At 46.4% G+C, this 108,632-nt stretch overlaps 20 protein-coding genes, 3 long non-coding RNA genes and 1 other non-coding gene across 31 annotated transcripts; 9 read left to right on the top strand and 15 right to left on the bottom strand.

Moving 5' to 3' along the window:
- Nucleotides 1-5,458: 5,458 nt before the first annotated feature.
- On the bottom strand, nt 5,459-5,829 carry LOC112349153. Its single transcript, XR_002993289.1, has 2 exons — nt 5,623-5,829; nt 5,459-5,566 (listed from the first exon to the last, which is right to left on the bottom strand). It is a non-coding gene; the product is annotated as an uncharacterized LOC112349153 (long non-coding RNA).
- Nucleotides 5,830-18,214: 12,385 nt separating this feature from the next.
- LOC112349195 lies at nt 18,215-18,610 on the bottom strand. The gene is made up of 2 exons (XR_002993318.1): nt 18,379-18,610; nt 18,215-18,322 (listed from the first exon to the last, which is right to left on the bottom strand). It is a non-coding gene; the product is annotated as an uncharacterized LOC112349195 (long non-coding RNA).
- Nucleotides 18,611-21,449: 2,839 nt separating this feature from the next.
- LOC9658166 (formin-like protein 14) lies at nt 21,450-22,515 on the bottom strand. Its single transcript, XM_024682932.1, has 2 exons — nt 22,394-22,515; nt 21,450-22,278 (listed from the first exon to the last, which is right to left on the bottom strand). The coding sequence occupies exons 1-2, from the start codon at nt 22,513-22,515 to the stop codon at nt 21,450-21,452; spliced, it is 951 nt and encodes a 316-aa protein (XP_024538700.1).
- Nucleotides 22,516-30,113: 7,598 nt separating this feature from the next.
- On the bottom strand, nt 30,114-34,770 carry LOC9658165 (serine/threonine-protein kinase Nek4). Its single transcript, XM_024683107.1, has 15 exons — nt 34,459-34,770; nt 33,775-34,368; nt 33,647-33,713; nt 33,522-33,587; nt 33,421-33,467; nt 33,299-33,344; nt 33,161-33,241; nt 33,062-33,104; nt 32,951-33,000; nt 32,817-32,898; nt 32,707-32,756; nt 32,583-32,656; nt 32,476-32,527; nt 31,815-32,423; nt 30,114-31,763 (listed from the first exon to the last, which is right to left on the bottom strand). Exons 2-15 carry the CDS (start codon nt 33,876-33,878, stop codon nt 30,198-30,200), a joined length of 2,937 nt encoding a protein of 978 aa, XP_024538875.1. The 5' UTR covers nt 33,879-34,368; nt 34,459-34,770; the 3' UTR covers nt 30,114-30,197.
- A 275-nt stretch (nt 34,771-35,045) lies between these two features.
- LOC112349133 (pentatricopeptide repeat-containing protein At4g02750-like) lies at nt 35,046-36,695 on the bottom strand. Its single transcript, XM_024682931.1, has one exon. The coding sequence runs from the start codon at nt 36,693-36,695 to the stop codon at nt 35,046-35,048; it is 1,650 nt and encodes a 549-aa protein (XP_024538699.1).
- LOC9658164 (probable xyloglucan galactosyltransferase GT11) lies at nt 36,208-38,280 on the bottom strand. Its single transcript, XM_002978005.2, has 2 exons — nt 38,205-38,280; nt 36,208-38,140 (listed from the first exon to the last, which is right to left on the bottom strand). Exon 2 carries the CDS (start codon nt 38,132-38,134, stop codon nt 36,770-36,772), a length of 1,365 nt encoding a protein of 454 aa, XP_002978051.1. The 5' UTR covers nt 38,135-38,140; nt 38,205-38,280; the 3' UTR covers nt 36,208-36,769.
- Nucleotides 38,281-38,312: 32 nt separating this feature from the next.
- LOC9653248 (guanylate kinase 2, chloroplastic/mitochondrial) lies at nt 38,313-39,856 on the bottom strand. Of its 2 annotated transcripts, XM_024683178.1 has the most exons (5): nt 39,768-39,856; nt 39,395-39,456; nt 39,015-39,146; nt 38,767-38,958; nt 38,313-38,718 (listed from the first exon to the last, which is right to left on the bottom strand). In XM_024683178.1, exons 1-5 carry the CDS (start codon nt 39,772-39,774, stop codon nt 38,380-38,382), a joined length of 732 nt encoding a protein of 243 aa, XP_024538946.1. In that variant the 5' UTR covers nt 39,775-39,856; the 3' UTR covers nt 38,313-38,379. The 2 variants fall into 2 exon arrangements, with proteins under 2 accessions (XP_024538946.1, XP_002978050.2); XM_002978004.2 differs by having other exon boundaries at nt 39,395-39,856.
- Nucleotides 39,857-39,979: 123 nt separating this feature from the next.
- On the top strand, nt 39,980-40,909 carry LOC9658163 (developmental protein SEPALLATA 3). The gene has a single exon (XM_002978185.1). The coding sequence runs from the start codon at nt 39,980-39,982 to the stop codon at nt 40,907-40,909; it is 930 nt and encodes a 309-aa protein (XP_002978231.1).
- A 19-nt stretch (nt 40,910-40,928) lies between these two features.
- On the bottom strand, nt 40,929-44,388 carry LOC9653247 (pre-mRNA-processing protein 40C). Its single transcript, XM_024683150.1, has 13 exons — nt 44,184-44,388; nt 43,504-44,118; nt 43,415-43,452; nt 43,271-43,349; nt 42,885-43,208; nt 42,709-42,792; nt 42,516-42,662; nt 42,352-42,458; nt 41,981-42,104; nt 41,787-41,930; nt 41,583-41,729; nt 41,410-41,532; nt 40,929-41,358 (listed from the first exon to the last, which is right to left on the bottom strand). The coding sequence occupies exons 1-13, from the start codon at nt 44,340-44,342 to the stop codon at nt 41,074-41,076; spliced, it is 2,376 nt and encodes a 791-aa protein (XP_024538918.1). The 5' UTR covers nt 44,343-44,388; the 3' UTR covers nt 40,929-41,073.
- Nucleotides 44,389-46,170: 1,782 nt separating this feature from the next.
- On the top strand, nt 46,171-52,483 carry LOC9653246 (1-phosphatidylinositol-3-phosphate 5-kinase FAB1B). 4 transcript variants are annotated; one of them, XR_002993301.1, is made up of 11 exons: nt 46,171-47,057; nt 47,123-47,821; nt 47,872-48,025; nt 48,069-48,413; nt 48,467-49,177; nt 49,229-49,560; nt 49,617-49,962; nt 50,013-51,452; nt 51,505-51,771; nt 51,842-52,263; nt 52,324-52,483. XR_002993301.1 is itself a non-coding variant. In XM_024683069.1 (11 exons), exons 1-11 carry the CDS (start codon nt 46,513-46,515, stop codon nt 52,205-52,207), a joined length of 5,157 nt encoding a protein of 1,718 aa, XP_024538837.1. In that variant the 5' UTR covers nt 46,171-46,512; the 3' UTR covers nt 52,208-52,479. The 4 variants fall into 4 exon arrangements, 2 of the variants coding, with proteins under 2 accessions (XP_024538837.1, XP_024538836.1); XR_002993300.1 differs by having other exon boundaries at nt 52,309-52,483; XM_024683069.1 differs by having other exon boundaries at nt 49,617-49,743; nt 49,792-49,962; nt 51,842-52,479.
- Nucleotides 52,484-53,100: 617 nt separating this feature from the next.
- LOC9653245 (putative 1-phosphatidylinositol-3-phosphate 5-kinase FAB1C) lies at nt 53,101-54,015 on the top strand. 2 transcript variants are annotated; one of them, XM_024683140.1, is made up of 3 exons: nt 53,101-53,375; nt 53,439-53,661; nt 53,730-54,015. In XM_024683140.1, exons 1-3 carry the CDS (start codon nt 53,145-53,147, stop codon nt 53,768-53,770), a joined length of 495 nt encoding a protein of 164 aa, XP_024538908.1. In that variant the 5' UTR covers nt 53,101-53,144; the 3' UTR covers nt 53,771-54,015. The 2 variants fall into 2 exon arrangements, with proteins under 2 accessions (XP_024538908.1, XP_024538907.1); XM_024683139.1 differs by having other exon boundaries at nt 53,439-54,015.
- Nucleotides 54,016-54,580: 565 nt separating this feature from the next.
- LOC9658162 (probable apyrase 7) lies at nt 54,581-57,238 on the top strand. Of its 2 annotated transcripts, XM_024683112.1 has the most exons (3): nt 54,581-56,684; nt 56,760-56,999; nt 57,163-57,238. In XM_024683112.1, the coding sequence occupies exons 1-2, from the start codon at nt 54,926-54,928 to the stop codon at nt 56,984-56,986; spliced, it is 1,986 nt and encodes a 661-aa protein (XP_024538880.1). In that variant the 5' UTR covers nt 54,581-54,925; the 3' UTR covers nt 56,987-56,999; nt 57,163-57,238. The 2 variants fall into 2 exon arrangements, with proteins under 2 accessions (XP_024538880.1, XP_002978228.1); XM_002978182.2 differs by lacking the exon at nt 57,163-57,238 and having other exon boundaries at nt 56,760-57,059.
- A 32-nt stretch (nt 57,239-57,270) lies between these two features.
- On the bottom strand, nt 57,271-58,741 carry LOC9658161 (mannose-1-phosphate guanylyltransferase 1). The gene is made up of 4 exons (XM_002978002.2): nt 58,520-58,741; nt 58,385-58,447; nt 58,090-58,329; nt 57,271-58,015 (listed from the first exon to the last, which is right to left on the bottom strand). The coding sequence occupies exons 1-4, from the start codon at nt 58,628-58,630 to the stop codon at nt 57,344-57,346; spliced, it is 1,086 nt and encodes a 361-aa protein (XP_002978048.1). The 5' UTR covers nt 58,631-58,741; the 3' UTR covers nt 57,271-57,343.
- A 58-nt stretch (nt 58,742-58,799) lies between these two features.
- Nucleotides 58,800-61,559, bottom strand: LOC9653244 (AFG1-like ATPase). The gene is made up of 13 exons (XM_002978001.2): nt 61,492-61,559; nt 61,087-61,423; nt 60,879-61,004; nt 60,704-60,812; nt 60,368-60,469; nt 60,188-60,321; nt 59,994-60,127; nt 59,786-59,937; nt 59,691-59,732; nt 59,580-59,635; nt 59,304-59,528; nt 59,131-59,242; nt 58,800-59,017 (listed from the first exon to the last, which is right to left on the bottom strand). Exons 2-13 carry the CDS (start codon nt 61,410-61,412, stop codon nt 58,904-58,906), a joined length of 1,632 nt encoding a protein of 543 aa, XP_002978047.2. The 5' UTR covers nt 61,413-61,423; nt 61,492-61,559; the 3' UTR covers nt 58,800-58,903.
- An 87-nt stretch (nt 61,560-61,646) lies between these two features.
- Nucleotides 61,647-66,296, top strand: LOC9653243 (nucleolar protein 6). The gene is made up of 25 exons (XM_024683175.1): nt 61,647-61,791; nt 61,845-62,012; nt 62,070-62,235; nt 62,288-62,526; nt 62,584-62,743; nt 62,800-62,870; nt 62,918-62,998; nt 63,045-63,154; nt 63,357-63,519; nt 63,570-63,680; nt 63,730-63,808; nt 63,861-64,001; nt 64,053-64,163; nt 64,212-64,309; nt 64,359-64,441; nt 64,493-64,617; nt 64,662-64,776; nt 64,823-64,960; nt 65,116-65,212; nt 65,264-65,395; nt 65,456-65,539; nt 65,600-65,711; nt 65,765-65,865; nt 65,917-65,997; nt 66,054-66,296. The coding sequence occupies exons 1-25, from the start codon at nt 61,654-61,656 to the stop codon at nt 66,165-66,167; spliced, it is 3,018 nt and encodes a 1,005-aa protein (XP_024538943.1). The 5' UTR covers nt 61,647-61,653; the 3' UTR covers nt 66,168-66,296.
- Nucleotides 66,297-74,752: 8,456 nt separating this feature from the next.
- LOC9658160 (pentatricopeptide repeat-containing protein At4g02750) lies at nt 74,753-77,740 on the top strand. 2 transcript variants are annotated; one of them, XM_002978180.2, is made up of 4 exons: nt 74,753-74,874; nt 74,939-77,395; nt 77,451-77,589; nt 77,653-77,740. In XM_002978180.2, the coding sequence occupies exon 2, from the start codon at nt 75,056-75,058 to the stop codon at nt 77,078-77,080; it is 2,025 nt and encodes a 674-aa protein (XP_002978226.2). In that variant the 5' UTR covers nt 74,753-74,874; nt 74,939-75,055; the 3' UTR covers nt 77,081-77,395; nt 77,451-77,589; nt 77,653-77,740. The 2 variants fall into 2 exon arrangements, with proteins under 2 accessions (XP_002978226.2, XP_024538806.1); XM_024683038.1 differs by having other exon boundaries at nt 74,929-77,395.
- Nucleotides 77,148-77,228, top strand: TRNAL-AAG. Its single transcript has one exon. It is a non-coding gene; the product is annotated as a tRNA-Leu (tRNA).
- An 18-nt stretch (nt 77,741-77,758) lies between the features above and the next one.
- On the top strand, nt 77,759-78,471 carry LOC112349165 (enkurin-like). Its single transcript, XM_024683039.1, has 3 exons — nt 77,759-77,872; nt 77,929-78,097; nt 78,161-78,471. Exons 1-3 carry the CDS (start codon nt 77,812-77,814, stop codon nt 78,426-78,428), a joined length of 498 nt encoding a protein of 165 aa, XP_024538807.1. The 5' UTR covers nt 77,759-77,811; the 3' UTR covers nt 78,429-78,471.
- A 51-nt stretch (nt 78,472-78,522) lies between these two features.
- On the bottom strand, nt 78,523-80,851 carry LOC9653242 (endoglucanase 24). The gene is made up of 6 exons (XM_002978000.2): nt 80,483-80,851; nt 79,550-80,280; nt 79,326-79,473; nt 79,074-79,240; nt 78,674-79,026; nt 78,523-78,625 (listed from the first exon to the last, which is right to left on the bottom strand). The coding sequence occupies exons 1-5, from the start codon at nt 80,742-80,744 to the stop codon at nt 78,679-78,681; spliced, it is 1,656 nt and encodes a 551-aa protein (XP_002978046.1). The 5' UTR covers nt 80,745-80,851; the 3' UTR covers nt 78,523-78,625; nt 78,674-78,678.
- A 63-nt stretch (nt 80,852-80,914) lies between these two features.
- Nucleotides 80,915-81,740, bottom strand: LOC112349166 (phosphatidylinositol N-acetylglucosaminyltransferase subunit H-like). Its single transcript, XM_024683040.1, has 5 exons — nt 81,573-81,740; nt 81,439-81,517; nt 81,331-81,385; nt 81,138-81,276; nt 80,915-81,063 (listed from the first exon to the last, which is right to left on the bottom strand). The coding sequence occupies exons 1-5, from the start codon at nt 81,714-81,716 to the stop codon at nt 81,028-81,030; spliced, it is 453 nt and encodes a 150-aa protein (XP_024538808.1). The 5' UTR covers nt 81,717-81,740; the 3' UTR covers nt 80,915-81,027.
- Nucleotides 81,741-81,751: 11 nt separating this feature from the next.
- LOC9658159 lies at nt 81,752-83,206 on the top strand. Its single transcript, XM_002978179.2, has 2 exons — nt 81,752-83,041; nt 83,100-83,206. The coding sequence occupies exon 1, from the start codon at nt 81,869-81,871 to the stop codon at nt 83,033-83,035; it is 1,167 nt and encodes a 388-aa protein (XP_002978225.2). The 5' UTR covers nt 81,752-81,868; the 3' UTR covers nt 83,036-83,041; nt 83,100-83,206.
- LOC9658158 (homocysteine S-methyltransferase 2) lies at nt 83,033-84,608 on the bottom strand. The gene is made up of 7 exons (XM_002977999.2): nt 84,405-84,608; nt 84,291-84,347; nt 84,009-84,223; nt 83,818-83,950; nt 83,564-83,767; nt 83,440-83,511; nt 83,033-83,384 (listed from the first exon to the last, which is right to left on the bottom strand). Exons 1-7 carry the CDS (start codon nt 84,567-84,569, stop codon nt 83,238-83,240), a joined length of 993 nt encoding a protein of 330 aa, XP_002978045.1. The 5' UTR covers nt 84,570-84,608; the 3' UTR covers nt 83,033-83,237.
- Nucleotides 84,609-84,672: 64 nt separating this feature from the next.
- LOC112349167 lies at nt 84,673-84,991 on the bottom strand. Its single transcript, XR_002993297.1, has 2 exons — nt 84,862-84,991; nt 84,673-84,805 (listed from the first exon to the last, which is right to left on the bottom strand). It is a non-coding gene; the product is annotated as an uncharacterized LOC112349167 (long non-coding RNA).
- Nucleotides 84,992-86,769, bottom strand: LOC9658157 (alpha-galactosidase; the record flags this gene model as incomplete). The annotated part of the gene is made up of 13 exons (XM_024682930.1): nt 86,633-86,769; nt 86,525-86,583; nt 86,415-86,471; nt 86,316-86,350; nt 86,159-86,262; nt 86,031-86,106; nt 85,905-85,963; nt 85,786-85,851; nt 85,624-85,707; nt 85,505-85,569; nt 85,331-85,413; nt 85,185-85,275; nt 84,992-85,104 (listed from the first exon to the last, which is right to left on the bottom strand). Coding segments are annotated over exons 1-13 (1,029 nt in total), but the record flags the coding sequence as incomplete, so codon positions are not given.
- Between the last annotated feature and the right edge of the window lie 21,863 nt (nt 86,770-108,632).

The following is a 108,632-nucleotide window of genomic DNA, read 5'->3' as shown; positions in this document are numbered from 1 at the left end:
TATAATATAATTTTGAGCCCAGATAGATTGACTTGGCTTTCTTTCTATTTTATTTGTCATGTTCTAAATTATCCTGTCATTCTGGTTCAAGTTTTTTGACTGAGTATATCATGTTTCTATATATTAAAAGTCCATACATTGCGAACGTTACACTGCAACAACAACTGTCCAGAAAACGCACCATATTTATCATTGACAGTCCCAGACCCAGGGCATCAAAGACGAATAGACTCCAAAACATCTTCGTTCACTCTTATTCTACATATATCTCATCCAGGCTGTCAACCCAACTTTTCATGATTCGAGATTCGGTCCCGTGCTTCTTCGAGGCCCGAGGCTCGCAAACTTCGGCAATTCTTCAGCAGATGCAGCGGCTGCCATTCCAGCGCCACCCTCGATGGCAGCTGTTTGTCATACCTGTACCAATTGCATTGCACGCAGCGAAATCCATTCCAGTACCAAGGGCTGCGCCATCGCCTTGGTGATGCCCCCGACCTCCACTCCCACCGCAGGTGTGCCTGGGCCTGGTTTTGATGCTCCAATCAAGTCTTATTGCTTGCCGATAATTGGAGCAATCGATTGGAAGTCGTGGGATTTGGAGAAGACAGGAGAAGGACCAAGGACAGATTCAGACATTTTGTATCAAGGCTTGGACAATTTATATTTTATTCCTGGAACTCATGCAATACTATGCAACATCGCACGATACAGAAAACACGTTATCAGTGTCTTTATTCTTGTTTCCAGACCCTTGGCACTGCAGAACGATAAAATCAAAAGCAATTATGATGCTGATTCTTAACTTGGGCTTACCCCGTGAAACGAGAGGTTTCAGTTGCGCCACCAGCGATTGTTGCGCCAGCTCCAACCCCTCTGGCAACAGTGGCAACTGTTGACATACCAATACCACCCCGACTGGCAGCGCTGAGCAGCAGCCTTTGCGAGTCCTCCCACGTCCACGCCCATGGCCAGCATCATGACAAATATGGCGAGCGCCAAAAACAACACGAAGAAAGCCTTGTTCTCCATGATTTGCTGCTAGAGAAGTAAGCTTGTTATATTAGAGAGAAGTGGTTTGATTTGTGAGGTGGGAGGGGCTCGTATTTATAGCGAGCCATAGACAGTTGTCGTGGGACGGCATTGCTTAGTCGTTATCTATTTTGGTTCCGTGTTTGAAAATTTCTTCTCTTTCTATAATGCTCATAAAAATCTCTCCAACCCTTCAAGTTCGTACTACAAGCTTGCAGATAGAGAAAGCCATGGAGTTTAGCTCGAAAAGATGAAAGCAATCCTAAGTAGTGTTTGAAAGCAACACATGTTCTTGTAAGACCCCACGGCCACACCCATCAGTTAAATATGGGACGGTTCAGATCATACGGCTTTGATCTAATTAATACAACAGCCCAGATTTTACACAGTGGGCGGCTCAGATTGTATATAAATAAACGGTCCAGAATGTTTTAAATGCACGGTCTAGATTGTACAACAATGACTGTCCAATAGACGGCCCAGATTAAGTTCACAGATCTTATAGATTTCCAGAATATACTATTCGTTTACCGTACTTAGCTTTCAGACACTTTAATGCCTTATAAAAGGGGAAGTAAGCAATTTTCTCTCTTGAGCTGAAATACTGCGACTTTTTCGTAAGCTTGAAATCTGACTATGGCTCACAAAATCTCCACACCCCCACCCCCGCCGCCTCACCGGGAGCACGTGAGGATCATGGAGCTGGACATCCACCGCCGAGCTCTGAGCACCACCGAGCTCTCCGCCCACCAAGGAACCCAGCAGCAGAGCCAAAGAGGCACCATGGACATCGACGAGCTGGTACAGGGCCGCCACCTTCTTCTTCGCAGCCCAACAAGGCCGACACTGTAACCTGGCGACCAAGGAGGGCCGGGCCGTCATCGCCACCACCTTCGAGCATAACGCCACCACCTTCAAGCATAACGTGGAACCCAAGGCCGCCATCGCCACCACCTTCGACCATAACGTGGAAACCAAGGCCCACTGTGCCGTCAGCACCATCTTCAGCAGCAGCAGCAGCAGCATTCGTGGCATCACCTGGTGTGCTCGCGGCCGGCATCGTTATGCTCCTGCTCGCACTGGTAGCCATCGTTACTGGAGTCTGGATACACTTGAAGCGGAGAAGGAACAAGGTGCACGGCGACATCATCCTGGTGGAGTATGGCCATCAGCCTAGCGGTGGCAACAGCGGCAGCAGCAGGAACCAGCGGGAGCACCTCATTACCAAAGTGGAGCCTCGACCATCATCGTAGTTGAATGCCGGCAGGAAGAAGGAGGCTGCTGATCCCCGAATTCGCGAGCTCCTGAGGCCACCAAGGCGGTTGCCACCGTATGCTCTTGCTCGCCACAAGTCTGCATCCGGAAACGATCCACTCTTTCGTGATGCTGATCCAGTGCATGGCCAGCAGAAAAGCCGGGGAAACGTCATGATGGAGGATCCTCTCCTCGTCTTTTGCGCAAATGAAGTTGACGAGCAGCCAAGGCTGTTCTCAGCCACTCGTCTGATCCGGAGGATGATCCACTCTTCTCGACTGGTGGCTACTCTCATCATCCAGCAGGCGAGAGAATGGCTGCAAACGAGCGCCCAATGCACCTATCATCTCGACCTACAATTACAACATAAGGTAGGCTTTGGGATCTTGGTTGGTGGAAGAGTCTCCTCCACAACAAGAAGAAGAACTAGAGCTTTCGAAAAAAACTCAGAGCATGAAGCCGAAAATGAAGAGTAGGATGAGAAGAGGGTGAGTGTTTTTGATACTCTAGTTTTGGAAGAGATGGACAGACTGGAGAACGAAGAATTCCCACCGAAAAAGAAGCCAACATTTGTAATCTAGGTCAAAGTTTTAACAAGTGGGGTTGGCTTTCAAGTTTTTGATCAAATCTTTTTATAAATAGCCTAGAATGGGATTTTTTGTTAGATCCATGGAGGAAAGTCATTATTTTCTCAAAAGCTTTCAAAATTGAGTGATTTATATGATCTAGTAGGATTTCACCTCAAATTAAATTTATAATGAGCATATATAGATTATGGGAAAGAATAAATCAATTAGTGAACCTCTTTGTCAAGATAATTTTCTAACTATACAGCATATTAACAATTTGCATAGAAAATATTCACTGTCAATTTATCAACTACATAATCAATATGAAATTAAATTATATGCTAGATCATGAAAAAACCATGAACTTTTTTAAGTCAATTAAATTTAAGTCTGCAGATTTGCAGGTGCAAATGGGCAGGTGTCTCATAGCCCTGAATCAAGAAAGTCGCAAATAAATGCAAAGTCACTATCAACTAAGTGGAGAGAGAATGAAATAAGATGGTGTTGAGCATGTCTAGGTAAGACATCTTTTTTGAGTATATATGCTCTCTATGACATGATCTTAGGTTGCAATAGTGCCACCTCATTTATCCAGGTGTGGCATGTCCCTTAATCATGTCTATTGTGCTATGATGATATATTCTAGCTATCCTTGAATCATCCATTTCTGTTGTACCTGCTGCATCTCTCTTCAATCTTTGATGAAGATTGTGGTAATTGGAGCTTACAGATTGCATCGAGGTATTCAACCTACACGCTCATTCCAATCTTGCAATCTTGCACTATTGAGTGTTAATTGACCATGTCAAAATTGAACAGGCCGAAAATGTATCTTTATCTCTCTTCTAGCTTTTACAAACTCAAAGTTTGATAGAACCTAGGTCAAGATGGAAGACAAGAACTCTATAGTAGGATTATATACCTGCAAGAAAAGTGGTAAATGCTACATCGTCTTTTCTCACTGGTAGGCTCTTGACAATCTCTTGGGCAATCCAGCATGCCCGACCGATCACACTCAGCTCAGCATTGGGAGGTATTGTCCATTTAAAATTAATTAGTTTCTGTTATTAGATCTACGGTGTGCGCTGCTCTAGATCGTCCAGTCTGTTCTAGAGGCTTGAATCGGAAAGTAGTGATTCCTGTCATCTTAGCGACGTTTTCCTGGAGACTGAAGATAGAGCTTTGATTTGTCGCAAAGAAGTGCGCACTAAACGGTGGTCATTTCACTGACTTTATTTCATATCGCTCCTATTTAAAGGCACTTTCAAAGAACATGGTGTAGCCAAAATTTGCAAAACAATCCCTTAGAGGAGCTAGCTGCAGTGCGCTTGAGATTCCTCCCACGTCCACTCCCATGGCCAGCATCAGCAACATGGCGAGAACCGAAAACAACACCAGGCAAGCCTTGTTCTCCATGAACCTAAGAGTTCAACAAACTCTAGTATATTCGAGAGAAGTGATTTGATCTGTGAGGTCGCTCGTATTTATAGCTCGAGGCAGCATACAATGCTTGAGTGGCGCCTCCTGAGAACTTTGTCCTTTGAAAGTTATTCGAAGAAGTCATTCCGTGTTTGTCAATTCCTTTCTTTTCTATAATGCTGGGACATAGAACAACACACGAAATGAAGCTGTGAATCCAGAGTAAGACAGAATTTTAGTTTTTTCACAGTTTATATAATATATGAACTCGTGCATCACCATGCGCCATTTCTATAGATTTCACTGCCACTGAAAAGAACAAAAATCCAAATAAATAATTGGATCTTGACGATCTTTAGAAGATGTGTATGTCATTTCATTTTCGATTGTGTTTTATATACGTGGTTGGTGTATATAATTGCTAGACTTTGTCTTGGGAAAGAGATCAGATCGTTGAAAAACTTGTCTCCACTACCACGTCATATTTCCATCTGGTTCCACGTCGAGACTAAGATGGCAGAGTGTCCACAACTGACAAAAAATATATATATATTTTTAGTTAAAATTATATAATATAATTTTGAGCCCAGATAGATTGACTCGGTTGGCTTTCTTTTTATTTTATTTGTCATGTTCTAATTATCCTGTCATTCTGGTTCAAGTTTTTTGACTGAATATATGACGTTCCTATATATTAAAAGTCCATACATTGCGAACGTTACACTGACTTAGCAGAAAACGCACCATATTTATCATTGACAGTCTCAGGCCCAGGGCATCAAACACGAATAGACTCCAAAACACCTTGGTTCACTCTTATTCTACATATATCTCATCCAGGCTGTCAACCAACTTTTCATGATTCGAGAATCGCTCCCGTGCTTCTTCGAGGCCGAGGCTCGTAAACTTTGGCAATTCTTCAGCAGATGCAGCGCTGCCATTCCAGCGCCACCCTCGATGACAGCTGTTATCATACCCGTACCAATTGCATTGCACGCAGCGAAATCTATTCCAGTACCAAGGGCTGCGCCTTGGTGATGCCCCCGACCTCCATGCCTGGGCCTGCGTTTGATGCTCCAATCAAGTCTTATTGCTTGCCGATCATTGGAACAATCGATTGGAAGTCGTGGGATTTGGAGAAGAGAGGAGAAGGACCAAGGACAGATTCAGACATTTTATATCAAGGCTTGGACAATTTATATTTTATTGCTGGAACTCATGCAATACTATGCAACATCGCACGATACAGAAAACACGTTATCATTGTCTTTATTCTTGTTTCCAGACCCTTGGCACTGCAGAACGATAAAATCAAAGGCAATTATGATGCTGATTCTTAACTTGGGCTTACCCCATGAAACGAGAGGTTTCAGTTGCGCGAGCAGCGATTGTTGCGCCAGCTCCAACCCCTCTGGCAACGGTGGCAACCGTTGTCATACCAATACCACCCCGACTGGCAGCGCTGGGCAGCAGCCTTTGCGAGTCCTCCCACGTCCACGCCCATGGCCAGCATCATCACAAAGATGGCGAGCGCCAAAAACAACACGAAGAAAGCCTTGTTCTCCATGATTTGCTGCTAGAGAAGTAAGCTTGTTAGAAGTGGTTTGATTTGGGCTCATATTTATAGCTCGAGCCAGCACACAATGCTAGAGACTTGTCGTGGGACGGAGTCCTTATCTAATTTGGTTCCGTGTTTGAGAATTTCTTCTCTTTTTTATAATCACATAAAATCTCTTTCCACGTTACAAGTTCCGAAGAATCCATCAGTTAAATATGGGACGGTTCAGATCATTTTAGATCGACGGCTTTGATTTAAGTTTTACGACAGCCCAGATTTTATACAGTGGACGGCTCAGATTGTATATAAAGGAACGGTCCAGAATGTTTTAAATGCACGGTCTAGATTGTGACTAGCTTTCCAGAATATACTATTCTTCTATTTATACAAAAAGGATATCTTTAACATTCGTTTACCGTACACATCAGAAGTACTTAACTTTCAGACACTTTAATGCCCTCAAAAAGGGGAAGGAAGCAAGCAAACTTGAGCGCGAGTTTTCTCGAGCTTGAGCTGAAATACTGCGACTTTCTCTGGTAAGCTTCATCTCTGACTATGGCTCGCACACCACCGCCCCCGCCGCCTCACCGGGAGCACGCGAGGAGGATGCCGCCGCCCAAACCATCGCCAAAGAGGGCGCGGACAACTTCATCTCCACCCCCAAAGAGGTCTCCACCGGCGCCAGCCAAGAGGTACAGTCATTCACCACCAAAGCCCACAGAGGGACACGCTCACCAACAAAGCCACCTCGAGCTGTACATCCACCACCGAGCTCTCCGGCACCACCGAGGTCTCCCGAGCATCATGGAGCTGGACATCCACCACCGAGCTCTCCGCCCACCAAGGAACATCCAGCAGCCGAGCCAAAGAGCATGGACATCGACGCACTGGTGATGAAGCTGCTACAGGGCCGCCACCTTCTTCTTCGCCGCCCAACAAGGCCGACACTGTAACCTAGCGACCAAGGAGGGCCGGGCCGTCATCGCCACCACCTTCGACCATAACGTGGCAACCAAGGCCCCTTGGCTTGGACACCTCTCCGCCTACTGCGTCGTCAGCACCATCTTCAGCAGCAGCAGCAGCAGCATTCGTGGCATCACCTGGTGTGCTCGTTGCAGGCATCGTTATGCTCCTGCTCGCACTGGTAGCCATCGTCACTGGAGTCTGGATACTCTTGAAGAGGAGAAGAAACAAGGTGCACGGCGACATCCACCACGATGACATCCTGGTGGAGTATGGCCATCAGCCTAGCGGTGGCAACAGCGGCAGCAGCAGCAACCAATGGGAGCACCAAGTGGAGCCTCGACCATCATCGCAGCTGAATGCTGGCAGGAAGAAGGCGGCTGCTCCCGAATTCGCGAGGTCCTGAGGCCACCAAGGCGGCTGCCACCGTCTGCTCTTCCCGCTGGTGCTCGCCACAAGTCTGCATCCGAAAACGATCCACTCTTTCGTGCTGCTGATCCAGTGCATGGCCAGCAGGGAAGCCGGGAAAACGTCACGATGGAGGATCCTCTCGTCGTCTTTCCTGCGTATGAAGTTGACGAGCAGCGAAGGCTGTTCTCAGCCACTCCGGAGGATGATCCACTCTTCTCGACTGGTGGCTACTCTCATCATCCAGCAGGCGAGAAAATGGCTGCAAACGAGCTCCCAGTGCGCCTATCATCTCGACGCGACCGGGTTCCAGAGCAGTTTCATGGAAAGGTGGCGGATCGTTCTGGCACCGCGTTCGATTCTGGAGATGTCGCTACACTGGCAAAGAAGCGGGCTGAGATGGAGAAACAAATGCAGAAGTTCATCATGATGGAGCCCTGCATCCGGCCTTTTTCCCACAGGTTAGTAATCTCTGCACTTGAGCTGACAATATGGACTGATGAAGCTGAATCGATCAGGAAGCGCGATGTGGAGAACAGCCCCGAGATCACGAGCGACGAGAACCTCGTCGGGAAGGTGACAGTCAATGATCCCAAGCGGGTCAAAAGTGATTTGGAGGTGGAGCCATCTGCTCCGGGGCATGCTTCTCTTGACAGGTGAAAACGCCGACGAGGTACGAGCCCTTCTGTATCCTGGTGAATTCTTCCACCTCTGAGAGAGACAGGGAACTTGACGAGGTACGTTTCTTCGAAGTCAAGTTGTATAGATGCCAGGCACTGCAAGAGACAAAACATAAGAACAGTGAAAAACAAATAGAATGAAGAGCGAAAGCTTGTCATTTATCTGGCTTTCTCTTCAGTCCCTTCTACTGGCTTGAGTAAGTCACAGGAAGATCCTGTGGCCTTCATCGGGTACAGAAGTTTAGGAGGAGCCATCAATCATCGATATATGATGACATATCTATTTTTTTTATTTTTAGAAATCTAAACTATAGATGCTTTGTAATGCTGTAGACAACACCAGAAATCCTACGGCCTCTCAGTTGGTTTTTCTCATGCAACGCAAATCAAATTCCATGGTGGTTTTGGTCGCAGGCCCCCAGAATGGTTATTTTGGAGTGGTGTTTGTCATCGACGATGTTCTCCCTCGTGTGACTCCCAGATTGTGGGAAGAGCCAAAAGGACGTACATCAGCGACGAGTATATACGCTCTTTATGACATGATCCTAGGTGGCAGTAGTGTCACCTTGTAGGCTAGAGATCATGTATGACGATATATTTTAGCTATCCTTTGAGCCTGTCCGTTGTAGCTTCCACAGATCTCTTCAATCTTTACGGTAATTGGAGGCACCGGAGTTTACAGATTTGAATTGGGATATTCACAGATCAGGACCTACAGGCTCATTCTTTTTGGGAATCTTGCACTATCCATGTCAAAATTTAACATATATCTCCGAACTCCCTCTTTTAGCTTTTACAAACTCAAAGTTCCATAGAACTTAAGACTCCTAATACACGATTTCAACCACAGAGTCAGTACGATTGCACGCTGCGAGAAAAGTGGTAAATGCTACATCGTTCTTAACAATCTCTTGGGCAATCCAACACGCCCAAACAGATCAATCACGCAGCAGTAGTGATCAGCGACAGGACCCTCATGACCAGAAAGAGATCAGCATGGGAGAACATCAATGAAAGTGATAGGATTTTATAATTACTTTTCTGTTACTAATTAAATCTTCTTAAAGTTACGCTTGTGCACAAGCTAGTGACGGAATTTGCTGTTCATCAGTTAGCAGGTTGGTCAAATTTTGTGTTTATGTTTCTTACTTTTCCTCTTCTTCCTTGGGTGCGTCCCAGATCTTGAAAAACCGAGCTGTTGCAAGGCCACCCATGAACGTTGGAAGGCAAGCTTTCTCTGGAATCCTGCTTTTGCAGATTCGACATGAGCACGTACAGCGCCGAGTCCCCTGGTTCCATCTCCAAGAGTTTCTCTGCGGCACGAGCTGCAGCATCGATGTTCTTCGCTACCATGAACTTTGCAAACGCTGATCAAGCTCTTCCACGCGATGAAATGCGGCTGGAAGGGCATCACCAGCAGCAGACCTTCGGCCTCGGCAACCAGCCCGGCTCGTCCAGCACATCTGCCATCGCCTGGAAGTGAATCACATTTGGAGAAATGCTGTACTAGACCACCATAGATCGAAAGTAGTCGAGTGCCACACGGCGATGGAGGGCGAGGCGAGGAACGAGATAAGTTTCCAGGCGATTCTCCTGACTTGCAATCACGGTGGGAAGCTCCATGCTGCCAAAAACTCAGCGGATTTTCGCTCATGGCCATTCGGTGCGCAGCCATGGATCATCGCGTTCCACGACACAATGCTCTGATCAGGCAACGTGGAGAAGATCTTCCCGGCCTGCAAGAGATTCCCCCTTTGAGCGCTCGCGGCAATCCAGCTCGCTGTTGCTCTCAGCTCCCGCGCTTGGACGAGGGCAATTGCTCTGGATCTAAGCGTGTTTCACGCGATGCTATCGTGCTGTGGCATTTGGTCGAACAAGACTCTGGCATCGATCAAGCCCCCGTGCAAAGCAATTGCCGCCACCATTGCCGTCTAAGCGACGAAATCGCACTGTGGACATCTTCATGGCTTCTTCGAGGTGGCCGTGGTTGGAATAGGCCAAGATCATGTTAGTCCACACCACGTCGTCGGGGAGGTCGATCGAAGAGAATGCGAGCTTCTTCGAGCTGGTTTCTCTCGGCCAGTGCTGTGATATTGTCGACCACGATGCAACGTTCTTCTGTGGTATGGCATCAAACAGAAACTCTGTTGTGTTCTAGCATTCCATCAAAGAACTGGCTTGCTTGATCCATATGCCCGTTATGGGCATATACTGTAAATAGAGAGTTCCAGAAAACTACATCCCATTCTGGAACCTGATCAAACAATGCTCGGCATTCCTCAAAGTTTCCACGGTTTGCACGAGCCGTCATAAAAATCATCCAAGCAACAATCCCTTTGTGGCATCTGATCAAACAGTTCTTTTTCTTTCTCAAGATACCCACTTTGGGCATAAGCGCCAAGCAGCAAGTTCCAGGAGAATCTGTTGGGCTCGTGGATGCTGATAAACACCTGCCATGCTCGATCCGCGCGCTCGCACCTTCCATAGAGTTGGATGAGAAGATTTGCGAGGCACCTGTTGGATTGCTGGTGGCTGCTCCCAAGGACGAGCGCGTGGAGCCTGGCGCCTTGACGCAAATCGATGCATGAAGCGGTACGTCTGCGCTATCCTATCATCTTACCGGCGTTTTCCTGGAGACTGACAAGATAGAGCTTTGATTTGTCAATGCGTTTCCATTGTGCCTGAGGTTCGACTAAACATTTCACCGACTTTATCCATAATCCGTTAACTTCATATCGATCCTATTTCGTTGTAACCAGCGCCGAGGGCATCGGTGGCAACTATCGGACGGGCAGCGTTGGGCAGCAGCCTTTGCGGTTCCTCTCACGTCCACTCCCATGGCCAGCGTCGGCAACATGGCGAGAACCGAAAACAACACCAGGCAAGCCTTGTTCTCCATGAAACGAAGAGTTCAACGAACTCCGAGAGAAGTGATTTGATCTGCGAGGCCGCTCGTATTTATAGCTCCTGATGTAATCTAGGCAGCATACAATGCTAGAGTGGCGCCTCTTGGGACGGCATCACTTTGTCCTTTGAAAGGTAGTTCGCGATTCGCTTCTGCACCCTCGATGGCAGCTGTTGTCATACCCGTACCAATTGCATTGCACGCAGCGAAATCCATTCCAGTAGGTAATCCTCCACGGCACCGCTGCGCCATCGCCTTGGTGATCCCCCTGACCTCCACTCCCACCGCTAGGTATGCCTGGGCCTGGTTTTGATGCACAAATCGAGTCTTATTGCTTGCCGATCATTGGAGCAATCGAATGGAAGTAGAGGGATTTGGAGGAAGGAGCAAGGACAGATTCAGACATTTTATATCAAGGCTTGGACATTTAAATTTTATTGCTGGAACTCAAGCAATACCATGCAACATCGCACGATACAGAAAACATGTTGTCAGTGTCTTTATTCTTGTTTCCAGACCCTTGGCACTGCAGAACGATAAAATCAAAGGCAATTACGATGCTGATTCTTAACTTGGGCTTACCCCATGAAACGAGAGGTTTCAGTTGCGCGAGCAGCGATTGTTGCGCCAGCTCCAACCCCTCTGGCAACGGTGGCAACCGTTGTCATACCAATACCACCCCGACTGGCAGCGCTGGGCAGCAGCCTTTGCGAGTCCTCCCACGTCCACGCCCATGGCCAGCATCATGACAAATATGGCGAGCGCCAAAAACAACACGAAGAAAGCCTTGTTCTCCATGATTTGCTGCTAGAGAAGTAAGCTTGTTATATTAGAGAGAAGTGGTTTGATTTGTGAGGTGGGAGGGGCTTGTATTTATAGCTCGAGCCAGCACACAATGCTAGAGAGTTGTTGTGGGACGGTATTGCTTAGTCGTTATCTATTTTGGTTCTGTGTTTGAAAATTTCTTCTCTTTCTATAATACTCATAAATCTCTCCAACCCTTCAAATGGAATTAAGTTCCACAAAATCGCCATTCCACGTTGCTAAAACTTTACAAGTTCGTACTACAAGCTTGCAGATAGAGAAAGCCATGGAGTTTAGCTCGAAAAGATGAAAACAATCCTAAGTAGTGTTTGAAAGCAACACATGGCATTGCAATATCATCAGTTAAATATGGGACGGTTCAGATCATGTTAGATCGACGGCTTTGATTTAATTAATACGACAGCCCAGATTTTACACCGTGGGCGGCTCAGATTGTATATAAATAAACGGTCCAGAGTGTTTTAAATGCACGGTCTAGATTGTACATGAATGACTGTCCAATAGACGGCCCAGATTTCAAGTTCTCAGATCTTATAGATTTTAAGAATATACTATTCTTCTATTTGTACGAAAAGGGATTTCAGACACTTTAATGCCCTAAAAAAGGGGAAGTAAGCAAGCAAACTTGAGCACAATGGTAAGCAAGCAAGCTTGAGTTGAAATACTGCGACTTCTTCGTATATCCACCGGCACTAGCCAAGAGGCACAGAAAGCCCAAGTTCTCCTGAGCATCATGGAGCTGGACATCCACCCCCGAGCTCTCCGCCCACCAAGGAACATCCAGCAGCTGAGCCAAAGAGGCACCATGGACATCGACGAGCTGATGATGGAGCTGCTACAAGGCCGCCACCTTCTTCTTCGCCGCCCAACAAGGCCGACACTGTAACCTGGGACCAAGGAGGGCCGGGCCGCCATCGCCACCACCTTCGACCATAACAAGGCCCCTTGGCTTGGGCACCTCTCCGCCTACTGCGCCGTCAGCACCATCTTCAGCAGCAGCTGCATTCGTGGCATCACCTGGTGTGCTCGTGGCAGGCATCGTTATGCTCCTGCTCGCACTGGTAGCCATCGTCACTGGAGTCTGGATACTCTTGAAGCGGAGAAGGAACAAGGTGCACGACGACATCTTCGTGGAGTATGGCCATCAGCCTGGCAGTGGCAACAGCGGCAGCAGCAACAGCCAGCAGGAGCACCTCATTAATATTCCCCTGACCAAAGTATTGCCTCGACCATCTTTGCAGTTGAATGCCGGTAGGAAGAAGGCGGCTGCTGATCCCCGAATTCGCGAGGTCCTGAGGCCACCAAGGCGACTGCCACCGTCTGCTCTTCCCGGTGGTGCTCGCCACAAGTCTGCATTCGGAAACAAGCTCGCAGTGGATCCACTCTTTCGTGCTGCTGATCCAGTGCATGGCCAGAAGGGAAACCGGGGAAACGTCATGATGGAGGATCCTCTCGTCGCCTTTCCTGCAAATGAAGTTGACGAGCAGCCAAGGCTGTTCTCAGCCACTCCAGAGGATGATCCACTCTTCTCGACTGGTGGCTACTCTCACCATCCAGCAGGCGAGAAAATGGCTGCAAACGAGCTCCCAGTGCTGCTATCATCTTGACGCGACGGGGTTCCAGAGCAGTTTCATGGACGGGAACAAGGACGAAAGGTTCTGGCACCGTGTTCGATCCTGGAGATGTCGCAGCACTGGCAAAGAAGCGGGCTGAGATGGAGAAACAAATGCAGAAGTTCATCATGATGGACTCCTGCATCCGGCCTTTCTCCCACAGGTTAGTAGTCTCTGCACTTGAGCCAGGAAGCGCGATGTGGAGAACAGCCCCAAGATCACGAGAGACGAGAACCTCGTCTGGAAGTTGACAGCTAATGATCCCAAGCAAGAGTAATTTGGAGCTGGGGCCATCTGCTCCGGGGCACGCTTCTCTGACAGGTGAATTCTTCCACCTTTGAGAGAGACAGGGAACTTGATGAAGTACGTTTCTTCGAAGTCAATTTGTATAGATGCTACTCTTTGATTGCAGGCACTGCGAGAGACAAAACATAAGAACAAGTGAAAAACAAATAGAATTGAGAGCGAAATCTGGCTTTCTCTTCAGTCCCTTACTTACCTTAAATGCTTTTCATAGATATACAATTAGGATGATCACATAATTATTTTGTTAATTTCTATTCTGTTTTGAAGCTATTTTATGCTGTATTATTGCACTAATAGATTGGCCCCAGAATGGCCCCAGAATGGCATTTTATCTATGCATTTTATGGCATAGATATTGGTCACAAGCCCCAGAATGGCATTTTGGAGTGGTGTTTGTCATCAATGATGTTCTCCCTTGCAAGTTCATTTTCCCCAGAATCCATTTTGCCCAAGTTTTAATATTAAGTTTTATAATTAATTTTAATCTAGTAAATTTTTGCTCTCTTTGCTTCAACATAATAAATGTGACTTAATGTTTGCAAAATTATCTTATAGTTGACCATAAAAAATTACACTAAGTTGAAAAAACTTAATTACTGTGACAATGAGATACCATATAGTTGGATTTGAAATGATTATACATAAGATTTGTGAACATTGTATTTATCAAATCTTACTTGAGAGTTATTAATATTTTTTGCTTTAACAATCACACAATTGATTAATTTTTGGTATTCATAATTTCAAATAAAACTATGATCTTTGCAATAAGTAGTAAAATCAATACTTCACATAAACTTTAGTAGTAAATTGATGAATTGCTTAATCTATACTTCAAATGTTTTTATTTTTTTGGACGAGAGTATAAATTTTATATTGGTATGAAATACCTTAATGAACTATTTATCTTCTTATTAACATGAGGGAAATTTTGAGTAGCAACAACCTACATATCTATCAAATACAAAAAAAATTATAAAAGTTAAAATATTGATTCACTTACCAACTTTATCATTCTATTCATCTTAAAAATACTTGATAAATGTTTTTTCATTTTGAAAATTAATTTTGAAATGTTTGATAAGTTTCTTAATCTTAGCTTATTTAATAGTATCATCATAAAAAACTATATGAATTAAATGATACATAATATCTTTAAAATATTTCTATATATACATCCTAATATCCCATGATTCCACCTTACAAATAATATATTTAAGCTAGTTCCTCCTTATGTGTTAAATGCACAATAAAATTTGATAATCAAATATAACTCTATATAAAAATTAAATATATTATAATATATTTAATCATCAATCATTATTGTATGTGATTTTCAATCTGACATGTGTTTTAAAACTCAATTTTTAAAAACTATCATCCAATTCTTCATATGTTGTTCTTTCTCACTAGAAATTAAACCCTATATAATTGAGATACCATTTCTATGATAATTAAAAACAAATATGGTGTTCTATAAAAATTATAAACTTTTAAAGATTATTCACTTTAAAATAAATGAAAACTTTACCTGATTAGTTCCAAAAGTTGCATCAAGACTCAATAAATTATTATTTGCAAATTTTACTATCTTTTGCAATTGCCAAGTTATTTAAATCTCAATAGTAAAACAATATTTAGCTCAATCATCTAAATACTTTCTTAGGATTTGTGTTCTTCTAAATCCATACACTCTTCCAAATACATACACTTTGTGCATTATTTTTGAAGAAAGCTATTTAAGATCCATTATGAGGTGTAAAAATTCCATGAAGAGGAATTTTTGTGTGCACATAATTTAGTGAGATTTGTCTAAATAAAATGAAATTATAGCTCCTATTATGTATATGTTACATAAATATTTGAATAAGTTTCTAGATGGTGACAGAAGGGGTGATAAGATGGATTTTTGGCAATTTTCTAACAAAAATTATGATCATAGAGATTTAAAACCAGAAAAAAACACAAGCTTTTTATCATTAATCAGGTATTTTATATAATAATAAAATATAATTACAAACATTTTGACACAAGCATTGGTGTGAATATAGAAAGTAAAATACTCATGAAACATCCATTACACTTGAGTAAACCAGATCAAAGTTTTAACAAGTGGGTCTGCAATTTTTTGGTCAAAATGTTTTATAAATAGCCTAATTATGATACAAATGGGATTTCTTGTCATGGTCAACTTGATCCAACTGGAGGAATTCATATAATCTATCAGGATTTCACATCAATTTAAATTTATAATGAGCATATATAAATTGTGATGAACTTTTTTGTTAGGATAATTTTCTAATTACACAACATATTAATAATTTGCATAGAAAGTATTCACTGTCAACTTATCAACTACATAATCAATATCAAGATAAATTATTTGTTTTCTTCTGGAAACTAATATGTTTCCACCATGGAAAAACCATAAACTTTTTTAGGTCAATTAAATTTAAGTCTGGCCACATCCAGGTGGGAGCTGCAAACAGGCAGGTGTTTTGATGCCTTGAATCATCCCCAGAAAGTCACAAATAAATGCAAAGTCACTACCAAAGTAAGTGGAGAGAGAGTGATATAAGATGGTGTTTAATAAGAGGCAACAATGAGCATGTGTGGGTAAGACAGCATTTTTATTGAGTATATATGCTCTATATATGACATGATCTTAGGTTGCAATAGTGCCACCTCATTGATCTAGGTGTGGCATGTCTCTTGATCAGTATATTTGGCTATGATAATATATTCTAGCTATCCTTAAATCATCCTTTTCTGTTGTAGCTGCTCCATATCTCTTCAATCTTTGGTGAAGATTGCGGTAATTGGAGGCACTTGAGCTTACAGATTGCATTGGGGTATTCGACCTACACGCTCATTCCACCATTTTTGGCAATCTTGCACTATTGAGTGGTAATTGATCATGTCAAAATTGAACGAGCCGAAAATGTATCTATCTCCAAAGTCCCTCTTCTAGCTTTTACAAACTCAAAGTTCGATAGAACCTAGTCTGTGGTCAAAATGGAAGACAAGAACTCTGGAGCATATATAGTAGGATTATATATGCTACAAGAAAAGTGGTAAATGCTACATCATCTCTTCTCACTGGTAGGCTCTTGACAATCTCTTGGGCAATCCAGCACACCCGATCGATCACGCACCAGTAGGGATCAGCTCAGCCATTGGGAGGTACTATCCATTTAAAATTAATTAATTTATAATAATTTTCTGTTATTAGATCTGTGCGCTGCTCTAGATCGTCCACAGCCCGTTCTAGAGGCTTGAATCGGTAAGTAGTGATTCCTGCCATCTTACCTGGAGACTAAAGATAGAGCTTTGATTTGTCGCAAGGAAGTGCGCACTAAACGGTGGTCATTTCACCGACTTTATTAACTGTTTCTTCATATCGCTCCTATTTAAAGGCGCTTTCAAAGAACACGTTGTAGCCAAAATTTGCAAAACAATCCCCGAGAGGAAACTTAGAGGAGCTAGCTGCAGTGCTTTTGACGTCCACTCCCATGGCCAGCATCAGCAACATGGCGAGAACCGAAAACAACACCAGGCAAGCCTTGTTCTCCATGAAACTAAGAGTTCAACGAACTCTAGTATATTCGAGAGAAGTGATTTGATCTGTGAGGCCGCTCGTATTTATAGCCAGAGTGGTGCCTCTTGGGAAGTTTGTCCTTTGAAAGTTATTCTAGGAAGTCGTTCGTATTTGTCAATTCCTTTTCTTTTCTATAATGCTGGGACATAGAACAACACACAAAATGTAGTTTTTTCACCATTGCTATAGATTTCACTGCCACTGAAAAGAACAAAAATCTAATAAATAGTTGGATCTTGACGATCTCTGGAAGAGAAGTGTGTGTCATTTCATTTTCGATTGTGTTTTATATACGTGGTTGATGTATGTAATTGCTAGACTTTGTCTTGGGAAAGAGATCAGATTCGTTGAAAAACTTGTCTCCACTACTGCTTCATATTCCATCTGGTTGCTTTTCCAAGTTCCACGTCGAGACTAAGATGGCAGACTGTCCAAACCTTTCATTGACAAAAATATATATGATTTTAGTTAATATTATAATATAATTTTGAGCCCAGATAGATTGACTTGGCTTTCTTTCTGGTTCAAGCTTTTTGACTGAGTATATCACGTCTCTATATATTAAAAGTCCATACATTGCGAACGTTACACTGCAACAACAACTCTCCAGAAAACGCACCATATTTATCATTGACAGTCTCAGACCCAGGGCATCAAAGACGAATAGACTCCAAAACATCTTCGTTCACTCTTATTCTACATATATCTCATCCAGGCTGTCAACCCAACTTTTCATGATTCGAGATTCGCTCCCGTGGTTCTCTGAGGCCCGAGGCTCGCAAACTTTGGCAATTCTTCAGCAGATGCAGCGGCTGCCATTCCAGCGCCACCCTCGATGGCAGCTGTTGTCATACCCGTACCAATTGCATTGCACGCAGCGAAATCCATTCCAGGACCAAGCGCTGCGCCATCGCCTTGGTGATGCCGCCGACCTCCACTCCCACCGCTAGGTGTGCCTGGGCCTGGTTTTGATGCTCCAATCGAGTCTTATTGCTTGCCGATCATTGGAGCAATCGATTGGAAGTCGTGGGATTTGGAGAAGAGAGGAGAAGGACCAAGAACAGATTCAGACATTTTATATCAAGGCTTGGACAATTTATATTTTATTGCTGGAACTCATGCAATACTATGCAACATCGCACGATACAGAAAACACGTTATCATTGTCTTTATTCTTGTTTCCAGACCCTTGGCACTGCAGAACGATAAAATCAAAGGCAATTACGATGCTGATTCTTAACTTGGGCTTACCCCATGAAACGAGAGGTTTCAGTTGCGCGAGCAGCGATTGTTGCGCCAGCTCCAACCCCTCTGGCAACGGTGGCAACCGTTGTCATACCAATACCACCCCGACTGGCAGCGCTGGGCAGCAGCCTTTGCGAGTCCTCCCACGTCCACGCCCATGGCCAGCATCATGACAAATATGGCGAGCGCCAAAAACAACACGAAGAAAGCCTTGTTCTCCATGATTTGCTGCTAGAGAAGTAAGCTTGTTAGAAGTGGTTTGATTTGGGCTCATATTTATAGCTCGAGCCAGCACACAATGCTAGATGGGACGGAGTCCTTATCTATTTTAGTTCCGTGTTTGAGAATTTCTTCTCTTTTTTATAATGCTGGGATCCACATAAAATCTCTCCATGAAGTTCCACAAAATCGCCATTCCACGTTACAAGTTCCGAAGAATCCCTGCATTGGCCACGTGTGTGCCATATCATCAGTTAAATATGGGACGGTTCAGATCATTTTAGATCGACGGCTTTGATTTAAATATTACAGTGGACGGCTCAGATTGTATATAAAGGAACGGTCCAGAATGTTTTAATTGCACGGTCTAGATTGTGACTAGCTTTCAAGAATATACTATTCTTCTATTTATACGAAAAGGATATCTCTACCATTCGTTTACCGTACACATCAGAAGTACTTTCAGACACTTTAATGCCCTAAAAAAGGAGAAGCAAGCAAGCGAGCTTGAGCTGAAATACTGCGACTTTCTGTGGTAAGCTTGATCTCTGACTATGGCTCGCACGCCACCGCCCCCGCCGCATCACCGGGAGCACGCGAGGAGGATGCCGCCGCCCAAACCATCGCCAAAGAGGGCGCTCCGCCCCCAAAGAGGTCTCCACCGGTGCCAGCCAAGAGGCACAGTCATTAACCACCAAAGCCCACAGATGGACATCACTCACCAGCAAAGCCACCACCGAGTTCTCCTGAGCATCATGGAGCTGGACATCCACCGCCGAGCTCTCCCGAGCATCATGGAGCTGGACATCCACCACCGAGCTCTCCGCCCACAAAGGAACATCCAGCAGCAGAGCCAAAGAGGCACCCTGGACATCGACGAGCTGGTGATGGAGCTGCTACAGGGCCGCCACCTTCTTCTTCGCCGCCCAACAAGGCCGACACTGTAACCTGGCGACCAAGGAGGGCCGGGGTGTCATCGCCACCACCTTCGAGCATAACGTGGAACCCAAGGCCATCGCCACCACCTTCGACCATAACGTGGAACCCAAGGCCGCCATCGCCACCACCATCGACCATAACGTGGCAACCAAGGCCCCTTGGCTTCGACACCTCCTCTCCGCCTACGGCGTCGTCAGCACCATCTTCAGCAGCAGCAGCAGCAACAGCAGCATTCGTGGCATCACCTGGTGTGCTCGCGGCAGGCATCGTTATGCTCCTGCTCGCACTGGTAGCCATCGTCACTGGAGTCTGGATACTCTTGAAGAGGAGAAGAAACAAGGTGCACGGCGACATCCACCACGACGACATCCTGGTGGAGTATGGCCATCAACCTAGCGGTGGCAACAGCGGCAGCAGCAGCGACCAGCGGGAGCACCTCATTACCAAAGTGGAGCCTCGACCATCATCGCAGTTGAATGCTGGCAGGAAGAAGGCGGCTGCTGACCCCCGAATTCGCGAGCTCCTGAGGCCACCAAGGCGGCTGCCACCGTCTGCTCTTCCCGCTGGTGCTCGCCACAAGTCTGCATCCGGGAACGATCCACTCTTTCGTGATGCTGATCCAGTACATGGCCAGCAGGGAAGCCGGGAAACCGTCACGATGGAGGATCCTCTCGTCGTCTTTCCTGCGCATGAAGTTGACGAGCAGCCAAGGCTTTTCTCAGCCACTCCGGAGGATGATCCACTCTTCTCGACTGGTGGCTACTCTCATCATCCAGCAGGCGAGAAAATGGCTCCAAACGAGCTCCCAGTGCGCCTATCATCTGGACACGACGGGGTTCCAGAGCAGTTTCATGGACGGGAACAAGGACGAAAGGTGGCGGATCGTTCTGGCACCGTGTTCGATCCTGGAGATGTCGCAGCACTGGCAAAGGAGCGGGCTGAGATGGAGAAACAAATGCAGAAGTTCATCATGATGGAGCCCCGCATCCGGCCTTTTTCCCACAGGTTAGTAGAATGAAGAGCGAAAGCTCGTCATTTATCTGGCTTTCTCTTCAGTCCCTTCTATGGGCTTGAGTAAGTCACAGGAAGGTCCTGTTGCCTTCCTCACTTTTCATCGGGGTACAAAAGTTTAGGAGGAGCCATCAATCATCGGTATACAATAGCCAGGATGATCACAAATTTATTTTGTTAATTTTTATTCTGTTTTTTATGAAATCTAAACTATTGATGCCGCACTATTTAGTGTTAACGATCATGTCAAAATTGAACAAGCCGAAAATGTATCTATATCTCTGAAGTCCCTGTTCTAGCTTAAACTCAAAGCTCGATAGAACCAAGTCAGTGGTCGAAATAGAAGACAAGAACTCTGGAGCGTATATATTAGGAGTGTATACGCTGCAAGAAAAGTGGTAAATGCTACGTCGTCTCTTCTCACTGGGAGGCTGTTGACAATCTCTTGGGCAATCCAGCACCCAAACAGATTGATCACGCAGAGTGATCAGTGACGGGACCAGAAAGTGGTCTATGCTTCAGCCATCCAGCAGGGAGGTATTATCCGTTTAAAATTTATTAATTAATAATTATTTTCTGATATTAAATCTTGTTAAAGTTATAAATATTTGCAGACTATGTTACATTTATAGATGCAACCGAAATTGCTCACAGCGAAGGGTAGAATTGGGTCTATGAATAAGATTCGCGAAAAGAATAGTATATTCTTGAGCTTAACGACGAGCTTCCACTCATCGCCTGTAAGCTCAGTCTATAGATGAGGATTAAGATGCAGCGAGTTCCACCATGCACACGGACTCTGTAGTTGGCTTTCAACACATCGATCGATGTCCGCATGATATGGCCCTTCCAAACATCCTCACCCATGAACTGAGACAGTTCGTCCACAGAAGAACTCCCGAGAGAGCTTAAACCTTACCTTCATTGCTACCTTGTCTCGTTGTCAGCCATTCTCTCGCCTGCTGGGTGATGAGAGTAGCCACCAGTCGAGAAGAGTGGATCATCCTCCGGAGTGGCTGAGGACAGCCTTGGCTGCTCGTCAACTTCATACGCAGGAAAGACGACGAGAGGATCCTCCATGACGTTTCCCCGGCTTCCCTGCTGGCCATGCACTGGATCAGCAGCACGAAAGAGTGGATCGTTTCCGGATGCAGACTTGTGGCGAGCACCAGCGGGCCTCCAGTAGCCGCCTTCTTCCTGCCGGCATTCAACTGCGATGATGGTCGAGGCTCCACTTTGGTAATGAGGTGCTCCTGGCTGCTGCTGCTGCCGCTGTTGCCACCGCCAGGCTGATGGCCACCAGGATGATGTCGCCGTGCACCTTGTTCCTTCTCCGCTTCAAGTGTATCCAGACTCCAGTGACGATGGCTACCAGTGCGAGCAGGAGCATAACGATGCCTCCCGAGCACACCAGGTGATGCCACGAATGCAGCTGCTGCTGAAGATGGTGCTGACGGCGCAGTAGGGGGAGCGGTGCCCAAGCCAAGGGGCCTTGGTTGCCACGTTATGCTCGAAGGTGGTGGCGATGGCGGCCCGGCCCTCCTTGGTCGCCAGGTTACAGTGCCGGCCTTGTTGGGCGGCGAAGAAGAAGGTGGCGGCCCTGTAGCAGCTCCATCACCATGGTGCCTCTTTGGCTCTGCTGCTGGATGTTCCTTGGTGGGCGGAGAGCTCGGTGGTGGATGTCCAGCTCCATGATGCTCAGGAGACCTCGGTGGTGCTCCATGATACTCGGGAGAGCTCAGCAGTGGATGTCCAGCTCCATGATGCTCAGGAGAACTCAGTGGTGGCTTTGCTGGTGAGTGTGGGCTTTGTTGGTGAATGACTGTGCCTCTTGGCTGGCGCCGGTGGAGACCTCTTTGGTGGCGGAGATGAAGTTGTCGGCACCCTCTTTGGCGATGGTTTGGGCGGCGGCGTCCTCCTCACGTGCTCCCGGTGAGGCGGCGGGGGTGGTGGCGTGGAGAGTTTGTGCGCCATAGTCAGAGATCAAGCTTACCAGAAAAAGTCGCAGTATTTCAGCTCAAGCTCGCTTGCTTACCGCGCTCTTGCTTACTTTCCGTTTTTTAGGGCATTAACGTGTACATGGTACAGATATCCTTTTCGTACAAATAGAAGAATACAAGATCATCTCATTCATGTACAATCTAGACCGTTTATTTGTATACAATCTGAGCCGCCCATTGTGTAAAACGTATTAATTAAATCAAAGCCGTCGATCTAACATGATCTGAAATGTCCGTACCATATTTAACTGATGATATGGTACACGTGTTGCTATCAAACACTACTTGCTTTCATCTTTTCGAGCTAAACTCTATGGCTTTCTCTATCTGCAAGCTTGTAGTATGAATTTGTAAAGTTTTAGCAACATGCGATTTTGTGGAACTTAATGATCCTCAATTGAAGGGTTGGAGAGCATTATAAAAAAGAAAAGAAATTCTCAAACACGGAACCAAAATAGATAAGGACTAAGAAATGAGCATTATAAAAAAGAGAAGAAATTTTCAAACACGGAACCAAAATAGATAAGGACTCCCACAACAACTCTCTAGCATTGTGTGCTGGCTCGAGCTATAAATATGAGCCCAAATCAAACCACTTCTCTCTAATATAACAAGCTTACTTCTCTAGCAGCAAATCATGGAGAACAAGGCTTTCTTCGTGTTGTTTTTGGCGCTTGCCATATTTGTGATGATGCTGGCCATGGGCGTGGACGTGGGAGGAATTGCAAAGGCTGCTGCCCAGCGCTGCCAGTCGGGGTGGTATTGGTATGACAACAGTTGCCACCGTTGCCAGAGGGGTTGGAGCTGGCGCAACAATCGCTGCTCGCGCAACTGAAACCTCTCGTTTCACGGGGTAAGCCCAAGTTAAGAATCAGCATCGTAATTGCCTTTGATTTTATCGTTCTGCAGTGCCAAGGGTCTGGAAACAAGAATAAAGACACTGATGACGTGTTTTCTGTATCGTGCAATGTTGCATAGTATTGCATGAGTTCCAGGAATAAAATATAAATTGTCCAAGCCTTAATATAAAATGTCTGAATCTGTCCTTGGTCCTTCTCCTCTCTTCTCCAAATCCCTCGACTTCCAATCAATTGCTCCAATGATCGGCAAGCAATAACACTCGATTGGAGCATCAAACCAGGCCCAGGCACACCTAGCGGTGGGAGTGGAGGTCAGGGGCATCACCAAGGGGATGGCGCAGCGCTTGGTACTGGAATGGATTTCGCTGCGTGCAATGCGATTGGTACGGGTATGACAACAGCTGCCATCGAGGGTGGCGCTGGAATGGCGGCCGCTGCATCCGCTGAAGAATTGCCAAAGCTCGGGCCTCGAAGAACCACGGGAGCGAATCTCGAATCATGAAAAGTGATATATATATATAGAATAAGAGTGAACGAAGATGTTTTGGAGTCTATTCACGTGTTTGGTGCCCTGAGACTGTCAATGATAAATATGATGCATTTTCTGGAGAGTTTTTGTTGCAGTGTAACGTTCGGAATGTATGGACTTTTAATATATAAGAACGTCATATATTCAGTCAAGAAACTTGAAAAGAAAGCCAAGTCAATCTATCTGGGCTCAAATTATTTTATATAATATTAACTAAAATCATATATATTTTTGTCAATGAAAGTTGTGGACACTCTGCCATCTTAGTCTCGACGTGGAACTTGGAAAAGCAACCAGATGGAAATATGACGCAGTAGTGGAGACAAGTTTTTCAACGAATCTGATCTCTTTCCCAAGACAAAGTCTAGCAATTATATACACCCATGTATATAAAGCACAATCGAAAATGACACTTCTCTTCTAAAGATATTTATTTGGATTTTTGTTATTTTCAGTGGTAGTGAAATCTATAGCAATGGCGTGTGTTCATATATTATATAAACTGTGAAAAAACTCAAATGTTGTCTTTACTCATCTGGATTCACAGCTTCATTTCGTGTGTTGTTCTATGTCCCAGGAAACGACTTCCTCGACTAACTTTCAAAAGAGGCGCCACTCTAGCATTGTATGCTGCCTCGAGCTATAAATACGAGCGGCCTCACAGATCAAATCACTTCCCTCGAATATACTAGAGTTCGTTGAACTCTTAGTTTCATGGAGAACAAGGCTTGCCTGGTGTTGTTTTCGGTTCTCGCCATGTTGGTGATGCTGGCCATGGGAGTGGGCGTGGGAGGAATCGCAAAGGCTGCTGCCCAAGGCTGCCAGTCCGATAGTTGCCACCGATGCCCTCGAGGACGGCGCTGGTATGCTCTGTGATCGTAAGGGATTGTTTTGCAAATTTTGGCGACAACGTGTTCTTTGAAAGCGCAAATAGGAGCGATACGAAGTTAACGGATTATGGATAAAGTCGGTGAAATGACCACCGTTTAGTGCGCCAACCTCATGCACAAATTGTCCCATGTCTTTGGAAACAATTATTTGCCATTGACAAATCAAAGTTCTATCTTGTCAGTCTCCAGGAAAACGCCGGTAAGATGACAGGAATCCCACGCAGACGTACCGATTCAAGCCTCTAGAACAGATCTAGAGCAGCTGGCGTCGTCGCTCCGCGACGGCTACGCGCAATTCCTCACAGCTTGCATAACTCTATGGAAGGTGCGAGCGCTCGGATCGAGAATGGCAGGTGTTTATCAGCATCCACAAGCCCAACAGATTCTCGTGGAACTTGATGCTTGGCGCTTATGGGTATCTTGAGAAAGCAAAAGTGCTGTTTGATCAGATGCCACAAAGGGATATTGTTTCTTGGATGATTTTTATTACGGCTCGTGCAAACCATAGAAACGTGGAGGAATGCCAAGCATTGTTGATCAGGTTCCAGAATGGGACGGAAATTTCAGAAACACTCTGAAACACATATGCCCATAACGGGCATATGGATCAAGCGAGCCAGATCTTTGATGGAATGCTAGAACACAACATAGTTTCTTGGGCTGTTATGGTTTCTGGGTATGCAAGAACATTTCTTGTTAAATAAGTGCTAATTTTGTTTATGACGATCCCCGAAACCAACGAGCTGGGTTGAACTGTTCTTGTCACTGCATATGCCCATCTTGGGCATATTGAAAAAGCCAAGAAGATTTTCAGAAAAATGCCACACCGCGACTTAATCTCGTGGAACGCAATGCTAGCGGCAACGTCCAGCCTGCAAGAAGCTGTTTGATGCCATGCCACAGAAGAACGTTGCATCGTGGTCGACAATGATCACAGCAGAAGAAGAAGAAGAAGCTCGAAGAAGCTCGCATTCTCTTCGAACGACCTCCCTATCACGACGACGTGGTGTGGACTGACATGATCTTGGCCTACTCCAACCACGGCCACCTCGAAGAAGGCATGAAGATGTCCACAGTGCGATTTCGTCGCTTAGACGGCAATGGTGGCGGCAATTGCTTTGCACGGGGGCTTGATCGATGCCAGAGTCTTGTTCGACCAAATGCCACAGCACGATAGCATCGCGTGAAACACGCTTAGATCCAGAGAAATTGCCCTCGTCCAAGCGCGGGAGCTGAGAGCAACAGCGAGCTGGATTGCCGCGAGCGCTCAAAGGGGGAATCTCTTGCAGGCCGGGAAGATCTTCTCCACGTTGCCTGATCCGAGCATTGTGGCGTGGAACGCGATGATCCATGGCTGCGCACAGAATGGCCATGAGCGAAAAGCAGCTGAGTTTTTTGGCAGCATGGAGCTTCCCACCGTGATTGCAAGTCAGGAGAATCGCCTGGAAACTTATCTCGTTTCTGGTTTCGCCCTCCATCGCCGTGTGGCAGTCGACTACTTTCGATCTATGGTGGCCTAGTACACAGCATTCCGAAGGTCTGCTGCTGGTGATGCCCTTCCAGCCGCATGTCCTCGCGTGGAAGAGCTTGATCAGCGGTTGCAAGCGGCAAGAACATCGATGCTGCAGCTCGTGCCGCAGAGAAACTCTTGGAGATGGAACCAGGGGACTCGGCGCTCTACGTGCTCATGTCGAATCTGCAAAAGCAGGATTCCAGAGAAAGCTTGCCTTCCAACGTTCATGCGTGGCCTTGCAACAGCTCGGTTTTTCAAGATCTGGGACAGCACACTGCACCCAAGGAAGAAGAGGAAAAGTAAGAAACATAAACACTGCTCCGGATTTAGGAGACGAGCCCGGACACGTCCACCTTGGCGTCCATTGTCTTGATGAACAGCAAATTCGTTCATTAGCTTGTGCACGAGCGTAACTTTAACAAGATTTCATTAGTAACAGAAAAGTATTTATAAAATAGTTTTAAACTTATAATACCTTGATAATCACTTTCATTCGCGAGGGTCCTGTCGCTGATGCGTGATCGACGTGCTGGATTGCCCAAGAGATTGTCAAGAGCCTGCCAGTCAGAAGAGACGATGTAGCATTTACCTACTTTTCTTGCAGCGTGCAATCGTACCAAGTCTATGGTCGAAATGGAAGATAAGAACTCTGGAGCGTGTATTAGGAGTATATTAGCATCGAAGTTGTATGGAACTTTGAGTTTGTAAAAGCTAAAAGAGGGACGTTGGAGATATATGTTCAATTTTGACATGATGAGTTAACACTTGATAGTGCAAGATTGCCGAAAAGAATGAGCGTGTAGGTCTTGATCTGCGAATATCCCGATGCAAAAAGCTCCGGAGCCTCCAATTACCGCAATCTTCATCAAAGATTGAAGAGATCTGCACAAGTTACAACGGACAAGGATAGCTCAAGGATAGCTAAAATATATTTCACCTGGATTCAGTGAGGTGGCACTATTGCCACCTAGGATCATGTCATAGAGAGCGTATATCCCATCCTTGAACGCAGCCACGAATGTCAAGAACAAACCGGTTGTGATGGTGGAATCATCGTTGATGTACATCCCTTTGGCTCTTCCCACAATCTGGGAGGCACGTGAGGGAGAACATCGCCAATAACAAACACCGCTCCAAAATGGCCATTCTGGGCGCCTGCGACCAAAACGACCATGGAATTTGATTTGAGTTACATGAGAAAAACAAACTGAGAGGCCGTAGGATTTCTGGTGTCGTCTAATCAATACCAACTACAGCATAACAAAGCATCTATAGTTTAGATTTCTAAAATTTGAAAAAAATAAATATGTGATCATCCTGGTTAATTGTATATCAATGATTGATGGTTCTTCTTAAACTTTTGTACCCTGACGAAAAGCGAGGAAGGTAAAAGGACCTTCCTGTGACTTACTCAAGCCGAAAGCCAGATAAATGACGAGCTTTCGCTCTTCATTCTATTTGTTTTTCACTTGGTTTTGTCTCTTGCAGTGCCTGCAATCAAAGAGTAACATCTATACAAATTGACTTCGACGAAACGTACCTCGTCAAATTCCCTGTCTCTCAGAGGTGGAAGAATTCACCAGGATACAGAAAGGCTCGTACCTGGTCGGCGTTTTCACCTGTCAGAGAAGCGTGCCCCGGAGCAGATGGCTCCAGCTCCAAATTACTCTTGACCCGCTTGGGATCATTGGCTGTCACTTTCCGGACGAGGTTCTCGTTGCTCGTGATCTCGGGGCTGTTCTCCACATGATCGATTCAGCTTCATCAGTCCATATTGTCAGCTCAAGTGCAGAGACTACTAACCTGTGGGAAAAAGGCCGGATGCGGGGCTCCATCATGATGAACTTCTGCATTTGTTTCTCCATCTGAGCCCGCTACTTTGCCAGTGCTGCGACATCTCCAGGATCGAACACGGTGCCAGAACGATCCGCCACCTTTCGTCCTTGTTCCCGTCCATGAAACTGCTCTGGAACCCCGTCGTGTCCAGATGATAGGCGCACTGGGAGCTCGTTTGGAGCCATTTTCTCGCCTGCTGGATGATGAGAGTAGCCACCAGTCGAGAAGAGTGGATCATCCTCCGGAGTGGCTGAGAACAGCCTTGGCTGCTCGTCAACTTCATACGCAGGAAAGACGACGAGAGGATCCTCCATCATGACGTTTTCCCGGCTTCCCTGCTGGTCATGTACTGGATCAGCAGCACGAAAGAGTGGATCGTTTCCGGATGCAGACTTGTGGCGAGCACCAGCGGGAAGAGCAGACGGTGGCAGTCGCTTTGGTGGCCTCAGGAGCTCGCGAATTCGGGGGTCAGCATCCGCCTTCTTCCTACCGGCATTCAACTGCGAAGATGGTCGAGGCAATACTTTGGTCGGGAGAATATTAATGAGGTGCTCCTGCTAGCTGCTGCTGCTGCTGCTGTTGCCACTGCCAGGCTGATGGCCATACTCCACCAAGATGTCGTCGTGCACCTTGTTCCTTCTCCTCTTCAAGAGTATCCAGACTCCGGTGACGATGGCTACCAGCGCGAGCAGGAGCATGACGATGCCTGCCGCGAGCACACCGGGTGATGCCACGAATGCTGCTGCTGCTGAAGATGGTGCTGACGACGCAGTAGGCGGAGAGGTGCCCAAGCCAAGGGGCCTTGTTATGGTCGAAGGTGGTGGCGATGGCGGCCTTGGGTTCCACGTTATGCTCGAAGGTGGTGGCGATGGCGACCCGGCCCTCCTTGGTCGCCAGGCTACAGTCTCGGGCTTGTTGGGCGGCGAAGAAGAAGGTGGTGGCCCTGTTCCATCACCGGCTCGTCGATGTCCATGGTGTCTCTTTATGGGCGGAGGGCTCGGTGGTGGATGTCCAGCTCCATGATGCTCAGGAGAACTCGCTGGTGGCATTGCCGGTGAGTGGTGTCCATCTGTGGGCTTTGGTGGTGAATGACTGTGCCTCTTGGCTGGCGCCCGCGGGGACCTCTCTGGTGGCGGAGATGAAGTTGTCGGCGCCCTCTTTGGCGATGGTTTGGGCGGCGCGTGCTCCCGGTGAGGCGGCGGTGGCGGTGGCTGTGGCGGTGGCGTGGAGATTTTGCGCATAGTCAGAGAAACGTACCAGAGAAAGTCGCAGACTCGGAGTATTTCAGCTCAAACTCGCTTGCTTACCACTTCCTTTTTTAGGGCATTAAAGTGTCTAAAGTACTTACAATGTGTACGGTAAACGAATGGCCTTTTTGGACAAATATGAATAAGACAACGAGCTTCCACTCATCGCCTGTAAGCTCAGTCTACAGATGAGCATTAAGATGCAGCGAGTTTCACCATGCACACGTACTTTGTAGTTGGCTTTCAACACGTCCGCGTGATATGGCCCTTCCAAACATCCTCTCACCCATGATCTGAGACAATTCGTCCACAGAAGAACTCCCGAGAGAGGTTAAACCTTACCTTCATTGCTACCTCGTCCCAGCAACATCAACCATCTTGTGATTGATTTCCAGCGACGCATATTCTGCCAAGATCGACGAACTCCTTCCCCGGAACGTGGTCATGGGAAGAAAAAACATGAGAATCAGAACAAAGAAAGAGCGCATGAACCTTTGCAACGCCCACCCCGACAATGATCGAATCCATTCAACTGTTGAAGGCGCAGTTGGGCAAATGCACGGGAATACGCCCTCCTCGGCCGCATCCCTTCTCTCGCCCTCCTTTGCGTTCGCCAAGTACGCGATGAACCGGTCAAACAAGTGATAGATGATGTCCGCCGTGAAGATCTTCACGCTCAGCTCTTCCGACAAGTCTGTGGCCTCATTTGGCGCGAGAGTGTGGTTATGAATGAAAACAATATCAAAGCATTCGTATCATCTGTTTTTTTTTTCACAAAAAGCTATGTATGATCTGGGATGTTGTGATCCTCCGCTTGCAAAACTCCCTTGAGGCTGCGCGTAAGCCAGATGGCCGTCTCGCGCGGAGAGACCTTGTCGCTGCCAAACGGCCTCAGCACGATGGCCAGCTCGTCCAGCCGGTGCTGCGACAGCAGCTGCGCGCACAGCTCCAGCAGCCCCTCCAGCGCCTCCGCCCTCTGCCGGAACGATTTCACGTCGATCCCTTTGCTGCTCGATCGGTTCTCCTCGCTTGCTTGCTGCTGTGACACTAACACCTCCGGCGTTGGCGGGCATGGATGGCTGCTGCTCACCGTCGTACCCGACGAAGAGACCGAGAGGACGTCCTTGTCCGAGCTCTGGAGCTCGATCACCGAGCATCCAATGTCAACTTTGCCTGGCAGCTCCAACTCGCTGCTGTCGAGCGGATGATCCGACAGCTGCTGCTGCTGCTGCTGCTGCTCTCCCGATCCGATCCGAAACGTGCTGTGGCGGATGACGTGAATCACGTCGTTGTAAGCTGGCCGGACCTGGACCGGGGACTTGTCGTAGACCTGTATGGTGCCTTTCTCCTGGGACCTGTTGCTGCCGCCTTGCTCGCTCTCGCAGTCGTAGGACTTGTACGAGGAAGAGACCGTCTCCTTCTCCGTCGACCTGTCCGCCAGCTCTTCCGACTCGCACTCTCGATCCATCATGGCCGCCGCAGGCTTGTCCTGGTCTTCGGAGCATGCACACGGCGTTTCCGGACGGAGGATCGCTTCTTTCTCCTCTGGCTTGTCCTCGGCGTCCACCCTCTGGAAACTATTCAGCAGCTTGGTCACTGATTTGGTGCTTTCCCGGAGATTGTCTTCTTCATAGTCACACGTCGACGAGTAGCTTGGCTTTTCTTGTTGCATCACCGCAGGGAGTGCTGGAGATGGAGGCTGAGGCGGGAACCCGTTCATTCTTAGAAAAGTTGGCGAAGAGTCGATCTTCTTGTAGCTCAGCCATGGAGACTCCATTTTGAAGTGAGACTGCCCAACTGATGGTTCCGGAGCTTGAAACCTGTCAGTTGCTGCCGAGTCTCTGGCGACTGCTTCGGTAACACCACAGAGAGTTTCCGCTCTGGCGAGAGGGAACTCTGGAATCAAATCCAGCCTTGGTGCGTTCATCGAAACATCTGGAGACTCCCCACTGACCGAGCCAAGTACCTGATCCGAATCGGACTGAACAGAAGAAAGCTGCTCGTCGACAACAAACTCACCGCGTTTGGTAGTATTCGCCACCCGAGGATGGAAAGGTGCGAGTTTTGATGGCTCAGTCGAGACTGGTGCATCGCATACTGCGTCCTCAAAAATTCGATTCTTGTACGTGTTGCTCACAGGCGTTCCGTTCGGGAAGTTGCTCGCTGCCGGAATTCGACTTCTTAGTGGCGAGGAGCTTCTTCTTCCAGCGGACGCCTTCGGCATAGTAGACCTTTGAGCTGGACTTCCAAAAGCCGGAGAACGTGTGGCTTTTGCAGCTGGGAGTTTTTCTTCGACAGGTTGTAGAGCGAAGACAGGTGTGGCAACAAGCTCGGCTTTCACTTTAGCCTGAACAAGTAAGCACCAGTAAGAAACATAATAATAGCAAACAAAGCTTACTATGTGCTTTGGTAGTGGTATTTGAGTTGCTTTGTACCCGACGTCTGTTTTCATTCTCGATCTTTCAGGAGTCCGGGAAGGCGGAGAAGCTATAGCACGGCTAACATGAGTCACTCTAGCCGGTGAGCTGCTGATTGGAAACTTCTCATCCCCCTCATCCTTTTCAGTCGAGGTGTTTTCCGTTCCCTTCGAAATAGCACAGTGGTGCCGCTTTCCCATGCGGCTGTCTTCGGCCCATGCTACGTCTTGTAGATCCGTATCTTCTGTCGGTGACAGTGGCAAGGCATTGGCCGAAAGGTACTGACTGGACGATCTCGACGTTTCTTTTCCAGAAGCAGCGTCGTTCCATATTGGACTGGAGCAATCTACCATGTTATCCTGAGCACCACCCCAGCGACAATCACTAGAGTCGAAAGTTCTACAAGGACTGCTCTTTCCACTGTTATAGCTGTCCTTGCCACTGCTCGAGTTGCTTATTCGACTGGCATCTCCGTTTTGAGGTCGGTGTTTTGACTGCTTATCCGGTGTAGAAGATTTGAGAAGGCTAACTTGAGTTTGGCATAGTGTAACATGTGCCTGCAGATGTGGATGACGAAGCAGATCTCCTGCCTATTGATTTATAAATCCATTAGAACAAATATAAAACATGCCTACAACCTACCGTTGGACGATGTTCTGGATTTTTCCTCAGCATGCTCCTGATTATGGACTTTCTGCAGGCAAGTAACACTAAGTAATAAGAGGACGCTACGCTTTATAAAGACTTACAAGGTATTGGAATAGTTGTTGGGTAGAGGTCCTACAGTAGACTTGTTGATTTTACTGATCAATCCTTGCATATCCTGCAAGATAAATTGGTAAATCATTGGGAAAGCTTTGGTGCATAACTTACGAAGGCTTTGAAAGCAGGTCGGTGAGCAGCCATCTCATACATACAACATCCTAGCATTTCAAAAGATCAAGAAAATCAATGCGACAAGCTTGGAACCATCATCAGCATACCTAACGACCATATATCTGATTTGAAGCCATATGGGATGTCGGCAAGAAGTTCCGGGCACATATAATTTGGGGTCCCAACCACCTGCAATGTTTTCTTCCTGTCAAATTGGCTGAGAAAACAGTATAGAACTTACAGATGAAGCTAGATCATCTGCTTTAAGCAATTTGGCAAGGCCAAAATCTCCTGCTCATATAAAAAATATGCGTCAGCAAGTAGCACGCAAAATGAACTGAAACTGGCATACCAAGTCGAATGTCTTGATCTTTCGTCAAAAATATGTTCGAGCACTGAAAAGTAGAAGAGCTTGAAACCAAATTCTGTCAGCGTTCAAAACGGTGCCTACCTTCAAGTCACGATGTAGTACGTGATTCGAATGAAGGTATTCCACAGCTAGAAGAAGCTGCGTAAACCACCTGCACAGCTTCTGCAAAATTTCAAAAGTGGTGATTGCTTCTTGTTGCTATGGATAGAGCTATAAAACCTCTTCAGGAAAGAACGTTCCGTTGGATCTTCTGATCATCTCGGCCCTGGCAAGAAATCAAACTCATTTTAGTGCTCTATAGAGACGTAAAGGAGCACCCTCTTACGGTTCAAATGACTTACATATCACCCCCTTCACAATATCCAGTAACGATGCAAACATAGCATCCCTGTTACATCCAGTTATAGTCCATAAGCTGAACAGATCAAAGAGCAACACTCACCTTTTCGACCCAGGATTCCTTGTGGTCGACAATGTATGGATGAGTTATCCCAGCGATAAGTGCCATCTTCGAAATTTACACAAATTCTGTCTCGTGAAAGGAATCCAGAAAGGAAAAGGCTTTACCTCTTGATGAGCAGATCTCCTGCACCTATCAGTCTGTCGCGCAAGCCTGATTTTCTTCAACACATATCTGCAAGAGAACACACTTCATCAGCCAAGAAGAAAAATCTTAGCCAATTCTCAGCACTCACTTCTTCTTCTCGATTTTGTGATTGACGAGTATCGCAGAACCAAATGCCCCTCTCCCAACCTGCTCCATAATCTCGTACTGATCCATCCTGGACTCCATTGCCATTGAATCCGCCTTTTCCTGTTACCCTGTGTGGTCTGCTCCTCAAGAAACTAAATGCACGCCATAACGCTCCCTCTTTAAAGAACTCCCCTTCCCTTGATCCAAAGAAACTTGAGCCACCTACATTACAAGCCCGCTATCTCATCTTGGTAGATCTGCATTGCCCGGACGAAGATCCGGAGAGAACTCTCTTCACTGAGTACCGTAACCTGTCCGCCATAGCCTGTTCCACAAGGAGCATAATCGCGTCGAGGGAGTGGGGACTATAGCTTTGTCTCTATAACCTTTCCATCCGGCATTGAGTTTCCTGTGGGCCTCTGATCAGAAGAGCTGCGGCTTGCCGACACACCGTCGCGTTAGCGAGCTGGTCTATTCCACGGCAAAGAAGGAATGAGGGTGGAATCTGGCACTGACAGGGCAAGGACAAGGCACGCAGCTGCTCTGGCGATCCATCATAATTTCCGCTTATCCGCTAAGAAATTTCGCCCGGAACCTGGAGATCAATCAAGGGAATAAGAAATCGCTCGAAATCCCCGAGAAAGAAGAGAGAACGAAAGCTCCGAGAGGTAAAATCCGAGCTTACCGGCGCTAGATATTTCGCGGCCGGGAACACGAGCACGAGCGCCTTGTGATCTCCATCGATCTTGATGGATTGTCGCTACCGCTGCTGCGCTTGCTGGAGACGCGATTCAAGGCGCCACGCTCCTCTCTTAAATGCCGCTGCTCCATTCAAAGCCCTAAACGAAGGAAGTATAAACACGAGAAAGGGTCGGTTGTGTGTGGGGCTTTCATACTTTCATAGAGGAAAGGAATGGAAGAGCATGCAGTCTTTCCGAACACCAGCCTATAATTTCCCATATTATCCCACAGCACAGACAAGTAAATCAAGGGAACGTATAGGCTGGTACGTCATTGTCTCTTGTTAATTACCGGCCAGCTGTTTTTCACAACACACCTTTTACCTTTTTGAGTGATTTTTTCCACTGCAAGGTAAAAATCACAATCAGCATTGCTGTGTTGATCTAGCATTGCATCATTGATGTCGTACTTTAACCAAACTTTACGCAGCACATGGTTAGAACATTGATGTTCCAGCAATAACAAAAAAATCGAATATATAACCTTGGGAACTATTCTAACTTGTACAACGAACCCGGGGACCACATTTTTCTATCGCTGTGTATGGTTTAGGGCATTTGCAAAGAGTGTGTAGGCAGTCACATCTTCTCCACCAAGCTGTGCGGCCGCCAAGGATCCAATGGCAAGATCATTGTGGGCAATGCAATTCGATAGAAGGCATCTCCATTCCAGGGAATCTGGCGCAAATGCCATGGTCGTCAAGAGTTCTCTTGCGTCGTCAAGATACCCAGCCCTGGCAAAGATGCCTAACAAGCAAGAATAGTGCTGCTTTGTGGGTTCCAGGCTATGATCAAATTTCATGGAAAGGAAGAATCTCTTGCTGGTGTTGACGCCACTGCTGCTGGAAGAGATTAAGATTGGGGAGAATGAGGCATTGTCATGATCTACGATGAGATTGGCCTCGTAGAAAAGCTCCAGTGCCATGGTAAACTGCCCGTTTTGCGAGTAGGCATTTAGCATCGCGCTACACGAAACCAGGCTATGCTCCGGCATTTTGTCGAATATAGATCTAGCGAGATCGAGATGCCCTTCCTGGGCATATGCGACAAGCATCGCGGTCCAGCTGGCAAGATCCTTGAACAGGATTCCATGGAATAGTTGTAATGACTCTCCCAAATGCCCAGTTGTGGCATATGCCACAAGCATGGCCGTGCAGGAGAAGGAATCTTGGACGGGGAGTGTGGAGCCATGAAGATGACGTGCTTCCTCGAGCACTCCATTACGGGCCAAAGTTGCAACCATTACATTGCACGAGACAAGATCGACAAATGGAAGTTGATGAAAAATATTCCTTGCGTCTCCCAAATGTTTGGAACTATTCGCTAGAGCGGCCAGCATTGTGGTGGAAGACCGGAGGCTATGAACCGGCATGTTTTGGTACACGGATTTAGATTCCTCAAGATGCCCTTTCAAGGCATATGCCCAGAGCATTGTATTCCAGGACTCCGTGTTGAGCTCTGGCATCGTATCAAAAATTCCTTTTGCTTCGAGAAGGTTTTCTGCCCGAGCATAAGCCGCAAGAATCGTGTTCCAGGAGATTAAGTCATGCCCGGGACAAGAATCAAACAGTTTCCTAGCAGTATACAGTTGACCATCTTCGGCATATGCAAAAATCATGGCGTTCCAGCAAGCTTGATCTCTGTATTTCATCTGATCAAACACTGTAGCTACAAAATCCAAACAAAAGGAGTGATCTGTAAACTCTCTAATAATTATTGTGCAAGATATAATACTAATTTCTGGGATCTCTTCAAAGAGCTCCCTACATTTTGTAAGATGCCCAGCTTTGGCATTTGCAATGAGCATTGTGTTCCATGCATATAAATCTCGCATTGGCATCAAATCAAACAGAGCCCCTGCCTGGCTAATGCCACCATTTCGTGCAAACGCACCCAGCAGTGCGGTCCAGACAATAAGATTCCTTCCCGGAAACCGATCAAACAAGAGCTCGGCTTCTCGCAAATGCCCACACTCACCCAATGCGGTGATCATCGCGGAGCACGAACAGGGCGTGAGGATCGGCATCGCTGCCAAGAGCTCCCGCGCCAACTGGAGTCGATCGCTGCGAAGCGCCGCCACGAGCATCAGATCCCAGCTGAAGGAATCCCTCCGCGATCCCAACTCGCGAAAGATCTCGAGCGCGCGATGGACGCTTCCACTCCTGCCGTGCTTCTCGATCATCTTATTCGCGGCAAACACATCAATTCGAGAGGAGAGGAAGAAGAAAGAAACTCTCTCGATTCCATTCATCAATTTCAGCCTCGAGCGATCGACCCATGGGCTGCTTCCTCCAAAACCCGCTGGATCGCAACATCAAACGCATCACCCTCCAGCCGATCAGACCCTCCCCCGCGCGCGTAGATCAATCTGGGCGCCATCTCCAGCAAGCGCGCTCTCATTGCGGCCACCTCCTCGCGCGGGAACCTCCCAAGAACCTCGGAGATGCTCACATTCCCGCCCTTGATCTCCTCCTCACGGACGAACACAGAGTAGCCACGCGGATCGTCCGGAAGATGCCACGTGTACTGAGAATATGCCGAGTCCTCGTGGAAGAACACCGGGATACACCCGGCGACGATGGCATCAAACACGGATCGTCGAGTGGCGCTATCGCCGCGCGGCTGGAGGCAAAAATCCGCGCTGAGAAACGCCGCGGCGATGGGCGCCGGATCGTGTCCGCAGCGCCGCTCACCACAGTCGACGAATTTGCACCGCGCGCTCGCATCGCCCACGCACTGATCCAGCAGTAAGCTCCGGATGCTCGCCTCCTGCGATGGCCGCGGAGCCCCCGCGAACGCGAACAAGTAGCTCCTCCGCGAGCCCCGGACTCTCGCGATCCAATCGCCCAGCTCGCCGCGAGAGCCCGGATGGAACGCAGTCGGGTATGGTACCGCGTGTTGCCGGCGACGAGGATCCCACGGATTCTTCTCCACGAACAGCACGCTCATGCTCGAGAACTTTGGAGACGCGAGGATCGGCGTCCCCCAGCGATCAAGGTCCGGGTTTGATCCAGCTCCAAAGTCCCAGGCTGTTCTTCCCATCACCATGAAGTGGTCTCGACCGCCGCCGCCCTGTTCTTCATCCCAAAACTTCCTCGCGGCGTTCCTCTCGAGCCACTCCGCCACCCCGGCTCCATGCAAGCTCTTGTTGGCGCCGGGGTTGTAGAGGTAGTGCAAGGCGTCCAGCCCGGCGTAGTATGGGACGTAGAACGCGTTTGCTCGAGCTGGATCGTCTGTGAGGCACTCGTAGCTCGCCATTCTCCGGTGGAAGATCACCTCGAGCATGTATGAGTCGGTCTTGTACCACCCTTTTCCCAGCAGCGGCTCGAACTCCTGTGGCACTGGCTGTCCAAATCCGTCGTTGGAGACGTGATCGCAGAAGTTGAGCCAGTTGACAATGCCCGAGTTGCATCGCTCGAGCAGCTGCGAGTTGAATTCACTGGGGAGATTGTAGACGAAGACCCTCTTGCCTTTGCAGCCGTCTACGCTGCTGTTCTTTCCCAGTGAAAGTTCTTGAGAGGTTTGCTCCCGAGTTCCTGGACTCGAGTTGCGAAAGAACAGCAGCGCCATACCGGATACCAGAAAGCAATACAGACTTGCTGTTGCTACTGATTTCTTCATGGATATCTATGCAAGAGGAGATCTGCGTTAGTATTTTCTTCAAGTGACAAAAGAGAAAGTTTGTTGTTACCTTTATTCGGTGGCTCGGGAATCGTTCGTGCTTGAAGAAAACGTTAGCAAGCAGCTTCGAAGGCAAGAAGAAAACTTTCCATAAAGCGAACCTTGAGATCGAGAGAAGTATCAAAATGCATGGGGCCTTCGAATATAAGAGGAAAAGAAAACGAAAAAAGAAAATGACTTGCCGACTAGATGCTTGCCAGCTTCTGAATCACTCTAGACTTTTCCGCGTCGATGATCCCGCATATGGCGTTCACTGATCTCTCTAGTTGCCCGTCCGAGTTAACCACCGCGTAATCAAACTCTTCCAGTCTCTTGAGCTCGTCTCTTGCGGTTGCTACTCTCACCACCAGCTTCTCCATGCTCTCCGTCTTTCTTTCTATCAGTCTCTTCACCAGAGCAAACTCCGACTCTGCGACGATGTAGATGAAAACGGCGTTGGAGCCGAGTATCGAGCGAACTGTGGCAGCCCCTTGGACGTCAACTCTCAAAACGACGTCCTTCCCTTTGGCCAAGCAATCTCGCACCTACATGAAATTAGAAACACCGAAGGAGAGATAGATAGACCAGCTTACTTGTTTCTTAGGAATCCCTTTATAATCTCCGTAGACCAGTGCATGCTCCAAGAGCTCATTCTTGTCAATCATCTCCTCAAACTCTTCCTTGCTGACGAAGTAGTAGTCGACACCATGAACTTCTCCGGGACGCTTTTGCCTGCTAGTGGCGGTCACCACGAAATGTATCTCCTTCCTCACTTCTTGAAGCCTCTACACAAGACACAACCATGGAGAAATCAGCCCGAGAAACCAGACAATCCACAAACCTTGATGACAGAGTCTTTGCCAACACCGCTTGGGCCACTGATGACAATTACCAGAGGCTTTGGTGCCGGAACTTGAGGCCCGACATCGAAAGGCGTCCCCAGTGCCTCCTCGAGCTGCGTCATCATTTTCACCTGGAACATGAAGAGCCAACCAGTAAGAACATGAAAGAGAACTAGGAAAAGAAGCTTAAGAAACTTACGAGCATAGATATAGATTCATAAGAAGAACAAGGAAATCAAGAACATAAACAAAGAAGAACAAGGAAAGAAGCTTACAGCACACATAGGGATTGAAGAAGAAACCTACGAGCGTAGATATTTACAACACGAAGATGGAACTTACGAGCATAGATAACAAAGAAAAGAAAGAGCTCCAATACCTCGTTGAGGCCACTGGCGATGTCCGAGGGCGACGCTCCGGTCGAGTCTTTGTCCTTACATCCTGAAGCAAATCTTGACAAGAGTGAGGACCAGGAAGGAGGAGGCCGATGATGCTTTGGACGCCTACTACCACTCCCACTACACAGCTCACTCACTCTCCCAAGTTTTAGCGAGCAGAACAAGCGGCTGGCAGTCATTCTCTGCGGCGGAAAACGATGGAAATCTCTCACACAGCGGTGGGATTTGACGAGAACAAGCCTCGCGGCTCGAGGAGGGAGCCTAAATGCGCTCATCGATTCCTTCCTTGCTTGTTACAATCCCTGGAAATGCAATGCACGCTACAGCTACATTGAGTGTGCCGGATTTTCTAACCAGACATGGATCGCGATGACGCCCTGCCCGCGATCGGAGAGAGCGACGCTTTTTCTTTGCTTCTTCCACGCTGGGGCAAAATTAGGGCAAGCGGGCAAATACCAAAGCCCTAAACAATCGCGGTATAAAGGCCGGGCGGCCACCAAATTTGGACCTCGCTTTTAGGGTTCTTCCGGAAACTTTGGAGGGCTTTTGGCGGGGGAGGGGGAGAGATGGGACGCTGCAAGATCGAGATCAAGTACCTCACCGTCAAGAGCAATCGCAACGCAACCTTTCGCAAGCGCTCTTGCGGCCTGATGAAGAAGGCGGACGAGATCCACATCCTTTGCGGTGCCGAGCTCATGCTGGAGATGGAGCCAGAAGGAGGGACGCCTCGCATCTACGCCTCCGAGAAGCGCAACGATTACGTCTCCAATCCCAGGTACCACATCAACTCCAAATCCAAGCCCAAGGATTCCTCCTCCCCAAAGGAAGGCTCGACTCTTCTCCAAAGCTCCAAAGCCAAAGCTCTCAAGCCCGCGTCCAGGGCGGTTCCAAAGCTCGATCGAGGCATCAAAGTTCCATCAAAGGCTCCAAAGCTCAAACTCAAGGCTCCAAAGCTCCAATTCAAGCTTCCAGGAGGCTTGGAGCTTCCACAGACAGGCTTCAAACTCCCGAAGATCGAAGCTCTCGACGCACCACCGGCCTTGGCAGCGATCCCCCTCTCGGTTTCACTTCCGCCACCTTCGAACGAGGACCTCATCGGCTACCAGGGCTTCGACCACCATCAGCTCTTGCAAAACAGCGTCAACTTTGGACTACCTCCCACGAACTTGGACGATCATGGCTCCTCCACCGCCGCCTCCGCCGCCGCCGCCGCCGCCAACACACCCTTCTTCAGCGAAGAACACGACTTTGCAGCCATGGATCCGACCTCCAACAACAACAGCGAGCTCGACAACTTCCCGGACGATCTCTTCGACTTTTCGTCCCTGAAGAACTTCGATCCTGCAAGCGAGGAGCCATCGGCACAGGATCAGACGACGAACTATCCTTTACCTCCTCCAGCAGTGCCGCAAAACATGTTTGTCATCGGGGACCAGCTCTACTGCTTGCAGCAAGCCGCGGACGGACGAATGGTCTATACCGCTGTTACCTGCTAACTTTAAGCTTACTTAGGACTTCGCGTCAACTTTAGATTTAGAACGCAACGCGGCTTTCGATATTTATACATTGTGTACACGTTGGGTCTTTCTTCCAATTATATCCAAAACAAAGAGAAAGTTTTAACCAAATAAGGAAAAAAGAAAGAATAATAGACAGAAGCTTATCTCTGTCGTTTGGATGAAGAACCAGAAGCTCTGGCTTTTGGATCGTCTTTTTCTTTGTCCCTGTCGTTTGGTTTGAGCCGGCGCTGGAGCTCTTGAGCATGGCGGTGCCACCACGTTTCTCGAGCTCGCCGGGGCATCCTGTTGTAGCGATGGTCCGAGTTGAGCATGTCTTTGGCGTCGCTCCACACGCCCAGGATGTCTTTGCCGTCTTCCGCCAGCTTCGAGGCCGCGTCTAGCGTTATAGCCTCTGCCAGGAGTGCTCGGTATTCCTTCTCACACCGCTGTGTAGAACAACCGTCAATGAGCTGAAACAGTATGAGAAAAGTGTTTACCTCGTACAGGTCCTTGACGTGATCTCTGAATAATCTCTCCCGGTCCGCAGCATCTAGCTCTGGGTTTGTAGCGCGTCCAAGAGCGTCTTTTTCTAGCTTTGACTTGCTCTCTGTCCACGATGCCTGGCAAAAACAATCAAAGTATAAGATGCATGGCATTTTCAAGAGCATACCTCGGCATCTTTGATTTTCTCCGTGAGAAGAGCCTGATAACCAGTCACTGCATCTTTCCGGCGAGCCTTGGCTCTAACTCTGTCGAGTTCCTGCTCGGTTCTTTCCTTTCGCTTTCGCATCACTCGTTCTCTTTCCCGCAGTTTGTTCTGACAGTTGAAACTTGCAAGACTTAGGACGAAAACTTGCGAGCTGTGCATGCTAACCTCTTCATCACGTTTTTCTTTCGCAGCTCTCTCGACTACCTGTTCAGCAGCCCTTAGTTCTGCTATGTAGCTGTTGAAGATGTTCTCTCTATCCTCGTGTTTTACAGCTTTGCATCGCGGATCATGTCTCACGAGATCTTTGATCTGCACCAACAAGTTGAGCGAACGTACACCTTTTTATACAAGATTAATACCTTCGACCAGCGAGTAGTAGAAGTTATGTCGTTTCTCTCTTTCAGCATAGCCTGGAACTCAGAGGATACAGATGCATAGGCCGCTTTAGCACGTTCTTCCTCCGCTTTCTTCAGCGGTAAGATCCTGCAGAAACATCTAGTTAGAAATGTAATCATTGAAAAGGTGGATGGTGCAGAAGCTTCGGCCAAACACTCGATTTCCATTACAGAAACAAAGTATACCTGCTGTCACCGATCGCAAGTGGAACACATTTCACCTACATAAGGAAAAACCCATGGCTTTCTCTGGCTGATCAAGACTTAAGACTGTGCAAATTAGCATCTGCACCATCCACACAACAAAAGCTTTACTGATGCAGTACTCAGTTTACCTTTCATTGAGCAGCGTCTCCCTTTCTTTGCGATCCAAAGCTTCAAAACGGGGATCCTGATTCCAAATGCTAGCAAAGTTCTCATATGTGGTGCTAGCAGAAAACTCCTACAATCCCTGGGTATTAGAAAAAAAGAATAACGAAGAAAGCAAAAGGAGTCTTACATTGGATGAGTTTGCCTCGTCCAGGAGTTGTTTGAAACCTTCAACAGCCAACTTTTGTGCAGCCCTCTTTTCCTTTCTCTCTTCCTCTGCCCTTGTCCGAACATAATGCTCAAATATTGAACGCCTTTCAGTGTGGCCAGCAATAGCCTACAGAACCAAAATAGACAGAAAGCAGACCGAGGTCCAAGCGTACCTTGAAGCGAGGATCAAAGAGAATCTTAGGCAGTTCTTTCTCCCATTTCGAAAATGGTGCGACCCCTTTCTCTTTCAACATTTCCTACAAAACACAACAGGAAACAATTAGCTACAAGGAATAACAAGAGAAAAAAAAAAAAACAGAAAAGAGCAAAGAGTACTACACTAATGCACCTTAAACTGCCGGACGCGTTCTTCCTTTGTTACAGTTGGACCCTCCTCTTCACTATCTGATGATGAATCTGATGTAGATGCTTCAGCGTTTTCTTTTGACTTGTCCTTCGACGTATCATCTGCCCCGGCTTTCGCGACCTCTGGTTCTGAGACTGTCGCAATTCCGCCAGAGTATTCCTGCAGTTTCTTCTTTATTGTATCAAGAGCTGTCGGCGTATTTGATGTGCCTTTAGCTTCTCTCCCACCAGTCAAAGCCGCAGGAGCATTAGACGCGTCCTTCTTCCCTTTGTCGACAATCTCTGCAGGGATTTGCCAGCTCGTTGCCTTACAGGAAAAGAAAAAGATGTCATGACTTTGCAAAAGCTGAAAAGAAAATTGCCCAGTACCTGCGTTTTAGGATTGTAGTAATACTTTTTCCCGTCATTTGTAGTCACCAGAGACCAATCCGTGCCACTCAGCTTCTCACTGTGAAAAATAATAAACATTTCCCATAAGAATTGCGGTCCAAATGCAACTCATGATGAACTTACCAGGACACTGGAGTTGGCTGGGACGTGACGTTGCCAGCCTGAACGTAAAAGCAAACATAGTACACACAACTAAGAAGAAAACAAGTTACCTCTCCTTTGAAGCCCGCGGGTTTCTCATACGTAGAATCCCCTGTAACAGAATTATAGTAGTAAATGACTCCATCTTCTGTTTTATGCGCAGCCCAAGCATCTTCCTCAGACACTTCAAATGGAAAAGCATTCTCCGATTTAGAATCACTCACAGCAGTGTGACTTTTGTCTTCGCCAGTAGCAGCAGCAGCAGCCGGCATTTTGTGAGCATGGAAGTCTGGAAGTTCATGGTGTGCTGCTGATCCAGAAAGATCAATGCCACTGCCACCCCACACTCCAAACGCAGCACCACCTTGGAAAGGATCGCCCACTGGCCGGAACGATGGATGGAGCTCTTGCCTCTGGTATGGAAGAGAGAAAGTCGGTGGATAGAGAAACGGCCTTTGGGGATGTTGTCCCGGAAGAATCCACTGGTGGTTCGATGGATATGGCGGCGGCTGGACCAAAGGAGAGCTCGCTGGCTGCGACGTTGGCCGTGCTCCAAATATCGATGGCGGAGGAGCGCTAGCGTCCCATCTTACATGCGCGTAGCCCGTGGCATTCGTGGGGCTCGAGCCCATTTGCCCAGATGGCGATGGAGGCTGATAGAGAGGAAGGTTTGGCGAGGAGGCGCCCTGCGAGAGAGATTGCGCGAGAGCGCGCGTCTTTCCAGTGAGAATTTCTAGACTGTGAGGCTTACCGGAGGAGTAGAATTGAGCTGGTTTGGCGCTCGATACGGCTGGAGCGGTGGCGCTGGGTAGCCTGGAAACACGGCGCGCTGCATTTGGCCTGCTTGCCAGTGCCCCTGCGACGGCGATCCTTGCCCTGGGAGCTGTTGCCACGCCGCCGGCGACGCCATCCAAGGATTCAAACGAGATTGCCCTACCCTAAAAGTTTAGGGCTTGCTCGCATTTTCCAAGATTCTTTTTCTCTTCCATACAAATGGAGAGTCATTCAACGATAGCTCGTTTGTGATGTTTGATCGCAATCTCTCCCAAGCAAGATGGTTTTCGAAGGTAATGGCTCACTGATTGAGGCAACCTTTCATTCCCGACTGATTGGTCCAAATCAGCATCCTGTGCTTGAAGATAATACTTCGCCACCCCACATCACACCCGCTTCGTGCTTTTGAAAGTGGGTCAGTACGATCCCCAAGATCTTGAGATTAACTACAAAACACATTCTCGCCATCCTTGTAGTCGGGCCTGCACAGGATGACGAGTCCACATTGTCCATTGCGTACTGTAGCCTGGACCTTTTCACTGCTTTCAGACGGGACGTTTGAAGGCATTGTTCGGAGATGATGTTGCTGACTATATCTATTCCAGCCCGCCCCCTATTAAACTTTTAGCACCACTGTTTTAGAATATAGCCTTTTTGTAGGTTGTAAACAACTCTGCAATACGCAACAAATAGGAACATAGTGAGAGGTTGACAAGGGGGGCCATCCAAATGTTCGGATTTGAATAAAATACGGTTTCGAGGCTATAAAAGGTATTTGCACAGAGATGTTTTTCTAAAGGGAAAAAAGCAGGAATGGCAGTGGGTTTATAAACTTGATTAGCTTGAATTTTGTCGTTGATGGGGCGGAACACCTTATCTTCCGAGACTGAATTATTTAGATCAGCTTAAAAGTCGTAAACAAGTTGTAAACATCAAAAGCGGCCTTCCAACCGCCATTCATTAATTTTTCCATGTCACCTCAGAAACCTCCCTTCCAGGAAGGGAGGTTTCATCTCCTTGCATACAAATGTGTATTAATCCGTCTTTAAATCCCTAAACATGCGGCGCAGGAATCAAACCTCGTCCGGCAAGCCGATCCAGGAGCCGCCACGCGCTTTGGATCACAATGCATGTCCACCCTCGCATCTGACTTTGCCCGGCGCCACTTGGCACCGGCGGGCCTCGTTGTTGTGCAATTCCACTTCTCTCTCTCTCTCTCTCACACACACACACAGTCACTGTTATACTTGCGCCGACAATTGATCCATGCAAACCCCAGTACGAACTTTGACACTCTTCGTGTTTTTTATTTTTTAATTCATTTTTTGGCATAAATATCTCTGTCAATGATCGAAGGCAGCAATCTCGAGAAGAATCCCAGCAAGCTGGATGCATGGATCAAGGAACTACAATCCTTCGCTTGCGTATTCCAAGAAGCCATTGCCGTGCATGCAGCGCAGAGTAAAATAATCTCGCTCGTGTTTCCGCTGTGTTCAAACTTTCGCTATCAACAAGGGAGTGAGAGGAGCAGCCGCCGCCCTATTCACAGCCGTTGAGCTGCCAAGAAAGAAACTGAACTTGGACATTGGCAGACGTGTGCTGCTTGATCCTCGAGTAAGCAAGCGTTATAGTTTGAGATTTGTCGAGATTTTTCCAAGTTTTTTTTATCTCCGCTTTTTGTTTTTTTCTTCTTTTTTAATCTACACGTAAAATGTGCTCCTTGTTCCTCGAGTTCACAAACCCGGACGAGCGTGGGCCACCAAGCGATGAAAAAAAATTCGCTAATTCCATTCTCTCTCTCTCTCTCTCTCTCTCGTGAAATTCCGGAGATGATTGGTATGGTTATAGATGATCTTTGCCCCTTGGCTTGTTTGTTCTTAAGTCGTGAATAGCTTTCTCTTCCTTCCCTTCTCGCACTGACAGTCTTCTTTGTTTGCGCTTTTGTTTTGCTTTTCTTCTTCCAGGGTCACAGGACCGGCGGATGAAGGAAGAAAGAAATTTCTTTGAGCTTAATGATCCTAATGGCCTAAAAAAAGAGAACTCGTCGTCTCCGGGAAATTTAGGGTTAGGGATGGTGTGCATTCTACCAAGGAATGGCGGATTCTAGGCGCGCCTCCTCGCAATTCGTCGACGATGCCCGACCGATGAGCTGAATTCGCAGGAATCGAGGCGTCGGCGTCGGCGGCGCCAAATCGGGGGGTCGTGAATCGGGGCTATGTAGCAGCGCGCTAGTGTTCTTGCAGGATTCTTGTGATTCCAGCTAGGGTATAGGCGCGCAATCATCATGAGCGGGAGGATTCCGGTCCATGGATGCAGTCGAAAATGTGCTGCATGGGATTGTGGGAGCTCTGAGCGCATGGATTCCGGGCGGCGGTGCTGGAGCCGGGGATTCTAGCATGTCCCGCGAGTTTTGGATGCCCGATCAGAGCTGCCGTGTCTGCTATGAGTGTGAATCGCATTTTACGATCTTCAACCGGCGCCATCACTGCAGGGTTTGCGGGAGAGTCTTCTGCGGCAGGTGCACGCTCAATACCATCTCGGCTTCGTCGATCAATCTCGCGCCTCCAGAGGCGCCGGAGGAGGATTGCGAGCGCATCCGGGTGTGTAATTTTTGCTACAGGCTTAGGCAGCAGCAGCTGGGCAAAGGGGATTCTTCTTCTCTGGAGCCGGCGGTGACGAGCCCGTCTCTCACTCCAACGTCGTCTAGGAGTAGTTTGATTAGCAGTAACACCAGCGGTAGCACGTCCATGGCTTCCCCTCGAGCGGCGTTGGCTTCTTCCGAGAGGCGAGGTGACGAGAGCGATGACTTAAAGCAAGAAGAGTATGGCAAACATTTGTCGTTAAGCATGAGGTAAGTCTGTTCGCTTCCCCAGTTTCCTTTTTTTTGCGATTCGCCAACGTTGGAAACCTTCACAGGAGCGATGATGAAGACGAAGGGAGGAAAGGACGCCAACAAAACCATGTATCTCGCGGTAATCAAGACGGTGGTCTGGATAGGCATCTCAAAAGCCAAGCTAGCTACTACTCGCAGAGCTCCGAGAGCTTCGATGACAAGGGGGATACGTCCGAGAGCAGGCCGCCCAGCGAGAGGTCGTTCCGGCGTTCGTGCGATGATATTGAAAGCTTGGATGACGAGAACAATTACCGGAACCATCTCTACGAGGCCGCGTGTCGGGAGGTCGATAAGTCGGTGGACTTTGAGAATAACAAGCATGTCTGGTACCCTCCGCCACCGGAAGAAGACGAGGACGAAACGGGACCTGGATACGAGGACGAGGACGACGATGATGAAGGTGGCTGGGGTCTTCCACGGTCGTCCGGAAGTATGAGCAGCACTGAGTATAGGAGCCGGGAACGCGCTGCTTCGGAAGAACATCGAAAGGCCATGCGAGCCGTAGTTGACGGTCACTTCAGAGCTCTGGTGGCACAACTCCTTCGCGGTGAAAACATTTCCGTCGATGATGAAGATGAGAAGGATAGCTGGCTTGACATCGTCACTGGATTGGCTTTGCAAGCAGCAAGCATCGTCAAACCAGATAGCAGCAGGGGAGGTAGCATGGATCCGGGAGGCTACGTGAAGGTGAAATGCATCGCATCTGGTCGGCGGTCCGACAGGTACGTTGACATGCTGTAAAGCTGACGAAACAACATGTTCCTTGTTGCAGCATGATCATCAAAGGTATTGTTTGCAAAAAGAACCTTGCACATAAGAGGATGATTACGCGGTTTAAGAATCCGAGGCTGCTTATTATTGGTGGTGCGCTGGAGTATCAGAGAGTTTCGAACCAGTTTTCGTCGATGGACACTCTACTCCAACAGGTATGCCTCTCTAGGTGCGGCATTGTCTAACCTTCTGCTATAGGAAAGGGACTACCTGAACATGGCTGCGGCAAGGATCGAGGCTCAGCATCCCAATGTCGTGCTCGTTGAGAAAGGAGTAACTCGTTTTGCGCAAGACCGTTTACTGGCGAAAGAAATATCGCTGGTGCAGAATGTCAAGCGTCCTCTTCTGGAGAGGATTGCGAGATGTACTGGTGCTCAAATCATATCCACACCAGATAATCTCGCGGCACCAAAGGCTGGTCACTGCGAGCTTTTCCACATTGAGAAGTTTGTAGAGGAGCTCGGTAGTGCTGGCCAAGCAGGCAAGCAAATGTCCAAGACACTGATGTTTTTTGAAGGATGTCCAAAACCTCTCGGATGCACTGTAAGCGTTCTCTATGGTTTGAGCTTTATATCTAATGTGTGTTTCATTGACAGGCTTTACTGAGGGGCGCTAATGGAGACGATCTGAAGAAAATTAAACGTGTTCTTCAGCTCTCTGTCTTTGCATCCTATCATTTGGCTTTGGAAACATCATTTCTTGCTGACGAAGGTGCCTCTCTCCCCGACCACAGGTCGCCTATAGTCGTCACGCTGCCTAGCAAGCAATCCAGCTCCGACCGGTCGATCACATCGATCCCCGGTTTTTCAGTAGCGACCGCAGAAGGTCAACGTGTTCCTCCAGTTTCTCCTTCTACACTCACCAGCAAAGGTGCGGAGACGAATAATACGTTGATGCACTCAGCAGGTCTAAATGGCTTTACAAGGGATTGGCAGTCGAGTTTATCAGATTTTACTGGGGAAAGTCTTTCCGGGTTATCAGTTTCTCTGAGAAGAGCCTTCGGTGAGGAGGCAATGAGAACCAATGCAGAACAATGGAACGTATCTGCTGACAGGTCTCCAAAGGAAAATGCGGAGTCATTTTTTTTGCAAGAAGGTGATAGAGAAGGATCAGACGCAGATGAACAGAGTGGAAAAGACGATTTCCCTCCAACGCCCTCCGACCACCAAAGTATTCTCGTATCGCTGTCAACACGGTGTCTCACCAAGGGATCTGTTTGTGAACGGCCCAACATAGTTCGGATAAAGTATTACGGAAACTCGGACAAGCCACTGGGAAGATTTTTGAGAGACACCTTGTTCGACGGCGTAAGTTGCTATCGTCAATTTTTCTTCGCTTCTCATCCTGCTTTAATGCAGAACAATCGCTGCCAACATTGTGATGAACCCGCCGACGCACACATTCGCTGTTATACCCATCGCTTGGGTAGTCTGACGATCTCAGTTCGACGGATGGACGACCATACTTTACCTGGTGAAAGAGATGGAAAAATATGGATGTGGCATAGGTGCTTAAAGTGTCCTCGGACTGACGATCTTCCGCCGGTGACTCGTAGAATCGTGATGTCTGATGCCGCCTGGGGTTTATCATTCGGAAAGTTTTTGGAACTGAGCTTCTCTAATCATGCAGCTGCTAGCAGAGTCGCTGTATGTGGCCACCAACTTCACAGAGATTGTTTACGATTTTACGGGTGAGGGTTTTGTTCTCTTTTTAAATCTCGTAGATCTAACGACTGTTTTGATACAGGTTCGGCAATATGATAGCGTGCTTTCGCTATGCTTCTGTTCATTTGCATTCAATTCATCTTCCTCCTCCAAAGTTGGAGTTTAACGATCCGAGCCAACAGGAGTGGCTCAGGGACGAAGCTAATGAGGTACATTGTTGTTTAAAGACGATTTGGCTTTTAACATATGACGTTAAGATTGCCAACAAGGGAGAGCTGGTTTTCACGGAAATACTGGATCATTTACGTGTTATTGGCGAACATATTGCCAGCTCGGGCTCCTTTTCTGGAAGCGGAAGAAACGCCGAAGCTAGAAAACGTGCTGTGTACTTGGAAGCGTTCTTCCAAAAAGAAAAGGCCGAGTTTGAGGTGGGTGGGTGTCGGGCAATTCAATGCTCATAACATGGTTCGTTTGGCAGAAGACACTGTTGAAAGCTGTTCCATCACATACTGATCCAGGACAGCCAGTCGCAGACATTCTGGAGCTCTGTCGTCTGCGAAAGGACCTTGCACTCCGGGCCATGGAGTGGGATAAACGTCTTCATTACTTTGCTGCCTCTCAGCAGCGAAAGTATACGTCAGCAGGTTCAGATCCGGGGATGCTACCTGACCAGCCTGTCCCGAGCAAGGACGCGTCTGTGAAGCCAATATTGAAGACATACTCAAATACGAATGTGCAACCATTTGCTTCGCTTGTCCACGACGAAGAAGCGGACAAACCAACTTCCGTCAAAGACGATACAGTCGTGGTACATGATATGGTTTGCAACATGGATATGGTGGACGGCATTCCTTGTTTGCCTGTGGCTCCTGCCGAGCCAGAGGGTACCGAAGGGGTTACAGAGGCACTTGGTTTGGATGTAGACCTCAGGAGGACACTCTCTGAAGGCAGTTGTCCGGTTGTCGCCGATATCTCTCATACGCTAGATGCTGCATGGAGTGGCGAGACACAAGCAGCTACAGAGGTTCCATGCAATGCGGAAGACCATGAAAGCGCCAAAGCCTCCGAGGCAGAAGTTACTGGAGAGAATGGAAGTAAGAAGGAGCACTCACCTACGAGCTCGACAAGCCAACCCGATGAAGAGTTAACAGCGTCACGGCAAAAGGAGTTTGACGAGCTCGGCAACTGGATTGATGGACCATACTCGACGTTATACAGGGGTAGAGGGGCTTCAAGTCAGTCGCCGTCAACCTCTTTTATATCCCAGCAGGCTTTACAAGGTGGAGCACGGCTTTTCTGGCCACCTGGTGTGAATGGCACCGTGAATGCGGTTTACGAAGACGAGCCTACGAGTATCATCGCTCATGCACTTTTGTCGCAATACTACGTGACCGAGCTCGGTGGAGAGAAAGGGAAGGGACAAAGTGGAGAAAAAGAGAATGGAAGTGCGGTGGTGTCTGAGGAGGCGTCCTCACAAGTTCTCGAAGAAGGGGTCATGAAGGAGAGGTCCAACAGCTTCAAAGACGCTTCTTCAAATGGGAAGGTTGAGGATCCTTTATTGAGCACAAAGGGGGTGAACTTGAAGATCGAGAACTCTGAGACAGGTCCGGATGCGAAGCTGAAATACATCGTCACCGCCTACTACGCCAAGCACTTCGATGCACTGCGGAAGAAATGCTGCGCTGGTGACTTGGAGTTCGTGCGGTCGTTGAGCAGGTGCCGCAAATGGGGAGCACAGGGTGGAAAGAGCAACGTCTTTTTTGCCAAGTCGATGGACGACAGATTCATCGTGAAGCAAGTGACGAGGACGGAGCTTCTCTCTTTCCTGGAGTTTGCACCGGAGTACTTCAAATATCTCTTCGATTCCATAAACTCTGGCAGCCCGACCTGTCTGGCTAAGATTCTGGGGATGTATCAGGTACTTTTGTCATTCACCTGAAAACTTGTTTCATTGTTTCTTTTGACGCTAGGTGATCATAAAGCAAGTCAAGGGAGGCAAGGAAGTACGCATGGATTTGATGGTCATGGAGAATCTGCTCTATGGCAGACACGTTACTCGGCTATATGATTTGAAAGGCTCAGTGCGCTCTCGTTACAACTCAGACTCCACGGCAAAGAACGCTGTTTTGTTGGACCAGAACCTGTTGGAATCCATGCCAACGGCACCCATTTTTGTCGGGAATAAAGCCAAGAGGCTTTTGGAGCGAGCGGTATGGAACGACACCTCATTCCTTGCGGTAAGCAATGGTTTCTCTCTCTCTCTTTTTTCTTCTTCTTCGCGCTCACACTTTTATACTGGTTTTGTAGAACATAGATGTCATGGACTACTCGCTACTCGTTGGGATTGACGAAGAACGAGGGGAGCTTGTTCTCGGGATTATTGACTTCATGCGGCAATACACATGGGACAAGCATCTGGAGACGTGGGTCAAGGCTTCGGGCATTCTCGGAGGCCCAAAGAACGCGCCGCCGACCGTGATCTCCCCCAAGCAGTACAAGAAGCGCTTCCGCAAGGCCATGTCGACGTACTTCGTTACTGTTCCCGACCACTGGACTCCTCCCTCGGTCATCAGCGCTTGTCCGGGGCCGGAGGAGAGTGGAAGCAGCAGCCACAACAATGGGAGCTCCACCACAAACGGGCAGGACGAGTACGGTGAAAGCTTTGGAGGCTGAGCGGAGCTCCGGGCTATCCATCCATCGATCTACCGATCGACCGGCTTCCTGGAATGGTACGTATTTCTAAAGTTCTTGAAGTTGATGCTCGTTTTCTCCAGAGATTGTCCGCGAAGTTTGCGTTAAGGTTTCGTCGTAGCAGATTAAAAAGCATGAGAAGTAAGAAAAAGTTTTGTCCAGTTCGCTGGGGAGCCATTTCCCCGTCGTCGGTGTATTCATTCATTACTCGGCATATTGTATAGAGTGAATTGTCATCTTCCTTTATTTCTTCCTTTATTTCTTCCGTTTCGATAAGGCGAGTTTAGAAGGTCTCTACCGGCAGGAAATCTTGAGATCAACCAAACCCTGTGCCAGTTCATGGTCCTCTTCTGAAATGATGTTTTCGTTTTCAATTCAGAGTCTTCATAATCTACAAAGTCCTTGTTCCTCGGATATGGATTCGCATGCCATATGCTGCTGTTGTTTCCCAACTTCCGCCACTTGAGATTTCTCACGAGTAACAAGTGGAACTGTGCTGCCTGCGAAAATTTGTAAGACCTGTTCTTCGCTCTTTGAAATTGTTGAAAAAGTACATTCGACGAACTTGCAGCATCAAACTCGTTGAATGAGATCATCACAATCACAATCACATTCATCTATGCAAAAAGTGCAGTAACGAAGGGGTGGTTCGGAAAACACCCTGCACGGAGGGAAGAGCAGCTGTCCACGTTGGAATATGCTTCTTGTTCAAAAATGAAAATGAACTATGAAATTGAAACACCTTTAACACCCACATGGCAAAACTTAATAGTTTTAATTGCACTTTTGTGCTCAGTGGAGAGAAAAGGAACGTACAGAGAGTATCTAAGGAGGCGTCCTCACCAAGGAGAGTTCCAAAGACGCTTCTTCAGATGGGAAGGTTGAAGATCCTTTATAGCAGCAAGGGTCAGGCATTTCGATGCGCTGTGGAAGAAATGCTGCGCTGGTAAGCTTTGGGTGCCGTAAATCGGAAGCACAGGGTGGAAAGAACGTCGTCTTTTTTGCCAAGCCGATGGACGACAGATTCATCGTGAAGCAAGTGACGAGGACGGAGCTTCTCTCTTTCCTGGAGTTTGCACCGGAGTACTTCTTCGATTCTCTAGACTCTGGCAGCCCGACCTGTCTGGCTAAGATTCTCGGGATGTATGAGGTAAAGGTTTGGTCATTCACCAGGAAAGCTCATTTCTGGTTTCATTGTTGCTTTCGACGCTAGGTGATCATAAAGGGAGGCAAGGAGGGACGCATGGATTTGATGGTCATGAAGAATCTGCTCTATGGCAGACACGCTACTCGGCCATATGATTTGAAAGGCTTAGTGCGCTCTCGTTCCAACTCAGAATCCAAAACAGGACCTGTTGGAATCACCCATTTCTTTCGAGAACAAAGCCAAGAGCTTTTGGAGCGAACGGTATGGAACGACACCTCATTCCTTTGCGGTAAGCAGTGCTGTTTTGTTGTTTTCTCTCTCTTTTCACGCGTCCAGTTCTCTATACTGGTTTTGTAGAGCGTAAATGTCATGGACTACTCGCTACTCGTTGGGATTGATGAAGAACGAGATGAGCTTGTCTTCGGGATCATTGACTTTATGAAGCAATACACATGGGACAAACATCTGGAGACGTGGTTCAATGCCTTTGGAGGGCCACCGACTGATATCTCTCCCAAGCAGTACAAGAAGCGCTTCTGCAAGGCTATGTCGACGTACTTCGTGACTGTTCCCAACCCCTCCTTGGTCATCCAACACATGTGAGTCTGTTTAGGCAAGTGAATATGTTGCTCTTGTATTTGTTGCTCTGGACTAAGGTTGCCGCAAATAGCCTTTGTAAATGCCACAGTGGTCCTGATGAGGGGTTATGTTTCTCAGCTCAAGCCCAGCATGACCTCTAGCTCCAGACCTTCTGGAAGCAATGACCTTGAGCTGAGAGACATAACCCCCCAGCAGGATCATTATGCTGCCCCCAAACGCTATTTGCGCTAAGTATGTTGCACCCTACTCCAGGGCAGCCAATACAAGAGCAACATATTTCACTTGCCTAAACATGTTCATCTGGAGCTAGAGGAGAGTGAAAGCAGCAGCCACAACAATGTGAGCTCTGGGCAGGAATGCTTTGGAGGCTGAGCCAAGCTCCAAGCTATCTATTTATCCCTTCCATCGATCCATCAATCTACTGATCGACCGGCTTCCTGGGCTGGTATGTATTTTCTAAAGTTATTGAAGTTGATGCTCGTTTTCTCTAGAGATTGCGCAAAGTTTGTCCACCTTTACTTTAGTTCTAACTAATAGTGATAAAATAAAGGGCTCTTCTTACCATCACGAATCCGACACGTACACGTGGCATTGTCTAATTTCTTCTCCACTCTCCATTTGCGCGTTCCAAGCGTTGGAGCGAGCCCCGGGCACGCGGGAGCTGGAAGGCTTCAAGCCCTAGCCTAGGGCGCGAGGGGGGAGCGAGCGGCCTCGCGCGCTCTCGGCTACCACAGGTACGTGCGTGGCAAGCGATCGCAAGCCCTACGTCGATCGAATCCGGCGTCGCCCGCCGAGCAGCAGCATTGATCGCCGCCGCCGCGATCGCCTGTCCTGGCCTGGAAGAGGTTTGGATGTAGGTAGGATCATCAAGAGGGGGCACAGGGATAGCGGGCATGTACATTGCGAATTTGGACCTTTTCGTATGCCTTCCGTGAGACTGGATATCTGGAAAGATGGAGGGGAAACTGCGGCGCTTCCCACTCTCGCTCTCGCTCCAGGACCTCCGAACGATCTCGGCACCAGCGGATCTCGAGGCCGCGTCTTCGCTAGACTGTTTCCAAGAGGATCCCCGTGGAACAGCGTCCAAGAGCTTGGGTTTCAGCCTTCCAGTGTACCATAGACCGGTCAGATGGCGAGTTGCTGCTGGGCTTTTGGTGCTCTCGCTGGTGCTGCTGCTCTTGTTCCTGGGATTTCTCTGGGGGAGGAGTCTGTGGAGCCAGGAGGAGCCGATCAAGTTCGCGATTGTGATGGACTGTGGCAGCACCAGCACGAGAGTTTACGTCTATGGATGGGTTCACAACGGAGGATCTATCCCGGTTATGTATCGGCCACCTTCTCACAGCAGCGACAATGCGAGAGTGAAGAAGGCTTACCACCGGATGGAAACGGAGCCTGGCTTCCACCAGCTGCTGCACAACGAGAGTGGCCTCGGCGCTGCTGTCCAGCCGCTGCTCGACTGGGCCAAGCAGCAGATCCCGGCTCGCTTGCACGGGGAGACGCCGCTGCTTCTCCTGGGAACGGCGGGCTTGCGGAAGCTGGCGACTGTAGACTCGGAGTGGCTGCTGGACAAGGCGTGGGGAATCATCGAGAAGTCGCCGTTCAAGTGTAGGCGGAGCTGGCTGAGGATCATCAACGGGGTGGAGGAGGCCTACTATGGATGGGTGGCGTTGAACTATATCCTCGAGAGGCTGGGACAGGACGAGACGAAGATGACGCTGGGGACTGTTGGTTCTCTGGATCTGGGAGGTTCGTCCCTGGAGGTTACTTTCGAGCCGGGCGAGCCGATACGGCCAGACTACGGTGTGAATCTCAGCTTTGGTCAGGAGGAGCATCGGGTGTATGCGTACTCCCACTCTGGTTTCGGCCTCAACGATGCCTTCGACAAGTCCGTGGCGCTCCTCATGCACAACTCGAACGTGAGAAACGGGACTTTGGAAGTGAGGCATCCGTGTTTGCACTCCGAGTACCAGCAGTCTTACTCCTGCTCGTCGTACTGCGTGGCTCCTCCGTCCACTAACCGGGGAGCAGGCGAAGGTGGCGTTCCTATAGTTTTAGTTGGAGAGCCTCACTGGGGAAAATGCCAGGCGCTCGCTCGCTCCGTCATCAACTCGTCGAGATTTACTACGCGGTCAGTAGATTGCGAGCAGAGTAACTGCGCGCTGGGGAAGTATCAGCCACGGCCGATCGGACAGTTTTACGCGGTGGCTGGGTTTTTTGTCATGTACAAGTTTTTCGGCCTGTCCTCCAAGGCGTCGCTGGACGATCTCTTGAGCAAAGGACAGGAGTTTTGTGGGAAGCCGTGGCCGGTTGCCAGGGACAGCGTCGATCCACAGGGATTTATCGACCGCTACTGCTTCCGAGCACCTTACGTGGTGGCGCTGCTTAGAGAGGGCCTTCACTTGAGGGACGAGCAAGTAACAGTCGGGCCAGGGGACGTGACTTGGACACAAGGCGCTGCTCTGCTCGAGGCCGGAGTGCTGGAGAAGAGCTCACGCTCACACAGGAGGCAGAGGTGGTGGTTTTATAGCCCGTCCTTCTTGCTGCCAACGCTGCTGCTTTTTTCGGCGGCCGCGGTTCTCGTTGTGCTACTTCACTGGTGTGGAAGGCAGGCGTCGTACTCGAGCATTCTTCCGTTTGATTCAAAGCCGGGTGCTGCGAATGGAGGAGGCTCGCGAGGAGTGTCGCGGTGGCCACTCAACTTCGTGCGGCGTGGTAAGAAAAGCTTCCTTCTGTTTCTTTCATGTCTCGTTTGCTTTCCTTCTGATTTTGTGAGCGAAACCCGTGCAGGAGTGAAGTCGCCGCAAAGTCCCGCTCCGACGCCGTCCAAGAACATCTTCGAGGATCCTCGTGCATCCTCGCCGCTGCTCTTGGAGGGTGATGCGCTGAGATTGCCACCGGCGGGTCCTGGACTGGGCCGAGCACAGCATCTCGCCAGCGCAATGATGCAGCTCAAGGTCGGCTCGCGGCTGCAGAGTCGGAGAACTTTGTCCAAGGAAGATCTTAACAACTTATAATGCTCACTCACTGGTAAGCTCAGCCATTTTCCTGTTCTTCTGGTTCCAATGCAGTGTTTCTTTACTTCTGTTCTTTGTTGTTTCGTTAGTGTTGTGGTTCGCTTTAGTTTTATTTCTTTAGTTTTGTTCTTCGTTTATCCATTCTTTCATGGCTCTATTTATTTTCTCCCTTGCAGCCACCATTGATCGATAGCTCCACGGAATTTATATAAGAATTTTTTGCTTGAATAAAAGCCTGAGAACTTAAAAGCATACATTAACAAGCACGTCATCTCCACAAGCTCTTGCTCAACAAGAAATGTATAAACATCAACGTAGAAGCGACAGATCCTTTTTGATAGAATACAAATCGAATCTTTACATGACAATCTCTGGCTTCATGATGTTGGCCTTGATCTCCTTGTGTGGAAGAACCACACCACCATTGCTATAAATCTCGTCCGACACATGCACGTCCTCGCCAAGGACCGTCATGTTCTCCACACGAGCCCATTGCCCGACTGTGGAGTGCCAGCCGATGATACTCCACGAAACGCACGCGTGCTTCTTGATCCGGACCCCCCTCATCACCGTGCAGTGCTTGAGCCGCACTCCATCCTCGATCACGCACCCCTGCCCGATCGAAACGTCCGGCCCCAAGAGACAGCCTTGTCCGATGCTGGCACTCTCGTCGATGATCACGTTGTCGACGACGTTGGAGCCGCTCGCGAGTTTCTCTGGAGATTTCTTCCTCAGGGACTCGAGGTAGAGCTGCAGGCCTGTGATGTAGTCCTTGGGCTGTCCAATGTCCATCCAGAATCCCGGCAGGACCATCGCAAAGAGCTGCTTCTCCTGAGCGATGCCTGGGAAGACCTCCTTCTCGATCGACGTTGGCCGCAGCTCGATCCGGTCCAGGACGCTCGGGTTGAGGAGATAGACCCCGGCGTTGATCTTGTTTCCGACAAACGTTTGTGGCTTCTCCACGAATCTGTGAACCAGGCCAGTGTCTTCGTCCAGCACCACGACTCCATACTTGGATGGCTCGTCAACCTTCACAGAGATTCTCTGTTAGATCTGGAGCAAAGGGAAAAAAGGAACAACGAAAAGGAGGAAGCGAAGCTTACCTGTGTGACCATGATCGAGGCCTCTCCTTTGTGCTGCTTGTGGAAAGCTATCATTTGCTCCAGCGGGTACTCGCAGATAACATCACTGTTGAGGACGAAGAATGGCTCCCCAGAGCCGTCGAGTAGCTTGTCGCGAGCAAGAGCCAGAGGCCCCGCAGTCCCCATCGGCTCTCGCTCCTGCGAGCAAGTGATCTTCACGCCCAGCTTCGCCTCGAAATCCTTTAGGAAGCTAAGCATCACCTACAGGAACAAAGAGAGTGAGCCTTTTCCTACAAATTCCCTTGACAAATCTTACCTCTGGCTGGTAACTGATCGCCAGAACTACCTCCGTGACTCCCACAGCCTTGAGCGCCTCGATCTACAACACACAAGAGTGAGATCTGGCAGCGGGAGAGCTGGATCTAGCCCCTAGATTGAAATTTCAACGCACCTGGTGGAAGATCATCGGCTTGTTGGCGAAATCTACCAGCGGCTTGGGCAGGCTGAGCGTGAGCGGCCTCAGCCGGGTGCCAAATCCTCCGACAAGAATCAGCGCCTTCATCTCTTCCTTCTTCCTCCTCGCAGCGAAACCTAGGCCTCTAGGGACAAGAAGTTCTTCGCGCCCTTGCTCTAGCAAAATCCTAATTCCATGGCCCTCTTTAAATAACCCCCACCAAAAAGGTTGAGCGCCGTAAAGGTACTGGGCGATAATTAGGTCATTGTTTAAGAAGTTACTACCAATCTCAACCGCTAGATCGTATTAAAATCCGACGGACCAGAACATAAACTCTCAACCGCTGGATCGTGTTTAATCCAACGGACCAAAAACGATAAATCACACGCACTCAGTCTCAAGGCCGTACTCGAGGAAGTAATTCCGGAATTCTTCCCACACCACGTCCCCGTCGCCGTTGGCGTCGAGCTTCTTATACATGTCTTCCAAGAGTTCCTGTCATAAATCCAACGAGAAAACTAAGTTTTGCTTATCATGGAGCAAAGCAAACAGGCACATGAGAGATTTGAGTAAACTTTTGAGAGATTTGGAGTAAACTTTGAGCATACCTCGGGGACGTTTCGATGGCCGCACTTGATGTCTGTGAGATCCTCCATCATCAGAAGCAACTCGTCGCGGCTGAGCTTGGTGTCTTTGTTTATGTTGTAGCGGTCCCAGATCCTGTGCAGCAGGAAGACTGTGAAGAAAAGAGAAAAGAAAAGGGAAGGGACAAACAACCGACCTTCGCAAGTCACCCTCTTGCAATTTAGTGCTCTGCAAATGACATATAAATGCTTTGCCTGGTGCTGCCCAAGACGCGGACAGATAATCCACGGACTGCATGTGGTTGAGGCGCGACACGGTCCTGGCAAACGCAAATTCCTCGTCTTTTTCTTCGTATGCGGTCGTTCCGCCCTTTTCTTCTCTCGGCTTCACGACTCCAGCAACTGGCTGGTCGTCCTCTAGTCTGCAAAGACAATGAGTCGTGGTTTTCAATGTTTTTCATAGAAATACTAACCTTGGGAGGTATAGATCTCCAGGCTGTGCGTCCGCGCTAACGATTAGTTTAACTTTCTGCAAAAGAGATTCCTGTGAGATAAACAAACAACCCGCTGAGAGTCAAACTTACATGCTCGTAAAATACATCAACAAGCGTGATGAATCTCCTTGCCTGTAACGCGCACACGCGTCGGTCAGAAAACGAGTGGCGAGAAAGTTGTTTACCATTTCAGCATGAGAGCGTGTCATTCTAGGAATGCCGGCGATAAACACGGTATGGAAGGACGCAGCTATGGCGATGTAGTCGGCTGCTCCTTTGAAAGTTCCACAAAGTTCATAGAAGGTGAAGTATGCAATTCCACCAGCGGCCCTTGGTACTGCACGAGTCACGATCGTTAGCTGCAAGGTTTGCGTCAGCTGCTTGGATACATACCAAAGATGGCCCTGTTACTCTCCTTCAAAACAGTTGTAAAAATCGGTCTATCACCTGCAAGCTCGAGAAAAGAGCGCTCCAGGGCTTTAGAGGTCTCTTCGTTCAAAGGCATGTGCCATACGACAGACAGTGAACTACCAAAAACCACGTAGATTAGAAAAGGCAGGCAGAAATTGCAACTAAAGAAAGAATACCTGGAGCCATCGGGACGTGCACCTATTAGACGATAGTCTGGAGAGTTAGGACGAAAAACATGGACCTCGCAGCGGCTCTTAATAAGCTCTATGCAAGGTAGAAAGAGGTCTCTTTGCAAACCATTTTTGTAGAGCTGTATATGCAAGTAAGTACGTAAAGAAGAAATTTTCAGTCCTTACTTCAGAAGGTGCACGATTCGAGGATGCTACCATCACTGCCCCTGATCGAAAAAGGTTCTCCAAGAGCCTTCTCAGTATCATAGCGTCAGCGATATCTATGACCTGCAAGAAGAGAACAGGAGCGTTAATAGTTAGAAACAAAAGTATTTTGAAAGGACAACCAGAGCACGCAGACCAAGCAGCTTTGGTTCTTACAGAAAACTTATTTACGTGGTGAGGGACAAATGAGAGACCACTCCTACTGGAAAAATCAATCAATTACAGTACACACCTGACAAAAAATGAAGCGAGATCAGGATCCCTTTAAAACAAACGTCACCGAGAAAGCTCACGCACTTGAAACTCGTCAAAGCAAAGCAGCCAACCAGCCGCCAACAAGTCCCGAGCTACTAATTCGATCAAGTCGCCTGATTTCCCTTGTCCTTGCAAGCGCTTCTCATGCAATCTACACACACAAGAGTAGAGAATTTGTTCTTTTCTTCTTCAAGAAAAACAATGTATGTTGAAGTACCTCTTGTGGACGTCGAGCATGAACTGGTGAAAGTGAACTCGTCTCTTACTTCTCACAGGACTACAGTGAAAGAAGATATCTTGAACGAGAGATTTTCCAGTGCCGACTCCTCCATAGATATACACCCTGCAAACACACCATTGCAAGTTCAAAGACAAAAGACAAGAAAAACACAAAGAAGAAGAAGAAGAAGAAAAAAAATTGGTACCCTTTGGGCGCTTCTTGAGATGGTTTGAGCCGAAAAGCACTGAAGAACTTGGAGGTGAGATTAGCTGAGGTCGCCGGCTCGTAGCCTTGGAGCTCTCGATGCAAGCGCTCCAGAGGCTGGAGAGCTGCAAGCTGGCCATTGTCGTGTCGAATCGTCCCAGCCTTGACGAGCTGATGGTAGGCGTCCAGCGGCGCAGTGCCGACTGGAATGTCCTCAATGCGCGCCGTGGAGGAGACCGCGCCATGGAGCTCGTGGAGGAAGCGATTGAGCAGCGTGAGCAAGGGCCTGGGCGAGCGCTGCAAGTGGCCGATGCTCAAGAACGCCATGGATGATCGATCTGGAGAAGAAAAGGAAGAGATTGCGATCGATCGCAAGCTAGACATCGATAGAGCATTTACGCCAAACCTCGGCTCCTCTTTCTCAGCGCAGCATCGCCCGCCGCTTCACGCAAAAGCGTTCTTCCTCGACATTTAAAAAACCTAACGTATATTCTGACGGCATATGCTCTGGGTTTAGCATAGGGACGGAATGTGCGCTAGGGTTTATGGGTTAGGGCTTTAGTCACCAATGGATTCGGCGCTGGCGCAGCTCAAGCTCGAGGCGCTCCTCGCCGAGATCCGTGTCGATTACGGCGATCTTGAGCCGGCAGTGGATGCGGCGATCGAAGCTGTCAAGGATGCTCTGATGAAAATCCCGGAGGAAAAGGTACCGCATTGTACCCAATGTGATTTTCAAAACATTTGTTTTTTCTCTTGAAGGTTCCAAGGTCGCTCGCCAGTGGATTCTTGGATGACCTTGGTGTTCCTGAGGACAGGTCTTTGCTCGAGTTTAAGAGACCCGAATCTTTCACTTTAGTCGGTAGCTACTCAACACGAACAATGGCAAGGCCTGCTACTGTCGTGGATTTGGCGATGCGTATTCCAAAGGTTGTGCTTTTGTGTTTGCTGTTTTATGACTGAAATGTTTTTCTTCTCCCTTCCCAGGCTTGTTTCTACGAGAAGGACTACCTTAACCATCGTTACCATGCTAAGCGCGCTCTTTACTTGGCGTACGTTTTCAAGATCCTTTCCAAATGTGGGTTTTTTAAGAGCATCGAGTGGGCATTTCTTCACCATGATGCCCGTAAGCCAGTGTTGGTTCTTCACACAGGTAAATGATCTTTTTCTTTGTTGATGTAGCTTTCTAACACTGTATCAGTCAGCCTCAGGAATGTTTGACCTTCGTGTGATACCTACGATCTCTAGCAACGTTTTTGATATCTCGAAACTTGACGATGGAAGAAGTAATGTGCATAATGAAGGGACTGGAGAGCCGCTTCAGGCTACACCAAGCTATAACGGTAGCATCCTTGAGGACATGTTTGTAGAAGAACTCAGCACTGTGGAAAAGAACTTGTTATGCCATTCTAGAAGGTTGCAAGAGGCTGTGATGCTTTTGAAGGTGCGTTGTTTTTGCTTGTTGAGCTCCCAAGTTCACGTTTCTTTAATGTTTTTGAAGGTATGGTTACGGCAAAGGAGCTCTTATGGTCAGCCGGATACTATGAATGGATTCCTCCTATCGATCATGATTCTCCATTTGAGTAGTGTAGCCGGTGGTCAGCGGCTGTCTAATCACATGACGGCCTTGCAAAATTTTCGCGTTTCTTTAGAGATGATCGGTAATGACTTGCCTTGTGCTTGCAATGCTCTTGGTAATAACTTTTCCCTTACTCAGCGAAGTATGATGTGTTGGGAAAAGGCTTCAGACTAGAACTTCAGGGGACTGAAAGGAGACCAGCTCTGACGGTAAAGTGATTATGTTCGTTCCTCAATGTTTTATTTGTGACCCACAGGTTGACGAGTCTCGAGTTCTATTTCCTGATACATATGGAACGAATCTTTTGTTTCGGATGACAAAGAACTCATTGAAAGAGGTAATAGATGATCGACGTTTTTCGTTTTAACACTCTCCTGTTACAGCTTAAGCTTTTTGCGGAGCGTACCCTCGAGGCCATAACCGCTGACAGTGGCTTTCAAGAGTCCTTTCTTGCGGCAGTTGACTTTGCATCTTACTTTGATTGCCAAATCAGGTGAGTATGTGTTTTTTCTTGGTACTGGCGATGGACTAGAGTCACTGGTGCACTGCTGATTTTATAGTGCATTTAGCGCTGAAAATCGCCAATATTGACGTGTTGCATGAAGATACATGCAGTATTCAAGATGAATTTCTGCTCTATCAAAAGCCAACATCTCCATAGCATTTCACTGAATCTAATCCTCGTTAACTTTCAGGCTGGAAATCGACGACACGTCGAAATGTGATTTCTCTAATGATGGGGCGTGGAGAGGAAGTGAAGGAAAGGCTGAGAACGTCCTAAGTAAAGCTTTGAAAGATAGAACAAAACTAGTGCGAGTTCTCAGGAGAACTATTGCGAGCGGCTGGAATCCAAAGAAGGTAAGGTGGCCGAATCTAGACGAGCTGTATTTAAATTTATGATTTGCCAGGGTCTGTCGAAGTTCCTGCCCTCGAAAATCCAGATTGGAGCTATACTGAACGACATAGAGAACGCCTACAGAATGGTTGATGTGGGGCCAAGCGCAGACAAAAAAGAAGAGGTAAACATTTTACCTGCTTTGCGCTCTTTCTAACTCAATGCTGTAGTAGTCAGCAAAATTTCGATCCTTTTGGGGTAAAAAAGCCGAGCTTCGTAGGTTCAAGGACGGAACAATTGCAGAAGCAGTTGGTAAGCTGAGCTAGTCGATGCTGTAAATGCTCACTTATTTTTATTTTCGCAGGGTGGGAGTGTGAACCATGGAAGCGTCATCTTATCATAGCTCGAGTTTCGGAATACATCCTTATCAGGCACTTTGCTGGCGCAGGACCGGTTGAAACAGTTTCTGACCAACTAGATTTTTCTTTACTAGACAAAAATCAAGGTGCGCGTTTTCTATATCCTCGAGTCTTGCTGGTCACAAGAGGTTTTGTAGATTCCATCGGAAGCACACCTAAGATTTTACAAGCGCTGGAAGAGTTTACAAAGCGCCTCAAAGCGCTTGCTCTTCCTTTAAAAATTTCCTCTGTACAACCTATTAGCGCTGGTAAGTCCTTATGCTTTAATGATCATGATTTATTTATTGTTATTTTAGCTTTCAGGCATGCTGCAGTGTACACACCTCGGCCTAGGCATTCTACCAAGGGAGGTGTTGTAGGCGTGTTTTTAGAACCTTTGGAAGTAATGATACAGGTCTGACTCATTTGTCTTCCATAATGAACTGTATCTAATGTTCTTTTAGTTAGAGGGATCGGGTCGATGGCCAAACGACGTGATTGCAATCAAGAAAACAAAAGCGGCCTTTTGTTTGAAAATTGCGGATAGGTGAAACTTTTCCATGGATTGGTTTATGGCTGATTTCCTTCGCTTCTTCAGCATGCACAAGCAGTGGCATCTAGATTCTGTTGTATCTGAAGATGCAGTCGACATTTTGATGAATGGCTTTGCATTTCGGATTTCTATAGCCTACGAAAAGGATCCCACGCTTATAAAACACAAGGGTAAGGGTACTAGTGTGATTATTTCTAACAGTTATGGTCCACAGGCATGGCGGCTATCAGTAATATCAGTATCAAGGATGATCTTATATTTCATAGCGTTCATTCCAGCACATTAAATGGCTTGCAGGGAAGGTGTCCCGCTTATGGTCCTACTGTCAGGTATTTTACGGCGTGTGTTCATAATCAGTTCTGACATAATGTATAGGCTTGCAAAGAGATGGATTGGTGCCCATCTTTTCTCCGACGTCATTACAGAGGAGGCTATTGAGTTGCTGGTCGCTTACATTTTCACTCGACCACAGCCAATGTTTCCACCTTCAACGAGAATTACTGGCTTTCTGAGGTAACACTAAAATCTTCTAAAAATTTCGGGGTTGCTATGATGATACCACATGACTGATCTCGATGAAGTTTCAGTTTTCTGAATGCGGTTAACTGAGCAACCTTCTCGTTTGTGCCTAAATGAGCTATTCATTTAACCAATCTGCGGTTTTTCAGATTTCTTAGGTTGCTCGCAAACTATGACTGGCACCTTTCTCCTTTAATTGTGGACATCAACGGAGATATGTCTTCGAAAGATCGGGAGACTGTAGTGGTAAGTTGCATGGAGTTAAATCTCCTAGTTTGAAGACCTCCCTTGTGCCAGGCGTTTTTCGAGGCTACTAGAAGAGGTGAACACGCCGACTTCTACGAGGGTTCAAAAGGACCTGCTATGTTTATTGCCACATCGTATGACATGCAGTCGGTCACTTCTACAAGGTGTTTGCCTTTAAAGCCAGTAAGTGTCTTTCTTTGTGTTTGTTTGTAGTGGCCAATTTTCTTTTCTCTTGCTTTACAGGCTCTGAAAAGGCTTGTTGCGTATGCCAAAAGCTCTGCGGCACTGCTGACGAGCAATATAACTGGAATGGACAACAGATGGCAGGTTTGTTGTTGCTACTTAATTTTCGTTGACGTTCAGTTGTCTACGTTTTCTTGCTTGTAGTCATTGTTTCGAACTCCACTGAATTGTTACGATGCCGTCCTTGTCTTGCAACGGAAAAGCTTACCCCACCCAGGCCGTGTGCTTTTCTCTCCTGAGTTGGGGAAGCTCCAAGGTAGGCTGACAGTAGTTTTATGATCTTCTTTCTAAGACCGTGTTATTTACCAGCTGCGTTCGTCTGTCCGGATGTTAGAAGCCATCTCGCGTTTCGCACAAACCAGCTATTTGTCGGTTTCAATCCAGTCGTGGAGTTTGTGCAAGATATCAAGGTACAAATTGGCTTTTTGGTCTTTGCAAGAGGATGGTCTGTGGAAAAACAGGCAAAATTTGGTGACTACTATGACGTGTGGTACGACGTTTTGGGAAGCGACGTCATCGGACTCACCTTGCAGAAACAGGAGGTACAATTGTGTGAATGTCTGTATGTCTTGATGCTTATGCCTACGACGCTGCTCAGGTGTTTGTTGGAACTAAAAGAAAACGTAACGACGAGAACTCTATCGTGGAGAACCTCGTGAGTTTAGGCAAGGGTCTTGTGGCGAGCATATACTTGAAAGTAAAGGAAAAGTAAAATTACTGTAAACTGAGCAAGATTAAAAGCCTCTCGCCGATTTACTGATAAGAGGCAACTTGTTTGATTAGTTTCGAGTGTTCACCTACAGAACAATGGTTTATTTAAAGCTGCGAGCTTACCATGGCTCTTTACAGTTTGTGTAGTTGAACTATCATGGTTTCCTCAGGTGATAACAGAAATTATATCACTATGTTTTACAAAATTACATGTATACAATTGGTTAGATTTGTGTTTCAAAAGTAGACTAACCCATGAAAAAAGCTAGCAAGAACTTAGAAGTGCCCCTTTTTCTTTTTCTTAAGTCATGAATCTTTATAAGTGTATTTTATTCCTTGTGCTGCACTAGCAATAGCATGATTAAAACAAGTTAGCTATGGTTGGACAGCTGTGCCAGACTTTACAAACTAATTCTGCAAGATCATACTTGCAGATCAAAATAAATTTACACATGTGCATAAAAATTAATATGTAAATTGACAAAGTTATTTACCCAATTTTATTTAAATTGGAAGTTGAACCCAAATTTAAGAAAATTTTTTTGCTCAAAAAAATATTCTGAAGAAACAAAGATGCCAAACAAATTATCCTTAAAATGTATTTATACTTTTATAACATAAATAAAATTTGTCATAAGTACTTAGCAGTGATGTATACGAAGAAGCAAAAGTTGCATTAAAGAGGAATTTAAGAAACGTGATAAAAGGTACTTAAGCAAACTAAATTTTATACATTTATAAATATTTTAAAGGATTAAAAATATTTTTAAAGAGTGTACACCCTAAAAAAATTGTTTTTTCATCCATGGATTAATTTAATTTTTGTTTTATTATACATTATATTAAATATAATGAAAGTCGTGGCAATAAATGGATTAAATTTTTTAAACTTCTATAATAATAATTTGGAAAAATAACAATAAAAATAAATTATGGGACTATCATCATATATAAAATAATATTTAATTCTTTTTGGAAATTACTCTAAAAGATTTCTTTATTATGTAATATTTTCCTATAAAACAAGTGTTGTGATGGCCAAGTGTACAGCTATGATGCCGTATACTAATATTAGCATAATGGGATTTTGGTAGCCGTTAGATTGGTTTCAATCCGGACTACTCACTCCTGTATATAAGCTGGGCTAATTGATATGCATATTTCTGTATTCCCTTTCCATATTCCAAGCACTCACATTAGTGGAGGTGAGGGGCACCTTTGATTGTCCTTGAGGAGTGCTTGAATTTGGGATTTTAGTTTAGATCTAACTTTTGCATTGTCTAGATCTAGTTTTTTCCATTTCCTTTCTTTTGTTCTTCCTTTTCAAGATTTTAGTTTAGATTTAGCTTTTTGCATTGTCTAGATCTCCCATTTCCTTCTCATTATTTTGTCATTTCTCTTCTTTTGCTCTTTCTTCATCTGTTTTCATAGCAGATTAGCAATCTCCTCCTTTGACTCTAGAGCAGCAGTTGGTCCAATTGCTTGATGTTATGTGTTTGCAATTGAACAACCAAACTCAATTGATGGTGGCATTAAAGGCATGTGGTCCAACTCCTCTTGCTCTTAGTGCCAATCCTTGCGTTCGGCTGGAGTTCTTTCGTGGGAATCCTGGGGATGATGTGTACCATTGGTTCGATCATTTCACGGTGATTGCCACATATCATTTTTGGGATGATGCTCGATGTTTGTGTGAGTTTCCCACATGTCTCCAAGGGATGGCGTTGCAGTGGTACAATAGATTGAGTGTGGCCACTCGTGGGGATTGGAGTGTTCTTCCGGACGTCTTCAAACGCGCCTTTGGACATGCCGACGATTGTGACGATGCCTTCCAACAATTGCATTGTCTTTGCCAAAGGCCATTTAAGTCGGTGATGCAATTTGGCGTTTGTTTCCGAAGTCTTTTGCTTCATGCAGAGCCCAATATGTCAGAGCGGATCAAGCTAGGAATGTTGTCGCCAACGCTTCGTCAAGATCTTGTCGGCCTTGTGCATGCACTTGCTCCTGCCACCCTTAATGATGCTCTTCGCTTGGCATAACGTTATTTGACGTCGCCTCTTCCACTTCTCGCTGCACGTCCTTCCGCTCCACTTCCTAGAGTGATGGTCCTGTTCCAATGGAGGTTGATGCTGCTGCTACTTGAGTCCAAGGACAAGGGCGAGGACGTGGTCGTGGCCGTGTTGGGCGTATGATGAAGTTGGTCATACTTATCGGTGTTGTCGGTGCTTTCCGGATTGGCGACCTCCATTTCCTAGGTGGAGACCTTGGCGTCAGCAATGTAATAACAAGAGGTCTCCTATTATTTTCTCCATGTTGGTTGATACAAGTTCGAGTTTATCTTCTATTGCTCGACCTGTTGCCACACATTGTTGTCGACACTTGCGTCGTGTGGCAGATCTAGTTTTCATTCTTTATGGCAACGGCCGTACACATGCATGTGCACGAGATGAGGCAGACCTAGTTGTGCGTGTGGGCAATCTCGAGCTTGAGTTGCAGTTGTTGTGGGTGGTGTCGAGTCAAGCTTTTGACTTCATTCTTGGTATAGATTGGTTGCAGCACAATCATGCCAAATGTGACTTTGAGGTTTCTCCCCTTGTCTCATACTTCCTTATGTTTCATCCATTCCTCTCACTTCCGTACCTCTTCATCCCTCTACCTCTACCTTAGCTTCCATTACTTTTGTTCCCCCACTATTTCCTCATATGTTTCTATCTTGTTCTACTCTTCCCTTTTCCGATCCCTCCAATGATCTTTGTGTTGCAGCTGTTGACCGGCTCATGAAGGAGTATTTTGATCTCTTTGAATTTGACCTATTATCTGGGGCCAAGATTGCCACACATCATCCGATTCAAACGGGAGATGCTCGTCCAATCAAGGTTTCTGTTTGTCGTCGGTAACCCAAGGAGATCAAGAAAACGTCAAGGAGATGTTGGAAAAGGGTGTTATTCAGAAGTCGTGGAGTCCTTGGGCATGTGAACCTCATCTTATGACGAAGCCTAATAGGAGTATTCGTTTCTGCATCGACTATCGTCCATTAAATGAAGTGATGATCCCGGATGTGTACCCTCTTCCTCACACTGCTGATCTCTTGGATCGCCTAGGGCAAAGTCATTGGTTCACCAAGCTAAATCTTGCTTCTGGGTACTGGCAAGTACTAATGGCCGAAGAGGATATTCCTAAGACTGCTTTTCATACACTATTTAGTTTGTACGAGTTCTTGGTGATGCTGTTTGTTTTGAACAATGCTCCAACAACTTTTCAGCGGATGATGGACGAGGTTCTTTGTGATATGCCAAAGGTGACTGCTGATTTCATTGATGATGTCTTGATTCACTTGGAGGGGACGTGAGAAGAGCACATTCGTGATGTTTGTAAAGTGTTGGATTAGCTACGCGATGTTGGTTTAAAGCTGAAGCGGTTGAAGTGCGTGTTTGGGTCCAAGGATACAACTTATCTTAGGTACCGTATTTCTCATGAGGGTTTGCAAGTTGATCCTGACAAACTTGTGGCTGTTCTAAAGTTCCCTACTCCGAAGTGTGTGAATGATGTGCAGCACTTCTTGGGCAAGGTGTAGTATCTTGGTCGTTTTGTGGATCATCTTTCTGATCTCATTGCACCGTTGCGAGCGTTGCTGAAGTCATCAACATCATCTTTCATTTGGTCTCCGGATTGTGAGCGAGCGTTCGGGGATCTCAAAGAGCTATTGACGACTCCTCCAGTTTTGGCATATCTTGACTACACTCGACCTTTTATTTTGCACGTGGATGCTTCTGACATTGGTTTTGGAGGTGTGTTGATGTAAGAGAGCTCGAGTGTGCTTTGTCAGCGCCATCCTATTGGATATATAAGCCGTACATTACAACCAGCGGAAATGAACTACTCCACGATAGAGAAAGAATCTTTAGTAGCAGTTTGGGGTTTCGAGAAACTTCATGCATATCTACATGGTTCTCGGACGTTACTTGAAGGTGATTATGCTGCTGTTACTTCATTATTGAAGCGGAAGAACCTGGTTGGTCGTACTGCTCGATGGGCTTTGAAGCTTTAAATATATGATTTTGATGTTGTTCATCGCCCAGGGAGTTCTATGGCTGATGTTGATGCTCTTTCTCGAGCTCCTTTTCCTTTTCCATTCTCTTTTCATGTTTCTGATGAGCCTGTTGTTCCAGCCTCTGTGGATTTTCTAGACGAGGATTTTGTCCCGTTGGCAGTTGCTGTACTTGACGTTTAGTGTCCACAAAGTGTAGAGCAAGATCTACCTTCTCTTGATGAAGTTTGCGAAGCTCAAAAGATTGAGCCGTGGATTCGAAGGCTTCGAGATGGGTTTGAGAATCCTGCATCACTTGCTAATGACTTGCCTTTCCGGTATTTACATTCTCAATATCGCCTTGAAGACAGCCTTCTTTATTTTGTAAGGATGGATCCTTATGATCATTTACGGCTGATGGTGCCTTCTATCTTTATTCTGCGGTTTCTCCATGCCTACCATGATTCTCCTGTTTTATGTGGGCATATGGGACATCGTCATATAACCGAGAAGTTGCGCAGGTCTTTCTATTGGCCGGAGATGCGACGTGATATTATCCGGTATGTGCATAGCTGCGTTTGGTGCCAAGCTCGTAATACTCCCCCTCGGGCTGCAGAAGGACGGTTAGAGTCAATTGCAATTTCCCGTCCGTTTGAGTTGGTGGTGTTTGATCTTATGGGACCTTTTCCACTGTCAACTGTTGGCAATGAGTATGTTATTATTGTTTCTGACTACTTGACTCGTTGGGTTGAAGTTGGTGCTCTTGCTAGCGCCTCTGCAACTGCTGTTGGATACTTTCTCCTCAATCTTGTGGTGTTCCAGCATTCTTGTCCAGAGCAGATTCTTTCGGATAATGGTCTTACATTTATGGTTGAGTCATTTCATGTTTTGACGTCTCGGTTGGGGATACGCCACACTTTCACGAGTGCTTATCATCCACAATCAGACAGTCTGGTGGAACGGCTCGTTCGGACATTCAAGGGGATGATTGTGAAGTATGTGAACTTCCAGCATTCGGACTGGGATGGTTATTTGCCGTCTCTTCGGTATGCATATGTCACAGGGATGCAGAGTTTTATTGGTGCTTCACCATATAAACTCCTATATGGTCATGATCCAATATTACCAATGGAGCTAGGTTTACCTTCGCAATTGCCACGAGTTACAGATGCTAGGTCATGGGATTAGTATTTGACGAGCATTCTTCCACTTGTCCAAGTGGAGTCTACCGAACACTTAGGCCGTGTACAAGTGGGACAACAATGGCAATACAACTCCCATCATCGTGCACCTGCATGTAAGCGACTAAATTTTCCATTCTACTTTAGTCACTTAACCACACCTCTGACCACTTGGAGGAGTCTCATTCACAACCTCCATAAGTCCAATCCAGGACTTGGGACTTGCTAGCCCCGAGAATGGCATCCATGCCACTCAACATTTGCACTTGGTCCAAGTGCTCCACGTGTCCGATCCCATGACCGACACTCAAAGGTACCACCGACATAGCAGCCCATTACGCTAAGGCCATGCCCAATCACCTTTGCCACACTGGTAGTCCAATACCACTTGCATCACCGTCTTGGCTCTCCAAGACTAGGCAAACCATCCGTGAGTGGTCATCTCAGATCCACTCCTTAGCATCCTTAGGATGCCCACTGACAAGGGGAATAGCCTTCCCCAATATCCCTCTGTCAATCCCCACTAAGTCCCTTTCTGCCCCTGGCCGTGTTTGCCAACACTGCCACTGGATCGAGACCCACAGGCCCGACCACTAAGTCCCACGGTCCTCTGGGACTTCCTCACCACACGACTGTGTCCTTGGTCACTACCCCAGAGGACTGTTCCTCTTCCTTTCCACAGTCTGGGCCTTTGGGACAACATTTCGGAACACCGTGGCCTTACGCGAGCCACCTGGGTACTCTCCTCGCCTTCCGCCCTTGGGTGCTCTAGCCATGGGCTTAGAGCGGGTTCCATTGAGCCACACCAGGTATCCAAGTAGGTAGTGCCACCCACACTTGGACTGGGAGCATCGGCTAGTCGATCTCCCGGGGGAACTAGAGCCGGCTCTTGAACACTTCACCAAGCTACCCCGCTTGTCGGTCCGTGTTCACTCTAGTCTTGGACTTCCCAGTGGGCAGCTCATCACCCAACACTGGGTCCGGCCTTCCTGGGCCAAACTGGCCTTTCCTGGCCAAACTGGCTCCACTGCAGTCCTCCCCCTTACTATACTTTTGGAGCTCACCAAACCCCCCAGGGTCTGGGAGACGAACGCTTTGGGCTTTCACCCTCTCAGGCTCCGGACTCGGACTCGGACTCGGACTCGGACTCGGATTCGGACTCGGACTCGGGCTCGGGCTCGGTCTCGGCCTCGGCCTCGGTCTCGGTCTCGGTCCCGATCTTGGTCTCGGTCTCGGTCTCAGTCTCGGTCCCGGTCTCGGTCTCGGTCTCGGTCCCGGTCTCGGTCTCGACTTCGGACTCCATCTCGGAGTCCATCTCGGACTCCATCTCGGACTCCATCTCGGGTCCATCTCGGGTCCATCTCGGACTCCATCTCGGACTCCATCTCGGGTCCATCTCGGACTCCATCTTGGACTCCATTTCGGGTCCATCTCGGGTCCACCTCGGACTCCATCTCGGACTCCATCTCGGACTCCATCTCGGGTCCATCTCGGACTCCACTTCGGACTCCATCTCGGACTCAATCTCGGGTCCATCTCGAACTCCACTTCGGACTCCAACTCGGGTCCATCTCGGACTCCACTTCGGACTCCAACTCGGGTCCATCTCGGACTCCACTTCGGACTCCAACTCGGGTCCATCTCGGACTCCACTTCGGACTCCAACTCGAGTCCATCTCGGACACTTCCACGTGTCATGTGTTGGTCCTTTTGGGTCCCTTTTTGGAGCCTCGCTTTTTGCTCGCTTCGTGCTCGTTCCTCGAGCACTTCGTTGGGAGTTCCACTCCCGCTCTTGACTTTTCAAGTCGGAGCTTTTGGTCCAAACGTGTTACGCTTGTTTGGCTGTCGCTTCAGCCACTACCACGTGGCACCCTTTCCGGCTCCACTTTGGGGCCTAGGGATTTTGTGTCTCACACTGCAGAGTACAAAGTTGATGATTTGGTGTTAGTCTGTTTTCCCCATCTTACGGTACGTGGTTTATCTAAAGGGCTCCTTGCACAGTGGAAAGGACCATATCGGGTGTTGCGGCAAGTTGGACCACAAGTTTATAAGGTTCAGCATAACGTCCAGCAGGCCGATCCTTCAGAGATTTTGCATGTGTAGCAGTTGAAATGCTTCATACAAAGGGATCAGGAGCAGTTAATACCACCTACAGATCCGCCGATGCCCCCTCCTGATGTTCCTCCAGATCCCAGCCTGTCTACAAGAGAACTCTGATGGTCTTCCATTATTCTGAGAGGGGGGGATGATGTGAGGGCCAAGTGTACAGCTACAATGCCGTATACTAATATTAGCGTAGTGGGATTTTGGCAGCTGTCGGATTGGTTTCAATCTGGACCACTCGCTCTTATATATAAGTTAGGGTTTTTGGGCTAATTGATATGCACATTTTTGTATTCCCTTTCCATATTTCAAGCACTTACAGTGTGGAGTAATGATAATATGAGTATACAAATTTTTCAATCAATTGATTATTTAGCATATAATACTTTTGCACAAAAATATTTAGTTACATCTTTAAAAAAAATAAAGTGAAGAATAAAATTAAAGTTTTTGTCCAATAGAAAAAATTATTTTAAATCTTGAATTTTCTAGGTGTAACGCGGCTTAGGAAATGGCCCAACACTATATGACATGAACCCATTTTGGTTGGATTTACCTATTATTTGGGTAAAGGGGTCTAATAATTTTTTATTTTATGTAATTAAAAATTTAAATATAAAAATTAAGTATTTGGAATCTTACTTTTTTCTTAAAGAATTTAGTATAAAAGAATTATCACTGTGATTTTTATTTTGTGTGTTTTATTATTAAACTAATAGACATAAATATAATTTGATAAATTTAAATTTTACAAAACTAATACTTTTAACAGTTATTTTGAGTGCAATAGCAGAAAATGTAAAAAGAAATTTTGCATTTTTAATAGAAAATGAACTTGAAAAATGTAAATAATTCACAATGTTCAACTCATCTTTTAAATCAAACACCTTACAAAATTGAATTAAATCATGCATTAAACTTAAATTAACAAAAAAAGGCAAATAAATGACTGTCTAAAGATTTGTTTATCTAAACTCAACCATTGTGGTTGTGCTAAAAGTTTTGTTCATCTTTGTTGTATGCTTGTGGTCAATGTATTTTTATTAGTTGGTTTAGAAAAAAAAAATGAAAAAAATAACAAAATAAAAGAGGTGATCTTCCTGGAATACAAATCATGGCCAAACCACATCAATGATATCATCAATTCTCATCGATACAGCTTCACACCTTTTGCCCTTATTGTTGATTCACAGATGGAATATTCAGCAACAAATTCTCCTGTTTCCCTTCTAATCCATTCCAGGTTTTGAAACTTTTCTTTCGAAACGAAAAGAAAAAGCTAGCAAGATAGATGACCATTTCTTGTGCGGAGGCCATGCTAGTCTTCTCTGTATCGTCTGGTGTCACCAAAGAGACATAAACACGTCTATGCGAGCTAGCCTTCTGATGGCTCTACAAAGGTACAAAACTATCCTTGATCCTATTACATCATGGCATCATGGTGATCCTAGCAGTTGTTTATAGCGTCACGGCAATCAGTATCTTCAGTCCGCGTTCCAAGCAAAACAAGCCAGGGGTCTTCAGAAAAACTGTGAGTTTAGTAAAGAAACACATCTTTCTGATGAGGCTTGCAAAGGAGAAATGAGCTGGGAGAGCTTCCGGCAGGGGATCGCATCGGCCCTCAAGTCCTGTGGGAAAGACACTGCCCAAGTGAGGCAAATCCACGCCAGCATTGTCGCCCACGACGCACACCTCCTGCAGCGCGACACTTTTCTCGCCAATCACCTCATCGATGCCTACGGAAAATGCAGCAGCAGCAGCACCGCACTGGATTGCGCAGTCGGGGTCTTCCGCGCCATTCATCACCCAAATCTCTTCTCCTGGAATGCGATCGTCGGGGCGCATGCCCAGATCGGGCATCTGGATCAAGGTTACAGTCTCGTTCTCAAGATGCCGCAGTGGCATCCAAATCCGTGTGCGATGATGATACGCGCCTTGGGATTAAGGCTCCGAGTTGCAGAGGCTAGAGAGTTGTTTGATCTTGTACCAGAGCGCGATAGATTTATATGGAACGTGATGGTCTCGGCGTATGCCCAGAGAGGAGATATGAACGAAGCTATGAAGCTGTTCTTGAGGATGGACGGCCGGGATGTCATCACATGGACGACCGTGATTCGTGGATTCGCTTTGCTCGGGGTGTTTCACGAAGCCGAGGCCCTGTTCGCGAGGATCCCCGCCGCCACCGCCGTGTCCTGGAACACGATGATCGTGATGAACGCCGAGAGGGGTGACGCTGTCCAGTCCAAGCGCCTGTTTGATCGAATGCCGGAGCCGACGATCGTGTCGCGCACGGCGATGCTGGGCGTGTACGCGCAGGCCGGGCGGATCGACGAGGCGGAGGTGCTCTTCTCGGCCATGCCGGAGGAATCGCGCGACACCGTCTCGTGGACGACGATGCTCCAGGCGCTGGCTCTCCACGGCGAACTGGATCGCGCCAAGGAGGTGTTCGATCGCATGCCGTGCCGCGACGCGGTGGCCTGGACGACGATGCTTGCCGCCTTCTCCCAATCCGCGGGCAACTCCGACGTGAAATCCGCGGGGGCGCTCTTCCATCGAATGCCGCAGCGAGACGTGGTGGCTGGAAACGCGATGCTCGCGGCCTACGCCCACGGCGGCCTCGTAGATCAGGCGCTGGAGCTCTTCCACAGCTCCCTCCACGCCGCGGATCGCAACCTCGTCACCTGGACGACGCTCGTCGCGGGATTCGCCCACAGCGGCCATGGCGAGCTCGCGCTGGAGCTCTTCCAGGAGATGATCCTCGACGGCAGCGCAATGCCGGACGAGATCATCTTCCTCAGCGTCCTCGGGGCGTGCGGCCACGTCGGGCTCGTCAAGATCGCGAGGAGCTTCTTCCTTGCTATGGTTGCCGATCACGGCATCTCCCCGATCCTAGAGCACTACTGCTGTATGATCGACATCATGGCAAGAACTGGCAAGCTGGGCGATGCCGAGGAGCTCGCGAACTCGATGCCATTCCTGCCCAACGATCTCGTCTGGGCGAGCTTGATCGCGGCGTGCCGCAACCAGCAGGATCTGGAATTGGGCACTCGAATCGCGACGCAGGCGATCGAGCAGAGCCCCGGGAACTACACGGCCTACGTTCTCCTCGCCAATCTCCACTCCAAGGCCGGGAGATTCGAAGAGAGTGCCAAGATCCGCAAGCTCATGGCCGAGAAGGGGCTGACCAAGCAGCCGGGCGCTAGCACCATCCGGATCGATGGGCGGGTTTACAGATTCGTGGCCGGGGATCTCTCGCAGCATCCAGATAGAGAGGAGGTTTTGGCGGCGGTGGACAGGATCTGTCGGCTGCTGGGGAAGCACGGGGGACATTCCCCGGAGATCGCGGAGGTGATGCATGACGTGGCCGAGGGGGACAAGGTGAGGATCCTGTCGCACCACAGCGAGCGGCTGGCCATGGCGCTTGGGGTGGCGAGGACGAGCCCTGGAGCGCCGCTCACCATCGTCAAGAATTTGAGGGTGTGCTCCGATTGCCACTCCACGATCAAGCTGGCATCCAAGGCACTGGGGCGGCGGATCAGCGTGAGAGATGCGAGTAGATTCCATCACTTTAGCGATGGAAAATGCTCGTGCCAAGATTATTGGTAATTCTTGGAGTCGTTTTTAAGTGTAGAGATTCGCATGAATTGGTGGAACTTAGCAAGATATCAGCGTGGTTGACATGGCCGAGTTGGTCTAAGGCGCCAGATTAAGGTTCTGGTCCGCAAGGGCGTGGGTTCGAATCCCACTGTCAACAGATCTTTTTTCTCTTTTGTGACCTTAGGAGCCCTAATTTCTTAAGAGGCACATTTCGTGAGTTAGGGCAGCGGATCGCTGGAGATGATCGAGAACCAGGAGAGCATTTACAAGCTCATCCCGCCTATCGTGCCAGTGCGCCAGAGGCCACCCATCCCTAAAGCAAATGTAAGCCTTTCTCTCATTCAATCCTGGCCTTGATTTGTCTTGCCTCCTCTCTCAGTATGACGAGGATACGGATAATTTCTTGACTCGCCGCGATGAAATTAGACCAGCGGCAACTTTCGGTCGACCGCTGGGATCTCGCAAGCCTCACACGGAGAGATTTCTCAAGAAGCATTCAAGCCAACATTATAAGAAAAGTGAGCCTTTTTTCTGTTCTTTGTTCTTTTTTTTTTAAAAAAAAAAAATTCTTCTTTTTTCAGAACCCAAAGTAGCTTGCTGCTACAAGTCGAAGGAAAGGCCGCCCATTCCACATGAAAAACCGGTTTGATTCCATGTCTCACCATAACTCGTAAGGCAACTTTTCCGTGTGATTGTTTGTTTTTTCGATCCAAGATCATATTCTTCACGCTTTACAGAAAATGGGATTGAACAGTGGGAAGAATTACGTGCATGACAACGCTGTGGAGATGATTCATTCCAGTAAGTTCGCCAACTGGCAGCAAGTTTTACAAGTTCTGAGACAGCCATGCTTGTAGCACCCAAGAAACTGCCCAAACCGGTGAAGTTCTACGTTGACAAGTCGGACTATGGCAAAGTTCCGGAGTATCTCGTCAAGTTCAATAATGCGAGTGTGGAACTGCGCGAGAAAATGCAAGCTGCTATCCGGCTGGAGCAACTTGGTGGCCTGCATCCAAACTCCCGCAAGTAAGTTCCACCGTCCCAGATGTTTCAAGCGTCGGTTTGATCGAGCTATCTCGGCTCTTTCAGGCTGGACGAGGCGGAGAAGCGCGAGCTGATCATACTGCTCAAAGAGAAGTGGCAACAGGTGAACGAGGAGTACCAGAAGTTGCCATTCTCGCTGGACACTCCGGCCAAGAAGAAACGGAAGGAGAGGTGCCTATCATCACCACCTTATTCCTTCCTAGCCATGATCCTAGTTTACTTGACCATTTACTATGGATCTGTTGGATCAGGTACGAGGAGCATTTGGGCCAGATTGAGAAGGATATACAGACCTTGTCACGGAGGGTGGTGATCGTTGTTGACAAGGGGAAATCCCAATCCTCGGGAAGCTCTGGCAGGCGGCGCTAAACAAGCTGTCTGATACGAAGATGGCAAACACCTCGCCGTGATCGTGAAATAACCATAAGATATATACATAAGAATCATACGGTATACAAACAAAAGAGGTACCTATAAATCATTGTGAACGAGCCAAAATTTTCGATCGCGCTGCAAGGAACGAACGAGCGTCAGAACCGTCAAGGAGATCGTGCATACCTGCATCACTGTGCTGTGAGGAGCTGCGAAGGAAGCTTTGGAGCAGCGGCGAAGAGAGAAGCCATGAGCGCTGCGAGACCCGCAGAGTTGTAACTCGTGGCCTCGTTTTGCATGGAGTTGTCCCTGTCGTCCACGAAGCTATCGTTCTGGAAAGGCCCACCGACGAGCGCTCCCTCGGCAATGTTTGGATTCGGAGTTGATGTGTGCAAGTATTGGAAACCTTCCTTGCACTCCACCTCGCTCAAGGTCGAAGGTATGGATGCTGCCCTGTGGTGTAGTCTCAGCGGGTATTTCTTGCCATATCCAACAACGTAGCTCATTCCCATTGGATTCTTGCCGAGAATATAGTCGGCCTGTAGATAAACAACGTCAGCAAACTCAATAGAATGTATTGTTTTACCTGGAAGCCGGCGAGCTCGCGAAGATGTTCCACCTCGAAGATCTTCCCGGAACAGCTCAAGGTTGTGATTCCAGCGCTGGAGAGGTAATCCGCGTAGAGGCAGGACAGAAATGCCGAGTTAACTGCGTGCTGAATCGAGTTCCACTGGCTCACCCAGATCATTCCGGCTGGAATTCATCCACAACAAGACAACGGTGAACAAGAGAACTAAAAAGAACTCTCTGATAGCGATGCTGAGGTAGAGTGTCGTACCTCTTGTTCGGTTGGTACTCGTTGTTGGTGAATCCGGAAGCAGCGCACAGACGAGCTCGTCAGCAGTGGATTTGTACTTATCTAGCGCCGCGCCAACTTTGGTGTTTGCTTCTTGCGGCTGGAAGATATGCTTCCTTGCCAACAACACCTGCGAAAAGAAATCGATACTTAGAAGAACTTGGACGTGCTAGAAGAAGAAAACAATTCCTTAGTTCTTCACTTACTTGCAAGCCAGCCACCTTGTCGTCCCAGCTAAACCACGCAGGAGCTTTCCCCCATCCAGCATTGGGAGAAGCTTCTTTCCCCGTAGTAGCGTACTCCAGAAACTCTTCCTCTCCAGTGGCGTGATACAGCCACGCCGCCGCCCAGAGAAGCTCGTCGCCATAGCCGGTGGAGTTGTAGAACTGCTGATCCTTGACGAAGCTCCGGGTGTAAGATCCCCGGAAGCCATCCGCGAAGGAGAAGAGATCCTTGGCGTGGCCCAGCAGCTCGTCTGCGTAGGAAGAGTTGTCACTCCGGAAGACGAGCGAGGAGGCGGCCATGGCGGCCGAGGTCTCAGCCGCCACATCGCTGCCGGGCTTGGAGGTGTTGACGCTCAGGCACGGCCGCGGCGTGTCCATGGTCTCGGGCTTCTCCCAGCAGACGTGATCGCTCGAGGGGCTGCCCACCTGGAAGAAGAGCTCGTTCTTGGAGGGATGCGCGGCGACGAAGTAGTCCGTGAGCCACTGGAGGGATTCCAGCGCGGATTGGAGCTGGCCCGAGGCGTTGTAGCCGGATCGATACTCGAGGATGCTCCATGCCAGGATCGTGGCGGTGAAGGCCATGGGGAATCCAAACTTGACGTTGTCTCCGGCATCGAACATCCCCTTGCTGAGATCCAGGCCCACGTCCTTGCCGTCGAGCAGCGCCGAATCGCCGCGCCATGGAATGGGATTGTCCTTGGGGAGCTTCCCGGCTGCGAAATATCGAGCATTGATGAGCGGCTAGATCTTGGGAGCCTAGATCTTGGACATATTGGAGCAAGATCCAGGGGAGATCTAGATGGAGAGGGAAGAGAGCCTAGATCTTTCGAAATATCAGAGCAAGATCGATCGATCTTGGAGATTCTAGTGAAAAATCGAGAGAATCGAGAAGGAAAGAGGGATCGCGCTACTCACATTTCTGCGCATCCAAGAATCGCATGGCGAGCTCCAAGGGCTTGGAGAAGCGCTCCACGGATCCGAGCGGCTGCAACGCCGGATAGGACGGAGCGGCATTGCCGCCGCCATTGCGCCCGCCCGCCTTGCGATGCTGCGCAACAAAGATCCCTACGATGGAGCCAATGGCGATTGCCGCGACGACGATCGCCACCAGCCACCAGATCCAGCCGCCTCTAGTCTCCCGCCCTGCCTTGCGCGACCATTCGTCCTCCTCCGCCATGGATCCAAAGAGCTTAGAACTGGAGGAATGGATCGAGATGGATGGGATGGAGGGAATATGTATAGAAGTCTCTCGTTAGCTAGCTAGTCATCGTTGCGCTCCTTACAATGCCGCCATTCTACCTACATTTCTCACTCCTATCTGGAAAGAACCTCCCAACCAAAGCTATGTTGACTCGGTCATAGATTCGTTGACCCATTTTGACCATTTAACGACACTAAACGTTATTTAATCATTCCCACTACCATTTCATGATTTAGATTGCTCGATTTCGTGCGTTAGATCACTCCAGATGGGGCGTAGCATCGCCAGTGGAGGCCTGAAATGCTTGGATCAAAGCAACCAAGAACCAAGATCACTCGCTGCCTAGATCAAAAGAGTGGAAAAATCTACCTCGAAGACGAGCGTGAGCGCGGGCTCCTGGTGGAGTACCAATGCCAGGTAGAAGTAGCACGAAAATGGCGTCACTGCCTCGTTGATCACCGCGGCCAAGAGCTTTTGCATTGGTATGAAGCTATAGCGAGCCTTCCCACTGTGGCGGTCTTAAGAACAAAGAGAAGGAGGAGGAGAAATCTTTGTGGCAAACCTTGTGTATTTCGTTTGGAGCTGGATTCCCAGCGTCGGCATGAGCACCACAGCCTCTGGAATTTACGCGAGGAAACATTCAATCCAAACGAGCAATTCCAATTCATACCTTCCGTGACGAGAAACCGGCGCCGGAGGATCAATCCTGTGGAAGAAGTAGCAAGGAGCAGCGCAAGGCTACGCAATTCCTGGAATGAAGAGAAGAAGCCTAGCATTCTCAAAATTTCTCCCTGGAATACCGACCACCAAGTGAAATGCCGCAGAGATCACGAGCAGCAGCCATGGAAGAAGCCGCGCCGCCTCGCTCGCAAATCCCTTGCATTGCCTCCGGGAGATCCTATGCACCGATACGAGCTCCGACTGCTGCGATTCGTAGCAGTAGCGCATCGGATCGAGCAAAACAAGGTAGGGTTCTTGTCTTCCGGGAATTTAGGGCTTAACAGAAGATTAGGGTTTTTATTTCTCTTCGTCTCCCGCGGCACGATGGAGGAGAGATCGAGCGGATCGAGGCGCTAGCCGCGAAATTTCAGGTAAAGAAGATGCAAGAGCATCAGCAGCAGCAGGAATCTCAGTCATGGTGGAGCGAGATCACTCAAGCTCGAGCTCGGATCGACGCATTGTCGGCCATTCTCGGCGGATTTCCTTCGCTGGAGCCGCTGCGGGCCTCGGAGACCCCGGCGCGGGATCTTCTTGGCGACTCGGCCGTGGCGGACGTGGTGATCTCCAAGCTATCTTCGCCGGGGGCAGGGAAAGGGGACGATGAGCTCTGCCAGTGGATGTACGAGACATACCACTCGGGCGATCCGGAGCTCCAGAGCGTGGTGGTGCGCTTCGTGCCGGCGATTTGCAACGCGTACCTCCCCCGCGCGGCCAGCAAGCCCGGACAGTCACTCTCAGGATTCGAGGCCGTGCTCCTCGCGCTCTACTCGTCCGAGCACAAGATCCGCCAGGGGAAGGGAATTCTCGTGACGATTCCCAATCTCTCGCAGCCCAGTCTCTATCACACGCCAAGAGTTCCTTCCAGCTCGGCCACCGAGATCAAGGCCGGGTACTATTCCCCGTCCTTGCAGCCACAAGAGGCCGTCAAGACGACCAAGAGGGCTGCGATCGTCGGGGTGGCGCTGGACCTCTTCCACCGGAAGATCGCAGCGATGCCGGACAGATCCAAGCTCGAGCTTTGCTGCGCGATCCGGGAGTGGGCGATGCGGGGCTGCTCCTGGGCCGAGAGGGTGGACGAGGTGGCCAAGCTCGCGCTGCTCCAGGCCATCGCTCCCGGGCCGGACGTGACTCTCACGGGGCACGTCACCACAGTGGGTCCTTCGTCGTCGACCAGCATCTTCGTCTCACGCCAGAGCTTCGACGACGACGAGGACGAGGATGGCGATCACAAAGAGCGAACTTTGAGAATACCGCTGCCGTGGGAGCTCTTCCAGCCGATTCTAAAGATCCTGGGACACTGCCTGTTGGGCCCGAGCTCGTCCCCGGAGACGAGAGACTCCGCCGGCGCCGCCGCCCGAGCTCTCTACGCGCGGGCCACGCACGAGATCATACCCGAGGCGATTCTTCCAACTCGGGGCTTGCTACGGCTGGACGAGGCTGCAAGAGCCGCGTCGCTGGCTGCTGCCACTGCGGTTGCCTCGGCGTCTACGAATTCGACGCCTTCCAAGCCGAAGAAGCCCGAGGTTCTTCTCACACCCGGGAAATAGTTCGAGGTATTCTTTTCACTTTTTTTTCTCCGCCACCAAGTGATAAACGTTGCTGCTTTGATAGACGCAGCTCCAAAACACAGATATACGGTCCGGGCTTCTTCATAGGCTTTGATGTTACGTTGCCATACGTTGCCAGTGTAATACTAATTCGTCACACACTTACCTTTCTCTTTCAGCCTCTCAAAACTGGTACTTATGCTCAAATCAGGCTTACTTGCAGCGACTTCTTGATGGCTCGGATTGTCGCTGGAGTTGTCCGGCAGCAGCCTCCGATGAGTGAAGCTCCGGCCTTTTTCCACTCTCCGACGTATGACACAAAGTCCACGTCCGAGACTCCGGTAGCCGGCTGGAAAGACGAAAGAGAAGTTCAAAAGAGCTGCGAGAAGAACTGGAAAACTTACGATCCATTGCTTGGCGTCGGGATCAAACGTTTCTCCACTGTTTGGATAGACGACTATCGGTTTGTCCGTCACCTGTTTGGTTTGATCGCATCGAAAGCTTATAGAAGTTCAAGAGTTGGAATACCTTCCGAGCAGTGGAGACGAGGCCGTGTATGAATCGAGGAGGCGTGCAGTTTATACCGACGGCGGCCACTTTGGCGCTTTTGGCTGCCAGAGCGACGCATTCGCTTAATGGATCGCCGCTCACGACGTTGGCACCGTCTTTAGAGTTGAAAGATATCCAACTGGGAATCTGGATATCTTCTTCTTCCAAAAGCTCCACCAGTGCCTGGAAAAATTCCTGAGCTATGGCAAGAAAAAAACACTCAACAGGCAAACCTGGGCCTCGACTTGGCATGGAATCGTTTCGATTGCTAGCAAATCTGCTCCAGAAGAAGCGAGAATTTGTAAGCGCCTGCGATGGAATCCTTTCAGCTTGGCTACGTTCATCATCTCCGGGCCATACTGGCCACTGCGAAACGAAAAGAAGTTTGATCAAACCGAGAGAATTACTTCGAGAGTTTTGATACCTGTACTCGGAGCCATCTGCGAGGTAAGCTCCATAGCTCCCAATAGAAGCCGCCACCAAAGCTCGATTGTAGCGAATCTCTCCCGAGCTGTTGTTCTGCTTGACTTTGTCCCAGAACTTGTCACGCACTTGACAAGCGATCGCCACGCTTTTCTTGAGCATCTCCTCTCCTTCCTTTTCGGAGAGGCCCTTGGAAACAAATCCCTGGACTGTTGCCTGTGCGAGCAAAAGAACTCTTTTGCGAATAAAAAACGAAGAAAACACTATTTTTCCAATCTCAAACCTGATAAGACGACGACACGAGTATGTCCGCTCCTGCCTCCAGGTAATCCCAATGAACCTGGACACAACGAGAGAAAAATTTCACGCAAAGACGACGATTCCTAACAGACCAGACCTTCTGGATCAGCTGTGGCCTTGTGATCAAGCACAGCGCGCTCCACAGTGGATCATTAAGATCCGCGCCACAGTGCTCGAGCTGCGTCGCCAATCCGCCATCGAGAACCGCGCAGCCGCCGGACGATTCTAGCAGCTCCTCCAGCTTGTTCTTCCCGGCGCCCATCGCTGTGAGAATGCTGTCGGCTCCCTCGCAAACCCTGGAATTTAGAAGCTGCCCTAAATGCATATGCTTCCAATTTAAATTTGGCGGAATTAGGTGACGTAAGTTGGCGGGAAATGCAGAGTATATTCGATCCCTTTCAAATATTATGATTTTGGCACCACCACGTACATTTTGATGGCGTGCGCGTCCACAGCCTCTTCAATGTAGCCTTGCGAGAAAGCTCCCAAATCCTTGTGCTGGAAAGAAGAAAAATCTATGTCCAGAGACTCTAGGATGAAAATCTTCCACTTACCGCCCAAACATCTCTCACTTGGACAGAAGAACCGGGCTTTGCACCGATTTGTTCCCAGTACGCGCGGATCTTGGCGGTGGAATCTCCTCGGTTGAGTAGCAGCGCCACGAATTTACCTTGCGAGAGAGGTCCGCCCCATACCTGGACGATTCTTTTGAGACAATCGCGATAGAAGTTTCATTACTAGTCTTGCCTCTAGAGCGCCCTTCCTGCTGACTCTTTTGCCTTGGACTCCCATAGAATCTGGAAACAAAAAAAAAAATAAAAAAAAATATTGGTAAGCGATGGAAGAGAGAAGAGAAGGAATTTCTTGGTTCTCAGACCTTGGTTGATAGCAATGACCTCCTTGTTCATGAGAATGTCGAGATACTCTTGCTTTAGATTGCGCACATCGCAGCCAATGATCAATGGGGCCTGGAACAAAACGAGAGTTAGAAGTTGGTGGCATTCTCGATCGATCGATCGGGACCTTCATGAGCGCCCAGAGGCTGAAGTGTGCGCGGTACTCCTCCAAGCTCATGCCGCCATTGCCGACCTCGAGCATGTCGGGATCTAGAACAAGAAAAAGAAATGCGAGCGCGCAATGTCAGATTCCCTCTCTTTTTTTTCTCTTGCTCTTTGTGACAATTTCGCGATCTATTACCATTCCAGCCGCCGGGCCCTGCGTATTTCGCCCATTTGTCGTTCTGATCCGCGCGCACGATCATCCTGGGGAATGAAAGTATCTATCAGGTCAGCATTTCTAGTGTTGGTCTTTCTTACGATTGCCAATTGTCTTTGATGTCTCCCGTTGTTCTCCAGCTATTTCCCACGCCGGGAGCCCAGAGAGCCGGATCTTCGTAGCCCCTGAAAGGTTCGATCGCGTGATTTCTTTGGAAAACTCTCATGGGTTGTAGATTTATTTTTATTTTTATTTTTGCGTACCATTCACAGAGAGCGTAGAAAATTGGTCGACCGGTTGCGAGGAGGGCTTTTTGCATTTTCGGGTACCTGGATGTGCAAGGATTGAGCAGCAACAAAACAACAACATTGTGGTACGTTACCGGATTTTTGGTGAGGCTCCATCGTTGTGACAGTTATCATACTTTAGAAAGTCTACACCCTGATAGATAGATAAAACCATTAGCAATTCCTTCTCCTTTTCTTTTTTTCTTGAGCATCTGGCATACCCATGCTGCGAAGGTCTTTGCATCTTGGTTCTCAAAGTTTAGTGATCCAGGTTGAGTTTTTGCACAGGTCAATCGCCTACAAGATAAAAAACTAAGAGTGAGAAAGAGAGACTTTAGCTCATATGTACCCCGCATCCGAGTAAATTCCAAACTTCAGGTTCTTGGAGTGCACGTAGTCTGCAAGATTTTTTATCCCGGATGGAAACCTGTCCTTGCGTGGTTGAAGATTTCCCTGCAGTTCTTGGAGAGTTTTAGCTCTTTTGCCTGCGAGTAATCTGGTCAGACCTCTTTGTCTCGACTTTGTTCGGCCCATTCATCATCTGCAAGGTTTTTTTTTTTCATGAGAGAATCCAGGACACTCTGATTGATCTCTAATATCGTTACCAATGTTGATGTAGTTGTAACCCAGCGCTGCCAGGCCAGTTGAGACGATAGCGTCGACTACACAAAGTAAAGGGGTAAACAAAAAAGAGATCGTTCTAACGCGGAGATACCCGTCTCGCGAACGATCGTTTCATTGATCTTGTTATGGAAATGGTTGAAATCATTCCACCTGAGGTACACCATGGAGCAATTCTTATTCCTAATCGAAACTTACTTACCCCATTGGTGGTGTTCTTCCCAGGCCATTTTCGAGGAGCACACTTCCATGATGTCGAGGCAAGTAATTCGCCGTTGTGAGCGAGATTACGAGTAGTAGTGGTACTATTCTAGCAAACCATTCTCTAAACTCTTCCATGGTTCGTTTGCTTTCCAGGTCTCTACAGCCCCTCCTTTAAATTGCTGAAGCCCAAGAACGAAGGTCTGTGACGTTGTCTCCAAGTCGTTTGGCGAACCTCCAGCCATGAACCTTTGTCGTAGGCTTCTTTTGGCGGGTACCATATTCGTCGCGTGTACTTCTGTCTTCGTGGAGTAAAATGGTGATGCCGTGTACTTCTGTCTTCTTGGAGGAAAATGGTGATGCAGCGATAGCGCATGTAGATGGACGATTGTCTTCTTGGAGTAAAATAGTGATGGAGCTGAAGTGCAATAGAGTGGATGATTGAGCGCCATAGCAAACAACATACACACTCTTCAGGAAGCTTCCAGTTTTGCTGATAAGAAGAATGTACCAAACTTCACAAACCAAATGATGGTATCATAAAAAAATAATTATACATCATAAATCCCCTTATTTTACCTATTTATTACTTTCTCACTTCACCATAAAATGTATCATGGAAAAAGCAATCATGTCTGAAAGAAAAGGCATAAAATTGACAATGTTAAACTACCAAATTTTGATAGTTTTATTTATTTCATTAATATAATATAGTAAATAAATAGAAAGGGTTAATGTATAACATAAAAGATCGAGTAAATAAGAAATAAAAAAAGATCATCATTTCCAGGTTAAAAGAGGAACTTACCAAGCTCAAATAATCACTATCAACCTTATTACATGTACTAACACTTCTTCTTTTCGTTTTTATTAAAGAAACTGCACAAAAAATTATTAATATGAATATAACATGGAAATAATTCTTGAAATTGTGAAAATCTTTTACTACTTTAGCCACGGAACTAAATTGCAAGGTTTCTACCCTTCCCAATAACTCCAGTTTGCAAGAGCCAACAACAGCCAGAGCATAGGCTTCCGGTTTTTTTTTGTGCGTCTTCTGCTGATGATGGCAAATGGATAGATGGTTGCTCATGACAAGCTTTGGCTACTGAGCTCTTGTTGCTTGCAAATCAAAGTCATAAACCGTGAAGCTGACAAGCACTTGACCCTCACCTCCATCAGGATCCAGGAACTTGCATGAAGATTTACTTGCTATTGTTTTTCTTAGCAACAGGTATAGAAATTATGTTTAATGGTACTAAACTGTTAAAACAGAAACAGCCATTTTCAAAGATTGGCCTATGGTATTTTCATTGGCAAAGTATGTATAGTGTACATCCAGATTTTCAATCCCTGCTTTTTATTCTTGAATGACTTTCCGTCCCAGTCAACCCAGGCTTTGTGAATCTCCACTATATCATAGTCTTGCTTTTTCTTCAGATACACGCAGCCATCACCTTGCTTTTTCTTCAGATACACGCAGCCATCATTTGTTGCCACAACCAGTGGGAACTCAAGTTCCTCCTTACCTACATGTATAGTGATCCAATCTCACCTAGCAATATCATACACCTTGCATGAAATAGCATAGTTAGAGCCCACTGTTTGTCTCCAATCACCCCAAAGGGCTCATGTGTTCTCTCCAGGTCTATAAAATCCTAACGAGCTCCCAAGCTCCAAATCTCAGTACACACCAAGTATACCATGGCGCTCAAGGTGGTGGCTGTTGGCCAGGACGTTGTGAACCACAGGTCCAGTGCCAACACTCACCCATTCACCCTCTTGGAGCTTCAATACCTCACCTTCGTGCACAAAGGTAGTGGCCAAACCCAATTGCCACCATTTCTAATGCTTGAGATCCCTCTTGCTAGATGCTACTATTTCCTGGTGTTGGATCCACCCTAAACACTTTCTTGGAGTCAAAGCCTTGGCACCAAATTGTGCCCTTGCACACAATGGAAATCCCAAATCCCGTCGTCTCCTTGGGTTGGATAGTCAAGGAGTTTAGGAGTGGCTACCATACAATCTAGTGAGTTTGATACTCATTGTTATGCCTATGTAGCCTTGGAACTGAGTATAAATTGCACTAGAGATTGTTATTGTGTTTGCTGAACTAAAGAAAACTTAGACAATGTAGTTATACTGTTCAGACCTTGAAAATAGTTGAAGTTATGTTTGATCGATGTAAGGTGTGAGGTGGAGATGCACAAATATTCCCTGAGAATATATATTAGAGGATAGTAGAAATCTAGAGGAAATTAGCAGGAGAGTTAACTATAAAAAAGAGGGCTAAGTTAGGCCTCACCCTTTTTCTGAAGTGTTTAACAACATTTAAAAGTGTTTTTTAAAGTGATTTTAATAAGCAATGATGAGTGTTAATGAGACTGCACTTAGTTTTTTGTAAGCTTTGGAGTGCTTTAGAGAGCTTTCTTTGTAGCTCATGGTCGGCTATTAGCAACAAAGTGTCCCTAAGTAATTTTGTAATTTTTTCTTGTCTCTCTTGCAACTTGCTAGATTCTCACCTGGGTGTAGTGCAATAGAATCTATATGGCATAACACCTTCTGGCCTTGATTCTAGTAGAGATAGGCTCATTGGGCCTTTGTAAGCTCTTGAATTTAGACTTTTTAGGAAGTCATTTAGTCCAGTATTATTTAAACTCAATAACGTTTAATCTCAAATATCTTAAAACCTTTAACCGATTTGGAAAAAAAAAGTGCACTTTTATTCATAGGCCTTTTTTCTCTATATTTGAATCTATATAAATCGTTTTTAGAGTTGTTCTCTTTGGTTGTTTACAATCCACTATACTTCCCTATAAATTCACGCTTTTGCGAATTAAAAGTGAAAGCCACAACTCTCCTAAGAGCCCTACTCTCTTAACACCCTACCCTACCCAAAGCAAATTAGATTTGCTAGATGTTAATCTTAATATATAGTGTGATTCCTTTACTCAACTAATAGAGCTGGACCTGAGACCCCTCTGATATTATGAATTTGGACTTTTTGGGAAGTCATCCAACCCAATACTATTCAAACTTAGGGACATTTAACCAAGTATCCCAATACCTTTAATCAATTGAAAAAAAGGGTGCACTTTTATTCATGGAACTTTTTCTTTTATATTTGAACCTATATGGATCATCTTTTAAGTCATTCCCTTTAGTTGTTTACAATCTTTAAATCTCTATCTAGATCATCATTACCTTTGTTGACTTCATGCTTTCATGTTTTTGGAAAAACTTGCTGCATAGCAAGACATAAAGTGGAATATCCATTAGTGCTATGGGCCAATAAGGGTGAGTTCAACTATTCCCTCTTTCTTGGTATCATAGGGTAGTAAAACATATGTATATTAATATATTTGTCATATAAGAAGTGACTAAATAGAGAAATCTATTATCTTTTTCTAGAAATGGTAAGAGAATCTCTAAGATTCTTGGGAAGGAGTAGTTTGCTCCATAGTAGGGGGGAATTCGACTCTAGAGAGCTAAAAGACGATTCTCAGAGGAGATTTGAGTGACGCATTTGGGCAAATATTAATAAGGAATAATAAGCCAAAGAGGTAGTAGCAAGAGGATTTTGTCTAACTTCTAGGAAGAGTTTTAACAGCATCACTAATATTAGCCACTAGGAGCTAGGCTGCTAAAAGGTTTTGGGGAAATGTTAGGGACCTCTTTAATTTTCCAAAAGCTATTAAAAAACTCTTAAATGACTGTAAAGGGTGATCCCTTTTGAAAGACTTTTTGATTTCATCCTTCTTCACACCTACTTTCACTCTACTCTCCTTTGTAAAGAATGGTTCTTTCTTGCTACCCTACTTATGTTGTGAAAAAATCCATTTGATTTCTTACTTCTTTTTAATATGTGTATCACCATGTTTCTTTGTTAACCTTTTCACCAAACACCATTTACTAAGCCACTACTTTTTAGGCCATGTATCTTTATATCCTCTAGAGGTTTGTGCCCCTCCATTGATTTCTTCTCTCCATCATACATTTTATGAAGAAAAAATTCTGATAGAAGGGTGGAAAAACTTATTTGGATAGCACAAAATTATTGTGTTACCACCTACGATGCCGAGTGGTATAACTATCCTACAAACAATCATAATCATGTTTGATCAATGTGGCACCTAAGGTGTAATATAGAGATGTATGGATATCCCCGAAGAGTCATGGGAGGAGAATTTGTGCTAAAGGATAACAAAGATTTAGAGGAAATTAGTGGGAGAACTTGCTATAAAAAAGAAGGTAACAATAGGGAAGGGTTAAGTTAGGTCTCATCCCTTTTTTGAAGTGTTTAACATTGTTTAAAAGTGTTCCTTAAAGTGATCTTAATGAGTATTAAGGGGATTATTAGTGTTAATGAGATTGCACTTGAAGTTTTGGAGAGCTTTCTTTATAGTTCATGCAAGCCACTAATAACAGGGTGTTCTTGAGTTATTTCATCAAATAATTCTTGCTTGTCTCTCTCACAACTTGCTAGATTCTTTCTTAAGCACAGTGTAGCCTAGCATCAGCTCTAGTAACTAGATTGAAGTAGCCAAACTCTTTCAAATAGTTTCTTATGTTGCAATAAACATTATGGCCTGGTGTTGATAAACGAAGCCAAGCCATGGGCACTTACAAAGTCTTGCTTCTCTTAGAGTAGATTTGTTAAGCACTTGAAATATGGGCAGTTTTCTTACCTTTTAAATAAGAAATGCATTGTATTCCTATAGTGGATATACATTGCAGCAACACTATAGAGCCCTAAGTAAGTGTAGATTGTCTAGTAACCAACTTTCTCCCTAACCACAACATGAATAAGATGTTGTGCACCAAGAGCTTCAAAAGCACGAACAAACATTTGCTCATATTCCTCATGCCTAGGATCATTGACAACACTCAAGCTCACCCAAACTCCATAGAGTTTAGAAGAGCTCATTTTTTTTCCTAGCCTTTTCTAGCTAGAGCAAGACTATGAAATCAAAGCACTAAGATCAACTTAGAAGGAAGATATACCTTGTTTTCTTTGGTTTGGTATAGACTTGTAGCCTGCTTGATGAGTCAAAACAATGATGCATATAGCAAAAGGTCTAGGATGGATAAATGGTATTCCAAATGGAGGCCAACTAAAGCCATCTCCACCTTGTATTAGAAAGTGTGTCTAGACTCAATTCTTAGTATCACCCCCATCTTGTTTGGAACTTGCCTGTGAGGTTTAGGGTCTCACACAAGCTGCCCTAGACAAGATTCTGGAGAGGATTGTGGCATCTTAGCAACACCACTACCAGCCATCGCCATTGCCATATAAACTCATGAGTTTGGACTTCCTGGGAGGTCACCCAACCCAGTACTATTCAAAGTGAGGCTCTTGAATGTACAAAGATCATGACCTTGCCCAATGCTGAAGCACATGCTTGAAGTATGCAATCCTCTCCTGTACCATGGCCTCTCGTCCTTGTAACGTGTAAATAACCAAAGGGAATAATTTGAGAGATGATTTATAGAGGTTCAAATATAGACACTTGAAGCAAGCTCTAAGTGTCTGGATTTGTTTCTTCACGATAGGCAAAACATTCTTTGTCCTTGATTGTTCCAGATTTAACAAGGATGGAAAGGCGAATTTCCCCTTCTATTTACGTTTCTTGGTGTGTTCTCGTGGGTCTTCGTGCGCTTCAATCCCCTGCAAGTAGTCACGACAGTAGTGTAAGTACGAGTCTCACCCGTCCTGCATGCTGCTGCCCGTGCACACTCGTGCATTTGCCACGAGAAGAATAATCTAGCAATCAACTCGCCCCTCTCCCCTTCTACAACTAGATTGCTTGGCAAGCTTGGACAACAAGATATTTGTCATTGTGCATAAGATATGCTGTTGCCTCCCCCAAGGAAATGGCTTATGAATAAAAGTGCACCCCCTTTTTTAACTGGAAGGGTCTTGGGGTTAAGTGTTCTTAGTTTTGAATAGTACTGGGCTAAATGACCTCCCGGGAAGTCCAAACTCAGGAGCTTATACAGTGATAATGATGGCTGATAGTGGTGTTGCGAAGGCCCTACAATCCTCTCTAGAATCTTGTCTAGGGTTGTTTGAGTGAGACCCTAAACCTCACCACACTAACTTGTGATTTGGCAATGCCAATTGCCATCGACACACTTTGAGTGATTTGGCATATTCCCAATTGTAGAGCTCACCCCTAAATGTATAGTAGGGATAGTGGGTAGGTTAGACATGGTAGTTTAGCTCCTGCTTGCATACCTGTCCTTATTTTGAGTTTAGCTTGGGTCTAAACCTAAGTTCCACAGTGGAGTATTTATATTCTTACGTTATGCCATCGGTATGCTGAAATAGTGCCAAACTCTATTTGGCTCCATTTTGTTTGCTAGTTTAATGAAGAGGTAAATGTTTTATCTTGTATATCATCCCAGGCAAAGCAAAAAAAAAAAGTTTAGGAAAAATGAAATTATGCCTAAACTTAGGCATCCGAAAAAGAAAGACATGTTGCAATTATAATGGTTTAGTGCCCAGACAATGTAAGAAAGATAATTTTACAACTATCACCTAAGCCACAAAACATGAGATGAGTTTGAAATTAAAGTTTGGCATACATTGCCAAGAAACTCAAGTTTAAATTGTTTCACTAGCAATTTTTTGAGAAAAATCCAAAAGAAGAAAAAATAGAGTTTGTTTAATGTGGAAAACAGAATTAATTACTCTAGAATTCTTTCCTTTTAAGCAAGTTCTTATTTGGGTTTTTAGAGGATACATTTTTTAGTAGTGTGTCACAATTTTTCTAGATTTACACAAGCAAGAAAATTAGGCACCTAATAATTTTTGTCTTCGACTCCAATTTAAAGAGAGCTAAAGTTGGCCTCAATGAATAACAAATTGGGGAATTATTCACCCAAATTTTATGAGGCTATGATAAAGGCAAAATCACATATAGAATATTGTACTGTCTTAAGGCTTAAATCCAAGGTTTTTTAGCTTGAACAACTACTCAAACACAATTTGAGAGTAGACTTGTCTTGAGTTTAAATCTCCTATGCATATTGCAAGAGCATATGAGACTCAAACAAACCTCACAAGTCAAAAATTTAGAAATAGTTATCATAAACTGCTTTAACCATTCAAACCACTTTACACTTAGTACACCTAAGTAAATTAATTAAAGTTCAAAAATTTGTCATATAAGTTTGAGCAAAGACTTGTATTGACTATTATCGCCCGTTGGTGAAGAGGCTAGAGAAAAATTTACCTTGAAAAGAAATTTTTGTCTAAATCTATCTTTTACAAATTAGCTATTATATGTTTGAAAAACTATCTAACATCATTCCACAAGTAAATTGATCTAGAATATGGTATCATATGCTAGACAATTTGACCCTTATGTTGATTCCATAGAACAATTTCAAAGAGGTTTTCACAACCCGTTTAAATTAGTCTTTAGTATTGATCCATTTAAAAGAGGTTTGCCTAAAATTTATTGAGAGCAATAGGCCATTCTTTCTAATTTCACAGTTATAAGGGCAAGGTTGGCTATAAGCCAAAGGGTAAGACCTACTATAAAGCAGGTAAGCTACTCTAGAATTAGATATCATGCGCCAGAGTCCTTACATTGAATTAATCTTAATCACACTAGGCACGGGCAGAAAAGTAAGTCCTCTTGCATACCTAAGTGGAGAGATTGAGGATTAACAACCCTTCACAGTCCTGATAAAAGTTGAATGGGGGATTGGGGTAAATGAAATAAGAAGGTTTACTAGCCATCTAACATACCTATCAAAAGATACATTTTACTTATAGACTCAAATGAAAATTAATTGATCCCCATTCTATGTGATTAGGCAAAAGTATAAGAAAGCAAAAATTAAACTATCTTGTGTGCCTAACTAAGCCAACGAATGATAGATTTAATGAAATTGCTTAAACAACTTGACTGTCGCGAATGTGACTTCGGGTATCGAAAGTTACCTGTCGGCTAGTCCTTACGGACACTCTTTCCTTACTACCACGATGGTAGGAAGTCGGTATTGCTGGACCTTTTATTAGTCCTTCTTGTGCTAATGGAGTTAACTGGGCATTTCGAGTGTACTTAGACCGGACAAGTATAAGGATAGAATTCCTACGTGTTATTAGCTAAACATACTTAGCCCGGTAAGGAGTTCTCGTCTCGTTATGTCTTGCATTGGCTAGCGAAACACCCTCGCTATCATGCCCTTTGTGGTAGTCTTAATTCGGTCCCAATGTTAATTATGGAAATTGTCTAGATTTGCTCATTTGGCATGTCTATGGAATGTAGAGATTGGCCTGAACACAATGGTGTTTGTCTCGTGTCCAAATTCTCAATCTAGTGCCACTCCATATTTAGTAAGTTTCGAGCTTGTCCTAGAGACTAACTCCTGATACTAAGGGAGGCTTGGGGTGAAAGCCCAAAGCGTGTGTTCCTAAGGGGGAGGGGGGGGGGGGGGGGGGGCCAAAAGGGGTTCCAAATGTATATAGTCGTGAGTAGGTCGAGCATGGCTGACCAACCTGAGGGATAGTCTAACTCCCGCTTGTGTGTTTGTCCTTGTTCTGCGTCCAGCTTGGGTCTAAGCCCAAGTTCCACACCATGCTAGTTGGTGGAGTACCCATGTCTTTGCGTTAAGCCACCGGTATGCCGAAATAGTGTCAGACTCCATTTGGCTCTGTTTTGCGTGCTGGTTCTAGCATTGGGTTGCACGCTAGTTGCTTTAGGATTGTTCCAAGTCCCTCCGAACTTCTGTCCTTTCGCTCCTTGGGCTGTATACTCAAGAGTTGCTTCATGGTCTGGTTCCGTCACTCCTTGGCTCCATGCTTTGGAGTTTGGCAACGTTCCTTCATTCAGTGGCCCAAGGCTCTAAACCTTGAGTTCCACATCACTGTCCTTTGGACACGTGGCATAAAGAGGGTTTAGGTTCCACTTCGTGGTGTTATCCTATGGTAAATCACCATAGGATAAAGGGTCAAAACCATGTGTGCTACATTTGGTATCAGAAAATACGTCTCAGCGAGTATTATACAATGAGATTGGGCAACTAGTCTCATTGCATATGCAGAGATGAAAACGATGATCCGAGTGGGTACACGTTTGGGTGCAAAGGTCTCACATTCGTTCCTCGGGTATGGAATTTGGTTACCTTTCGTACTAGATTGTATGAGCTTTCGCTTGGGCTCATAAGATGGATTGAGTTATTCCGATTGCACGAGTTTGCACTTGGGCTCATGAGTGAGGCACATTAGCAACTCAAGGTTACTCTTTGAGTTGACAAGATTAATATTAGCCTATTGGTGGTTCCATGAGTTGTTCCATGTATTGTGGGTGAAAGTAAACCTTCCCTAGGTTTGCTATGAGTGGCAAATAGGCTGGTCCGTAGTTGTATAGCATGGCACTAGTGGATCCTTCCTAGGCATGATTACAAGTGGATTAATTAAGAATGTAGAGATTAGTTTATTGGTTCAAGTAATAATTGCCGTACTCTCTCATAAACTTTTCTTAGATTGGACTAAAGGCAGTGCGAAAGCAAGCTTGAGGTTTAGTTAAAAGATGAGACTGAAAAAAGAGTCATCAGGGACGAAGGATCAAACACGTAAATCATTTTTCCTTCTTGAAGAGATGATTTGCAACAAAGTGTAATTCATTGCTCGTGTTCACATCATGCAGTCAAGAGTCCCTACCTTGATGTATGTTGGAAATAATGGTCTTATAAATGGTGAGTTATGGGATGGATAGTAGTGAAGCGCTAAACCATTTTGTCTAGGCTTGCTATTGGAAGACTTGGGTTGCAATGCTCAATTCTTTTCCGAGGAACCTTGCTATTGCTCCTTGAGTAGCTTGGTGTTGGATTAGTTTTGAGTTTGGTTGGAAAGAGAGTGGCATGAGTTTGTCCATGTTATGAACAAAATTTGGTGGTGTTGGGTGTTGTAAATCTCTATCGGTGGAGTGTGGCATTTATGTTACATTTTGCCGAATCAAGTTGACACTTGATATTCACATAAACCTTTGAAGTAATGATATTGACATTGCTCATGGTGTTGCTTGATTGATGATCAAGACATTGTGATTTTTATGTCATATCCATGTGATAATGAGCAATGTGTTTACGAAGTTGCTTGGTTAAATTATGATCAACCCCAAAGTGGTTGATGAAAAAGCTAGTCTACTTACACGAAATAGCATTGTAGTAGCTTTGACTGGATTCTCGTTAGTGGTTCATTATGCTAAGCTTAAGTTGGTACCTTGTTTCTGTAAAAGTTTGCCCATAAAGTGTTAGAAAAGAGTTGTAGCATTCATTTGCTATAGCTCATCAGTTGATCTATTAGCACTTAGAGTAGATTGTTGGATGGAGAAGGTGTGTAGTTAAAGCATTAATAATGCTAGCACTTGTGTTAGTGGAAGTGGCATTGTTGTTCAAGTGATGAGGAATTTTCCTTAAACCTTGAATTTACATGTCATTTTTCTTGTTAGAGTTTTGGCTTTACATTGGATCTTGAAGATAGTTGAAGAAAAGTGTTAGTGCAATGTGGATATCCAAATATATGTTCTTCGTGATCAAGCCTTAGATGTTTATTTTGCATTTTGCAAATGTTAGTGTTGGATATCGGAAAAATGGGCAAAGATGTTCAATGCTTAAGCATACTATGGGTCATGAGAATTTGTGTTAAGGTGAATTTATGTGAAGTTGTAGGTAGGAGGAAGTTGGTTGAGTCTTGAAAGTTTGCATTCTTGGACTAAGAGTCATTCTTTCTCTAGGATGGAAAATTTTCCATAAATTTTCTTAGACTTTTCCAATGACTGATCTGTTGATTACTTTGCCCGAAAACCAATCCATTTTCGTAAGCCAATACAAACTAGTGAAGGGGGTAGAGTTGACTTCAGTTGGCTTAAACTTTAGTAAATAGTTTGTATGATGCAACCTGAAAGAGATGTTGACTTTTGGGGCTAAGGCAATTGAGTTGGATAGAGTCTAGAGTTGGTGTAGAAAAGTGGCTGTTGCGCTTTTCTAAGAAGGGTGACCCTTGTGCCTTTCTTCTGTAGAGTTATGGTTGCACTTTGCATTTTGTTAGACTCTATGAGAGTAATGAGTTCTCATTGATCTTGACATAGTCTTGGAAGCCTTACGCCTTGGCTGAGGATAGTGATGTTCGACTTAGTTGTTTGAGTTTGAGATGTTAATACCCGTACTATAGCTTTGTCTATGAGGAGGTTATGTACCGATATGAGTCCATCTCATGGTCTTCACTTTGTTTTGACTGAGTGTTGATCATGCATAGCTAGCCTCTTCAAGGCATGCTCAAAGCCATTGGCAAAACGCATTAGTGAGCTTATTGTAATTGAGTTGGATTCAAGTGGTCATTTAGTTATGCTTGTCCATGAACTTTTATCTCATACTTGAGGTATTACATTCATGTTGGATGAGTATATGACTCCATGGCATGAGTTTAGTGTTTGGGTCTTGAGAAGGGAAGTTAAAGAGTGATTGTTAGTTGTTTTGCGACTAATGATTGCTTGTAGACTTCGTTGCAAATTGTTGACACTTGTTTCGCTCGATGATGATTTAGTAGTGATGGGTTTGCTTTACTGAATGGTGTTGCGGAGGATCGTGTCGTGGCTTACATGGTTTTTCCATGTTAGCATGTTGATTCTTTTGTTGATATCATTTAGTTATATTTAGTCTGTGGTGTTGGATTTCATTGAGTCTTAGACGTGGTGAATCACTCCTTGATGATGTGTTATTTATAGTTGAGTATTGTTGGAGGATTAATCTCGGATACTAAGTAAAAGTATTTTTGACTTTGATTAACTTGGTTGCTAGAGAGCTTTGGGTGGTGATTCACTTTTACATTCTTTTAGCTTTGTTCTGGTGCTGATAGCATTGAAGTGATGCTTTATCGTTGACATTATTGATGTTGAGATTCAAGTGAGATGAGATGTTTCTCCTTAGGATTGACATTGAATTTCATTAGTCTTGATGAAGATAGTGTTGATGATTTGGCTATGGCTTTGTGTTATTGGCATTTGTGCATTTGCTAGTTAGCAACTGTGTTGACGTTCAAACGAATTAAGTGGCAAATTTGAGTTAGTTGCATTCTAGACGAGATTATTTAGTAGAGGGTTGAGCTTTGGTTTTTCCTTGAAAAGTGATTTAGTCGTGGATTATGCTAGCATTACAAGAAGAAAAGTTAGTGATTGATATTGGAATATTTGAATCCTTATTGGATTTGAGTTGGGATGTATCGATCATTGATGATCCTTCTTGTGCTTGTTATGAAGTGAGTTACGTCTTACTATAGATGGATTTATGGAGGACTGTTTAATGATCACTTGTTGAGCATAACTCCATTGTGTTTAGCTTTTGGATTGATGCAGATATGCTTTTCATTAGCTTTGGCATTATAAAGTTTAGCTTATGAATGTGTTGAGGAGGATATTATGGGTTGTACCATAATTTCTTCTTTAGCATTGAAATTAATTCATGTGAAACTCATGATCATTAATAGGTAAGACTTGGCTATAAGCTTTTTCGAGCTTTTGGTTCATTGAGTTTTATGCTCATTGATCCATTTGTAAAAGTTGTTAGGGAAGGCATTTTGGCTCATTAGTTTCGATGTTGAAGTTGGCTTTTGTATCTAGCAATCATTGATAATAATTAACTATCATCTAGAATGGTTGATTATCCTTGTCAAAAGGTTTTTCTTGATTATTTTTGATATAGACTGATTTGCCGTTCTTTAGGATGGTAGATTCTTTCTTCGACAATGATTATGCATTTCTTTATTGATAGGATAATTGATGATCTTTCATGATAATCAGTTGCTCTCTTTGATGGTTTATGGTTTTTTGCAATACCACATGTTCTTTGTGGTTTGTTTTGGATTAATCTTTTGGGTTTGAAACATCAGTAGGATGTTGCTAATACTTGCTTAAACAACTTGAGTTTTTTTGTATTGTTGACTGAGATCTATTCAGATTGATTAGTGTGATAGTTGGCATGAATAAGTGTTTGTTGGTCTTGTAACATTCATTCTGTTTTATTAATCATTGCTTGAGTTAGTTTTGATGGATTGAGATGTTATTTCCTTTGGGTGATACATTCACGAGCATTTTGTTTGCCAGTCAATGATACTTTGTGTTTTTTGAGTTATCTTAGTAAGTTGTTTGGCATACTGTCTGCCATCTTCGGTAGTTAAGTTTCATCATTGAGTTTCCTTGATGATATACTTGCTATTGAATTTTGTTGGATGGTGATTCCTATATTTACCAATTATGATGATCTTGGTGGTTCCTATCATTCTATTATACTGGTTTTGTGTTCTAATCTAAGTTTTATTCACTAGTAATTAAGTCTCTAAGATATCATTGTCTATGACTTTGATATTGGCCATCTATTAATCTTTGCGTTTGGGCCAGTATAGGCAGACTAGCTTCGGCACTTTGTGTGCATGGTGAAATCTTTAGTCATGGGGTAGCTACTGTTGACTGGTCACATAATCTGCCTCTTTGTCGATGTTCCTTATTCCATTAAAAAGGGCATGACCATGTAAACAACTCTAACTGCCTATTTACAATAGACTATCTAAACCTTACCGATGGGTTTGGTTTCTTTGCTCAGGAGGGTTGGGGCCTTTGGCTTCTCTCTCTATGCCACTTGCAGGTAGGGGCGTATCACACTTTTGTAAGCTGGGTGACACCCAGAGTAGCAAGGGTGGCTAACTCTGTTGGTCATTTCCTTGTCAGCGACAGCCGGAAAGTGTTTGAGTGGGTAGCGCATCCGCGTTAGATAAAGAGGTTGCTTCATAACTCATTTAAGTTGGTGCATTTCTCATATAATATGAATACCGTAAACTTTTTTCTAGAATTGTTTCCTTGGTGGTATTCTAGACTTGAATATGCATCGACGAAGACGTCGATCTTCCCTAAGGGGGGAGAGTGTTGCGAATGTGACTTCGGGTATCGAAAGTTACCTGTCGGCCAGTCCTTACGGACACTTTTTCCTTACTGCCACGATGGCAGGAGGTCGGTATTGCTAGACCCTTTATTAATCCCTCTTGTGCTAGTGGAGTTAATTAGGCATTTCGAGTGTACTTAAACCGGATGAGCATAAGGACGGAATTCCTACGTGTTATTAACTAAGCATACTTAGCCTGGTAAGGAGTTCCCGTCTCATTATATCTTGCATTAGCTAGTGACAAGAACCCTTGTATATTGAGATTAGTCCCTCAATATCGCTGGATGATAGCTTACCGTGTCTACCAAACACCCTCACTATCATGCTCTTTATGGTAGTCTCAATTTAGTCCCAAATGTTAATCATGGAAATTGTCTAGATTTGCTCATTTGGCATGTCTACGGAATGTAGAGATTGGCTTGAACACAATGGTGTTCGTCCTATGTCAAAATTCACAATCTAGTGCCATTCCATATTTAGTAAGTTTCGAGCTTGTCCCAGAGACTAACTCTTGATACTAAAGGAGGCTTAAGGTGAAAGCCCAAAGCATATGTTCCTCAAAGGGGGTGGGCTATGGGTGGTTCCAAATGTATAGTAGGGATAGTGGGTAGGTTGGGCATGGCCGACCAACTTGAGGCATAGTCTAGCTCTTGTTTGCGTGCCTGTCTTTGTTTTGCGTCCAGCTTGGGTCTAAGCCCAAGTTCCACACCATGCTAGTTGGTGGAGTACCCATGTCTTTGTGTTAGGCCACCAGTATGCCGAAATAGTGCTAGACTCCGTTTGGCTCCATTTTGCGTGCTGGTCCTAACATTGGGATGTTGGTTGCTCTAGGACTGTTCCAAGTCGCTCCGAGGTCATGTCCCTTCACTCCTTGGGCTGTATACTCGAGAGTTGCTTCATGGTCCGGTTTCGTCACTCCTTGGCTCCATGCTTTGGAGTTTGGCATTGTTCCTTCGTTTAGTGGCCCAAGGCTTTGAACCTCGGGTTCTGCACCACTGTCCTTTGGACACGTGGCATATGACACGTGGCATATGTCACATGGCATAAAGAGGGTTTAGGTTCCACTTCATGGTGTTATCGTATAGTAAATCACCATAGAATAAAGGGTCAAAACCACGTGCGCCACATTGACGAATTACCAAGTGAGATACTTAATAATAATTTGCTCAAGGTATATAGAAGTGTTCTAATACCTTTACTATTGTGAAAGAAGGTGTGATAATACATTTAGAATACTTTGTAGGTACATAGTATAAGCAAGATTTATATCTATGGAGTTATCTATATAAAAAAAAAAATAGTACTAGGATTTTTCTTAGACAAGGAAATAGTCTGCCTATCCGAGTTAGACACAAATCCTAAGTATTATAACTTACAAAGGATTTATAAAGTTTTGCCTACTAAACAATTGTTAAAATTTTATACAACAAGTGTATTTTTACTTATGAGTATCTAAGCTTTATTGTGAACCATTAAAGTTCCCATAATAGCTTCTTTGCCTAAGATTGATAATTGGGCTAATAGACATCGCTAAATAAATCCAATCGCTTTGAGCTTTCACCCAACAGCCTGTATTAATATTCGGACTCAGTCTTGGACTTTGACTCAGACTCGGACTCGGACTCGATCTCAGTCTTGGTCTTTGGTCCATCTCGGACTCCATCTCGGACCCCATCTCGAACCCCATCTTGGGTCTGTCTCGGACTCCATCTCAGACTCCATCTTGGGTCCATCTCGAACTCCATCTCGAACACCATCTCGGGTCCATTTCGGACTCTATCTCGAGTCTATTTCGGACTCCATCTTAGATCCATCTCGAACTCCATCTCAGACTCCATCTCAGGTCCATCTTGGACTCCATCTCGGGTCCATCTTGAACTCCATCTCGGGTCCATTTTGAACTCCATCTCGGGTCCATTTTGGACTCCTTCTTGGGCTCCATCTCGGACACTCCCACATGTCATATGTTGGTCCTCTTGTGTCCCTTTTCTAGAGACTCACTTATTGTTTGCTTTATGCTTGTTCATTGAGCATTTTGTTGGGAGTTCCACTCCCGCTTTCGACCTTTCAAGTTGGAGTTTTTAGTCCAAACGTGTTACACTCATTTGGTTTTTGTTTCGGCCACTACCATGTGGCACCCTTTCGGCTCCACTTTGGGGCTTAGGGATTTGTGTCTCACAATTCCACCACCCATAGACGAAGTTCAATGTCCTCATCAAACGATAAACTATTTATAAAGTAATACTATGTATTACCCTTTCCATCCTTGGCACCTAGTCAATATTTGTTAATGGTTTGACACCGAAGGCTCACCATGCCTTGTCCATCCTCTAAGGAGCATAATCTCTTCAATTTAGAGACTCATTCAACCATTTGTGGTGGTTATCTCCTTTTATTGGTTTAGTTTTCATTAAACTTGTTAGAGACATTTTTTCTATCTTAATCCCACTACTCATTGTCAAGTATTCTCAATTCCCATTGATGTAACCTTTGCACTTTGGAACTTTTAATTTTGACTTCTCAAAGTCAATTTCTTGGGTGTCTCCAACATTTTGCATTGCACATTTTTTGCAACTCCACTTCCTTATCTTAGGAAGTTATTTATTCAAGGGCACCATCATCCTCTTTTCTATTTTGTGCCACTTTTGGCATTAAGTTCTAGTTATCATAATCTATGTTAGAGCTATCCATGGCCTTATTATTTTGCTACCTTACTACTTCCTCCCTTGGAGCTTCCACCTTTGCTAAATCGGAGCAATTAGGAATCCATCCTTGGAAATACATTACCTTCCCACAATTCGTTAGCATCCAACATATTAATGGTTCTAGCTTAACTTTGCCATTTGGGTTCTATCCCATGATTCCCATGGTTTTTTTCTTAGCCATTAGTCTTTTGCTCTTATCTATTGATTATTGCACCAAGCAACATAGGATCACTACCTCCATCCTTGAGGTATTTTTTTGGTTCCATGACAAAAGCTCCACTTTGCTAAGTCCAGAGGGTGTTCACCCTTAGTAGGTCTCTTTAACATTTTCTGCTATGGGCCCCATCCACGGCACAACTTTGTGACCCTCTTATGGGTCTCTCTTAGAGATTACCTTCTTTGGACTCACTATGCCATCACATTGACATAGCTCATTTCCTTTAAGTGTTCTTCCCACTTGGTCACCTTGACCAAGCCATACCATTATTATTAGTTTAAATCAATACTTTGAACTAAGAACCTTATTAATTACCCAAACAAGGACTTTATCCTTATTTAGCCACAAGATCGTGTAGTGATCTCATCTTGGCACCTTAACAGGTTTGCCAATAAGTATTAAGCCTTCCAAACCTTTAAGCTGTTGACCATGACCCCAAGGGGGTGCACTTAAGCCAACCCTTCCAGCCAAGGGTCCATAACAACTGAGACTGAGTGTCCCTATTTTATTCACCATGTCCTTGGTGCCACTTGCATTAAAGTGTTCAAGTTAGATATGCTAAGTTTTCACACTAAGTAATATAACCGTGCATCACAACTCTAGGGCATCCCTCGCTTGGCAGTGTGCCCAAGCTAGTCTCCTTACTAAGAGTCCATAACCACCGAAAAATGAGTGTCCTTATATTCCAAACCATCACCTCGCCCTAGTGAGTTAGGACTTGAACCCAAGCACTAAAGGGTTAGGACTCGAACCCAACCTCCGTATATACATCTACGGACGGCATCACACAAGATGCTTAGCGTAACTCCCCACGCCAATGCACCAACTTATACTTAAAGCGCGCTACACAGCTTAGGAACTTAGTTCTTCCACATTGCCAAGTCCTCTCTCCATGCTTAGCCCTTTTGAAGTTAACACCTTCAACTAGGGTATTTGTTCCCCCGACTTGCCAATCTCACATAACAAGTCATTTGACCATTGTAACATGGTTCATGCACAAGTGTGAAAGTCCTTAACTATCGATTTTTGTTCAAAGCCTTCTCTTTGAACACTTGGGAACTACTTCCCTAACTTTGATAACCTTGCCTCATGGCAAGCTTCAAGACCATGCTTCTACTGCACCACTTTGATTTCGCGCGCTTTATGAACTATATACACTTGGTTTTTTAGGTACTTATCTACCCAAAATTGTCTTGCTAAGGCTTCTTCTTTTTGCAAGCTTTTTAATTACCATATGGTCTAACATGGATAATTCCATATTTAGACTCTCTATGGCATCACGGTTGCTAATAACAAACCACTCGAGCCCCTCACTTGATTCTCCACTCTTAATTTGCATAACCACCCTTGGTTATGCCCTTCGATTCCTATGGTTCGGTACTATCCTTTTATTACTTGCTTTTTGGCCTCATATGTTTCCTTCGGTTATTTTCCTCTAGACTAAGAAGATACCTTTGCACTTTCTACCATGCCTTAGTAAGTATTCATAAGGATGAACCTACCTGATAGATTAGGGAGTGGTTCCTTAATCCAGGTATACTCACCTTGTAATCCCACACATCAAGATTAACGTTACTACTTATGGGCCTTTATATGCCCATCACTAGCCTTGCCAAAATCCCTTTTCAACTTTGTCTAATTTAGGTAGATGGATTTTTTCCATCTCTGCAATCTTAGACATTTGAATAGCACCTCCTATCCATCATTCATTAAAGACTTAGTCTCTTAGGCTTTATCTAATGCCCTCATAACACCAAACACCACTTCCTAATGTTTTAAAATGTTTGGGTGTCCCAATGATGGCTTTCTTTGGCAATAAGCATTCCAAAAAGTCCCATTTTTGAGGTGCTAGCTCGTTAGAATACAACTTTTTGTATTCATGTCATACTTATAAGGACCATTCTTGCAAGTGTTACTTCGACACTTGATTATTCTTTGTTCTATAAGAGCTACCTTTGCCCATTAAGACTATTTGTCCATGTGATGAAAATACTAATTCATCCTCTAAATACACCCCCAATCCTTTGTTCTAGCATTTATTAAGAGTAGCCCCGGCTACCATTTCAAGGACTTATGTCCTCTTCTGTATTTGACCTCCCATGGTTATTAATTCTGGTCTCAAATTCATGAGCACCAACCTCAACTATATGAGGATAATCTTATGACTTCTTTATTGTTTTGGAGTTTTTATCTTTCCCATGATCCCAACTATAGTTGTTTACCACAACTATATTAGCTAGTTTACTAAGTCAAATGCTTATCTGAATTACATCTTCAGCTCTCTAAGGAAAACCTTATACTGTTCCCAAGATCCCAAAATCATTCCCTTATTAGCCCTTTTTTACCCACCACCTTACCTACAAGTTCACGCGTGAACTATAGTGGAGAGCCATATCCTCCCGACCTACTACTCCTTAAGGATAGGGCCACTCCTCAGACCTTCCAATACCAATACAAGTAGTGATATACTTGAGCACCAATAAAAGTCAAACTAAGGAACAGCTCTGATACCAAATTGTAAGCGATTAATTTTTCCATTCTACTTTAATCACTTAACCACACCTCCGGCCACTTGGAGAAGTCTCATTCACATCCAGTTCAGGACTTGGGGTTTGCTAGCCCTGAGAATGGCATCCATGCCACTCAACCTTTGCGCTTGGTCCAAGTGCTCCACGTGTCCAATCCCATAACCGACACCCCAAGGTACCACCGACATACACCCATTACATTAAGGCCATGCTCACCTTGGTCACACCCGCGGTTCAACACCACCTACATCACAGTCCCATCTCTCAAAAATTGGGCCATCCGTTCATGAGTGACCATCTTAGATCCACTCTTTAGCATCCTTAAGATGTTCACAGAAATGGGGAATAACCTTCCCCAATATCCCTTTTACAGTCCCTACTAAGTCCTTTTTCTGTCCATGGCCGTGTTTACCAACACTACCACTGGGACAAGGCCCACAGGCCTGACTAATAAGTCCCACTGTCCTCTAGGACTTCCTCACCACATGACCGTATCATTGGTCATTACACCAGATGACTACTCCTCTTCCTTTCCATAGTCTAGGACTTTGGGACAACATTTTGGAACACCGTGGCTTTACGCGAGCCTCATGGGTACCCTCCCCACCTTTTGCCTTTGGGTGCTGTAGCCATGGGTTTAAAGCGATATTCTGTTGAGCCATGCTAGGTATCCAAGTAGGTAGTGCCACCCATACTTAAATTGGGAACATCGACCATTTGATCTCCCAGGGGAACTAGAGCTATCTTTTGAACATTTTACCAAGCTACCCTACTTGTCAGTTCATATTCACTTTAGCCTTGGACTTTCCAGTGATTATCTCATCACCCAATAGCTAGGTGTAAGCGACTAATTTTTTCCATTTTACTTTAGTCACTTAACCGCACCTCCGACCACTTGGAGGAGTCTCATTCACAACCTCCATAAGTCCCAATTAGAACTTGGGGCATGCTAGCCCCAAGAATGGCATCCATGCCACTCAACCTTTACACTTGGTCCAAGTGCTACACGTGTCTAATCCCATGACCGACACCCCAAGGTACCCCCAAAATATCAGCTCGTTACGCTAAGGCCATGCCCATTCACCTTGGTCACACCAGTGGTTTAACGCCACTTACGTCATAATCTTGTCTCTCAAAGACTGGGCCATTCGTCCATGAGTGATCATCCCAGATCTACTCCTTAGCATCTTTAGGATGCTCGCAGACATAGGGAATAACCTTCCCCGACAACTCTTTTTCAGTCCCCACCAAGTCCCTTTTTGTCCATGGCCATGTTCGCCAACACTGCCATTAGATCAAGGCTTGTAGGCCCGACCTCTAAGTCCCACTATCCTTTGGGACTTTCTCACCATGTGACCGTATCCTTGGTCACTGCACTAGAGGACGACTCCTCTTCCCTTTCACTGTTTGGGACTTTGGGACAACATTTTGGAACACCGTGGCCTTACGCAAGCCGCATGGGTACTCTCCCCGCCTTTCGCTTTTAGGTGCTCTAGCCATGGGCTTAGAGCGAGGTTCTGTTGAGCCATGCCAGGTATCCAAGTAGGTAGTGCCACCCACACTTGGACTGGGAGCATCGCCCAGTCGATCTCCCGGGGGAACTAGAGCCGGCTCTTGAACACTTCACCAAGCTACCCCGCTTGTCAGTCCATATTCACTCTAATCTTGGACTTCCCAGTGGTCAGTTCATCACCCAACACTGGGCATGGTCTTCCTGGACCAAACTGGACCTTCCTTGCCAAACTAGCTCCACTAGGCTCCAACCCCCACACTCTCCCTACTATACTTTTGGAACCCCTCGCAGCCCCCCCCCCCTGGGGGACGATTGCTTTGGGCTTTCACCCAATTGCCTGTATTAGTATTCAGACTCAGACTCGGACTCGAACTCAAACTCGGACTCAGTCTCAGTCTCGGTCTCAGTCCCGGTTCCATCTCGGACTCCATCTCGGGTCCATCTTGGACTCCATCTCGGTTCCATCTCGGACTCCATCTCGGACTCCATCTCAAACTCCATCTTGAGTCCATCTCGGACTCCATCTCGGACTCCATCTCAGGTCCATCTTGAGTCCATCTCGAGTCCATCTCGGACTCCATCTCAGGTCCATCTTGGGTCCATCTCGAGTCCATCTCGGACTCCATCTCAGACTCCACTTCGGACTCCAACTCGGGTCCATCTTAGACTCCACTTCAAACTCCACTTCGGACTCCAACTCAGGTCCATCTCGGACTCCACTTCGGACCCCAACTTGGGTCCATCTCGGACACTTCCACGTGTCATGTGTTGGTCCTTTTTGGGTCCCCTTTTGGAACCTCGCTTATTGCTCGCTTCGTGCTCGTTCCTCGAGTGTTTCGTTGTTAGTTCCACTCCCACTCTTGACCTTTTCAAGTCGGAGCTTTTAGTCCAAATGTGTTACGCTCGTTTGGCTTTCGCTTCGGCTACTACCACATGGCACCCTTTCGGCTCCACTTTGGGGCCTAGGGATTTTGTGTCTCACACTAGGTATGGCTTTCTTAGGCCAAATTGGCCTTTCTTGGCCAAACTGGCTCCACTAAGGTCCAACCCCCACACTCTCCCTACTATACTTTTGGAACCCCCCCCCCCCC

Source organism: Selaginella moellendorffii, unplaced genomic scaffold, assembly GCF_000143415.4.
Source record: "Selaginella moellendorffii unplaced genomic scaffold, v1.0 SELMOscaffold_36, whole genome shotgun sequence".
NCBI classification, from domain to species: domain Eukaryota; kingdom Viridiplantae; phylum Streptophyta; class Lycopodiopsida; order Selaginellales; family Selaginellaceae; genus Selaginella; species Selaginella moellendorffii.
The sequence above is the reverse complement of the archived record's forward strand: the minus strand, read 5'-3'. Positions and strand labels throughout refer to the sequence as shown.

Excerpts from the sequence above, each read along its gene's own strand:
- LOC9658158 (XM_002977999.2), bottom strand. The coding sequence starts at position 84,569 with ATGGGCGCCGGGAAGAACAAGCTGGAGGAGCTGCTAGAATCGTCCGGC. Across the intron at positions 83,951-84,008 it reads GCAGATGGCTCCGAGTACAG|TGGCCAGTATGGCCCGGAGA; the intron begins GTATCAAAACTC and ends TTCGTTTCGCAG. Across the intron at positions 83,512-83,563 it reads TCGTCTCCACTGCTCGGAAG|GTGACGGACAAACCGATAGT; the intron begins GTATTCCAACTC and ends CAAACCAAACAG.
- LOC9658159 (XM_002978179.2), top strand. The coding sequence starts at position 81,869 with ATGCAAGAGCATCAGCAGCAGCAGGAATCTCAGTCATGGTGGAGCGAG.
- LOC112349133 (XM_024682931.1), bottom strand. The coding sequence starts at position 36,695 with ATGATCGAGAAGCACGGCAGGAGTGGAAGCGTCCATCGCGCGCTCGAG.
- LOC9653248 (XM_002978004.2), bottom strand. The coding sequence starts at position 39,688 with ATGAGCGCATTTAGGCTCCCTCCTCGAGCCGCGAGGCTTGTTCTCGTC. Across the intron at positions 38,959-39,014 it reads GCAAAGACTCTGTCATCAAG|AGGCTTCAAGAAGTGAGGAA; the intron begins GTTTGTGGATTG and ends TGTCTTGTGTAG. Across the intron at positions 38,719-38,766 it reads AAGGGATTCCTAAGAAACAA|GTGCGAGATTGCTTGGCCAA; the intron begins GTAAGCTGGTCT and ends AATTTCATGTAG.
- LOC9653245 (XM_024683139.1), top strand. The coding sequence starts at position 53,145 with ATGCGCTGTGGAAGAAATGCTGCGCTGGTAAGCTTTGGGTGCCGTAAA. Across the intron at positions 53,376-53,438 it reads AGATTCTCGGGATGTATGAG|GTGATCATAAAGGGAGGCAA; the intron begins GTAAAGGTTTGG and ends TTTCGACGCTAG.
- LOC9658166 (XM_024682932.1), bottom strand. The coding sequence starts at position 22,515 with ATGGCGCACAAACTCTCCACGCCACCACCCCCGCCGCCTCACCGGGAG. Across the intron at positions 22,279-22,393 it reads TCATCTCCGCCACCAAAGAG|CTCTCCCGAGTATCATGGAG; the intron begins GTCTCCACCGGC and ends TCCACTGCTGAG.
- LOC9653246 (XM_024683068.1), top strand. The coding sequence starts at position 46,513 with ATGGATGCAGTCGAAAATGTGCTGCATGGGATTGTGGGAGCTCTGAGC. Across the intron at positions 48,026-48,068 it reads TGGACACTCTACTCCAACAG|GAAAGGGACTACCTGAACAT; the intron begins GTATGCCTCTCT and ends CTTCTGCTATAG. Across the intron at positions 49,561-49,616 it reads GATTGTTTACGATTTTACGG|GTTCGGCAATATGATAGCGT; the intron begins GTGAGGGTTTTG and ends GTTTTGATACAG.
- LOC9653244 (XM_002978001.2), bottom strand. The coding sequence starts at position 61,412 with ATGGCGTTCTTGAGCATCGGCCACTTGCAGCGCTCGCCCAGGCCCTTG. Across the intron at positions 60,813-60,878 it reads ATGCTCGACGTCCACAAGAG|ATTGCATGAGAAGCGCTTGC; the intron begins GTACTTCAACAT and ends TTGTGTGTGTAG. Across the intron at positions 60,128-60,187 it reads GCACGTCCCGATGGCTCCAG|TTCACTGTCTGTCGTATGGC; the intron begins GTATTCTTTCTT and ends GGTTTTTGGTAG.
- LOC9653243 (XM_024683175.1), top strand. The coding sequence starts at position 61,654 with ATGGATTCGGCGCTGGCGCAGCTCAAGCTCGAGGCGCTCCTCGCCGAG. Across the intron at positions 63,155-63,356 it reads TACTTTGATTGCCAAATCAG|GCTGGAAATCGACGACACGT; the intron begins GTGAGTATGTGT and ends GTTAACTTTCAG. Across the intron at positions 64,442-64,492 it reads TGTTTGAAAATTGCGGATAG|CATGCACAAGCAGTGGCATC; the intron begins GTGAAACTTTTC and ends TCGCTTCTTCAG.
- LOC9653242 (XM_002978000.2), bottom strand. The coding sequence starts at position 80,744 with ATGGCGGAGGAGGACGAATGGTCGCGCAAGGCAGGGCGGGAGACTAGA. Across the intron at positions 79,474-79,549 it reads ACAAGGTGGCTGGCTTGCAA|GTGTTGTTGGCAAGGAAGCA; the intron begins GTAAGTGAAGAA and ends TTCTTTTCGCAG. Across the intron at positions 79,027-79,073 it reads GCGAGCTCGCCGGCTTCCAG|GCCGACTATATTCTCGGCAA; the intron begins GTAAAACAATAC and ends GTTTATCTACAG.
- LOC9658162 (XM_024683112.1), top strand. The coding sequence starts at position 54,926 with ATGGAGGGGAAACTGCGGCGCTTCCCACTCTCGCTCTCGCTCCAGGAC. Across the intron at positions 56,685-56,759 it reads ACTCAACTTCGTGCGGCGTG|GAGTGAAGTCGCCGCAAAGT; the intron begins GTAAGAAAAGCT and ends AAACCCGTGCAG.
- LOC9658164 (XM_002978005.2), bottom strand. The coding sequence starts at position 38,134 with ATGAAGAAATCAGTAGCAACAGCAAGTCTGTATTGCTTTCTGGTATCC.
- LOC9658160 (XM_002978180.2), top strand. The coding sequence starts at position 75,056 with ATGAGCTGGGAGAGCTTCCGGCAGGGGATCGCATCGGCCCTCAAGTCC.
- LOC9658161 (XM_002978002.2), bottom strand. The coding sequence starts at position 58,630 with ATGAAGGCGCTGATTCTTGTCGGAGGATTTGGCACCCGGCTGAGGCCG. Across the intron at positions 58,448-58,519 it reads AGCCGATGATCTTCCACCAG|ATCGAGGCGCTCAAGGCTGT; the intron begins GTGCGTTGAAAT and ends TGTGTGTTGTAG. Across the intron at positions 58,330-58,384 it reads CGATCAGTTACCAGCCAGAG|GTGATGCTTAGCTTCCTAAA; the intron begins GTAAGATTTGTC and ends TTGTTCCTGTAG.
- LOC9653247 (XM_024683150.1), bottom strand. The coding sequence starts at position 44,342 with ATGGCGTCGCCGGCGGCGTGGCAACAGCTCCCAGGGCAAGGATCGCCG. Across the intron at positions 43,209-43,270 it reads ACTACAATCCTAAAACGCAG|GCAACGAGCTGGCAAATCCC; the intron begins GTACTGGGCAAT and ends TTTTCCTGTAAG. Across the intron at positions 42,663-42,708 it reads TCTTTGATCCTCGCTTCAAG|GCTATTGCTGGCCACACTGA; the intron begins GTACGCTTGGAC and ends TTGGTTCTGTAG.
- LOC112349165 (XM_024683039.1), top strand. The coding sequence starts at position 77,812 with ATGGGATTGAACAGTGGGAAGAATTACGTGCATGACAACGCTGTGGAG. Across the intron at positions 77,873-77,928 it reads TGTGGAGATGATTCATTCCA|CACCCAAGAAACTGCCCAAA; the intron begins GTAAGTTCGCCA and ends CCATGCTTGTAG. Across the intron at positions 78,098-78,160 it reads CTGCATCCAAACTCCCGCAA|GCTGGACGAGGCGGAGAAGC; the intron begins GTAAGTTCCACC and ends CGGCTCTTTCAG.
- LOC9658163 (XM_002978185.1), top strand. The coding sequence starts at position 39,980 with ATGGGACGCTGCAAGATCGAGATCAAGTACCTCACCGTCAAGAGCAAT.
- LOC112349166 (XM_024683040.1), bottom strand. The coding sequence starts at position 81,716 with ATGCGCTACTGCTACGAATCGCAGCAGTCGGAGCTCGTATCGGTGCAT. Across the intron at positions 81,277-81,330 it reads CTCCAAACGAAATACACAAG|TGGGAAGGCTCGCTATAGCT; the intron begins GTTTGCCACAAA and ends AGACCGCCACAG. Across the intron at positions 81,064-81,137 it reads CGCTCACGCTCGTCTTCGAG|GCCTCCACTGGCGATGCTAC; the intron begins GTAGATTTTTCC and ends CAAGCATTTCAG.
- LOC9658165 (XM_024683107.1), bottom strand. The coding sequence starts at position 33,878 with ATGGCAATGGAGTCCAGGATGGATCAGTACGAGATTATGGAGCAGGTT. Across the intron at positions 33,468-33,521 it reads AGGAATCCTGGGTCGAAAAG|GGATGCTATGTTTGCATCGT; the intron begins GTGAGTGTTGCT and ends TGGATGTAACAG. Across the intron at positions 32,657-32,706 it reads GACCTGCTTTCAAAGCCTTC|GATATGCAAGGATTGATCAG; the intron begins GTAAGTTATGCA and ends TTTATCTTGCAG.